This window comes from Dermochelys coriacea, chromosome 9 (genome assembly GCF_009764565.3).
Source record: "Dermochelys coriacea isolate rDerCor1 chromosome 9, rDerCor1.pri.v4, whole genome shotgun sequence".
Lineage (NCBI taxonomy): Eukaryota > Metazoa > Chordata > Testudines > Dermochelyidae > Dermochelys > Dermochelys coriacea.
Window position 1 is genome coordinate 43,060,840 of NC_050076.1, and position 143,808 is coordinate 43,204,647.

The 143,808-nt window shown below is 41.4% G+C and overlaps 4 protein-coding genes across 38 annotated transcripts in view; 2 read left to right on the forward strand and 2 right to left on the reverse strand.

Annotated features, from left to right (window-relative positions):
* Positions 1 to 1,787: 1,787 nt before the first annotated feature.
* On the forward strand, positions 1,788 to 74,885 carry PER2 (period circadian regulator 2). 34 transcript variants are annotated; one of them, XM_043492619.1, is made up of 29 exons: positions 2,169 to 2,188; positions 2,877 to 2,952; positions 13,450 to 13,481; positions 13,904 to 13,966; positions 16,866 to 16,919; positions 21,290 to 21,454; positions 25,124 to 25,221; positions 26,774 to 27,251; positions 28,201 to 28,263; positions 29,227 to 29,381; positions 29,999 to 30,117; positions 33,077 to 33,278; positions 33,393 to 33,444; positions 39,332 to 39,471; positions 41,205 to 41,283; positions 47,087 to 47,193; positions 48,119 to 48,272; positions 48,680 to 48,788; positions 50,389 to 50,520; positions 53,031 to 53,127; positions 54,348 to 54,504; positions 54,604 to 54,731; positions 56,041 to 56,241; positions 56,473 to 56,733; positions 59,711 to 60,570; positions 65,527 to 65,713; positions 66,525 to 66,717; positions 68,581 to 68,731; positions 72,617 to 74,885. In XM_043492619.1, the coding sequence occupies exons 8-29, from the start codon at positions 26,995 to 26,997 to the stop codon at positions 72,764 to 72,766; spliced, it is 3,954 nt and encodes a 1,317-aa protein (XP_043348554.1). In that variant the 5' UTR covers positions 2,169 to 2,188; positions 2,877 to 2,952; positions 13,450 to 13,481; positions 13,904 to 13,966; positions 16,866 to 16,919; positions 21,290 to 21,454; positions 25,124 to 25,221; positions 26,774 to 26,994; the 3' UTR covers positions 72,767 to 74,885. The 34 variants fall into 34 exon arrangements, with proteins under 34 accessions (XP_043348575.1, XP_043348568.1, XP_043348577.1 ...); XM_043492617.1 differs by lacking the exon at positions 13,450 to 13,481 and having other exon boundaries at positions 2,121 to 2,188; XM_043492625.1 differs by lacking the exons at positions 2,169 to 2,188; positions 2,877 to 2,952; positions 13,450 to 13,481 and adding an exon at positions 1,805 to 1,903 and having other exon boundaries at positions 21,296 to 21,454.
* A 13,794-nt stretch (positions 74,886 to 88,679) lies between these two features.
* Positions 88,680 to 91,498, reverse strand: LOC119861353 (transcription cofactor HES-6-like). 2 transcript variants are annotated; one of them, XM_038416398.2, is made up of 4 exons: positions 91,272 to 91,496; positions 91,028 to 91,114; positions 90,835 to 90,916; positions 88,680 to 90,626 (listed from the first exon to the last, which is right to left on the reverse strand). In XM_038416398.2, exons 1-4 carry the CDS (start codon positions 91,356 to 91,358, stop codon positions 90,181 to 90,183), a joined length of 702 nt encoding a protein of 233 aa, XP_038272326.1. In that variant the 5' UTR covers positions 91,359 to 91,496; the 3' UTR covers positions 88,680 to 90,180. The 2 variants fall into 2 exon arrangements, with proteins under 2 accessions (XP_038272326.1, XP_043348584.1); XM_043492649.1 differs by having other exon boundaries at positions 90,835 to 91,114; positions 91,272 to 91,498.
* Positions 91,499 to 124,743: 33,245 nt separating this feature from the next.
* On the reverse strand, positions 124,744 to 127,079 carry LOC119861757 (transcription cofactor HES-6-like). Its single transcript, XM_038417271.2, has 4 exons — positions 126,922 to 127,079; positions 126,291 to 126,386; positions 126,096 to 126,174; positions 124,744 to 125,189 (listed from the first exon to the last, which is right to left on the reverse strand). Exons 1-4 carry the CDS (start codon positions 126,982 to 126,984, stop codon positions 124,744 to 124,746), a joined length of 684 nt encoding a protein of 227 aa, XP_038273199.1. The 5' UTR covers positions 126,985 to 127,079.
* Positions 124,929 to 143,808, forward strand: part of CAB39 (calcium binding protein 39) — a 72,324-nt gene continuing 53,444 nt past the window's right edge. Inside the window, exon 1 of the mRNA XM_043492647.1 lies at positions 124,929 to 125,039. The gene's annotated coding sequence lies outside the window, so the exon portion shown is untranslated. The remainder of the gene's footprint in view (positions 125,040 to 143,808) is intronic.

Sequence of the window (143,808 nt, forward strand, 5' to 3'; positions counted from 1 at the left end):
GGGACAGGACCCAGGATGCCCTGAGACCTGCTCCACCTTCCCACAACGCTTAGCAGCAAAAAAGAGGCAGATAGGCTCTGTGGGATAGCTGCCCAGAGTGCACTGCTCTGAAAGCCGATGCAAGTCTGAACAAGCTATTGCGCAGGCAGCTGACAGTGTGAACACACAATAGCGGTTTTCCTTCAGCGCTCTCTGAGTGGCGATGTAACTGCCGGTGAAGAAACTCTGCCAGTGTAGATATACCCTAATAAGAAGGGTTACCAAAAGCTGTTGTTCTGTTTACTCAAGTTAAATAAAAGCTTAGTGATTTTCAAAGCCCAAAGGGCAGAGGTGTTCAGTGCAGTTGTGAAGAGATATGCAGGGCCCTGAAAAAAGAGGAAGAGCAGCCAGGATCACCCTGTGTTCACAGTCACAGACAGAAAACTTTGGGGAAACTGTGCCCAGGTGGAGGTCCACTAACTTTAGTGAGATTTTGTGGGTCTGCCTTTCAGGATTGTGGGGCCCTAGATAAAACTTCAAGCAGGATGCAATATAGAACTTTGACAACTCTTCTGAGAGGAAAAACTGCTTGGGGATGATGTAAGTGTGTGATAATTAAATAATAAATTTCATAAAGTGGAAAACTTTTAGATGAACATATGCCAAACCCACACTAAAAATGAGAGGTTGATTTTGGCCTCAAGAGTAACTTGTTCTGGTGCCAATAATAAACTAGCTCATGATTTTAAAGGAGCAAAACTCTTTTAAGAGTTTCATAGTAACCTTAACTCACCCCACTGCACACATACAGTATTTCTCTTTTAAATATTTATTGAAATGCACAACAATCACCATGCAAAACAATACCCTGCTTTTAACCTTAAGCCATAGAAAAGACAGAGCTGCAAGCAAAATGATCTGTTTCTTGGTTGGGTTCTTGAAAAGGTAGGCAGGTCCCTGCACGGCCCCTGGGGGAGGGTGGGGCACAGGGCTCCACGTGCTGCCCTTGCCGCACCTCCAGGTACCTCCCCCGAAACGCCCATTGGCCGCGGTTTCCCGTTCCCGGCCAATGGGAGCTGCGGGGGACGGTGCCTGGAAGCAAGGGCAACACACCGAGCCCTCTCCCCGGGCCGTGGTGCCCGCCGCTTCCGAGAGCGCCACGCGGCCTGCGGCACCACGGGGCGGATCCGAAGCCCTGACGGCCTGGATCTGGCCCACGCCCGTCGGTTGCCCACCCCTGGTCTAGGATAACGCCCCTGGTCCCGCCTCACTGCAGGGGGCTGGACTAAATGCCCTCTCCAGGTCCCTTCCAGGTCTCCACGAGGATGGGGCGAGGCCTAGTACCCCCAGCTGGCAAAAGGCAGCCCTTGCCCCCCAAGTGTTTTTGTTTTTAAACCCTCCCCGCCCCCCGCGGCGAAGCGAGCATGCATGTGCTACCCCACGGGGGGGGGGGGGGCTGACCAGGTGCTCTCGTTTTCCCCGGTCAGCGCGGGAAAGGGCTGGTCACCTCTTGGCTTACTTCAAGATAAAGAGTCTGCCATGCATTAACATGTCACGTCTACGGTGGCTGTTCCCCTGGGGCTCACTCCCACACAGGGCCCACCCCGCCAAGAACAGGGCGACGGGAGACCGAGGCACCCGGCAGCCAAGGACCCGGCCCTGGGCGGCCAATGCCGGAGCCCTCCTGCTCCGGCCCCGGCAGCCGTCGGGACGGAGCCCCGCCCCTCCTGCCAGCGCACGCGGAGCCTCGTCTCCCCCCGGCGCACGCGTCGATTCCGTCGCGCCTGCCCTCGGCGGCCCCCGTGACGTCAGCCGCAGTTTCAGGTGGGGAGGGGTCTCCCCGCGTTTCTAGCCGTGAGGCAATCGCTGCCCTAGTCAGCCGTTGCTGACGGCTGTGCAGTGCCCTGGCGAGCCCAGCGGAGGGGCGAGTCTTGCGGCCCTGCGGCGGACCGTCGCTCCCGAATACGAGGCTGTTACTCCGGAAGCGGCCGTGCCCGCTTTGTAGTGAAACATGGTGTCACACGTGAGGCTTATGTAAAATGAACGACGTCTGCCGGAGCCAATGGGGTGGCGGGTGCCCCCTGGCTCATGCAGAGGCGGTGCCTCTCCGGCCAATCGGCGGCGCGGGGAGGTGTCTTAGTCACGTTTCTGGGTGGATGAAGTCGGCGCTTTGCTGGGTCAGCGGCGTTGTGAGGAGCCGGGGCGCCTGGTGAGTGAGGGGCGGTGGGTCCCCCTCCTCGTTATGTAACCGTGCCCAGGGATTAGGGGGAGTATCCCGTTCTCCGCGTCTGAGGGGCGGGCGGGCGGGCTTGGCAGGGGGGTGCGGTACGGATCGGGGGGTCGGCTGCAGCGCCGGGTCCGAGCGCAGGGAGCCCCCTGCTCCGTATGGGGTGGGTGAGTGGGGGGGGGCTGGTTGAGGGAAGTTGGGGCGAGCGGATTGGGGTTCCGGGGGCGGGGCGAGGACGGTTATGGGATTGGGAGTGAGCGGGTTTGGGTGTGGGGGGATGGGTGAGGGCAGCTATGGGATTGGGGTGCCGGGGGGATGGGCAGGGCTGATTATGGCATTGGGGCAAGGGGATTGAGGGTGCAGGGGCTGGACGGGGCCGGTTTTGAGATTGAGGCTGCAGGAGCCTGGCGGGGCTGGTTACGGGATGGGGGCAAGCGGATTGAGGATGCAGTCAGCTGGGCTAGGGGCCGGGTGAATGAGAGGAGCGTGGGATGAGTGGATGATGGGAGCTGCTTGAAGGGAGAGTGGGAAGGTGGGTTTGCAGTGGGTGCATGTATGGCAGTGTTAGGGAGGCAGAGATGTGTGTGTCTATAAGGTGGTGGTAGCTGTCTATACAGAGGGGTATGCACTGAATGTCCCTATTTCCCTGTGATGTATGGTTCTTATCTAGTTCCTCTTCCATGGTGAGTGGAAAGTAATTGCTCTGGCTCTGCAATGAGGCTAAGATCCTCCCTGTACTGTGAGAGGTGAGTTCCCAGCTAGGCTGTGGCACTGCAGGTGGCTCTAATCCTTGGAGTCTGGCATTAGGAGGCAGGATGATGGGACAGAGTTATTGTTTAATCGCATTTAGGGCTTCACTTGCACTTAAACTGATGGTAAATGTGACCTTAACATCTAGCTGTTGCTGACTTTCTTTGTTAAGCTCTGCTGTCTCCTGTTAAGTATGTTATACTGGATCCTGCTTTTCCAATAGGAGTATTGTACAATATTGTAGCTGAGTTGTATGTTGCAGGTGGCATTTATATATGTTAATGATCATAAATGCTTTTAAATATGCATAATACTAGATAAATGATAAATATCAATTCAGAATGCAAATTAGATAGAATTTAACTTGCGAGCTGCTAAATCTTCAGTGTATGCATGCAAATCTCTATTTGTTAAAATGTGGAGACAAAAGATTGTACTAGCTAGCTGAATCTCCACTACAGAATTAAATAAACCATATGAGGCAAGAAGATGCTTTGTTTTTTGTTGCTTTTTATGTATGTAAGCAAACTGTCTCAAAGCTACGAGATGTTATTACTTACCTTAAATGTACATAAACAGTCTTTGTAAAACCATACTAATGGCTAAACTTCACTTAATGTAACTATATGGACAAAACTGGTACGTATTTCTTTTAATAACGTTTAATAATGGACAGTTAGTAATACACTGAATAAATTATAATTTGAGAGAATTTAGCTACACTGTGGTCCTGCCAACAACAGCATCTCTAAAAGATGGCTTTATGGCAGTGGTTTTCAAACTTTTTTTCTGGGGACCTAGTTGAAGAAAATTGTTGATGCACATGACCCAATGGAGCTGGGGATGAGGGGCTCAGGGCTGGGGCAGAGGGTTGGGGTCTGGGGGTGAGGGCTGCGGGGTGGGGCCAGTAATGAGGATTTCAGTGTGTGGGAGTGGGCTCTGGGCTGGAGCAGGGGGTTGGGGTCTGGGAGGGGGTCAGGGCTCTAGGTGCAGGCTCTGGGGTGGGGCTTGGGATGAGTTGGGGGATCCAGGTTTGGGGGGGCTCAGGGCTGCAGTAGGGGGTTGGGGTGCAGACTTACCTCTGGTGGCTCCTGGTCAGTGGCGCAGCGGGGGTATTAAGGCAGGCTTCCTGCCTGTCCTGGCATGCAGACCTTGCTGTGCCCCAGAAACAGCCAACAGCAGGTCCGGCTCTTAGGCGGAGGCGTGCAAGCAGCTTCCCATGACTCTCGCCCACAGGCACCATGCCCCCCCCACTTCCTGGCCAGTGGGAGTGTGGAGCCGGTGCTCGGGGTGGGGACAGTGCGCGGAGCCCCGTGGCCTCCCTGCCTAGAAGCCAGACCCACTGCTGGCCGCTTCCGGGGCACAGCGTAGTGTCAAAATGGGTAGGCACTAGACTGCCTTAGCTGGGCAGCACTGCCGATGGGACTTTTAATGTCCCAGTCGGTGGCGCTGACAGGAGTGACCCAAAATTTGAAAAACTCTGCTTTATGGTGTATTCTAACTTGGACACCAAAACAGATTATTTGGGACTTTAATAACTGTTTTTCGGTTGAGAGATTAGATTAGCAGGATTTTAAAGGACTATATTTTTTTTAATTGTCTGAAGACCTGTGCTATAAGTGACTTTCTAAAATAGATATGTAAAGTTCTAAACTCCACAACCTTACATATTTAATTGCTTGATTATTTTTCATTAAAAATGGTCATACAACTTTACATTATACTAATATTGTCATTATTTAGTAGATTACATAGGAAATAGAAAATGTTTTTAATTCTGTAGTAAAATGGAAGGTTTATTTAAAGTGACACCATCAACTAAAATACCACATTTCTCTTTTTTTCTGCTATTGTTTCAAGATTACTATTATTGAAAGTTGAGAGGAAAAAGTTATTTTGTTTTTTATGTTGCTCATTTGACAGCTCTGTGCACGTGTGAATGTATATAGATAGGTAGGCCCACACGGACAACAGGGAAACGATAGAAGTGACTTTCATATAGCAACTAAGGAAAGAACATAAAGAAAAAGAAAAACCAAACCAATGATTCTAAAATCAAATTTGGCATGGAGTCGGGAGTAGTACCTCAGGCTGCTGAATACATTTTTTTAAAACTGACAAGATTTCAAGTTGTCAGTGTTCCTTTAGCCATAGAGACTGTTTATGCCATACCTGTTTAGTTAACATTTTTCAATACTACTAGTACCTCTGGGAATTGGCGTCTATATCTCAAGGATGAGGAAAATAAATCCAGAACATGCTAATATGATAGTGGTTGCCATCTGAGCATTTACTGAGATATCCAAATCCTTATCTATATGTGTAGCAGCCATACTAAGACTTAATACATGGCATAACAGTGTCAAATTAAGGTCCTGTTCCTAAAAAGACTTAAACATGTGCTAAATTTTATGTACTCGGGCCCTGGTTCTGCACCATTACAGATTTTACCCTGGTTATGGAATATGGCAGGTGTGGCCAGACCATGGCTCATGAGCCACAGCAACTCTTTTACAGATAAAATGTGGCTCATGGAGCTCCCACTACCCCCACCGCCATTTTCTGCCTATCAGACTGGGGTGAGGTTGTGGGATTAGGGGATTCGGCCAGAGACAACTGATGCCTGCTGGGGGACACAATTTAAAGGTTCTATACCGCTTGAGTCATGCCCTCCCAGGCATGCCTTCCCTCTTACCCTCAGCAGCCCCTGCCTGCAATTCCCAGGTGTTAGTTCCACCTTGAGAAGCAACAGCAAAAGCAGCAGCTCTCCCTGCAGCTCCCAGCTCTTTGCCACTGCCTCTCTCTAGTTTGCTGGATCTAGCAGCTGCATGCGGTAGGGAGGGGGGGAAATGGCACCATGTGACAGAACGGGGCCAGCAAACCCTGGCAAAAATCTAGGGGGTACATGATTCCCACGTGTTCCCCATAAGCCGCCTCCGGCTTCTGCCCAGCAGGGAAGGTAGCTCAGAGCTTCAGCCTCGCAGGGTGCACCTGCCAGGGCACAGGGCTTCAGCAGGAGTTGGACTGAAGCCCTGAGCCCAGGCAGGCATGCCCTTGCAGGGCCAAAGATCTGAAGATTGTCGTATGTGGCTCAGAGGGTCAGTAAGCTTGGCCATCCCTGGAATATGACTAACAGCCTGTCTGCCTTATGGTGTGTTGTAACTAGGTTCTTTGCCACAGATGGATTTGTAGTGTAAGTGAACCGCACAGGAACATTATTTATTAGTTTCAAAGAGAAGGCAGGAGTGTTCTACCACTACTAGTATATCATATTTTTTTACCACCATTGTGTTGTAATGCCATATGTCAAGTGACCTTGAGCTACTAACACATTTACAGTAGTTGGAGCAGTTTGAGTGGTTTATCATTGTTTAAAAATATTCCTATGTTTATAATTATGCATTCCACATATATTAAAGACAGTTTTGTAAGTGCTAAAGAGCTAGGTATTTATGATCTTTTCTTTTTAAACCGATGTACCATTCAGTATGATTTCTCCTGTTTATGAATAGCAGCTGTCTGCAGAAATCAGTAAACTAGTTTTTCATCACTCTATATTTTTTTATTTGTTTATTTAGGTATTTGAGGCTACTTTATTGTTTTCTCTCTAGATCTAGAATTTATTTTTATCTGCAAGAAAATGAAGTTAATGAGAAACCACATCAGAATACCACCCAAATACTGCAGTACAGCTTTTTAAAAAGAATACATAAGTAAAAATCTAGAGATGATAGTGGTGCAGGGCTGAACACCACTGCAGGTTACAGTAACGTTTGGAAACTTTGAGTACTTTTGGCAGTGTTTGCTATTTACTTGGATGGAAACATTTCTGTCTTAAAAGGAAATCTTTTTATCTTTTTATATTGATAAGTTTTTCCTCTGCATGAGATGGTATCCTATTAAGTAGACTGGGAATTTGGTATTTGATTTCCTGGGTAAATACAAATAAAGAAGAAGGAGGGGTGCGAATGCTGAGAATATGAGGTGGGATTTTCTCTGGTTTCCTGATGACCAGGAAAAATGTTAATCCTTGATAGCCTAGGCTGACACAGAGTTTAAAAGAAATTACATTTGTGTTTTCCGTATTCCTTAAATCTTTTTGCATTATAAAGGGGGTTTTGTGCTTTTTGTAAAGCTCCTTTAGTCTATTAATGACAGGTTTCAGAGTAGCAGCTGTGTTGGTCTGTATCTGTAAAAAGAAAAGGAATGCTTGTGGAGACTAACAAATTTATTAGAGCATAAGCTTTTGTGAGCTACAGCTCAGTGCATCCGATGAAGTGAGCTGTAGCTTACGAAAGCTTATGCTCTAATAAATTAGTTAGTCTCTAAGATGCCACAAGTACTCCTTTTCTTTTTAGTCTATTAGTAATTCATCTGAATTGACAGTAGTTTCACTGTACTCATAATTGCCCATTTTAAAAGGGAACAGCGTGTTCTCTTTAACGCATTTTGTAATACTGGGCACAAGCTTCTTTACTGGCAATGCTTGGTTACCTAGCAATTATGATACATAGTAATAAAACAGATGTTATGTTTAAAGTTTTGTGCCTCCCAAGTTTTGATTCTAAGTTCAATGAATCCATTCTGAGTGTCTGTAGGTTACCAAGATTTCCAACTGGGTTCTGTGGTGGAGTGCGGAGGCTCATTTCTATATCTGCCCTTTGTTTCTTTTCCCATTCTATTCTTTTGGTTTCTTATCACCTTTTCTTTGTCGTTCTTAGGCCATGTCTACATGAGCAAATTTACGTAGCTGTATCGAGGAAGCTGTGCTGCTGTGAGACTGTTTGTGTAGCTGCTCTATGCCGATTGGAGAGAGCCCTGCCGTCAACATAATTAAACCACCTCCAACTAGTGGCATAGCTATGTCAGTGGGAGAGCATTTCCTGCTGACATAGCGCTGTTCACAGTGGTGCCTCTGTTGGTGTAACTTATGTTGCTTAGAGGGGTGTTTTTTTCCCCGCATTCCTGAGAGACACAAGTTATACCAACAAATGTACTAGTGTAGAGGTAGGTCAAGACACAGAAACTAAGGCTGTTTCTTTCAGATCCTAGCCTCATCCATTTCAGTTCCTTCCCCCCTCTTCCCTGCTTTTGGGGTCCTGCAGCTTGTAAAGCATTTTTTTACTAATCATTTTCTTCTGGCTACAGTAAAGCTCTTTACACACTCCACTGAAAAAAATAAAATTTAGTAGGTTCATATAATCTTACACATTTTCATTACTTGCTAGCTGTTTTGAGAGTGCTGTGGCTGTTGACATTGTACCAGACTACATTGTGCTCTTAAACTGACATAAGGGCTGGATGAATACATTCATACAGTATGAAGTCCATGTACTAGTTAGTCTAAATATGTAATTATACAGTTTGTAGAATCGATATTTACTCACTTTGTTTCAGGAGTTCATTGTGTCAAGGGTTACTTAAGTAGCATGATTCATTGACTGTCTAGACAGTCACCAGGAATCAGGTGGCCTTTACATGCTAAAAATCCTTATGCAGGCATTGTGGATGCACTTTATACACTTTGGTTTAACAATAATTTATGTTGTTGAATTACTTTTCTTTCTAGTAATAAGAGAAATCAGGTGGTTCTTCAAATATGAGTTGCTGTGGATCTGTAGGTGTGCATATGCCCCCAGGCATTCAAGCTTGGAATCTTCTGCATAGCCGACTTTCAGAAACCAATTTCCCCTGCTTCCAGGAGGTATTGGTGGAGATTGTAACTAACAGATGGGTGCTAAAGATTCTTTTCTTGTCTTCTACTTGCCCCCCACACCCGTCTTCCTTCTTCTGCAACTCATCTCACGAGAGCCTTTTGACAAAAAAGTGGCCTTTTTGTTTTCTATGACAGGTTTCATAGTAGCAGCCGTGTTAGACTGTATTCACAAAAAGAAAAGGAATACTTGTAGCACCTTAGAGACTAACAAATTTATTTGAGCATAAGCTTTCGTGAGCTACAGCTCACTTCATTGGATACTGTTCCTTTTCTTTTTGTTTTCTATAGCTCCTAGGTGGAAAATTCTTCAAGAATACAGGGGCAAGAGTTTCTACTCCCATTATTTCTTCTTTCTGAAGAAGGGGGATCTTCATCCCAGCCAAAAACTGAGGCATTTCCCGATCCTAAACCATGGCATTTCCCTACTCTGTTGCTGGGAAAATTCTTTCATGGGTCATATTGAATAGAATTAACACCCATCTTGTGGAACCCATTCTCTCCCAAGTTTCAGTATAGATGGATATCCCTCTGGATGGGACACTGTAGACATGATCTTCACAGCCCATAAGCTTCAGGAAAAGTGCCGAGAGCAAAACCATCGTCCTTGTTTGGTATTTTTTGACTCAGCTAAAGCTTGGACTCTGTAAATCATGAGGGACTCTAGAAATGCATCCTGCAAAGCTGTTTCTTATTTTAATGTTTAATTTTTGGTCATTCAGCCTTTTCCTGATGGGGGTGCTCTCCAGAGTTGTGGAAAATGGCAAGATATCAGACCCATTTCTGGTCACCAGTGGCACTGAACAAGGTTGTATATTGGTTGCCATGCTTTTTTTCCATCATTTTTTTTTTTCCAGCTATGCTTATGGATGCATTTTATGCCATTGATGGGGGAATTTATCCAGTTCTGCAGTTCAATCCGCAACACTTGAGCATGCATAAAAGTGGCAGAATTACTTCTTAAGGAGCTTTTATTTGCTGATGACTGAGCTGATTGCTCAGTTGATTGATGGCATTCAATTTATAACTGATCATTTCACTCATGAAGTCAATTGTATTCATTTCACAATCAGTCTAAAGACAACTGAAGAATTTACCAACCTGTGCTGCGGGATGCACACATCTACCCAATTAAGGTCAGCAGTATTTTCTCAGGTCTGTGGAGAATTTTTTCTGCCTAGGGAGTATGCTGTGTCAGAATGCCGCAGTTAAGGATGAGATTACTCATTGCACAGCCAAGGGCAGCTCTGCATGGAATGTTGTCACACCATGTGTGGAATGCTGTGGGTGTCAAAATAAGCACAAAGCTAGATGTTTGTCAGGCAGTTGTACTTGCAACGCTTCTATATGGTTGTGAGACATGGACAACAAATGGATGCTACATTAGGAAACTTGTTTGGTTCCATATGCGCCGTCTTTGATCAGTTTGCATGGTCAGGTGGTGGGACAAGATCCCAATATCAAAATCCTTTATCACAGTCAGATATCTGGCATTCAAATGTGCTCATAAAAACTCAGCTGTACTGGTCTGGGCTCGGCTCCCAGTTCACATTGCTGACTCGAGAATATCTACAGCTATGTTTTATGGTCAGCTAAAGCAAGGCACTCGTTCTTTATGGTAGTCAGTACAAATGATATAAAGTCACACTGAAGTCAAACTTGAAAGCATGTCATATTGCCTCCAGCAACTGGGAAGCAATAGCCCACAACAGAGCAAGGTTGCAGCAGATTTGTCATGTTGTCATTAACCACTTAAACTTGAGGAGAATGAACAATGCCTCCATAGCATCGGCTTCAAGATGTAGTAATGCTTGCCTCCATCATACCATCACTTCAGACTCAGGATTGGCTTGTAACTTTTTCAATTTGCATTCCACATTGCCATCAACCAAGCTTGAAGTAGTACCTTTTACTTATGGTATGGCCTAATAATTATCCGTAAGGCTGCAATTCTGTCATAGAGGTTGCGGAAGTCACAGATTCCATTCTTAGCCCTCTGCTGTTTAACCATTTTTATTAATGACCTGGAAGAAGACATTAACTAATTAAGTTCCCAAATGACACACACTTGGAGGAGTGGTAAATTATGAAGAAGACATGTCACTAATAGAGAGCGATCTGGCTCACTCGGTAAGCTGGGCGCAGACAAACAATATGCATTTTAATATGGCTAAATGTATACACCTAGGAACAATGAATGTAGGACATATTTACACAATGAGGGACACTGTCCTGGGAAGCAATGACTCTGAAAAAATTTTTGGAGGTCATAATGAATAATCAGCTGAACATGAGCTCTCAGCTTGATGCTGTGGCCAAAAGGGCTTATGTGGGACCTTGGATGCATAAGCGGGAATCCATAAGTAGGATTAGAGAGTTTATTTTACCTCTATATTTGCAACTGATGGGGCTGCTGCTGGAATACCATGTCCAGTTCTGGTGTCCACAATTCAAGAAGGATATTGATAAATTGGAGAGGGCTCAGAGAAGAGGATTAATGATTAAAGGATTAGAAAACATGCCTTGTAGTGATATGCTCAAGGAGTTCAGTCTATTTACCTTAACAAAGAGAAGGTTAAGGAGTGACTTGATCAGTTTATAAGTATCTACATAGGGAACAAATATTTAATAATGAGCACTTTAGTCTAGCAGAGAAATGTATAATATGATCCAATGACTTGAAGTTGAATCTAGACAAATTCAGATTGGAAATAAGGCATATATTTTTAACTGTGAGGGTCACTGACCATTGGAACAATTTATCAAGGGTTGTGGTGGATTAATTCCCCTCTCTGACAATTTTAAAATCAAAATTAGATGTTTTTTCTAAAAGATGAGTTCTAGGTTTTTTTTGCCCCTCAGGAAAGGTCTATGGCCTGTGTTGTACAGGAGGTCATACTAGATGATCACCATGGTCCCTTCTGACCTTGGAATCTATGAATAACCTTGCCCTGAATAAAAATAAATGAATGAACAAAAATGCAGTTTTGACTTAAATGTGAGCTTAAATGGTTTATAGTGAAAAATACAAAATCTACTGAATGAGTAACCGTAGAGTTACCAGTATATAGCCTAATGTTTGAGGGGGAGGGATTATAACGTAGGGTACGTCTTCACTACCAATGTTAAAGCACTGCTGCGGCACCAGCGACAGTAAAAAATAAATAAAAATAAAAATAAAAACTACCTCCGCAAGGGGAGTAGCTACCAGCACTGGTGCACTGTCTACACTGCCACTTCACGGTACTGAAACTTTCTCGCTAAGGGGTGTGAAAAAACACCCCCCCCCCGAGCAATGCAAGTTTCAGCGCTGTAAAGTGGCAGTGTACACAAGGCCTTAGCATGGGACATATGTGGAGACTATCTTTGGCTTCTGTGGAAATGTGCCTGTGAACAGCAAGGCTGGCCGTAGACATTTTGGCACCCGGCAGAGTGGAGAGGGTTGGGCCCGGGTTGCTCCACTTCCTGCCACTTGGTGGTTGCAGGGCGGGCCCAACCCCGCATTCGTGGGCCGGCGGGAAGTGGAGTAACCCAGCCCGCTCTGCTCCCCTGGCTCCCAGCCTTCGGACTTGGGGGGGGGAACCGCCCCCCAGCACTCATGGGAGGCTCGGCTGGGAGCCGATGAAGTGGAGCGGGCTGGGGCTGGGTCGCTCCACTTCCCGCTGCCCAGTGAGTTTAGGGCGCACCTGACCCCTGCTGCAGCCCCCTGGGATTTAGCTCAGGGGAAGGGATGCAGCAGGGGTGGGGCTTTGGGGAAGAGGCGGGGTGGAGATTGGGCTGGTGCTGGAGCAGCATGCAGCTGCGTAGGGCACCAGGAAACTTGGGGCAATTTGGTGCCGCAAACTTCCTGGTGCCTGATGCAGCTGCATATTTTGTATATGGGTAAGAACGACCGTGGTGAACAGGTTGCAACAAGCTTGTTAGTCATGGGCAAACTTCTCTGTGCAGTGCTATTCCTAAGAAGAAAGGGAACAAAGGAAAATGTTGAATGTAGTGGTGATGACTAGGATGTAAACCTATTGTTAAAGGAGAATAAGAAGCCTCGAGAGGGGGAGGGAGAGAGCTATTGGAGGGTGTTGGGAAGCCTTGAATAATCCAGACCTATTGTGAAGGTGAGCAGGGAGGGTGAAGGGGGAGCAAGAGAATGGTGCTAAATATGTAAGAGGAGTGGGATAAGCACTGCTTATGGTTGGCTAGGGGAGGCAACATGGTCCTGCTGGATGATGGATGAAGTGAAGTAGTGGGAATAACTAGGTGCTGTGGGTAGGTGGAAGTCAAACTCTACTTCAGCTGGATTAGGTGCTGCACAATGGATTACAGGTAACTCGGGAGGTGGGTTTTGGACTCAAGGACTCAGCTGCTGAGGTTTGAGGCCTCCTGCTCCCTTCAGTTCCACCAGAACTTAGTTGAAGGAACTTTACATTCCCATTCTACTGTCCTGACAGCAGCATGCTGATGGTGAGTGGCTTCTGCTGAGACCTCCTCTTTCATGGTCATAGATCATGTTTCCCAAGAACAGCTATTACAGTTGTGACTGCACAGCAGTGTGTCAGAGCAAGGGGCTAGTAATGGGCACCAAACATTATGTATGTACTGTGAACTTCATTGGATTATTTAACTGAATGCAGTTCAGCAATTATATGAAAAGTTTTTCTCTTACAAAGACTCTAGTTCAGTTCTGTGTGTGTCTTGCAAGAGTTGACTATTTCTCAAACACCTGTAGGGTAGGAAATGCAACTTTTTCATGCTTCAGGGTGTTTGATCTCAATTTTTATTGTAGGAATACAGATTCTTTAACTTGGATCTTGGCAGGTAAGCAATTGCATAAATGCATTAGAAATAGATTTTTCGAACATGTATATTTAAATCTGTGTCTGTGTCCTGTTGATTTAGGGCCTAAAACAGGTGTGAGGCGTTTTTGGCTTTTTCGAATTTACAAAGGAAAACAAATCAGTAACTCTTCAGGTACCGTTTAAGAAAACAATACTGTAGTTTTTATTTTCAGATTTCAGTTGTCGCTAAGCTAAGGAATTTTCCCAATTTCCTCTGGTTTACCTTTGAATCGTTAATACATAATGAATATAACTGATCTCTAACTTTACAATTCATGTTTTCTGTCATGTATAACTAGGCTTTTATTCCACTAATTACGTGGACTTATTAAATAAGCAGGGTTTTAAAGTCCTTTTCTGTAGTTTATTTATAAAACTATATTGGGTTTGTTGTTTTTGCAGGAGAGTATTAACTACAATTTCAGACCTTGATTTGGAAAGATCATAATTAGCACATTCATTAAGGTGAGTGTCTTACTTATGCTCTCCACCAAGAAATGATCTGAAGCGTGTACCTTTTGCTTTCTTGCTTACTCTGAATTTATATTGTGTGTATGTGGTATATGTTGCTTTGGAGCTGTTACTTAATTATATATAAAGCTTTTTAGCAAATAGGAACTGCAAGAGATTTTATATATATATGTCATGAAGCACATGGAAATGAGCTGGCTTCTGTATCCTTTCTAGAAAGTGGAAGCCCTCTAGTGTTACATCTTAATACTATGTGCTAGATTTGCTGCATCTTGTTATGCAATAAAGTGATTTTCTGTTATTTCCAATATTTTGGGTTTTCCTTTCAGAGCTTTTAAGGAATTCCAATGCCAAAGGTGATTCTGGGAACAGTGAATGTAGATGCTAATCTCCATGAGTCTGTGGGATTGTGGCTCAGGAGAAAATGGGCACAACTCTGCTCCCAAGGCTTGGGAGTCATAGGGCATAGTATGCTTTTATGTAGAGATTCTAGTCACTTGAGTGCTAGTTTAGATGTGGATTATCTATACCTAAATAGTCTTTGACACACACAGATTTCAACACAGAGCTTTCCCTATACAGAGAACTGTTGTGATAATTAAAAGGTTACTTTAAGTATAGTTTTTTTTTAGTTTATCTGTGAACAGTCCAGTGATGCCTATGTAATGTATAAATCAAAATAATATAGCTGCTTACTGAATTAATACTGTCCTAGATAGGAAATTAGAACTGAATTATAAATAAGACTTCTGATTTGCAGGCTTTGTTTCATTTTTGGAAGTTTATTTTTTGGCATATTTTCAGTTTTATGAAGATATCCAAAAATGAGGACTGGGGTGGATGAGGGGCTTTCTTTTTGTATATACCCCTAGTACTGTTTCAAACATAACTATGTTAAAGTGCACGATTGGATATTGGCAGGGTTTACATATACCAATTAATGAGCAGCACATAATGCACTTCAGAAATTGTACCCCTATATTCTGCAGTATTGCCTGGCTTTAAATACAAGCCAGGAAGCAGAGACATTGCCTATATGTAGGGCCCTACCAAGTTCAAGGTCGATTTTGGTCAGTTTCATGGTCATAGAATTTTAAAAATCATGAATTTCAGTTTGATACTTAAATTGCATGGTGGTGTAACTGGGCAGGGTCCCAACCCAAAAGGGGACTGGCGGGGAGTCGTCGTATTGCCATCCTTACTTGTGCGCTGTTTCTGGCAGTAGCACCGCCTTCAGAGCTGGGCGGTCGGAGATCGGCGGCTGCTGGCTGGGCGCCTGACTCTGAAGGAGCACCGCTGCCAACAGCAGTGCAGAAGTGAGAGTGGCATGGTATGGGAGGTTCTCACTTTTTGCAGGGGCAGGGCTAGCCTTATACATGAGCGAGCGACCGCCCACCCAAGGTGCCATGGCTGGGGGGGGGACTTCCGCAGGTCGCCCCCTTTTTCCCCCCATGCACACAGAGCAGGACTAAGGTAGCTTTAACTCCCAAGCACTGGGCCTCTCAGCCCAGAGCCAGGGAGGGGCAAGGCTGGGGGCATCCTGGACGAGGGCTCCTATCATATGTTGGGATCTAGCTGCTGGTCCTGGACAGGCTGGTGAGGGATGGGACGTCCTCTTCACCTGCAGGGGCATCTTCCCCCCTAGCGCCAGGTCAGACCCACCTCCAGGAACCTCCCCAGCTGCAGAAACCTTTGCAGCTGCTGACTGGGAGCCCAGCTCTTAAGGCAGTGCTACTACCAGAAGCAGTGCAAAAATAAGGATGGTATGGTATTGCTACTTTTACTGCTGCGGCGTTGCCTTCAGAGCTGGGGTCTCAGCCAGCAGCCACCAAGCTCTGAAGACAGCACAAAAGTGAAGGTGGCAATACTGTGACACCCCCTTACAATAACCTTGAGACCCTCCCATAAACCCTTTTTGGGCTGGGACCCCCAGGTTGAGAAATGCTAATCTCCCCTGTGAAATCTGTATAATATAGGGTATAAGTACTACAAAAACCAGATTTCACAGGCCGTGATGTGTTTTTCACACTTATTTATATAGGTAGGGCCCTACCAAATTCACAAATTTCACTGGGAAAGGGATGAAATCATCATGATGAGTAACCATTTCCGGTGTTTTTCAAGTGTTCATTAGATAAACACAGATTAATTTATTTTTATTGGGAGGGGGGGTTTTATTGATCATTTGTTAAAACCTAAAATCAGAAACCCTAATAACAAATCACAACTGAGTTATTTAACAATCGCTTTATTTTCCTCTTAAAAAGTAGGAAAACGTTACTTCAGAAGATGAAAGCTTAGTGCATGCACAGACTGAAGAAAAACTGAATTTTGATAAGGCTCCATTGTATATTTTGGAGAGGGCAGTTCCTTACAGATCAGTTCAAGGAGTGCTTTCCATATGTAAGAAGTTGACAAACAGGTAAACAAGGTTGATGTTGCAGGGCTGGGATGTGTGTGATGAAACAAGAATTACTGGATGCAGTGTTCTGAAATACCTAGAAGACGAGGGCAAGTTTGAAGATGATGCAGCGAATAAGGGAAGATAGTGGAGAGCTTCAAATAAGGGGTGATGTCGTCAGTGCAACAAGCAAGGAAGATGATCTTAGAAGCTTCACTTTATGTAGGCTGGAGAGGGACAATGTATTAGAGAAGCTGGAAGGGAGGAGATGGGTCCCTGTACACGAGTTTTGGCTAGTTTTATAACATTGCTGAGCATGTAGAATCAGAATTCTAAGTATTTTGGAAATTGAAGCTTACTGTATTCATCAGTTGTATCACATACATACCTAATTATCCTTCTGATCATTTGATCTTCATCTGTTGCTACAAAAACCTTAACTAGTTAAGTTTTTAAAACTGACAGTTTACTGTTCTGTTTTTAATACTACAGGTGTGACTTCTGTTCCCTTTAAAAGGGGGATTTGGCTTGGATCCTGTGATACAGGTGTCACCTAAATCAGGTTGTTGGCTCTTCTCTAATATTTGAAGACTTTCTATTTTGTGTTCTGTACAATATGCATAACTCAATCTCAAAAGACATTATTTGGTCTGAATGTTCTCTTTAGTTCAGCATTCCTCTTGTACTGATGGAACTAGATTTCCTTTCAGAGAAAAGCTCATCTTAGGGTGCCATATTTGAATGCTTTAATTTTCTCTTCTCAGCCACAATTTGAAGCAGAAGACAGTCTCTTTTTGGGGAAGCAATTAGCCAAATCCCATCATGCTAAATGAGAACCACTTAAGTGTTTTAATCACTGGGATTTGTTACTTGCATATTTAATTTTCATATTTTTAATTTAAACAAACTTCTGAAGATGCATGCTCTAAGCGATTTAAGATGCTACACATCCTTTGTATGCTTGTATTTCAAGGTGTAGCTGGAAACTACTTTTTCAATTTCAGATAAATCTCTTTGACATAGACTTGGCTACTCAGGTCAGTTAAAAACTGAGCAAAAGACACATTTTACCATTTAAAAAGGTAAACTTTTCCCAAACATGAGCACAAGGAAGCCTGTAAGCCACTCCAATCTACTTCACAGTCCCATCTTCAGTGAAACAGTTGATCTTGAAACAGAATCTTTTTTTTTGCATTTAATTGAGAATTCCATGATTCATAGCAGGTTGTTAAACCAAATGCCAAATACATCATTCATAGAGAGAATAGCAAGTCCTTATGGCTCATTTTCAAATATCTCAATTAGTGAAGATAGAAGTTAATTTCCATCACTCAAATACCGTTTGGAGGGAGATAGTAGGGAAAGGACATTGCCACCTACAATAAATGTGAACAGTGGGAAAGACTATGTATGAGAATTCTTTAATTATTGTTGGAAATGCAGCCACATTTCCAGTGCATAAGGGCAAAATTTCAGATGTGCAAATAACTGTGGCTAAGAGCTGGTTTTAAAGTTCTGTGGGCAAAAGGACCAGATTTATTATGGAAAATTTGGGGCCAGATCCTGCATCATGAAAATATACAATAAGGGAGGCCAAACATTGATGGAATTAATCTGTTCACAAGATTACCTGCTACGTAACCTATAACTATAACATAAAACATTCTATACTACTCTTTGGTAAAATCGTTAATGTTCTACTTAAAAAATGTCTGTAGTCTTTTAGAACCAAAAAATAAAAAGGGCCCATCCTGTATTCCTTGCACATCCAAAACTCACATTGACTCATGTCACATATTGCAGAATGAAACATTGTGAATAAGTTTTTTATCCTTAAGTCTGGCCAACATTGTAGTGTACTTTAACAAACAGCAGCTGTAAAGACACAGCATTTTATTATGAGACTTATTAACATATGCTGTTTTCCAGCATATTTAATGAAAGATTCTAGTGCTAGTCCTTTTTTTATTAAACCATTAGTCTTGGGTATTCAAATGCAATTTTTTTTTTCAGTCTAAGTATTTTGAAAATGATTTGGATGTTTGTCGCATTTAAAATACTGTTTGTTTTAATTTATTCTGCTACTTGTGTTGGCCATGTACTGATTATACTTTCCAACATAGCTGGATGTTTTGGGTTCAACAGGAAATCTGGCAAAAAACCCCCACAGGTTTCACACAATCTAGAGTCTTACTTTCCCTAAGATGTGCTGAATCAGATTTTAATGTACACCAAACCAGGACTTGAAAAATCCCCTTGCTAGTGGGAAGCTTTTACTGATGTACGTGAAGGCTTAATGACAGGTTTCAGAGTAGCAGCTGTGTTAGTCTATATTCGCAAAAAGAAAAGGAGGACTTGTGGCACCTTAGAGACTAACAAATTTATTTGAGCATAAGCTTTCGTGAGCTACAGCTCACTTCATCGGATGCATTTGGTGGAAAATACAGTGTGGAGATTTATATACACAGAGAACATGAAAAATGGGTATTGCCATACACACTGTAACCAGAGTGATCACTTAAGGTGAGCTGTTACCAGCAGGAGAGCGGAGGGGAAGGGGACCTTTGTAGTGATAATCAAGGTGGTCCATTTCCAGCAGTTGACAAGAACGTCTGAGGAACAGTGGGGGGAAAGGAGGGAAAAACATGGGGAAATAGTTGTACTTTGTGTAATGACCCATCCATTCCCAGTCTCTATTCAAGCCTAAGTTAATTGTATCCAGTTTGCAAATTTAATTCCAATTCAGCAGTCTCTTGTTGGAGTCTGTTTTTGAAGTTTTTTTTCTTGAAGGATAGCCACCCTCAGGTCGGTAATGAACTGACCAGAGAGATTGAAGTGTTCTCCAACTGGTTTTTGAATGTTATAATTCTTGACGTCTAATTTGTGTCCATTTATTCTTTTACGTAGACACTGTCCAGTTTGACCAATGTACATGGCAGAGGGGCATTGCTGGCACATGATGGCATATATCACATTGGTAGATGCGCAGGTGAACGAGCCTCTGATAGTGTGGCTGATATGATTAGGCCCTATGATGGTGTCCCCTGAATAAATATGTGGACAGAGTTGGCAACGGGCTTTGTTGCAAGGATAGGTTCCTGGGTTAGTGGTTCTGTTGTGTGGTGTGTGGTTGCTGGTGAGTATTTGCTTCAAGTTGGGGGGCTGTCTGTAAGGAAGGACTGGCCTGTCTCCCAAGATATGTGTGAGTGATGGGTCATCCTTCAGGATAGGTTGTAGATCCTTGATGTTGCGTTGGAGAGGTTTTAGTTGGGGGCTGAAGGTGATCTGTTCTTTTCTTTGTTGGGCCTGTCCTGTAGTAGGTGACTTCTGGGTACTCTTCTGGCTCTGTCAATCTGTTTCTTCACTTCAGCAGGTGGGTATTGTAGTTGTAAGAATGCTTGATAGAGATCTTGTAGGTGTTTGTCTCTGTTTGAGGGGTTGGAGCAAAAGTGACCATCACTTATTAGCACCATAGTGTCCAGGAAGTGGCTCTCTTGTGTGGACTGGTCCAGGCTGAGGTTGATGGTGGGATGGAAATTGTTGAAATCATGGTGGAATTCCTCAAGGGCTTCTTTTCCATTGGTCCAGATGAAGATGTCATCAATGTAGCGCAAGTAGAGTAGGGGTATTAGGGGACAAGAGCTGAGGAAACGTTGTTCTAAGTCAGCCATAAAAATGTTGGCGTACCGTGGAGCCATGCTGGTACCCATAGCAGTGCTTAAGACATCCATTTCTGTAGAATTTAACCTTTCATTTAAAACAACAAAAGACGTTAATGCCCCTTATGGTTGTAAAGATAACCTTTCAAAGGGGATTGAAAACTAAAGAATGGGTGTTGACTTTATCAATAAACAGGCAGCTCCAGTGCTTTTGCTTCTTAGTCTGTCTACACTACACAGCTTTTAGCGACATGGCTGTGTAGCTACAACCGTGCCACTAAAAGTCACGCAGTGCAGCCGTTGTTTGTCAGCTCTCCTGCCAACAAATAACTTCCATCCCCAATGAGCAGTGTTTGTGTTGGCGGCAGGAGAGGGCTGCTGCTGACATAGTGCTGTTCACACTGGCACTTGTTGGCAGCAAAACTTTTGTCTTTCAGGGTTTGTGGGTTTTCTTGTGGGTGTTTTTTTTTTTTTTTTTTTTTTTATAAAAAAAACACCTCTGAAAGACAAAAGTTTAATCATTCAGTTGCTAGTGTAGACATAGCCTCAGTTGAATGTATATTAGCCTTAGAATGAAATGTATGTGTTTTCATTAACATTACTGCTGTTGTGAGCCTTCGTGGGCAACGGTTAAACTGACAAGAATTGTACAAATTTTGTATTGCTGCAGAGCATTAGGAGGGGAGAAGAAACACAACTTTTTTCCAGCATTTATTATTTCAGGAAATTGTAGGTTTCAAATTTAGCACACACCTCCTAGCCTGACGCCGACAAGAAATATGGATAGCGAAAATCATTATGCCAGAAATTTGAAATCAGAGTATCTGAATTTGGACTCCTAAGCAAGTAGCCTAGTTTTTCCAAAGGTGCTGAATACACACAGCTCCTGTTGACTTGGGTGTTTAGTGGTGGTGGTAAAGGCCACAAAAGGTGGTTCTTAATTTGGAGGAGACATTTTTTAGCCTGTGCAGACTTAGAGTCCTACCATGCTACTGCTGAATCAGAACTCTACATACCATTTAGGCGTGTTCTGTCTAGTTTAAAGATATTTGTATTTTGAAACTTTAATTTTGCTGAAATCCACGTGTATTAAAATGTCCATATGCTTCCTTTGCTGGATGAGAATTCCTTCTTTGCCAAAGGGTTATCTGTATAGGGTTGGCATAACTGTGAGCAATATGTGGTATTTTTTTGTTCTCAAAACTATAAGAAAAGGACATTGTTGGGGGGCCGTGGTATTTCTTTTATATTTTATAGTTTTAGAGGTGTCCAGACTCTAATGGATGAGGATTACTGGTAGAAGAGGAGGAGACACAGTTTAAGTGCATGTGGGAAATTCTGGACCTAGGTACTTCATGCTTTTTGATGCTAGCTGGGAGGGAACCTGATAGCACTTATGCCAACCTTGATTTTAAAAAGCAGGTAAGGAATGTGTGTAATTGTTCTGATTCATTTGAGTAGAAAGTTAAATTTTAAATTTATTCAGAAAGCTATTTTTGTTCCAATTGTGCTTAAATTTATCTTTAATTTCCAGAAATGTAAATATATAAGTTTACTCACTTCCTTAAAAGACTGAATTTTCAAGCACTCGGGTTTCTCAGTGTAGATTGCAGCATCTGCTTATTGATCTGGATATTGCTGAGAACTTTTTTTTATTGCTGTGAATTTTTAATGAATTCTGGTATTAAACTCTTCATTAAGCAAGTAGTAAGTTTATGCTCAGGGCGACTCGAAGACTAGATGTGAAAAAAACATACTCAGGAAATAAAGGGTCCTGGATTACTGTAAATCTTCCAAATAAACACTGCTCTGCATTTTCTTTGTGCTGAGGTCTGAGAACTCAAGTTTTTTGCTGTCTCTTAGTTGGAAAGAATGTCACAATGAGGATAATTTGCTAACTCTTAGCCCTCAAATAAGTTTTAAGACTCAATTGTTTGTATAGTTAGTCTTTTACAGATGCATAGACAACTTGTAAATTAATAATTTTATTAAGATAATGTTGAAGTAAAAAGAAAAAGGTACAGAGTTTAGGCATAGAAGTTTCTGGTTATCAGGGAATAAGGTACAGATTATCAAGGGGTGCGAAATTCAGTTTATGCATTCCTTACGCCACCCGCTCCTAATCTGCAATCTCCCCAATTGGGGGTAAAAGTTTAATGGGTCAAAGTACAGACATTGAGATATGGGGGTATGTTGTCCATATAATGGCTATGCTCATTGTGGAGTATAATGAGCGGATACAATGATGAGGATGGATCTACTCTCATTTGGTGGGATTTAATGTTCAGTGAGTTTGGTTCCAGTTCATATGGTCCAATGGAAAAAGTCTCTCAGTCCCTTTCCCATAGTTGATGCACGATGTCAATACCTCCTGGTATTGTTGGTGGTCGGTGATGTATTCGATGTAGATGTCCCTGGATCATCAGATTATGTCAAAGACCATGAGGCACCACATTACTAAAGTGACTTCTCACTTTTGATGGCTATTGTCAAGTTAGCATCTTTTGCTACCAAGTATGAGGAAGTATTTAAGCTTTGCCTGCTTGCCCAGGGAGCCTGTGTTCAATGTAAATTTTCACACCTAATTCTTTATTCAAATAACACAGAATGGTCAAATCATTGCCAGTTGTTTGCCATATAACAATACCAGTTGGCAAAGCAGCCCTCTAAAAGAGGACTTCTGGAAACATTTCACATTAATGAAAATTATAGTAGCAAACTCTAAAATCTATACCGTCAGGAATGATCTCTCTGATATCTGTACTCATGTATGCAGTATGACAGGACCGTCCTGGTAAAAACATTATCATAAGGTGTTAGAAAATAAGGCAAAATCTTCATACTTAGATTTAAAGAGAGTTGATGTACCTCACTAGTACTTCTGTGGTTTGGGGGAATTGAAATTAATTTGCCTTTCCTTTTTGTCATATGAAGATCCATAATTTATATGTTGGCACTTTGCCAATAGCTCTGTGGGGGCTTCAGAAATATTAACAAGAAAGTGGTTGTATCAAGGCAGTGTTCATCCCACAGTATGAAACCAATCACTCTTCACAATGTTTGGTTGTTACATACCAAAATGAACTTTGCTCAAATTTGTAATGCAATGGCGATACAGCAACTCAAATTGCATCAACTCCTCAGTACTAAGCCAATCACTCAACTGATAACGAAATCACACTGTGTAATTCCAATGCTGTTGTGAAGTGTAGTCACACTTCATGCAGTAACTTAAGTGTACTGACTCAAGATATCTGTTATAGTGAAGACAAGCCTTCTGGTAGACTTCTCTAGTTACTGGTTTCCTTCCTACCTTCTACTCTCTGAAAGGACTTTTATGTAAAATAAACCAGTGATTGAATGATTTACCATAAGAGGAACCTGGACTGGTTTGCTCTTCGTGACCCAAAGACATGACTATAGATAAGTCTGGCTTACCTTCTCTCGGTAGCTGACCTGATTTTAGACCAGCAGTAAGATGCCCTGTAACAGAGATTGAGGTAAATGCATCTGCCACTTTAGATTTCAACCCTTCCTCCCAATATAGTTTCCATGTTAAGGTTGGAGGCCTACAAAAGATCTCTTCACACTTTGGGAGCCTTGAAATGTGGTGTTTTTTTTGTTTTGTTTTTGTTGCTTCTTCTCTCTTCTCCCCCCCCCCCCGCCCCAGTACTCTAAGGGTGTGATTAGGTGCCTAACTCACATTGAGTTCAGTGGGAGCTAGATGGCTAAATACCTTTGTGAATCCCATTCCAAGTTTTTAAGTTGGCTTATCCTGGCTGCTGTGGTTCTTGATTTCCAGCCCCATGTATGCCAATACTAAACTGGTGTCTACATGAGGTTGTTATACAGGAAGGCTCTTCTGGTTGGAAGACTTTTTTTTTTTTTTTTTTTTCTCTGCAGCTTCTCAGAAGTCCTTACTTAAACCATCTTGTAAGCTTTTTGTCTTTTAATTACCATAGTTCATAGTGATTTTGCCTCTTTTGTACCTTGGAAACCAAGCCCAAATTCCAGGACATAAGTCCTCTTCGGTTACTGAAGTGTTATTTCTCAGAAGTCTTCATTAAATTATTATATACTAGTTTTTTCCAAGGACACTTCTGACATTATAAAAAGGGATCCCATGGAAGCTGCGTATGTCACTAAACCAATTCCTTTAGATTTTTGTTGTGTTGAATGACCAAGTAAATGAATAAAACTGGCCATAATGAATCTAGCATGACAAGGTTGTAAAATGATCTTGTGGCCAGGTCTTATTTGCTGAGAAATACAGGGCAAAACTTTTACTAGTAATTATTGCCTTAGGCAAATTACTGTAAACAAATTTTTATTTTCTAGCAGCAGTATAGCTTTAGATGTCATGATCCTAAATGCTGGAAGAACAAATGGTATATTGAATTAGGTCGATGTTACGTATTGGACCGTTCCTTAGATCTGGTGCTTGGTTATATATAGGCACCCAGTTAGTGTCTGTTCGCTAGAGGTGAATTGTCTAGTCTCTTTGATCCTAGGTAACGGATAGAAGATATTTTATTATGTCATTGTTAAATGCTACTGGGAGTTTCATCTAGGAGCAAACTTCAATGTGACTGAAACCTTGAACAGATTTTTTTTCTTTAGTAACTTCTAGCTAGTATCTTAAAGACCATCAGTCTGAAATGAAGGAAGAAAAATTCCCCTATCCTATAACATTTTTCTTGCCACATTATAGACCAATGCAAAGCTCCTCTTCTTCTTTTTCCTGATGTTCCAGTTTAAGTAACTTAGGGAGACACAAGTAGCTGCTTATTTTGGCTCAGAAAAAAATGCTGAAGTAAACTGTAGTTCAGAATTTGTGCTACTTTAACTCTCCATCTATTGATCTGTCTGTCATATGAATGAACAGCCTTGAGCCTATCAGTTCAGTCATGATTGGTGGATCTGAATTGCATAAATTCACTGTGCTGGTAGAAAAATACTGCCTTGTGTTACTTGCAAAAGGCTGTTTGGGTTTCCAGAAAATATCTAGCTGTAAGAAAATATTTATAGTTATCAATAGTGATGGCTAAAATAAATGCCCCTAAAAACACTTCCTCTTCCAGCTAAAAACAGATCTCTTGTGCACATCTTTGGCTGAATGAGAAGAGTGATAATTGCTTCTGAGAACTCGAAATAAATGTAAAATGTCTGGAAAATCAAAAATTAGGAGGGTAAGAAAATAGTTTCAATAGTTTTTTTGGTGAAAAATGGTAGGAGATTTTTTAAGTTAAAACTACCTGACTGTTGTAGGTTTGTTCTTTTTCTTTTGCATGTTTAAAAAGCAAGGCACTAGTAGTAGTACTGGCAAAACTTAGTTTTTCATTCTGTTGTACTCAACAATCTGAAAACCATCAGATTGGAATTTCAAGCAAACGGTAGGTAGTGTTTATATGTTTTAATGGTAAAAATGCCAAACACTGCATTGCCCATATTTTAGGTAAGAATAAAAATAATTTGCATTGTCAAGTATTACATTAATGTTGTTCAGAGCACGTTAATCCTGGAAATGTGCAAATGACTGCTAAGCATATTCTTGTGGAACAAGTGTTGCTGTCTGTGGATCAGAGAAATCTAAGTTCCTGACCTTGTTTCACCTATGTGTTTTTTCTGGTGTTTAGATTGCTACTTACGGATGCTATTTGGTGCTTTTTTTACCTTTTTGATGGCAAGTCCTTAATATGTTTTATTGCTTTAATACTATTTAATGTTGATGTTGGCTTTTAAAATTTAACTGCTTTAATAGCAGTTGTTTTTCTTTCTTTAGGGTATAATTTCCAAAGCACTACTGGACGTTTTTGGTTGTACTTAATCTTAAAAGGTCAATTTAAAAAATTCACTTCTGTCTGGATTTTTTTTTTCCTTTTAACACTTAGGTTTATTGTAACTGAAAGAAATGAAAGAATTCTTTTTCTCTAGGTTATCCTCAACATGCACTAAATATATAGTCAATTCACTGCTTCCACTGGATAGTCAGTCTCCTCTGTTTGTTTCAGAGTAGCAGCCGTGTTAGTCTGTATTCGCAAAAAGAAAAGGAGTACTTGTGGCACCTTAGAGACTAACAAATTTATTAGAGCATAAGCTTTCGTGAGCTACAGCTCACTTCCTCTGTTTGTGGGTCTCTTGTGCAGTAACAGAGGAAAGAATTTTTTAAAATAGGAAAATGAGATTGTATACCCCCTGAAACTAGTAAAGCAGGAATCAATCGAAACAATTTGAAACAATCTTTTTTTTTAAACTCACTAAATGTTTTCTAGTTCATTGTGTTAAGTCTTCAGCAGAAGTAGTAAGATGCTCTGATTTTTTTTTTTCATATTTGTATACAGTTCCAGCCAGTAAGCATGACAGAAATGATATAGGCTAAGAAATTATTAATATTGAAATTTTTGAAAAGGCTTTCTTCTAATAAAAATTTCACTTTATTTCAACGTCATTTTTCCCCTGTGAATTTTATGCCAAAATGAATATTTGTTATATAACATTGTTAGCCTTGAATTAATTATGGAAATGTATTGGTGTGTAAAATGTTTAAAGATGTCAAATTCTGGGATAAAAATATTAATAACGAAACTCTTGAAACTAAAGCTTAATATTAGAGCTACTTCATTATTTCAGTTCTGATTGGCCAATAACCAAACTTTAATATTGAGCAAACTGAAAAAAATTGATTAAAACCAATTGAATTTCAGCATAGTTTACTTTTCTCTCCCCCACCCCCGTCCTTAGGATTTTGGATTCTCACTTCGACTGGCAATCTGGTATGCAGTGCACAAACGTGAATATGGCTTGACTAATTCTTGTTCTGTGCAAGTATTCCTAATGAGCGTTCAGTGGACTGTATTAAGATCAGGGGGTTCTCCTCTAGCACCGAGGAGCAGAACCCACAACAGCTTGAAATCAGTGGAAATATTTCTCAGCAGTCAGACTCATCAAAGCAGCAATACAAAATGAGTAGATATTCTGAATTTGCAATCAACCGTAGTCAAATGATTGCTGAGGAGACTGGTGTTCAAACCAAGCCTGAACGACATCCAGATACTCTTCAGGAGGACATTGAGATGAGCAGTGGATCAAGTGGTAATGACTTCAGTGGAAATTATATGAATGAAAACTACTCTAGTGGCCATGATTCTCATGGCAATGAATCTGATGAAAATGGGAAAGATACAGCGATGCTTGTGGAGTCTTTAGATTGTCATAAAAGGTAATATGCCAATTTTTTTCCCCACTCATGTTTTTAAGATTCTTAAAATCTAACCACCTTTCATGTTAATACGTGCAATATAATCTATGTTGGGCTGTGTTCCTATGCTTAATGCTTTTTCCATTCCATGCTGATTTATTATTTATTCATTCATTACTGGCTCATACCATAATAGGGAGGTGGTAGATTGCATCTACATAGTTACTTTCTTCTACTTGAAGAGAATAATGCTATGGTGAAATACTTTGAAAGTAGAGCCATATGAGAACATACAAGGAGGAAAATATAGTAAAAATGCTGCTGGAAGTGCAGCAAAGAAGTTTGTCTTTATATTTTCTGCTAAGGCAAATAAAATAGATCAGTGAGGTAAGGCTTTTAACTGCTTGTTTTCACCATCTCAGAATCTCCGTATCTTATTATTGATTAAAAACAGTGCAGTCTGATTTAAATTAAAGTGGTCAAATTATGACTTCAGAACAGAACTTCAGTTTAAAATTGAATTTGGAATGTGCCTTTCCCATGAATAAATCTTGTTTACCAAGTTGAAGCATTAACGATATCTTGTGGCTTTCTTTTTAAGTCCTGAGTATTATTATTTTAGGAGACGGGGGAAGAAAACCGTGGAGGGGTGATACACATCATACCTTTTTTTTTAATGACCGTCTGTTAATGAGACAGCTGCTGGACGCACTCTACCATTATTAGTCTACTCTATAGTGATTGATTTAGTGGACACACCAATCTACCATAGAATTACATCTCTTTAAGCACACATAACATTTACACACAAGCTAGTTTGGCTGAAGCTGCTCAGTTCGCATCATCACCAGTTTCATTGGTGTAAAGTTGATCTGTAAGTTAAAAGTAACAAATAGAAAATGGAGATGTTAAAGCTAAACACAACTTGTATTTGACTTTATTAACATCACTGAGGTTGTTCTTTTTTCAGCTCAAATGCATTTAGCCTGATGATTGCAGACTCTGAACATAATCCATCTACCAGTGGATGCAGGTAAATAAAAAATAGACTATTGTGCATTTTAAAATAAGATTTTTTTTTTATAAACCATGACAGGATAAAGCTATTTGAGGTAATTATTATGAACAAAAAATTAATTAATTTAAAATTTGGTAAATCTAGTTCAGGGTCTCTTGCCCCGTGGTTGTGACCCAAAAATAGGTCGCAAGAATATGTCAAAAGTCACATGGGAGGCCCTAGTTCAGGGTTGGGTTCTCCACCTGGAGCAGTTGGAAGACCCGGGGTTGGGGGATTGCAGAGCCTGTCCTGCACTCACCTCGCAGCGATGGCTCCAGTCCCACAGGGCTAGCTGGGTTTAGTTCCCTGTCCTGGGCGTTTGTGACTTAATGCATGTGGTTTCAGCACTGCTCAAGTTTGGCCTAGCTGTCCCTCCGTTATGACGGGGGGTGGTCGGCTGGGCTAAATTTGGGTGAGTATTGCTGCAACCCCATGTGCCAGGTTTTAACTCCATTCACACAAATTTGGCCCCATCAGCCCATCCGTCGGGTGGACCGGACCAAACCTGAGCGAAGCTGTGACTCTGGAGGTCACAACGCACAAAACCGGGAGGCTAGCTCAGCCAGTCCCATGTAATAGGAGCCACCTCAAAGGTACTTAGTGTATTTATTACATTCATGTGTGTATCAGATGTCGTGGGCAAAAAATATTTAGTAAGACAGGTGTTTTTGCACTAGAGCTATTTACAGGGTTGTGACAGGCCATGAAGTTTACAAATGGGTCATTAGCCCAAAAAGGTTGAGAACCCCGATCTAGCTAATGTAGCAAATCCTAAAGTTTCTTTGAAGCTAAATACTTCTACAAAACTATTTTAGTATAATTTTAGAACTAGTCTAATGACATGATAAATGTCAAAAGGCTTTGGTTTTCTAGAAGGTATGGTATCAGTTTAAATATCAGCATAACTTTTTTTTTTTTGTTTTTGTTTTAATTTTATAGCAGTGAGCAATCCACTAAAGCCAAAACACAACAGGAATTGAGGAAAACATTGCAGGAACTGAAAGCACGCCTTCCTCCTGAAAAAAGAATCAAAGGAAAATCTAGTGTGCTGGCAACATTGAAATATGCACTTAAAAGCATTAAACAAGTTAAAGGTAATGTATCTGAATAAAAGTAAGCGCCAGAACTAATATCCGAATGTGGATCTCTTTATAAAGTCAAGTTCATAATAAATGAAAGATCATAAGACTAATGTAGTTGTAGCATTTTAATAATTTGGGTTTGTGACTCTACCAAAAAAAGGCTGGGGGGGGAGGGGGGCAAGGCTGGGTTAGCACTTACAGTAACTATTTTTTTCAGATATTAAAATAAAAAACCTAGTAAAATGTAGAGTGAGACTATTTTATTTTAAAATACATTTTTGGTGTTTAGTTAGCCATTCACTTACAATTTGTATGGTATATTGACTATAGACAATATTCAGCAATGCATTCTATCCAAGGATTGCCATGTACTTCACAGATTGTAATGAACTAAACTACCCAACACCCTTACATAAACTTCCCCAGATTACAGATGAAGAAACTGAAACAGGAAGAAGTGTGTTTAAGTGCTTTTTCTCATGGTGGAAGTGGGAATAGAACCTAGATACCATGTCCTGTACTTAACCACAAGCTCATGCTTTCTGTCCAGTCAGTGTTAGCAGGCTCGATGTTAACTAGTCACATATTGAAATGTGAATATAAAAAATTGCCTTAATATTCTTATGTAGCCAATGAAGAATATTACCAGTTGATGATTAATGAAAGCCATCCTTCTGGTCTTGACGTGTCGTCCTATACAGTGGAGGAAGTTGAGAACATTACTTCAGAATACATCATGAAAAATGCAGTGAGTATGCTGATCCATTACTTATACATTATATACAGTGTGTATATAATTGGTGGGTGTGGTTGGAATTCTTAACTGTAACCTTTCTTTAAAACAAAACAAAAAAAAAAAATTGGGCATAATGGAGTAATGCCTTATTGCCAGCTGCTTTGATGGTTTTGTTGCTGGTATTGGACACTGCATTCTGAAGAATTTGCCCAGTGATGGGAAAGAATTGATCATGCTCGATATTGCAGCTATACAATTCTCCCATATGCTATACAAGTAAAAACAACTGAAAAGAATGCAAAATACTTAATCCCAAATAGTGGGTTATCCGTCCCTGACTGCTACTTTATCATCTGTTACAAAGCATGTGCTCCAGAAATGAGAGATTTGATCCTAGCATATCCTTATGAATCTGATGATTAAATTATCTTAGGCAGAAGTTCACTCTGGAACTTAAAGTATGGTGTTAAATACTAAGCTGCTTTGGCTTGTGTAGAGAAGTAGTGCCTCACAGACCAGGAAAGCTAATGTATCTGGTGAGACTGCACCTAGGTTACCATGTTCAGTTTTGGACACTTTTTCAGTACAGGAAAGTTGACTACAAATTGTAGAAAATTCAAATAAAATTTAGGAAGACAAAATTAAAACCGTGACTCTTCAAACAGCCTGGGGCCTGGTCTACACTACAGTGTTAGGTTGATGTAAGGCTACTTACATCGACCCGATTAGATCAGTGTATATACTACAGCCTTGCCCGCCGATGTATGTGCCCTATTACACAGACATCATAACTCCACCTCCACAAGAGTCATAGGGCTTATGCTGGTGTAATTATTGTCAATTTCGTGGCTCTGCTTCCCTGCCAGGAACAGGGCAGCCACACAGGATACCACATTGGGATCTTTCCGGCAGGAACCTGACTGCCCCTGCAGGCTCTCAGCTCCCCTGGCCAGAAGCCTAGCTGCTCCCTCTGGGTTCTCTGCTCCCCACTGGGAGCAAAGCTGCCCCTAGAGGGGAGCTCTGCACCTGGAGTCCTGGCCACACTACCACTGTTAATTCGGTGGAAGTTCCTGATGAGGATGCGCACCACTGACAAGAAGAATATGGGCACCTGACATTGGCCACTGTCGGTAGACAAGGTGCTGGGCTGAATGGACCTTTGGTCTGACTCAGTATGGCCATTCTTATGTTCTTAGTGTGGACATGAAGTACTGCAGTAATTACTGTGGTGGCTGTAAGACAACATAACGTAGGTCGACTTAAGTTTATAGTGTAGATATGCCCTGTGAGTTTTCCTTACTATTTGGACTACTTCATGGGCTTGGAAGCACCTGCTAACGTCAGGGCAGATGTTATCATCCCTGCCCTAGACTTCTTGCAGAATCTGGGATAGATGAGGTGCCTGACTGAGCTGGGAGACTCCAGGCAAGCCCTTCATTGAGGATAAACCAGGAGATGCTGGGTTGGCAGGAGAGGGAGGAAACCCCCTTCCCCAGCTTCTCTATTTCTTTCCTAGGATTTTCTAAGGAAGGTACATTCCCTTCCTCTTCTGAAGAAGCTGAGGTGGAGGCTGTGGGCCTGGAGGGACCACCCCACTGTAATAACCAAAAAGAGTAGGGGTAAGAGGCAGACACGGTTTGAAGGAATTGGGCTCTCCTGTAGGAGAGAGTTAGGATTGAGAGGCAGTGGAGGAGCTGAAAGAAAAATGTTCCTCACCACTATCTCAAGAACTGAGATCGGGGAGAGGTATGTGCTGGAGAGGCAGCAAGGATGCTCTGGTCTGACCCCTTTTGAGAATGCAAGAGTTGAGTGGCCAAGGCTCTATACTGTGGAGGGGCATTTACCTCTAGCTGCCTTCTAGAGAGCACAACAGAGGGCTTAGACCTCTCTTTATGTGGGCCTTTGTAGTCCATGCAGGTGGCAGCTGATTACCCTGGGTTTGTGAGGGTCTAACAGAAATGAGTGAGGGAAAAAATGTTCTTTAAGTTCATGTTTTAAGGCATAATCCAACCACTACCTGATGAGGGTTAGAGGAAGGAACTTCCCTTATGCATCAGTGATTCTATAGTTGTCTACTACAGGATTCTTCATCGCCTTCTGAAGTATTTCATTTGGCTATTATCAGGATACTGGTCTAGATATCCCTTTTGGTCTGATTAGGAAAGGCTATTTCTGTGTTCCTATAAATAGTTAAAGGAGTATAAATAGCAGATGGGATGGTATTAAGGGAAAAAATGTAGGCTGAATATCAAACGTTCATTCACACTGAGATCTGTTAGACTGTAGAGGTTTCCAGCAGCAGAGATCAAACTTTTGTTCTCAAGATACATGAAACAGAACTGGACAAAGGTATCGACGCACGTGCTGTATAGAACAATCATGTATATCAACAAGATAGACATCACTAGGCTATCTAATTTCCATTTATTAACTTTTGTGTTAACCACTTGTCCTTAAATTAGTGTACTAAATTACTAAGTACTGGGCACATTCATTTGGCAGTAGATGAATGTATTGATTTGTGTCATCTTTAAGGCACTTAAATAATTTAATTTTTTATAAATGCAAAATATGCCTGTGATATTAACATTTATGAAGGGGGAACTGTAGTGACTAAGTCCAGCTGTCTCTATACCCAAAGTAATTTCTGCATTATGATCAAGTCCATATAGTAAGATTCTACAACCAACTGCTAAAACTACATCAGTCATATTAAAACCATCACCTAAAGCGTTTATACCAGCTACATGTACTTTTCAGGCAGTTAAAAGAATTTGTCTTGAGACTTGATATCTCATACAGTACACTTGGTTTAATCATTTCTTATTAGTTAAAAATAGACAAGATGAATAATACTTAACATCAGATTAGCTTGAACTTCCAAATACCATTTTTAAACCACTGTATATCAGAGAGAAGATTAAAAATGTTCTCAATTGTCTAAAATGTTCTAGATTTTGTTATTGCTTAGGACATGTTTGCTGTAGCTGTTTCGCTGATTACTGGGAAAGTCTTGTACATCTCTGATCAAGCTGCCTCTATTCTCCGCTGTAAGAGGGATTTCTTTAAAAATGCCAAATTTGTGGAGTTCTTGGCACCTCAGGATGTTAGTGTTTTCTACAGCTCCACTACCTCTTACAGATTGCCATCATGGAGTATTTGTAATGGAGTTGGTAAGTACTCTCAGCATTGAATACATCTGTTTTTCAGTAAAATGAACATTTTGGAATACAAAACTTTAAACTGTTTGTTGCAACTTGTTATGAAATCCATTTTAATGTTTTTAGAGTATTCCACACAAGACTGCATGGAGGAGAAATCATTTTTCTGTCGCATCAGGTAAGACCAAATATTAAAATTAGACTTGAAGTATTATACACTGAGACCATGCATGTCAAAAAGTACTTAGTCATTACGAGTTCTGGGTAGGATGTAATTTCTTAATTCACTATCTTTTTTTTTTTTTTCCTGATATGAAAGCAATGCAAATCGTAGATAACCAGAGGCCATGCATAACTTACATTTTAAAGATTGTTATAGAAAGTAACTGCAAAGCAGATTCAGGAAATTGCATCTCATTTGTTAATGCGGTGTAGTTGAGGCTGTCTATCCCAGGATATTGGAGACAATGGGGTGAGGGGGTGTGAGGGAATATCTTTTATTGGACAAGCTTTTGTGTCTCTCTCCAACAGAAGTTGGTCCAATGAAAGATATTCCCTCACCCTCCTCCTGTCTCCATTATTAATCAGTTTGGAATTTGACCTTTGCACTTCAGTACAAATAAAACTGATCCTGTTAAGTTTTCCATCATTGAAGGTTCCATCATTTCATTTAATTCAGTGGATACTTGTACATTCCACTCAGTCCATCTCTGCTCAGTCCTTCCTTTGATCCTGATGAAGGGCAGTTCAACACCCATTATTAATTTATTATATTAGTGTCTTAAGAACCCCATTGTGATTGTTACTTGTCTGTATGGTACCTGAGGATGATCCCTGTACCAGAGAGTTTACAGTCTTGATGAAACGGAAATGAAGTGGGTGTGGTATAAAAGGATAAGACATCAATATGCCAAAGAGCTTAGAAGCCCCAACTCCTTGACAAGTGGCTAATTCTGCCACCCCCATGCAGATGAAACAAAGCAGTTCAGAACACTGCTGTTTTCTTTTTGGGCTTTTCTCCTCAGTGTGTTTTTGTTTTTGTTTTGTTTTGTTTTTTTTAAAGTAGTGAGCTCCTTCCATTTTTCTACTTTCTAGGCACTCACTTAGAGGACAGGTGTTCTTCCCCCCTCCCACCATGGGCACTACTCCCTTTGCTGCTCCCTTCACGCTTCCTACCTCCTTACCCCTCTCTTACCTTCTTCCCCCCCCCCCCCAAAGAAAAAAAAATAGGACAGTCAAGGAAGCACAAAGCCAAATACAAAATGTATTTCATTTATGCTGAATACCCGCAGGCTGTTGCAGAAGAAGCATTATGCCAGCTGTGTGTCTGGCACAGGAAGCCTCGTTATTCCAGGGCAGGGAGCATTCATGATGTAACATAGCATGGTCTCTGTTGGAATGAAAGCTGGCATCCAGGGCAGAATCCTTCTTCTAGCTCTGATCTATTCAGTCTAGACAATAACTACCTTAAAATTCTTGAAGTCTTTGGAAGAGACTGCAGCCAGTGAAAGATGCCAGGATTCTTGTCATCTATTTGACTTCATGAAAAGGGTCCTTTCGTACCTGATGTAAGCAGGGGAATAGTCCCACTATTGTGGGGAACTTTCCTGGCTTCTGCATTACCCCGGTGAAGTGGGCTAGTGAAAGGAACAGAGTCCTCGCTCCCGCTTCCTTTACCCAGTGGCCTCCCTGCCCTTGAGGACTCCCCTTCCACTCTCCTGCCTGGCAGAGTCCTCGTAACCCCAACAAGGCTGGGCCCAGGATTCCTGGGGGGCTCGACCTTCAACCCTGCTGTGGTCACCTAGGACAGGGGCTAGGGTGTCCCCACTCCAGGATACTCTCTCTGCACTGGGCAGTTCTCTGACCATTACATACAAGTTAAAGCAAATGCAAGTTATTTAATTAACAATTTTAAAAAGAATAAGGGAAAATGAGAAAGGTTAAAGGAAACGCATCAACCCGCTCTGTGGCAGGGAAACCACAAACAGTGTCTCTGGAATGTCGGGGCAGTTCACAGTCTGTTCCTAGTAAGTCCCAGGCCGCCTTCTCAGGCCCTGGCTGTGCTGCAGGGATGCTCTGGATTGGACACTTGCTCTGGTGGTGGCCACACACTCTCAGGCTCTAAATGGTAGCACCCTTCTTCCCAGTGTCACCCCCGCCCTATCGGGGGTTATGATCCAAGCCTGGCCTGCAGAGCCTCTTGGCTGAGGCATCTCCCTATACTGGGCCCACTGCCCAGGGTCCCCCTCGCTCTCCCCAGCTGCTCACCGCACTCAGCTCTGGACAGCTCCAGCCCCAGCTGCACCACTGTCTCAGCACTGCTGCTGCTCTGCCTCCAGTTCCCTGGGCTGCTTCTTTGGCCCCTCCACCTCTGGTTGCTACAGCTCTGCTCTGCAGGCTGCTTCTGTGACTCTGCTCCCAGCACTGATCTGCTTCGTGGGCTGCTTTTCTGGCCCCTCTGGCTCTGGTTGCTGCAGCTGTCCTCCCAGGCAAGTCTGCTCTCTCTGGGCTGTGCCTCTGGCTTTGGGGCTGCAGCTCTGCTCCCAGGACAGGGGCTGCTCTCTCTCTCTCTGGATCTGGCACAGCTCTGCTCCCCAGCTCAGCTTGGGCCCCTGCTCCTTAGCTTGGCCCCACTCTGTCTGACCCAGGCAAATCCAGCTCACAGAGGACGGGACCTCCCTTGCCTCCTGACTCCCTGATTAGCCTGCCTGCCCTGTCATTCGGGCTGACCTGGAGAATTGGCCTTTCACCATTGTTCCTGGGGACTATCAGTCTCAGGGTCCTGATTTCCCATAGACCCTTCCCCTTTTAGTACTGGGAGCAAGCCAACCAAAACACCCCCACTGAATGTTAGTAAGGGGGCATTCTGCCATTACCTGTCCATGGGGAAAACAGTCCTCTGTCCAGGGCTGAAATTTCCAAATGTGATTAGGGGTGTTAGCAACACAACTTTTATTGACACTTAGGAAAACTGTGTGGTCACATTCCCTAATCACCTTTGAAAATATTCAACCCAGGCCTTTAAGAGGACTAAACTCCTTCCTTCAGACTGTGGTCCCCAGACACAGGACAGAGCACACTTCCTCTTTAAAGAGCGCAAACAAAGTGAACACTTCTTTCATGAGCGAAAATGGAAAAGAAGCTGTGTAAAAGCCTCAAGAAGTCAGCAAAAATCTAAGTGTCACAAAAAGAGATTTAAGAGGCCTCATATCTCCTTGTTTCCCAAGTAATAGAGAACTATTGCTGTTGGAGGCCGAAGAATTTGATACTGACCAACAGGAAAAGGCTTTTCTGGATCCCGGCCCCCGTAGTTGAAACATTAGTGTTGTGTGTTTCAGACTCTGCTTTCCTCAAGGAAATCCAGCATTGTGAATTTTATTCCAGGTCTTGAAGATTGTTCTGATGCGGGGGAAAGAAAATGAGACCCTCACAATCCATTATATATTTTCTATAAGATGGCTTCTCACTGTAAGATCTAGTTATCAGACCATCGAAGTTTCAGGTTTAGGAGGGGTTCTGAAGCTGAGCATGTTGTCTTCAGTAATGTCAGACACTCACATCAGTAGATTCTGGAAGGATTGACAAGCTGGCCAAACAACCTAAATACACTGTTCCTCCTGTGGAGGTTAAGTCTTGTGCAATAGGTACTGTCCAGACTGTCCCTACCCCCCCCCCCGGCCATGTCTCTCTGTAGAGTCCTAATTTCTGTATTGAAACATATTTCTGGTCAAAATCATTTTCATGGAAGAACCAGGTAGTATTTATTAACCAACACAACATTGTTTTCAGGAATGCCTCTAGCATTCATTTTTTGGGGTGAATTTCTTTTATTTATTTAAAATTTAAAAAAACCTCTTAAGATTTGTGATTCTCTTGCTCATGTTGGAATCCAGTTTATTTATAAGAGAAATTATAGAACATGTGAGCTGTCAAGAGGCTGGTTTTTTACCTAAAAAGAACCAGTCCCAAATCATCAGAAAATCATATTTTATTTCCTTCTGTCTCATATGGCTGAGGAAAGTATTCAGTCCTCCACTTCCGGATGTACAGATCTGTAATACAGCATCTGCTACAAGGCATAAATTGAACCGGTTTTAATAGGATTCTCTTCCATTCCACCAGATAAGCAGCAAGTCTTGAGCAGAGAGATCCTCAATATCCGTTAGAAAGAGGTACAGGAGAGAAGTTTGGGCCTCCATTTCTACATTCTACAAGATTGATTTCCAGGCATTTCTGATGCATGCTTCAGCCACAGAGTTGGTCCCAAAGTAACTCTCCTTGTTAGGTGGCAGGGCAGGGCTCATTCTTTCTGCAGCCTACATTTTTTCTTTCCCTCACTATTTCACTTTTCTCTGGTCGTTAATGCTGAGCGATTGGAAAATTTAGCAGCTAATTTTTACCACAATTAACGTTAGCTTTAAGAACTGTACTTATTATTACTGTGGAAGAATTCTTCTGGCCAGTTGGATGGCTCACTACCACAAAAGAACACACCTGATCTGCATAAAATGAAAACTCTATGAGAATTAGTAGAGGTGGCATTTAAAGAGGGGAAATTAACAGATAAGAAGTTTTCCGTTATTTAAATGTCTTCAAGCACAGAATATAATAAATTTGTATATTTTTATTTGCCTGACAGGTTCTTTGAGCCTTTAGAGGGTTCCTTTTTTCTAGCTCTTCTCAAGCATGAGGAATAGAAACTTGGTAACATTGAATATAGCTAGATAGATCCATATCTCAACTAAAATATTCCCGGAAGAGCTCAGTCATTTTTGTCAAGTATTTGATAATACTTCAAAAGTACACAAATAACAGTTTTGTTATATTGTAGCTATGAACTTCTGATTTTATTGGTGCTGAGCTAGAAAAACTACTTTGAGTACTAGAGGTTTTTGTGGGGGGGTTTACTAAGTGAAGGTCATATTGGCATACAGCCACTATGTAAATATAAAATTAATTCCTTTTTGAAGGAAAGACCAGGATTAACGCAAGAGGAAGATTAGGTTATTATAGAGTGTCCTAGTTCAGAATGAATGGTGTTCAGGTGATTTAATGTGAACATAAAGTATCAGAGGGGTAGCCGTGTTAGTCTGTATCCACAAAAACAATGAGGAGTCCTGTGGCACCTTAAAGACTAACAGATTTATTTGGGCATAAGCTTTCAGGGGTTAAAAAAAAAAAACCAAAAACCTGCACTTCAGACGCGTGGAGTGAAAATTACAGATGCAGGCATAAATGTACTGACACATGAAGAGAAGGGAATTACCTTACAAGTGGAGAACCAGTGTTAACAAGGCCAATTCAGTCAGGGTGGATGTGGTCAACTCCCAATAACTGACAAGGAGATCTCAATACCAAGAGAGGGAAAATTTGCTATTGTAGTGAGCCAGCCAGTCTCTATTCAAGCCCAAAATAATGGTGTTAAATTTGCAAATGAATTGTAGCTTTGCAGTTTCTCTTTGATGTCTGTTTTTGAAGTTTTTTGTTGAAGGATGGCTACTTTTAAATCTGTTGCATGTCCAGGGAGATTGAAGTGTTCTCCTACTGGCTTTTGTATGTTACTATTCCTGATGTCTGATTTGTGTCCATTTATTATTTTACATAGAGACTGTCCAGTTTGGCCAATGTACATGGCAGAGGGGCATTGCTGGCACATGATGGCGTATATCACATTAGTAGATGAGCAGGTGAATGAGCCCCTGATGGTGTGGCTGATGAGGTTGGGTCCTCATGCCCAAATAAATCTGTTTAGTCTTTAAGGTGCCACTGGACTACTCATTGTTAATGTAAAAATCATTACAAAAAGCAGTGTGTTGTGTTTTTTTTTTTATATAAGATGACCGAATAACTTGCTCTCATTACAGTTAATGTTCAAAGGCCCCAGTCAGGATTAGGTCTCCCTCTAGGTACTCTCCAAGAAGACCATGAGATGGGATTTTTCCAAAGTTCTTAAGGGAGTTAGATGCCCAACTCTCTCAAGCATTTTTGAAAATTCTGTCCGTGAGCTATTGCACTGAAGACTAAATTCTATGCAAAACAAATAATTAGTCTCTTTTCATTATTAGTGCAGGAAAAGAACACGAGTATATCTGCTACCACCCATTTCGTATAACTCCTTACCTTATCAAAATACAAGATACTGAGACTGCAGAAGATCAGCTTTGCTGTGTGTTGCTTGCAGAAAAGGTGCACTCTGGCTATGAAGGTAATAACATTAAGTTGCAATGATTTTTTTATCTGTAAAAACCAAAAGGTCTGCTTTATTAAAATAACTAACATTCAGCTGTTTTATGAAATTGCATGTAATTTTTTAGGAAAAATTTGTCTGGCAAGAACTGTCTTGAGGTAACTAGATCAGGGTTGCCAGCCATTTTTCATGTTATAAACATGAGTATTTAAGGGGGAAGATGCTCAGACTTTTTATTTGTGGGTTTTCACATGCTTTCGTGAACAGCAATATAGGGCTTTCACAGCCAAGTCATGATTTTGTGGTTTTTTTTTGTTTTTGTTTTTGTTTTTTTTTTAAACAACTATAAATGCTGCAGTTGACGTAATTGCTGAAGCTCATTTGGAGTCCTTGGATAGAATCCTGGTCCCACTGAAGTCAAATGGAAGTCTTGCCATTGACTTCATTAGTGTCAGGATTTCATTCTTAATATGTATCCTCAATTGCCTGCAGAGGGTTGGGATGTGGAGAGAAAGATGACATCATTGTTATTGAAAAGGAACATAAACAGCAGAGAAAATAATTGCAAATTGAAATATAAGTTTTCCGATTATGGTTAAGAGAAACCTCTTTGTACATGTTTTGCATGAGGATGTATGGCATGAGATGTCTCTTTACAGAGGGACCACAAAGCCCTTTGTGGTAGGGAAGGCCTATAAGTGTACTGATGCCCAAATAAGGATTTACTTGTACATTGGGTATGTGTAATCATAAGGCAGGTGTGCACCTGAATGAAGTTATGGCAACACTATCAGGATTCATTTTCTGTTTTGCCGTACTAGTTTTTCAGAAAAAACATTTAGGCCCACATTTTCAGTCATGTACTTTTTAAATTTTAATCACAATGGTATTAAAAGCAACATCAGAACTGCAATGTGTAATTGTTAAGCTAGAGCCAAGTCATAAAACCATCCTGAAATGAAAATAGTCTTCTTGGGTAGACGTTTTCTATAGGCATGTTAAGAATCTGATTCTGCTTGTAAGAGGCATTCTGCTTGAAACAAATCATACTAGCATCAAAGGTCAGATCCTGGTCCCTGTTGCATCTGCATTGTACCAGCACACCAACACAAAGCAGCTGGTTTAGTCAGATACTTAGACTTCCCAGTGTAGAGGGGATCCCTGAGTGATGTAAAGTTAGAATATCTGCCTTTATGCTCCCTCTTGTAGTCCCTATTATGCCAGGCTTTTTGGGTCCATTGCAAGAGTGCAGCTGCAGTCTGGCAGTTTCCAGATGCCACAGTGGTCCCTTCAGGTGATTGCAAGTGGGTGAAAGTAATACTAGCTTTGGGGCTATCCTGACTTGTGTTGGGAGCCAAACAAGGCCGAGGATCAGGTCATGGCATATTAAAGCAATGTACATTGTCTTTGGTCTCACTACCCTCTTCGGTCCTTTGTGAGGTGAAGCTCAGCCACAACCAAGGAGTGAACCCCAGATATCAAGAAACACAACAATTTTGAGTCTGTATCCAACACATTCATCTTGGAGGTAAAATATTGCTATAAATAGTAATATATGGGTGATCAGGACTGCGCTCTGTTGTCATTTGGGAGGGTACAAATGGATGTGAGCCAGTTAGTAACACTGAAGACTGCTGTCTGTTGAGTTAAAATTTATTCCATGCTGACAGAAAGATCCAGGTATTCTAAAGAAATGTATGCATATGAAAAGTGCTATCAAGCTATTTTCTTTTTCTTTTTTTTCCTTTTAGCACCCAGAATTCCTCCGGACAAGAGAATTTTTACAACTATGCACACACCAAGTTGTTTGTTCCAGGATATAGATGAAAGGTGAACAACTGAAACTATTTTTTTTTGGGAAGGGCTGTTTTTATCTGTCCTCCACAAAATATCCAATAGCTACACAGCGCTTTTAGCCCTTAACTAACTTCCACATTTTAGGAAACAAGCAGATATATTACATTGCTGTCAAATATATTATTTATGTATGTGTTTTTAGATATAAAAATAAAAGCCTGGCATACTAAGGACTACAAGAGGGAGCATAAAGGCAGATGTAGATACTCACTCACTCTGTAAAAAGAAAAGGAGTACCCGTGGCACCTTAGAGACTAACAAATTTATTAGAGCATAAGCTTTCGTGAGCTACAGCTCACTTCATCGGAATGCATCCGATGAAGTGAGCTGTAGCTCACGAAAGCTTATGCTCTAATAAATTTGTTAGTCTCTAAGGTGCCACGGGTACTCCTTTTCTTTTTGCGAATACAGACTAACACGGCTGCTACTCTGAAACCTGTCACTCACTCTGTGTGTCTCATTCTTTAAAATAATGAATTTAACCAAGAAAAGCCAAAAATCCCCAAACTTTAACTGACCTTATATCTATATTATAACGTGAATTCACACTCTGGTTTTCATTAACAGCTAATTTTTAATTGTATTTATTTTATTTTATTGTAATTTTTAATTGATTTTTATTGTAGTTGAAAATGGAAAACATACTTGCCAGTTAATAAACTGCCCGCTAGTAATAGATTGCTCTACCAACCTATGCTGACATGGGGCGATTCTGCAGAAGAGTGCTTTTAAAACCACAAAACATTACGTATTAAGTAAAAGGAGTCAAAGAATTAAAGTTAGAGAACATTTTAATAAATAACTGTATGCCACACGCATTCCCTGCTGGCACAGTTTCACAGTGGACACACGCTATCCAATTAGATAGCAATTCATTCTCTTCTATAGTTTTACTGAGTCCCTGAAGGCAAACGCTGCAGAGGAATCAGATGATTTTCCCGTGTTGCAGCATTTGTTGCAGTTGAAATTGAGATCTCTGCAGTTGTTTCTGCTGTCGGATTCTGAAAAACCTACTTTGAGCAGTATGAAAAGTTGAACTGGTGAAATTTGAAGAACGTAGAATCTGCTTAGAGTAATTATCCACATTCCAGGGGTGAAGCCAAATAAGGCATCAAGCCCCCAGATTGGAGGTTGTGACTTTATCTGAAAAATATATGGCGCACATGAAGCATCAGCAACTATGGTGGAGACTAAGTAAATCTCTTTACCTGGAGAGAGACATGAATGTTTTATGTACAATATAAACTAATAACGAGACGTCCAATAACTAAGCTTAATCAATTTATTAACCAGATTATTAGAGTTTAATACAGAAAGGAAAAGTACATATATGACCAACCCCTGTGGTAAACAGCAGTTGCAGTGATCAAACTGTCTCAAAATTCTGTGCTTACTCCTTTTGTATTTATACCTACTGGGAGGCATTTCACAATTTTGCCCTTTATCACTTTACCTAGTACATCTTATGTATTTTCTTTGACATGTTTTTTTATTTTGATTACTTAACACCTTTCCCTTTATACTTACAGTTGCTACAATAACCACTTCCCATATTTTAATAAATACCTTTTACTTATAAGAACTGATTTTCCAGTACTACTGTGCCGGCAAACTGGTAGTGCATAAGAAAGCAATTTACATTCCTGGTTAATAGCTCTGTTTTCTGAGAGCTTAGGTTTAGTATGACAGGTTTCAGAGTAGCAGCCGTGTTAGTCTGTATTTGCAAAAAGAAAAGGAGTACTTGTGGCACCTTAGAGACTAACAAATTTATTTGAGCATAAGCTTGCATCCGATGAAGTGAGCTATAGCTCACGAAAGCTTATGCTCAAATAAATTTGTTAGTCTCTAAGGTGCCACAAGTACTCCTTTTCTTTTTAGGTTTACTAAAGTTTTGTCTTGTATGGTAGCTGTCATTGCAACACCAGTGCTGTGGTTTCACAAGCTGTATTTATTCACTTTGTCTTTGATTGACTTAGTTGCAAAGTTACTGATTTCAGTTTAATCAATAGTCCCATCTCAAAGCACTCTGGTTCTGAACTAATGCTGTGAATTATTATGAGTTTGAACTTAGTTTGATCAGCAGTGTTAAGTGCTGTGCACAGACTTTGTCACATTATGCCATAGTGGCTCTGACGACACATAGGTGAAAGAGCTCTGATCTTTCTGCTGAGGTGGTCTGTGGGAGAAAAATCTTCCTCTGATGGGATGAGATGCTTTTCCAGAGAAGCTACCTAATATAAATTTTTGGGACACAGATTGTATAGTATTTTGGTTTGTGGACCTTATAAAATGTGAAGCATTAGCTACTTTGTGGGATTTCCATTTACATGTTATCTTTAAGGTGCAAAAGTGAGTGTAATTTGACTTTATGAGCAGGTACTTGCTGGAGAGACGGGATTTGCTGCATCCTTTTTTGTGTTTATCACTTCAGATGTGTCTAAAGGAAATAATTTTATTGTTGAGTACTGCTTAAATGTCAATTGGCCCTCCTCTTTTCCTCTAATTCCTCCTCTACAGGGCATGCGCTTGTTTATTTCCATTTGGACTTCTTGGATGTTTTGGCTTGGCTGCTATTTTACCTGAAGATTAAAACACATCTATGTGTTTGCCCTTCCTAAATTTGCTAGCTCCCTAGTACCTGTGAGTATAGGCGCTTACCCCATGGGTGCTCCAGGGCTGGAGCACCCACAGGAAAAAAAAAATTAGTGGGTGCTTGGCAGCCAGCTCCCCTTCTCCCCTCCCCCAAGTGCCTCTCACCTGCTGGGAAGGAGTGGGGATGGGGCACACCTCAGGGGAGGGGGAGGTAAGAGGTGGGGTGAGCTTGATGGGAAGGGGTGGGGTGGAGTTGAGGTGAGGCCTGGGGCTGAGTGAGGGTTAAGCACTTAGAAACCATCATTAGAAGCAGGCAACTGTATTTGTGAGGCTAAGCCTGGGAAAAGAGCTGGACTCATGATGTTGTCTCCAAGAACTTTTCCAAAAGTGCATTTCCAGGAGTTAAATTTAAAAGGAGTGGGAGTGACTGTAGGAAGAAGATCATCTTGTTATTTCCTTGGCCCTGGGTACAGCGCTTCCCCCCTCCCCCCCCCTTAGTGGCTGATGCTCTGAGGTCTTCCCTCCTTTTATTTGTCTAGTTTAACCAATGGACATTTTTGAACTCTGGTTCTCCACATTGTAGAGCAGAGAAGGGCTGCTGCAGCACAACGAACTTAGGATGGTTTTAAGACTGTTACAATAAGTTCTGCAGCCCACATAGCTGATACATTTTTATTAATTTTAGTGGAACTATATTAATTTTAGGACCATTGGCATTTTCCAAACTGCAAGTGAGATGAATGCTTAGGAAGACATGCATGTGTATGCAGTTTATTATCACAGTCTCTCAGGAGTCAAGTAGAATATGTAAAACAATACCTCAACTTTAGAGCTTCAGTTTAAGAGCATAGAATTAAATATTTATAATAGAGATCCTGCTGTCAACTGAAAGTTCATAAAGTAACACTGAAACTATGAACAGTCTTGCACTGGTAAGTAAAGCTTACATGAGGACCAGTGTCTGTTTAGGGGTTGCAGAATCAGAATTTGTCTTAATTATGCAAGTAGTTCTGCATATTCAGTGTGTTGGGTAAAAAGTAGACACTTCCCTGTAATTAACTAATGTCACTCCTACCATATGTCTGTTACAATTACATGATGCTCAAAAGCCATGTTATCTTTAAATATGAACTTCAATATACTGACCAATATGTGCTTCTCTTGAGTCTAATTTAATTCCTGCATAAAATCTTTAACTCACAGTAAAGGTTGATAAACCTCTCCTACCAGTTACCTAGTGTTACAATTTAGATTGTGTGTGTGTGTGTGTGTGTGTGTGTGTGTGTGTGTGTGTAATGATCAGATAAGGTATCTTCTATACATATTCTGTTTCCTTCATACTTTCTATTAACAATATACACGTTTGAATCAAAGTAAATTTCATAATAACCTTAGCTCTTAACCATCCATTCAATTTTTAGAAATGCTGTTAATCAGCTCATGGAGGAAATATTGTATGTGGAAATAGATAATGATACTGAACTAACAGTGCTGATATGTAGAATGTACTTGATAATACCTTATTTGTTGTTAATATGTATTTTGAAATTCAGATTTAAAAATTCATGCCTGACTTTTTGCTTAATGGTAACTAAACTTGCATGTTTCTTCATAACTAAATTAGTGGTAAGAGTTCAAGTTGCTAAGATTAGTAGGGCAGATGTTGCACTCCAACACACCGCATAAGGTAGAGTTAGCTAGATTTTTTTAAATTTTTATTTGAAAGCTAGCTGAGTGTGTCTCCCCTCTGTCTTCCTTCTGCCTACTTTCAGGAAAATGAAACCTATTTCACCCCCATCTCTTTCAACCTGGTCATGTGATATTGAAGTCTACCCAAAATGAGAAGTCACTGAGAGGAGATTGTATAGAGCTTCATAATACACTTCCTCTCCTTATGTGCTTGTAGCCTTGAAGTACTTTAAATATCCACATTAACTGTCATAATTAGCATGATCATTTAAAATGAGCAGGCAGCTCATCTCTGAGAGGTTATCATTTCAGGCTGTCTGCAAACTCAGGAAGACATTGCTTGATCAGTTGTGCTCGGGTCATGTTTTCTCTGCAGCACAACAGCTACAGACCTGTTCTTAAATGAATGCTGAGATTTGAGAATAGTTGAGGTCTGTCTGTGTGCTCCAGCCCCGATCCCAAGAAGGTGCACTTCATGCTTTTGGAAACAATGACCGAACATGTTGGAGGGGAGTTCTCCTATGGACTGTAAAAAGTACACTGCTGAAAGCAGTGCCTGTCCTGTAATGCTTCTATTCTCCATGGGAGCAAGGACCATGCTTCCCTGGAGTTTGTTCTCTGCTTGTCAGGCACTTTGTCTCTGACAAAAATGCAGATGTCTGAAATCCCAAATGTCAACTTTTGATGTCTACAAAGGTAGTTATTTGTATCTTGCAAATAACTTCTTGACCTTCAACTTCTTTGGCATAAGTAGGAATGCTGCGAGTAGTACTAAGATGTTTTTCAAGGCACATGTGGGAATTAGGCACCTAGTTGCCAATTGTGCTTTGAAAATCTCCCTAATATGCATATTTTAACTAGTCTATAAATGAGTTTTTGTTGCATTAACGTAAAAGCTTTCTTCATTGGAACAAAGTCATTGATAAGTTACAGTGGTCTAATAAAATTTTAGACCAGTTTCTAACATTTTAAGTCTTCCTTAGTTCCTTTTAAATACCTAAACTACCAGACTGACTATGTGGCAACTCTTCAGAAAATTAAACCTTTAATCTGAGAGGAAGAGTGGACTTCTAGTTAAGGCACCAGACTAGTTCAGGAGATCAGTTCCTGGTTTTGCCACAGACCTCTGGTTTGACCTCTCTGTCTCAGCTCCCAATCTGTAGATTGAGGATACAGCCCTATTTCAGAGGGGTTTTGTGAGAACAAACTCATTAATATTCATGAATGTTGGGGAGGTACTCAGATACTCTAGTGATAGGTGCCATAGATAATTGCTATAAAAATTAATGCAATCTTCTCCAAAGGGTTGTCAATGTTACTATGGAACTGATATGAATGCTTCCCCAATTCAATTCCACATAACTTTTTTTTTTACTTTTAAAAAATAAACTAAAGTTTTTAGAAAAGAGTTTCAGATGAAATATTTCAAAATAGGATTTTGTGTGCATTTACTCTACTTGACTTTCTTTTTCTATTTTTTAAATTTGTTTTTCAGAGCTGTACCTCTTTTGGGATACCTACCTCAGGATTTGATAGGAACCCCGGTTTTATTGCATCTTCACCCAAGTGACAGACCTCTCATGCTAGCAATTCACAAAAAAAGTATGTTATCTCTTACACTGGCAAATGGGGTAGATTTTTCTAAGAACTACAAAATACAAGTTAGAATTCAGAGACCTTAAAACTTTCAAGGAACTAAAGGGGAGTCAAGCTGGTAGGTTGTATAGAATTAGTCAATTTTCTGATTATTTGTTTTGAAAGCAAAGAAACTAAACTATACATTTTCATTTGGTTTACAGCTGAACATTTAACACTAGTCAACAACAAAACCGGAGAATTATTACTCAAGTTCTTGCTCCTTAGGATAAAATCTGACTCTTGTAGACAAAATGGCCATATAAGTAAATATGTTAGCCATTTATCAGAAAGATAATTGTTTCAGGATCACACTCCTATACATAGTCATTTTTGAGTGATCTTTTTTTCTTTGATTAATGAATTGACAAGAAAGAGAATATGAGCCTCTTGGTCAGTGTCAACTCTTTTTGCATAAATTTTGAAAATGGAATAATTTTTCAGATTTTTTTCTGGGGACATTTTTCTTGGTGCAGTTAGTGTTGCTATGATGGCATAAAGTACATTATGTACAAAATGCATTTACAAAAATATATATATTTAGGTCTTCTATCTAGTGAAGAATTTTGTTGGAGAACAAAATTCAGTATTGCAAATAGTCTGATTTATTTTCATTAAAATGTGTTTGTAGATGTTGGTATGGGCAAGGAATATAATTTAAATGTTTATAAATTTAAATATATTCAGTGAAGGTTGGTTCCCTCTGGTGGCCAAACACTTGTAATATTCCCTTCGATGTGAAATTACCCAGAGTTTGGTTACTGGATAAACCTTTGTCAATTTTGTTGTTGTTGTGAAACTATTGTAAACATTGAATAAAAGCATATTAAATATAATTTCCACATGAAATATGGAATATAAAACTGACATTTTTCTAAAACTTGCATTATAGTACTTCAGTATGGTGGACAGCCTTTTGACTATTCACCAATCAGGTTCTGCACTAGAAATGGGGAATACATAACTATGGACACCAGCTGGTCCAGTTTCATTAATCCTTGGAGCCGAAAAGTCTCATTTATAATTGGAAGACACAAAGTTAGGACGTAAGTAGACAAGTTATTAGATTCTCATATTAATTAATGAGGGTGGTGGGTTCAAGTTTGTGTAGCAGCTCTTTTTAAATTAGTGGAAGAGAGCTGTACAAAAATGACCAACTCGGACTGCTTTTTTTTTTTCTTGGTATTTGGGTTTTGTGATTGTAAGTGTATACTATAATACATTAAATGCTTTTAACAATAAATTTGTAAGTGCTGCAGGTTTTTCCAATATTGTCAAGAGTTACTTCAGAATGGAGAAGCCATGTTCAGAGTAAGGTTGCACATTTTATCAGATTCAAAGTTTTTTAGATGCAATAGAATAGGAACAAGAGCCTATTTAATATATATGAGAGATTAATTAAAGTTGTGTTTTACATGCATTTGGAATATTTTGGGTATGATAATTTTTACAGTGGACCCTTAAATGAAGATGTATTTGCTGCTCCCACCTACACAGAAGATAAAATCCTTCATCCTAGCATTCAGGAAATCACAGAACAAATATACCGGCTGTTGTTACAGGTAAGGTCTGGGATTTTATATGGTGCTGGGGTCTTGGGTACGTACTTTTGCCCCCATTACTGCAGTACCTGAGCATCTCTTTTTTATCTTTAATACATTCGTCTTCATAACATCCCTTTGCGGTAGCAGTGTATTAACCCTATTTTACAGAAGTCATTTGTTTAATTATCTAATTCTCTACTGTGTAACACATTCCTTTATACAAATTTACAATCAAAAACTTACGCCCTTATGATCCCATCTGCATTTTACACCGGGAATCACACAACCTACGCCAACAAATGTATCCAGCCTTTTAGTCTCCTCATTCAATAGTTTAAATGATTACAGTTTACCTTTTAAGTACAAAAGTTATAGTCCCTCCCCTTCCACCCCCCCATCACCTTAGTAGAGGTAACAAGAATTAATTGCATTGCAGTCCATTCTCCCAATTCGGACAAAATGACTTGTTCAGCATCATAATGAGGATCAAAATAACACTTTTCTTTTGGGTGGAAAATTATCTTCCTGTATGACAAATTAGGACAGAGGTCGCCAAACTGTGGGGTATGCCCCTTGGGGGGAGAGGGGACATGGAGGAACGTTTCGGGGGCACAGCTGGGGATTGGGCCAGCTCCCGTGGGGAGGGAGTGCCACCCAAGTTTGCTCCCGGCCCCCAGTCCTGCGCCCAGGACCCCAGCTGCCAGCCCCAGCTCTGGGAGGGGTGGGAGAGTGCAGACAAGTAAGGAGAGGCACGTGGTAAAAAGTTTGGGGATCACTGGATTCGGTCCACATAAATTCATATACTCCACTAATGTTCTCCGAATCAACTAACACCTGCAGTTCCCCAAGTATCCAACAGATACTGGCACTATTCCATGCATAAGACTGTCAATATATTACACAGGGGTAGAGTTGAGGTTAATTATTGAATCTTAATGACAGTTTTCCAGACTGAAAGACTCTTAGTTATATAAAACTACAATTTGCTTTTAATATCCTATGATGGAGTGAATTATAGCTTTATCCTTAGTTTTTGGGGGGGGGTTGTCAAACTGTTTTAAAGTTGAATTCTTTATTTGGCTGATGGTGTTGTCTTTAAGCTTCTTTATTTAAGAAGCTACACAATAGTCCCACTCAGTCTAACAATAAAGACATTAATAGATGGTATTTTATCTTTATCAAAAGTGATATAGGTATATTTGACCAGGTAGATGTCAGTGTTGCATTCAAAATCATGCTGTGGTTTAACTTGCTATGATTTCTTTATTCGAAGCCAAAATATACTATCCTTATTAAAGTATATTTCAAACTACCCCAACCCTGCAATGAACTTTGCTTTGTGCAGAGTCCTATTGACAACTTTGGGGTTTCAGGACTTCACTGGATTGTGCCTATTGAGAGCTCATTGCATGATTGGGGCATGAGGGTGCAATCTTAGAAATACTTGCTCATATATGTACAGTAATGTACTTGCCTTGATATATAGGTATAGTCAAATGTATCCCTGTCTGGGGTCTTAAAGCATGCAGCTATAGTACCTTGCTAGTTTTTTCTCATTCTGAATTATCAGGATGTGCTTAACTTTTGTTAAAGTTGATGGCTAATATTTTGTTTGCAGCCTGTACACAACAGTGGATCTAGTGGCTATGGAAGCTTGGGTAGCAATGGATCACATGAGCATTTAATGAGTATAGCATCATCCAGTGACAGCAATGGGAACAACAATGAAGAGACACTAAAGGACAAGCATGTAAGTTTTAAATTTTATTTTTTAAATGAAGTCTTTTTGGTACAAAACTCGCTATAACTGAAAATGATTTTCACTGTTACTGTGGTTTCAAATTCTGGGCTGGGACCGAGGCTATTGTTGCATTGTGGCTCTGGCCAGGTCCCTCCAGCAGAAATGTTGGGGAGATGGTTGGTCCTGTTTTGAGAGGAATTCCTATCCAGGACCAAAAACAGTGGTGGATCAGCCAGTGGGCCAATGGGGCTTGTGTCTGTGGACCCTGGAAAAATGGGTGCCGTCCTCTTCTACCTGCCTTCCCGGCTCTCCTGCTGGGGAGCAGAGTTGGGGCATAGGGGCTTGCCCCACCCGGTGCTCCTGCCAGAGAGTCGGGGAAGCCCATGACCCTGCTCCCTGGCAGGAGTGCGGGGCAGGCAGGGGAAGCCCTCATACCCTCACCCCATTTCCCCAGCAGGAGCAGGGAGGAGATGGGCCTGCAGGTGGAAGGGGTGGAGCAGGGCTCCTACTTGCTCTGGCCCAGGGCCCCACAAAAGCTTAATCTGCCTCTAAACAGGGACATAGCTTTATTAGTTTTGCACAACATTTTTTTTTCCTTAATTTTGTAAGGGAAGAGCTAGTTGGGTGGCTTACCTGTTTATGGATGGAAGAAATGAGAAGGAGGAAATCTTTGTATTTGTCTTCTTCCTGTGAGGGGTGTGAGACATTCTACAGAAGAGCAGTGAACTTGTATCATGAGTGGATGGCCTAAATTGAGGAAATAACCCCCACTATGTTGCAAGTGTGAGACAGTTGTCTAGGACTGGAGTAGTTTGGCTCTTTGATTGTCCATATGGTTTCTGCTCATGTGCATGGGAAAAGATTTGTTTTGAATGGCAGTGTCCTTTGAGGCTGTGTCTGGGCCTTGAGATTGGGTTCCTTTGCCTACAAGAAAGACTGATGACACTGCCCCTACCCCTAGTTAGAGCCTAGCAAATAGTTGGGTTTGGTTTTTTTGTTTTTGTTTTTGTTTTTTTTTTAGTTCAGGGGTTGAATAAAAAAAAGTATGAAAACAACTCATTTCAGTTCAAACTAAAACTGAATTTTTAGTTTTTCTTGCCAAAATAACAAAACTAAACCCCTTTGTTTTGAGTTGAGTGCAGAATTTTTGTTCAATCTGAAATTTTTTTATTTTAATTTTTCATTTTGGGTTGTGTTTGGATACTTTTACCTATAGATCTTTTTATTAGCTAAATTTCATAATGAACTGATATTTTGAAATGACAAGTTGAAATGTGTTTTGACCTTTTTGACACTCTCCCATTTTTGGTTGAAACTATTCACTGAATTGGACCTGAATTCACAAATAGTTTTGATGCCCCCCAAAAGAGAAATGGTCCTGGGCCTTTTTGCTGGCCAGGGCAGATGTTTTTGGTGCCCATATGGAGAAACTGAGCCAAAAAACCCACCTCTGACTGGTACAGAGTCCTCTGGAAGGCGGTGCCCAGGGCGACTGCTCTGGTTGCCTGGATCTAGAAGCATTTTTTGGGCAATTTACCATTCACTGAAAAATTTCATCCAGCTCTAGTATTTGTGTTTTTTCACGTTGGGCTGGCATTCAAATCCAGACTGCAGAAGTTTTCAGATTCTTCTGAAAAATATTTTAAAAATGTATTTAATATAACTTCTTAGTGATACTGCTGTTGTGTTACAACTCCTGTGGGCTTTCAAGTATGTCATTCTTTGTTTTCTACCGATCAGTACAAATATTGTGTGCAGGAAGAAGTATCTTGGCATTCACTAAAACCTTATTTAAAGACGTCTACCTTCCCCGTCTTGATTTAAAGAATTTTTTTTCTAAACATCGGCATTAGAAATGCAGCTTTTTGTTGAAACTATTCTAGCAAGTCCAGAGGCAGGGTCAGAATGATGCATTTTGTGGGGATAGACTAAGAATTTTTAATTAATGCTTTTTAAAAAGGCAGACAGATCTCTTTTGAAGTGCTATATTAAGCATTATTTTTTTTCCAGAGACCATAAATGGGATTGAGTCTATTGTGTAGAATATTCTTTTTCTAATCTTCTCTGCCAGCTCAGTTGCTAGTTTTAAATAATAAATGGCCCAATATTTTGGGGAAAAGTGTTTTGTTATTGGTAGTTTGTGATCCCCTAGCTAACACTGGAAGAATTAAATGCAGTCTGAGATGCGACTATGCCAACTACCGTGTGTAGTAAAATTATGTAAGTCTTTGCTTTTGCTTTCTCAGTCAAGGGAAAAAAAAATCAGTCACCAGGTCTTTCAGTATTTGTACACAGCCCATGGAAACAACCTTCCCAGCTCAGGTTAACAGGTTAAGTTTGTGAGACTCTCACTAGCACTCTAAAAATAGCTGTATGGACAGCATAGCTCTTAGAAGTTGCGACTCAGGCTGGAGCAGGGTTCTGAAGCCTAGAGAGTTCATTGAGGACCCAATACGTATGAATAAGCCAAAATTTTGTAGTGACTACTTTCTCTTCACACACCCCTTGGCACTTTTCAGGTGACATGTCAAGATGCACATATGGCCAGAAATGAAGGACAACATGTTTTCACTGGTAGAAGAGTGAAGCTGGAACGTAAGAAAAAGTCTTTTGGAGGTAAAACAGCATGAGTTTGCTTTTTTTTTTTTTTTTTTTCCCGTAAAACAGCAGAAGATATTTTTGTTCACAAGTCAGCTGTGTTAAAGTAACTAAATACAATTTCCAGGCAAAATATAACTGTCAGACTATAATACTAACTGGGAAACAGAACGTTCCTTTTATTTGGTACTTTTTGTGTTTATGGATGTGAGTTCAGTGTTTGAGAATTGTATCTAATATCTTTTTGGAATTTTCCAGTTAATTGAATATTTTTGTGATAGCTATTAAGTCTTTGAAAGTTATCCAAGTGTGTTTTAAGGTAGCTATTTGGATTATGCTATGGTTATAAGTAATTAAATTATTATTCTCTGTCTCTCTTCTTGCATATTTGTTCTGTTCCTGTAAATAGTAAATTCCTTCAGGCAGGGACTTTATTTTGTATTGCAACATTGTTGGTACATGATATAGGTGCAGTTGTAAGAAGATGTATAGTGAGAGCTTTCCTGGATCCAGTCTTCATTGCACACTATTCTCTTTAGCCTTACTGGGGAGTATTCCACCAAACGATCAGATAATTGCATTTTTTAGTGGTATTAGATCATGTCAGCATAGGTGTTGTAACAAATGCCTCGGCCCAACAATTGTGGTGTGACTCAGAGACAATATCATGAGGCACATGAATAGAGTTCACAGTTTTTAAAGTGAAAAGCTAAATTTAGGAAGGGACAAAAGGTTACAAAAACAACTAAAATATTTTCTTTCTGCTTGTAACTCCAAAAATTCATAGATACTTTCAACTTGGTATCACTCATGAGATTTAAAATTTGGATATACAAAGAGTTTGGCTATTCCCGTTTCCTTTATACTATACATCCACCATAGTAGTCCTCAGATCCCATAAATTCTGTTTTGATTATGCTGACTGAAAATAAGTAAGTAATTACTGAATACATTGTATATAGTTATTTTGTACATGGGCATTGTAATGCAAATTAAATTTCAAGTTAAAACTATAAGGACTATTGGTTTTCCACTAAATGTGGAAAACATTTATGCAGTACTTCTGTTGCATGTGACTGGCACAAATGTTTTATTGCAGTATTTACTGGTTTTACTATATTTTAATGAAGGATAACTTCTGAGTCATTCAGAAGGAAGACATAAATTAGGGATTTACATCTGCTTTATTTTAAGTGTTATGAAGGGTTAACTTGTAATAAGCGTGAATCTTTATACAGAAGAAACAAATTGTTCCGGTGTTCGGATGGAAGATGCAACTGAAAAGGATATTGTAGCCATTGCTGCTCATAAGAATGTGATTACAGAGGAACTGGCTTGGAAGGAACAACCTGTGTATTCCTATCAACAGATTAGTTGTTTAGATAGTGTCATCAGGTAGGCTTCCGTCCAACGTGTATTGTTGGTGTGTAAACTGTTTTTAACCCCTAAGTTTACAACATTTTTATTTAACTTTGTTAAACACTTACTATATAGGTACTTGGAGAGTTGCGGCATACCTGGCACAGTAAAGAGAAAATGTGAACCTTCATCAAATGCTGCTTCACTGAGTTCTGATGATCAGAAGCAAAAAACAGCTGATAATGCCAGAAAGCCATCAGGAGGTAAAAATTAATGTATTTTTTAAAATTAGGATTTAACAAAAACGTCAATTCTGTGCAGAACATTCTCAAATATAGATTTTTTTTTTTTTTTTGGGTGGAGGGGGAAAATGCCCGTTAGATTTTGACAGTCTTATGTCTAACAAGACAATGTGGTAGTGAAATCAAAATTCCAAATAACTCTAGCTGAGGGTAACTTCTGCACTGTCAAAGACAATTGATGAAATTTCTAGTTTCATTATCTGTGTACACTGAACAAATCACATTAGTATTAAATTTTTAAAACGCTCTATAAAATTGTGAAAATTCATGAATGTTTGCAGTTTTTGTAGTTTGCTAATCTGTTCTTGGTTAAGATTCCCTTAATTGGCGAGTTTCTGAAGGCCTTGACAGCTAATCACAGTAGAAATAGCAATAATCTTATTTTGGTTTTGACATTTGAACAGCTGAGGTTTTTTTTATGGTAATCACACAAGTGCATTGAGCATATTAATATACATATATAACTTTCCTGGGGGTCAAAGCTAAAACAAATCAATTAAGAGGCAAGCATTGGATATGACATTTTATAAGTAATTACACAATTTTAAAGTAACCAAAGATGTATGTTGTACTTTTAAAAAGAGAGTTCTTGATGGCTATCACATCTCCAAGAACTAGATATAAGGTTGGCATAATTATTGGAAAAGGGATGGAGTGAGTAGAAAAGGGAGGCAGAAGGACTACATAAATAGGTGTGACAAATTTGATTTTTATTTTTTATAATTTTGACAGATAATGTTTTTAAGCATTTGTTTTGATTTTTATCTTTTTAAATGTTCATAATTGTTGGAAGTTATGAGGGGGGGGTCAAACAATTTTATTTAATGACAGTAGACATTGAGATTCAAAAAGCTAAAGCTTTATAACCATTAAAACACAAATTGTCAACATCACATGTCAAAATATATCCTTAAATCAAATACTAAGTTCTCAAGCAGCATTCTTCTTACTTCGTGTATCTGTAAATTTCAGCTGTTATCGATGGAAATACTTTTCTGTGTGTGTGTGTGTGTGTGTGTGTGTGTGTGTGTGTGTGTGTGTGTGTGTTAGTGGTAATAGTATGTTGTCTTGGAAGTTGAGGTAATATCTGATATAAACACGTTTGGCCCTTGCTGAACTATTGGGAATGAACAGAATCTGAATAACTTTGCTGTCTTCTCAAAAGCAATTCAGTCTTTGGCATTTTATGACTCGGGCGATTGATTTTTTTTTTCATTAGTTTATTTCACGTTTCATCTAATGAAGTTTTATCAACTTTTCTCTTCTAAAGAAAGAGTGCTGTTGAAAACTCATATAGAGCCTGCTGTGTTGAAGACATCTGATAAATCAAATGGTCCTCCAGTAGTTGGTGCTCACTTAACCTCTTTGGCTTTACCTGAGAAACCAGAAAGTGTTGTATCCTTCACCAGTCAGTGCAGTTACAGTAGCACCATAGTTCATGTTGGGGACAAAAAAACACAACCTGAATTAGGTACAGTACTTACTGTTGAAATGAATAGCTTAATTTAAGACATTTTACAACTTGTTGACGATGGAATAGCTAGTTACAATGGGAATGATGTACGTTTTTTGTTGCTATAGAATACTTATAGACAGACATCTTATTTTAGAGTTACAGTGCTTTTATCATAAAGTCTTAATTTTAAAGTTGGCAGAATATTTTGCCTCATTTGCCTTAAATATTTTTTCACTTTTCTTCTAGAAATGATAGAAGATGGTCCTAGTGGAACAGAACTCTTAGATAGTCAACTTCTTGTCCCTCCATCCAGTATTATACATGTAAACCAGGAAAAGGAGCCATTTAAGAAACTGGGACTTACAAAGGAAATCCTTGCAGTTCATACGCAAAAAGAAGAGCAGAGCTTTTTAAATAAATTCAAAGAAATCAAAAGATTCAAGATTTTTCAATCCTGCTGCAATTACTACTTACAAGATAGACCCAAAGGACATCCTGGTGAACGTGGTAAGGCAATAGCTGTCTTTTGAATGTGTTTTGGTTTTTTGGGTTTTTTTTTTTTTCACCATTAAAATGATCTGTCAACAGGAAAACGCATCTTAGATGTTGCAGGTTCAGAAGCTATTGTTAAACCATGGATCACTTTAAGGGTGGTACAAATGCAATTGTCAGTTTTCTTTGCATAAAGTTAGGCTTCAGGGTACAGTGAACCCTGGATATGAAATCCTGCCCCTTCTAGGAAGCCCAGAATGGAATGGAGAAGGGACACTGATCTGTAGGGCACAGTGGTAGGAGGAAACAATAGAAGAACATTATATGTAAAATAGGCATGGATAGTTGTATCTTTTTTGTATTGGTAATTGGCATCCATTACAAATGGAAGATTTGTTGCATTTGTATTTAAAGAATCTGTAGCGGGGTGGCCAAACTTACTGGCGTTTCGAGCCGCATACAACAATCTTCAGAAGTTCGAAAGGTGGGGCACACCTGCCAGGAGCTGGGGCTTTGGGCTTCAGCCCCACGCCTGCTGAAGCCCTGAGCCCCAGCAGGTGCACCCGCAGGGCTGAAGCCCCGAGACACCTCCCAAGTCTGATAGGCAGAGAATGGGGAGATGTCGGGGGCTTGCAAGCTGCACTTTAACAATAAAAGAGCTGCATGTGGCTCATGAGCCACAGTTTGGCCACTGTTGATCTATAGCATAAATCATAAAATTGGTAAGTCCTTTAAAAGTGAGATGTTATGCTATACCTGTGAAGGGATGTATAGATCCCACACAGATGAGGAAAGTCTCATTGTCCAAGTGGTGGGACTAGCCCTGTCTTTCCAGCCCTGTCAATCGTGCATAATAATGAGGAGGCTTTTAAACTGTAGTCACCTATGGGGGAAGAGCAGGATTGCCCTAAGCAGCAGACTGTAGGAGTGACTCCTGAAGCTGTGGACGGAACCCCTAGCCAGGATACCTTCACCCTGACCTAGAGGAGAGTATAGCGGACCTCAGAGCCTGACTCAGAGGCCCAGCCAGAGCAATCTCCCCAAAACCCACTACTTTGGTGCTGAATCGCTGGTAGCACTGTAGACTTGCCAAACACACCCCCTTACTGCAGCTGCAGGGAGGAATTATCCCTGAACATCTTGGGGGTTGTGACTTTCATCTGGAGAGACTTAAGGCCCACAAAGGACAGAGCACCCCTCCCCCCACTTGCAAATGGTAAGGATCCACACAATGTAGATAACTGGGCATGGTTAGGTTCTCCCACCCTCAACAGTGGGGAATCACCAAGGATTCTGTTACTAGGTCCCTAAAACATAAATCAATAAAACGTACAGTAGAACCTCAGAGTTACGAACACCTCAGGAATGGAGATTGTCCGTAACTCAAATGTTTGTAACTCTGAACAAACCATTGTTTCAAAAGTTTTATGACTGAACATTGACCTAATACAGCTTTGAAACTTTACTATGCAGAAGAAAAATGCTGCTTTTAACCATCTTAATTTTAATGAAACAAGGACAGAAACAGTTTCCTTACTATGTAAAATCTTTTTTTTAAACTTTATTTTTTTTAATAGTTTACGTTTAACACAATACTGTACTCTATTTGCTTTTTCTTGTCTCTGCTGCTGCCTGATTGTGCGCTTCCAGTTCCAAATGAGGCTTGTGGCTGACTGGTCAGTTAGTAACTCTGGTCTTTGTAGCTCTGAGGTTCTACTGTACTACAAGTTGCCATGAAAAATGAGGACAAAATATTTCATCAATGAATATCTTGTTTGAAAGTTAGCAATTGAGAATCAAATCCATAAAAGTAATGTTTAAACTTCTGTATGGAATTGTTCTTTACTTCTGCAGTGTATATAATCAGTATTTTAATAGAAGATTCAAATTCTATTAACCTCTTTATGGCAGGATGTGAACTTCTACTAATTGTGCGCTAGTGCATTTTACATTAATATTAAAAACATAGGGGCAGCCTCCTCCCAAGTTTTGAAACTGATGGATAAATTCATTTATAAGTAACTTTGTGATGGTGACGAATGAAAATGATCATGAAAGATGGTCATATTATGGGGTATTGAACTAATGTATTAGTTGAACTGATTTTAGATCAGCAGTGTCAAACTCAGTCTGAGAGGGCAGAATTCCATTTTTAATTATGGCTCAGGTATCCTGGTAGCTATTGACATCTACATACTATGCACAATCCACAGCAAGGTGTTTAACACCACTGATGATTGAGAAACTTTCTTCCCTGCCCTCTGGCAAGCATGCACCAGAATTGAGATTTTCAAATACGTGAAATTTATGAATTTCTTTCATCTATCAATGCAGTTGACTACTGACACCAGTTTAGTTTGTAACACAAATTTTTAGTGTAGTCTTCCACATAAAATAAAGCAACACTCTCTTCTACATAAGATCTTTTCCTCAAAAAAAAAAAAAAAAAAAAAAGAGAAAAAGGGGGGGGGGACCCCAAACTCCACCTCCCCCCCTTCTCCTAATTTTGCTATATCTTTTGTTTTGGATTTATTCCCTCTTTTGTCTGCACCTCTTTTGCTTGCTTGAGTCTTTATAGTTTCCTCCTAAATTAAAGGTGTGTGTGTCAGTGATTCTCTAAAACAGAGGGCTAGAATTGCCTTTCTGTAGTTGCTGTTTTTATTGGCCAGAGAGAATTCTAGAAGTACTCGCTCCTCAAAAACTGAAGTCACTGCATCAAAACTGTTGGTCAAGAGGCAAAAGACTACATTTTAGGCCCAAAATGCACAGCTTTTTCCCCCCTCCTCTTGATTTTTCCTTTCTCTGCAATTGTGCTAATACAGCTGCTCCTGCAAAGTTTCTGCGCCAGAGGCGGAAGAGTGAACCTGACTCCTCCCTAGTTAATTCCATTCTGTTGCAATAGAGCAACAGACACAATTTTCAGCAGCTTCTGAGAATGACTTGAAGGGGACACTTCACAATTTGATGTAATTATTTCCCCACTGTGTTCAAGGTGCTCGTGGGCAAAGAAATGGTACTTCTGGAGGAGTTCAGTCCTGGAGGAAAAGTGGAAAGAACAGGAAATCAAAACCAAAACGAATTAAACCACAGGAATCCTCCGACAGTACAACTTCTGGACCCAATCCCCCTCATCAGTTCCCTCTGCAAGGTCTAAATAGTACAGCTTGGTCACCATCAGATACTTCTCAAGCTAGCCATTCAGCCATGTCTTTCCCTGCTATTATGCCTGCATATCCACTCCCGGTTTTTTCAGCAGCGGGAACTGTGCCACCAGGTCCTGAGGCTTGCCTTTCTGGCTTCAGTGATTTACCAGACTCTGGAAATAATTGTCCTAAGCAGCCATCACAGTTCTCTGCACCTCTTGTAACGCCAGTGGTAGCACTTGTGCTCCCCAACTACATGTACCCTCAAATGAACAATAATTTACCCCAGACACTTTACAATGGCCAGCCTAACTTTTCTGCTGATCCTGCTTTCTCTTCACAGTCAGTGTTTTCAGCACAGCCGCCATTAGCTGCCCCAAATCCTTTCTCTCGACAGACATTCTTTCCAACACAACGATTCCATTATAATACACTAGTAGAAAGCGAAAAGGCTCCTGCTATGGAATCACAAAATGATCCATCCCGTTCTTCTACGCCGCAGTCTCTTGGGCCTCAAGATCACACCTCACCACCTTTGTTCCAGTCAAGGTGCAGTTCTCCTCTACAGCTAAACCTTCTGCAATTAGAAGAAACCCTCAAAAGTGCTGAAAGTGGAGCTGCTGCTAGTTTACATGGCGCTTTAATTGAAAGAGGAGCCACAGACAAACCCATAACTGATGATGACAGCAGCAGAAAAGGATCCTCTCCTGTAAGTATTTGCATATAGTTTCCAGAAAAAAATACATCTTTACACTTTGAACATAACTATTTTTCATAGTCCATGTGTAGAAAGTACAATACATTTGGCAAATGAAATGAGGAAATGAATTAATATATATATATCTCTCCATCATTTTAGGTTTTCCTTGGTCTACTTGGTATAGTAAAATTGTATGGACCATCAGTCAGTTTCCCCTTTACCTCACATTCCTTAAATTTCAAGGATCAACATGTAGGTGTTGATTTTTGTTGAATTTAAACTCAGAAAATTTGAGGATCTCTGTTGGAATAATGTTTGCTATACAGGATTTAACAACACTGAGGTAGGCTAATAGTGAGATGATTTGGACTCCTGTTAGCCCTTAAAAACTTAGGGGGTGGGTGGGTGGGTGTGTGTGTGTGTGTGTGTGTGTATGTGTATGTGTATGTGTGCGCGCGCACATACCCAAGATATGTATACTGTTGTGTACTTGTGAATCATTAAATATTATGCAGTTAATTGTAGTAAATGACATTAGCAGTATTAATCTGTATGGAATCCCTAAAAATAGTTCTTGGGAATTTGGATTTTCTGATGTAGTTGATGCAAAATATTTTGATGCTAATGCATATGCCCTGGAATTCCTATCTCCAAAATGTTTGGACCTTGCCATCACCCAGTGTTTTATTTTCAACACTAAGAATCTTTGATGCATTTTACTTTAGCGTTCATTGGGAAATCCCAGTCTATAATGCAAAGGAGGTAACCAATATGTACAACTTTTTTGCTTCATAGAATTGTCTTACAGTGGGGTGTGTGTGTTTTAAATTATCCTCTGTGGAGCTATAGCAGTTTTCTTGGCATATTAAGCAAGATCCAGATACCTCTGTCGGTGGGGAGAGAGAGCGCACAATGAATGCCATGTGATTTTTATAAGCCTTAACTAGTTTAAGCTGAGCATGCAATGTTCTCCTCTTAAAGATTAATTAGATTAAAACCACTAAAAAAAAAATAACTAATCCATATTTAGGATTGGTCAAAATTTTCTGAATTTAGATCTTTGAATGATTTTTTTTTAACTATTCTACTCACAATAGATCATACAGCTTATTATTTTAAGGGGGTTGCTTTCAAGTAGTAAGACAAGTAGTCCAGATTCATTTCTAAAGTACAAGGTGTGCTTACTAGATGTTTTTCCTATATCAAGTTTTCAACCAATGATTTAATTTAATAGGTGCACCTCTAGAGAACGCTGTATGAGAAATTTCAGAGGAAAAAGTTAATTGTTGACAAACACAAAGCATTGTACTTTGGAAGGAATCATTTGTATTACTCATGCTCATTGTTGGGTTTGAAATTAACTACGTGGAAAATGACCTAATATCACTGTGAACAGCTCAATGGGAACTTCTGTTCAGTGTGCAATGGTAGTCAAAAGCAAACAAATGTTGGAATGTATAAAGAATGGGATGAAAAATACTGAAAATGTCATTATCTGAGCCAATGGAATGACCTCATGTGGCGTACTCAAATCAATCATGATCACCCTATTTCAGAGAGAGAGAGAGAGAGAGAGAGAGCAGAAATAGAAATTGAAACAGCCCTGGATCACGTTCTTTCCCAGTTTTCCCACTTGGGACTCCTGGTGATCTACAAGAAATTGTCCTTCTCCGTTGGTAGAGATAATAGCTCTAATCAACTCCAGATCAGCAAAGGGGTCTGCTGCAGGACAGTTTCTGGTCCTTTTAGTCGATTAGTGCATGACGTGTGGTCAGATTGACAATAGCACGTACATGCCTTGAGCTTTTAGGCCATATGTCTGCATTCGTATATCTGACACTTCAATCTGTGGACTCCACAACAGTGGTTGAGGACTACCTGCTTCTATTCAAGCATCATATGAGAGATGAGTTAGTTTATCCTCGTCCTACAGGACCGCATGTGATGGCTAGATCCACTGAACATGAGTGAATATTCTACTCTTTTCAGTTCCTCCCCAATGATTGTCCTAGTTACAGATGTCAGGAACAGGCTGGGGCACCCAATAGAACCACCTTCAAATGCAAGGCTCATGGTGTCAGAATCATCTGAAGCTCTACATGAATTTCGTGGAACTAAGGGCTCAGGCTAGCCTGCGTAGCTTTCCTGCCTGTTCTTCAAACTCTGTGGTGCAGATAGATGGCACATTGGCAGAGCATTATATATAGTGGCAGAGCACTATATAAACAAACTAGGAGGCCCTCAATCATCCTCTCTCTTTTTGGAAGCCATGAAGTTCTGGGAATGGCATCATCATTATGGGACAGTCTTGGTAGCTCAAAATCATCCGGGAGTTGGCAATGACCTGGCTTGCTTTTTGAGCTGGAACTTAACTAGTCTTGAGTGGTCACTGCAGAAATCCATTCTTGACTAGATACTCCATCAGTGTGAGACCCCCTACCGTAGACCTCTTTGCCACAGTCAACCGTGTCAAATATAGGGACTCTTGTTTCAGAGGGGTTGTGAACCCAGCCTCCCTTGTAGAAGCCTTTCTTCATTTGGTCTCAAGAACTCCTGTGTTTTCTCAAAAAGAAAAGGAGTACTTGTGGCACCTTAGAAACTAAAATTTATTTGAGCATAAGCTTTCATGAGCTACAGCTCACTTCATCGGATGCATTTGGTGGAAAATACAGGGGAGATTTATCTCCCCTCTGTATCTTCCACCAGATGCATCCGATGAAATGAGCTGTAGCTCACGAAAGCTTATGCTCAAATAAATTTTAGTCTCTAAGGTGCCACAAGTACTCCTTTTCTTTTTGCGAATACAGACTAACACGGCTGCTACTCTGAAACCTATGTTTTCTCACGGATTTCCACTCCCCCCCCCCCCCCCTCAATCCGCAGGGCAATATCCAAGATATGATGGGACAAGGCTATAGTTATGGTAGCCCCTACTGGCTGAAGCAGCTTTAGCTGTTGGATCTCGTGCATGTGTCCAGCCAACCTCCCAGTATGTCTTCCCATGTGTCCAGACCTACTGTCTCAATCAGTCAAATACTTCACTCAGACCCAGTCATTACACCTAAGTGCCTGGACGTTGATTGGATGAGTAGGACTGACAGACTACTCCTTATAGGTTCAGGAGATTGTTTACAAAGCCAAAAGATCTCCAGCGAGAGGACTAATTCCTCAAAGTTGAAAAGATTTCCCCCCCCATCTCTGATAGTCATTTTCAGTCTTCTCTGACTCTACAGTATCAAGGTTTCTCAAGAGCCTTCTTCATCCCTGCCCTCTAATTAGAGACCCAACTCCCCACATGAGGCCTTCACATTGTTTTCCTGCAACTTATAGAACCTCCATTCAAACTTCTCTCTCAGCAATTGTTATATCACCTCACCATCAAGACTTTCGCTCCTGGCCATCACATCAGGATGGAAAGTCAATTAGCTCCAAGCACTTATGACCGAAACATCCTTCGACAGGGACACAATGGTGGTGAAATTGCACCTTAAGTTCCTCCCTAAAGTGATCTCAGAATTCCACCTGAACCAGTTTATGACCTTACTGCTTTTCTTCCTGAAATTGCATTCTTTGCTGGAGAAAAGAAGTGTCATACTTTGGATGTTTGCAGGGCCTGCTTTGTTATCTCAACAAGACACAGCCTTTCAGACTCTCTTCTCTCCCCCCTCCCCCCCCCCCGGCATGGCTATATCCCGCGTGTTGAAAGATCAAGCCTAGAAATGTCAATACACAGTGTATTTCCACCTGCTATCAGTTGGCTAGCAAGCCTTTTCCTCTGGACATTAATGCACACTCCACCAGGGCACAGGCAGCAGCTTCCTATTGCTTCAGGAACATGCCAGTCCTTGAGATCTGTAAGGCAGATGCCTGGAGTAACCCACTAACTTTTGTCAAGCATTATGCACTTGACATGGCTGCCCGGGCAGATGCTAAGTTCAGACTAGCAGTAGTTCAGTCTCTGTTTGACTGATATAGACAAGACATTCCCTCACACTGTCCAGATACTGCTGCCGGTAGATACTGCTTGCTGGTCACCTTGAGTGGAGTTCCACACTGTCACATACTCAGAATGGTTGCTTACCTTGCAGTCACAGGCTTTTTGAGATGTAGTCAATGTGGATCCTATGACCTGTCCCGTTTCCACTTTTAGCATTCCTCAGCAGTATATGCCTTGAATTGCAAGAGAACTGAAGGAGTGTTGTGGCCACTCTTCCCTTATGCAGGTGCACAAGGAGGTACAGAGGTATGTGGCTCCAGCACAAATGGCTTGTGTGCTTCTGGTTTTGTGCACGAAGGGTGCCTGTGAAATTGTAGTGGAATCAACACTTCCTACAGCGTTGAGCAGCCCTGATTTAAAAAAAAAAAAATACCGTTACTGTACTATAAAAATATAGTTATTGGTCCAATCCCCTAGAGTGCACTAATTATAAACCAATATAAAGATGCTTATACATATGTAGCTTCTTCCCCTAGGGAACTGTGTGTAGATAAGCCTTATCTTTGTTTCCTCTTAAAGCAATGGTGATAGCTATTGTAGCAAATGTCACTTTTTTTGAGTTGTTACAATAGGGACGATTCCTGTTCCTGTCCCAGTAGAATCTAGATGCTGCAGAAGTCAGATGGCTCCAGCAGAGTGACAGACATTAATACTCTACCTTTGACAAACTATTTCCTTACATTGAAGAGTGATGTTTAAGCTTTAACTTTTGTGTTGGAAAAAGAATATGTAGTTGAAATCTAAATGAGTTAGACTAAAAGATTACCTGACAAACCTATTAACCCACTTCCTTCTACCGCCTAATTAATTCAGTTAGACTACCTGTGTGTTGTGCAGCTGGCCCTTTTCTCTATGAAAAGATACTTTTACTTAATTTTATGTAAAGAACTGAAGTCTGTCCCATATATTTAACATAAATATTAAGTAATAAACGGTCATGATTTCATTTTCACCTTCCTCTCACCCAGATTGATTCTCCAATGGGAGCTCAAAATAGCGATGCTCTCTCTATGTCCAGTGATTTACTTCATATTTTACTTCAAGAGGATACATGTTCAGGCACTGGCTCAGCTTCATCAGGAAGTGGTGTATCAGCAGCTGCTGAGTCGTTGGGATCTGGATCCAACGGCTGTGGCATGACAGAGAGCAGAACAGGTAACATTTAGTTGAATATAATCATGCCTTGTGAAACATTAAGAGCGGGATTGTGAGCTATTACAGATATCACTTTGACCTCAAGTGCTTTACAGTAAAATCATATTTTTTTAAAATCTAATTTACAACATTTACAGTCAATCTTATGATATTTAAAAATTTCATATAGCTTTATTTGTCTCCGACTGCTGTAATAGCCTGTTGAAAATGGAGAAACGTTGACTTCTGTTGAAATGGGTTTTTTTGAGCTGCATTTGGAACAACTAACATATGCTATCTAAGTTGTAGAGAGGTTGTGAGGCCAGGTAGGAAGATGTTTGAGGTAATTGTGACAGATCAATAGATGTGTTTTTGTGTTTTTCTTTTTTCCTTCATTTTCTATTTAACAGGACTAATTTAAACTGAAGTATTTTTCTTTAATCAAAACTAAAGATCTTAGAATTATAATTAAAAAAAGCTTTTAGGTAACATTGTCGTGTATTCAGATAATAGTGTAATAGGGTTCCTTTCTTAGCAGCTGTCTTTTCTGGGTAATAGCCCAAAGGAAGATGAATGTGTTCTAGTTACCTTTTTTTTTTTTCATTCCAAACTTTCAAACTGCTATTGAGGGAAACTTCCCTCTGTGGGATGTAGGAGGTTAACATAGATGACCTACTCAGAGACTTTTAAGGCGATTCTCTATTGTAAACCTCCATCAGGCATTTTGATTGGCTAAAAGGGTTTGCTTGTTATGGAAGAAAGCATGGTTCAAACAGTGTACTTAAATGGAACATTTGACATTTATTATAAAAGCCACTTTTTATTTTTAAAGGCAGTAGTGAGACAAGTCATACCAGCAAATATTTTGGAAGCATCGACTCCTCAGAAAATAATCATAATACAAAAAAGAACTCTGAAATGGAAAACAGTGAACATTTCATTAAATATGTCCTTCAGGATCCTATCTGGTTACTGATGGCAAATACAGATGACGCTGTTATGATGACTTACCAGATACCATCCCGGTAACTCTAAGTACTTTTATTCCTGTATGAGTTTCAGAGGTGCTAAGGGGGAGAAGAGATGAACTGCTATTTCAGTAAAGATTATCTGACCCTGAATGGACTAAGCCGTTGCGTCATTCTGCTTTTCAAGCTTGGTCTCTTCTTAGTGTGTTTTCTATTTACTAGCCTGAAAGATGGATGTATTTGATAGCTATAGAAACAAGGATAAGTCCAATTCAGTAGGATTAATATGGTCCTAAACTATGGTGTTGGCTGAGGATGTTGTTGTACAGTTACTGACTGACAATCGTATACGTACAAATCCTTTTAGTCTGACTAGTTGGACCTCTATCAGTTGGAGTGCATGGTGATTGTAGTATGCAAATAACTGTACTCTTGCTAGTTCACTGAAAACTTCCACATTCAAATGCTTGCCTCCTGTCTAAATCCTTTCCCTACTCTATAAACACACACATCCTCTGCTCCTCACAAAGCCCCACTCTCTGCACCTTAGGAAGGATAAGGACCCACAAGCAGTGAGTAAAGCCTTAATTTAAGACACTTGATTTGGATTCTCCTCCTTTATCTGTCTTTCAGTAACTGCAGTTTTGATAAGGTAGGTGTGTGAAAAGAGAAGCCTGTTATCTCCTGTGAGGAGCAAAAAGAGAGGTTGAACTTTGACCTCTAGATTTATAAAGCCTGGGGTGGTGGTTAACTTTAGTGCTCCCTATTAATGTGATATAAATATAGACTTACTGTATGTCTACACTACAAATGCTATTGTGGCACAGCTGCGCCAGGAGTGTAGACCTTACTACAGCAACAGAGGGCATTTTTTCTGTCACTGTAGTAAATCCACTCCCTTAAGAGGCAGTAGCTAGGCTGATGGAACAAGTCTTTGGTCAACCTGACTGTGTCTATAGTGGGGCTTAGGTCAACCTAACTCCATTGCACAGAGCATGACATTTTTCACAACCCTAAGTGATGTAACTATTTTGAGCTAAGTTTTAGTTGTAGACCAAGCCTTAGAATTTCTGAGAGTAGGAACAGTTGCAAAAGTATGTTTCAAATATTGTTCCAGTGAACAGTGTCTAATAACCAGAGATTTAAACCTCCCAGCATAGAGGCTGATATGAAAGACAGTGGAAGTGTGACACCTAAGTGAGAAGCCAATCTATTCCTTTTCCTGCTAGCAGGAAAGGAGAAGGTACTGGGATTCTTACCAGGGTGCTGTCCTTTGACTCTGCTTTGGGGTTTCATCTTCCATATCAGCACCTGACTAGTAAATGTTCAAATTTAATTCAACACTCCAGAACCAAATTCCCCATCCCCTCTGACTCCTGGAAAGGAGGAATGTTTTCTGTACTTGTAATTCTAGGGTTGCCTGACTGTGCGGCCTGTTGTAGAGGAACAGGTCTCCTTTTTTCTGTTCTAACCCCCATCAGAAATCCAGACTCTCTTGAGCTCTCCTCTCTAGTGTAAACCTCTGGTGCCGGTATCTGCCCTAGCTCTGAGCTTTCTTAAGCAGCAGCAGAGTGCAACTGACAGCATTCTTGTCAGTTTCACAGATACTGCCAGCAGGTTGCTGAGGAGTCATTCTGAAAAGGGATAGTCTGTTTCCCTGCTGTACTTCAGGAAAGCAATGAGCTAGCTAGCAGCAGAGGCACGGGAGTGGTCTGTCTGCAAACTTGGGAAGATGCTGACACAACCATAACATCTTTCAGACTTGCTTTTGGTTGTAAGTTTAACATAGAATTGGGGTTGGGGATGGGGGGGCTTAATATGTTACCTTTCCACAGGATATTTGTATGAGCAAGCCAGATAAAAATTAGACTTTAGGTCCTTAAAACTGTACAGTTCAATTTCTAAATACATTTATTTTAGAAATTTGGAAATGGTTTTAAAAGAGGACAAACAAAAACTAAAGCAAATGCAAAAATTCCAGCCAAAGTTTACAGAAGAACAAAAGAGAGAGCTTATTGAAATTCATCCATGGATCCAGAAGGGTGGACTTCCAAAAGCAGTTGCTAATTCAGTAAGTTTAAATGGATTAATACTACTTTTTATTATGCAAGTCTTTATTTGCTGTTGACAGACTCATTTTTGCAGTTGTTGCACAGAAAACTTGATCAACTACATTGAGAGACAGTTTAATTCCAAATGTTAGGGCAACTTCTTCCCATGCTACGGGGAAGGACAGTCCAGAACATGTTTGCAGGGTTGTTGTTGCTGTGTTGGTCCTAGGATATTGGAGACATGGTGGGTGAGGTAATATCTCTTCTTGGACCAACTTCTGATGGTGAAATAGAAGCTTTTGAGCTACAGAGCTCTTCTTTAGAACCTGAAGCTCAAAAGCTTGTCTCTTTCATTGACAGAAGCTGGTCCAATAAAAGATTATCCAGGTCATGACTGACAACACAGTAGCAATGTTTTACGTCTGACAGCAATCTATCCCTTTTTTTGCTAAGAAGTTTTTTTGTCTCTGGAACTGATGCATTTACCACCATGTTATCCTAGCCACCTTACGCCTGACAAGCTTGCAGAAGTTTTTAGTGGACCATGTAACGTTCCCCTCTGGTGTTATCTGGACCGGTGAGCTACTAGGTCATACCAATTCTTGAGTCTGGGAGCCAGCCTTACCGTGCTCTGCTGTGAGAACCCCCACTCCTGGGCTGTTTACGCACAGCCTCTAGCATGTAAGCTGCTCCTTGGATTGTGTAACCGAATAACACTAGCCAATATCTCCAGACCTAGACACAAGGCTAGGAACCTCCATCTTGCAGTGTCCAGTTATGCCTGCTGGACGCTGCAAGCTTATGTGTTCGTCAATTTAACAAAGAAATTAATATGTATCAGGCTTGTTATCCCAAGGGGGAGTCTCTCTAACGCACTTCAAACCAAACACACTGCTTCAAGTAGAATAGGGGCAGGCAAACTTTTTTTTTTTTTTTTTTTTTGGCCTGAGGGCCACATCGGGTTTCCAAAATTGTATGGAGGGCTGATTAGGGGAGGCTATGACTCCCCAAACAGCCAGGCGTGGCCTGGCCCCCACCACCTATCCAACCCTTCCCTGCTTCTTGCCTCCTGACAGACCCCAGGGACTCCTGCCCCATCCACCCTCTCCTCCGCCTCGACAGCCCCCCACCGCCCCATCCAACCCCTCCTCTCATTCCCAACTGGTTCTCTCTTCTCCACCCCATCCCAAGACCCTGCTGCATCCAACCACCCTTTCTCCCTGACTGCCCCCAGAACTCCTGCCCCCTGCTGCCCCATCCAACCCCCCCTTCCTTCCTGACTGGTCCCCCGGACTCCTGCATCTATTCAACCCCCCTGTTCCCTGCTCTCTGACTGCCCTGACTCCTGTCCACACCCCCGCCCCCTGACCACCACTCTCAACTCCCCTGCCCTCTATCCAACCCCACCTGCCCTCTTACCATACTACCTAGAGCACCAGTGGCTGGTGGCGCTACAGCCATGCCACCAAGAGCACCAGGACATACAGCCGTGCCACCCAGCTGGAGCCAGCCACTCCACTGCACAACACAGAGCACCAGGTCAGGCTACAGCTCTGCAGCTGCGCTGCCTGGCAAGAGCTCGCAGCTCCGCCGCTCAGAGTATTGTGCTAGCGACGCAGTGAGCTGAGGCTGCAGGGGAAAGGGAACAGCGGAGGGGGGGGGGAGCAGCAGGGGTGGGGCCAGGAGCTAGCTTCCTGGGCCAGGAGCTCAGGAGTCGGGCAGGAGGGGGCCGTATTTTACCCATCTCTGAGGTAGAATAAACAAACATCTTTAACTACAAAGATAGATTTTAAGTGTTTAAAAGTCAAAGCACAATAAGTCGGATTTGGTCAAATGAAATAAAAGCAAAACGCTTTTCTAAGCTGATCTTAACACTTTCAGTGCCCGTACAAACTTAGATGCTTCTCACCGCAGGCTGGCTGGTTGCCCTTCAGCCAGCTGTCCCCTTGGATCAGTATTTCAGTCGTGTGGTGGTGGTGTCTGTAGATGTAGGTGGAACAGAGAGGAAGAGCATGGCAAATGACTCTTTTTATCATGTTTGTTCATTCCCTCTTGGCTATGCTGCCCCCCTCCCTTCAGAGTCAGGTGAGCATTATCTCATTGCAGTCCTGAACTGAACAAAGGAAAGGTCCCCTCTGCTCTTGGAGTTTTTGCCTGGGCCTGTTTCAAGCCATGAGGACACACTTTCAGCCTCATAACTATATATACATGAAATTACAACCTATAACATCACTAACAACTACTATAACATCACTGTAACAACAATCCTTAGTGCATCATGAGCCTTCCAAAGACACCTGATGTGACAAACTTTGCATTGGATACCACACAGTCATATTATAAGGATGAACATGGGGGTGTAGAGTATCACAGACCACCTCCGCAGATGACCACAAATGGATGGTCAAAAATTCCATCATATAGAATGGGTTCTCAAACTGGGGGTCGTGAGTCATGAGGTTATTACGTGAGGGGTCATGAGCTGTCAGCCTCCACCCCCAAGCCCCTCTTTGCCTCCAGCATTTATAATAGTTTTTAATTTATTGCGGGGGGGGGGGTGTCAAACTCACAGGCTTGCTGTGTGAAAGTTTTTGAGAAGTACTGATAGAGAACATTTGACATGCACAAAATAATTCTTCCTTTGACCTACCTGCATCTATATCAGAGGTTAGGTCAGCTTAACTAATTTTTCACACCCCTACATACAATGGCGTATTATCCCTGGGGCCATTGCCTAGGTGCCCCAGGCCAATCGGGGGGGGCCCAGCAGACAAGTGGCAGGGTTGGGGGCCAGAGCCTCTCCAGCTGCGCTGGGAGTCTGCCCACAGCAGCTGCCTGAGAGAGCCTGGCTGGGAAGAGACAGCAGCCTGCTCCCTTCCCAGGCTTGGCTTCTGGGGAAACTGCTGAGGGAGCCAGAGCTCCCCCTAACATGTTCGGCCCCTGTCCTCAGAAGCCGAGCCTGGGCAGGGAGTAGGCTGCTGCCCCTCCCCAGCCAGGCTCTCTCCCTGGCGGCAGCTGCTGCACTGAGAGCATGCTGGGGAGCGGGGCTCCAGCTCGCTAGGCCCCTGTCCCAGAAGCTGAGTCCGGGGAAGGAAGCGGGCTGCCGTTACTGTCCCCCACCTCCCAGCCAGGCTCTCTCCCTGGCAGCTGGCTATGCTGCACGGAGCAGCCACTGAGCAGCTCCATCCTGCTCCCTGCCTGAGCCTGGCCACCAGGAAGGGCAGGAGGTAGCCAAATGTGCTGACAGGGGCAGCTGGAGGACAGAGCAAGTAACAGGGAGGGGGCAGGGAGGAGACATGTAGCAAGGTCACGCGTCCTCCCCTTTAGTTGGTTCTCTTCTCCGTCCCGTTCTCCCCCACTTCCCGCCAGTAAGGGGAGGCACAAGGCGGCCCAGATAGCTCTGGGCAAGCAAGGTGCAAGAAGCCCCAGTGCCCCGAACCCCATCCCCCACAGAAGCACAGGGCATCAGGGGAAGCCCCAGCACCCAGTCCCGTGCTGCAGCCCAGGTGTTGGAGGAGCTCTGGGTCCCTACCGCGGCCTCAGGATTGGGGGAGCACTCACTCCCCGCTGCAGCCCTAGGGACCTGGTGGGAGGAGGAGGGGGCAGAGCTTCTCTGGGCTTGGGGCTGCGGGGGGGGGGGCAGAAAAGAGCAAATGGGGGCTGCAGTGGGGGGCAGAATGGGCTGGGGGACAATGTGTGGAACAGGTGTTGGGGGAAGGGGCAGAACAGGGGTGGGGCTACAGGCGGAAGGTGTGGGGAAAGAGCCCCGCACTTGCTCTGGCCCAGGGCCCCACAAAACCTTAATCCACCTCTGCCTACGTGCCACAGCTATGTCGACCCAACTTTTAAGTATTGGCTCACTTAGTGAGATATCCTCATAAAGCATTATCATATTTCTTTTGAAGGAGTGTATTTACTGTGAGGACAACACACGAAGCTGTTTTTATACACCATATGATGAAGAAATCCATGAAATGGAGCTTAATGAAATGATTGAAGCCAGTGAAGAAAACAACTTGGCTACCCTGAATCAAATCGGTGAAGAACAAACCTAATATTTGACACTATTTAAAAAAGCAGCTGCTTTAAATTACTATGATGCATCAGCATGTGTCTTAAGGTTTTAAAACATGTTTCTAGTTAAATGAATCTGGTTTATAAAACAAATGCATTTTTTGTTCTAGAAAAGTCATTTGTGAATTAATCGCTTTGAATGGGGCAGTCCCTTATCTTTCCAGTACATTGTTGAGGACAGTGCAGTTTTAGAAACAAAAATCTTTATATATTTAAAAAAAAAAAAAAGACTCGCACTTAAATGCCTAAAGCTTTTCTATAAATTGTAGAAGCTTTCATGAAAGCCTATAGATCTGGAAATCAGGTTAATGAGTGCTGTAAAATACCTAGTTTAACTGTGTTTTCTTCAACTATCCACTTAGTAATGATGCAGCATTGAGTTTACATTTTGAAATCACTGTTAATTACTGAATTACTCCACTATATTGAAGAAAAACGTTGATACTCTGCAGGTATTTTGATTCACAATTCGCATCCTTTCTCCAATTATTTGATCCCATCTTCTTTGTTCTCATTCATGTTGTTTAAATGCTGGAAATATTTTAATAGCATATTACTAATGTCAATATCTGTTCATAAAATTTTTAGATCAGATTAAAATTGTGAATGTATGGGAGAACATGGAGAGCCATGAACTTTGTAATGTTTTGTTTTCATGACAACGGAAATGCTATGAACTATTCATTACACTGAAATATTAGTTCTGAGAATTTGTATCCTAGTATATGTTCAAAAACTTGAACTGCAGAAAAGAACATGCCTATCTACCACTGCCTGTTTGTTAAAGCTTGGTATAAGTTTGTGTACCCTTCTTTCTAGTTTGTTCCTTCATTAAGTTGGCCAACACTCTTTCAGTTCTGGCTAAATAAACATTAAACATGCATGTGTGTTCAGAGGGTTAGAGACTTCTCTCAACATCAAAATAGTTATTATACACAGAAAAGGTTTTTAGAACAGGACTCATTTCATTGTATTTGGTTACTTAGTGATCTTTAGCTATGTGGGTAGAATCCTTTGTTGTCAGGAAGTTTACCTGTAGTACCTCTGGAATAGTATGGATCTGGATATTTGTGCATTAGGTGCAGAAGCTGTTCTTTTATACTGCTTGGCAATGAGAAGAGGACAAAAAAGGGTGAATTTGCCAATAAGTGTTGAGATAAAGAACACTTAAGCTTAGAATATTTCTGTATGGCAGTACTGAGTCTGAAGGGTAGCAGGGGGAAATGTATGAAGAGATTCAGCTGCAATCCAATTAAAACATTAGTTTTAATGTGTCTTCACTTAATGTGTTTACAGTTACTACAACTGTATTTCTGGTGTTTTTCATCTTTATAGCTTAAAGGAAAAACTTATGAAACTCAGTCACAACTTACTAGTGACCATTTTATTTTATTATTGTACGAAACACTCACCAGCAAGAGCTCATACTCCCATTGTTTTTAATAGTGAAAAGATAAAACTTAAATCTGTGTACATATTAACTCAGACGGGAAACCCCTTTTAATTTTTCAAGGTTTATAAAGTCCAATGTACTAGATGTTTTGTGCAGAAATTAAGCTGTGCAGATATACCAGCATATTGCGCATATGCCATTATTACATGCAGAAATACATTATTTTAATTGGACCAGAGTGATTGAGAAATAAAGCTTTAAGAGTGCAATCAAAGTGTACAAACAATTTTCAGGGACTTCTCAATCACTTTGTACTTTTTTTTTTTTTTTTTTTTCACCATTAGCATGCTTTTCTGGCTTTTTTTTTTAACGAATGTCTTGTAACTAACTTAGTGAAAGGGAGGGAAAAGGTGTATTTAGAGCATTTTGTGGATGTGTTTTATACAAAAATTTAGCCTTGCATTTTTTAAAGTGTGTTCATTTACAGGGTAGTATTTAAAATATTTCCCTGTAACTTTAAAATGACAAATCTCCACTTCTAGATAGGTTGGGAAAAATTATAATTTATGTTGTAATATGATGTGACATAACCTTTTGTCAACAATATTTTCTGTACACAGTGCAATATATTTTGGTTTTGTCATTTGTGACTAAACTTTGACTTTTTGCATTTTAGAAAACTGGTAAATAAAACAGATATATTTTTAGTTGCCTTTTTATTTATTGACCTTTTATAGCTGGGGGGTAATTATATGCCAGTTATACCTAACACATGTAAACTACTATTTCAAATGTGAAGATTATGCAAACTACTAATAGCTTACTGTACCAAAGCAGATAAAATTAAATCTTTGCTAACTTCTCAGAATAGTAAACTTAGTGTTCAAAATGGAAAATGCAACCTTTGCATGCTGGAAATGTTGGTTTAGTGGTTCTGGGACTCTGAACAAAGTGACTGACGGGCAGGGGAAGCACCCCTGACTTCAGTATGTTTGAATGTGAATTAATGGGTGTTAGCTGTTCAAAAAACACCAGAAGGCAACGTTCTCTTGCTTGTTTTTTGTTAAATTGCAACTAGACTACTATCATTACTTGTTCTCTCGCCCTCCTCTAAATTCTTGTAATGAGCAGGTGAGGAAACCAGAATTCCAGTTTCACCCCCTGAAACTCAGTCACGTTTAATCACTATTAGACATACCTACTTTTGTGGAGTTAGTAATGCTGTAGAGTATTAAAACCCAATGCTTCAAGCTACTTTCCTATGTGCGTGTGTGTGTGTTTTCTATAAGTTTGAACTTTAGCTCATGAAAATAATACATTTTTGTTTGTTTATAATCCAGTTTCTAACTACATTTTTGCATTCTTGTGCCCTCACACAATGCTGCAATGTTTGAGTTGGGAATGCTACTTTAAAAAAAAATTAATTTCCACTGGAGTTGGCTTTAGATTTGATTAAAAGCTTTCATAAAACCTAAATTTCGGGCCTACCACAGGAAAACAGATTTAAAAACTATTAGGCTCAGGTTTTTAGAATTGTATATCTATTTTTCACAATTACCACAACTGCATGCCAAATTTTAAGCCTTAATAATAGAGGTGCTCTAAAAGGCTCTATGAAAGGGGTAGACATATAAGATTTTTCATAGAATCTTAAAGCAAAGGGTAGTTCCGCATTGACCAAAATGCAGAGTGTATTTGTCTACTGTATAAGGGAACTCTGAAGTCCTATAGTAGTTCAAAAGAAACCCATTGTATTGGGGAGAATTAATATGGTTTCCAAAAGCCACACACAGGTAAAAGTCGATTTTAAAAAAAAAAAGTGCAACTTGGTTTATCTGCTTGAAAGGGTGGGGTTTAGGGGTCAATTGTGCTAGATTGAGCTCAGTGCTTTCTTTTAAAGTAAGTTGAGCTTTCCTCGTAATAAATAAATAAAAATTAATTGTGGAGACCAAAGTTAGCTTATCCAGAGTTAGTACAGTCCATACAGCAACAGTGCAGAATTCCCCAGATTACCCCATTTAGTCAGGGACTTTCTTAGGTGTGAGGATAAATTGGCCTACTTTGATATCTTCCTTGAAACTGACAAACGGGTGTGCCAATTATAGGTTTCAGAGTAGCAGCCGTGTAGCAGTCTTTATTCGCAAAAAAGAAAAGGAGTAATTGTGGCACCTTGGAGACTAACGAATTTATTTGAGCATAAGCTTTCGTGAGCTACAGCTCATGTGAGCTGTATCTCACGGAAGCTTATGCTCAAATAAATTCGTTAGTCTCTAAGGTGCCACAAGTACTCCTTTTCTTTTGTGCCAATTATGGTGATGGCTTTTGTATTGTGGGCATTTGTGAACTGAGATTACCATCTTCTTTCACACAGGGTGCTGAACAGTAGCCAGATTGATAACTTTGATTTTTTTTTTTTTTTTTTTTTTTGGGTAACAATCACAGGCCTTTTTATCAGATGTATAAAAATGTTCTATAATTGGGAAGAGAGTAGTGATTTGTATTGTGGAAATGTGAAAAGTCAGATACCATATTAAAACAGAGATCCAGGACACATTAAAGCAAGTAAAAAAAAAAAAATGTCAGCCAGGAATGAAAATATGAAATTATATTTTACCCAGTTATTTTCAAAATCAAAGTTTTCCGGATTCAGTAGAGACTGAAATATTTGTACTAGGCTATGGAGCCAAAGAATAGTAACCTACACACACTGAGCATGTATGTAAAACTTGTGCTCAATTTCAGTTAATCGCTAATCCTTTACAGTTTTTCCATATACTTTACCGCAGGTGTATTTTTGGTGCCTGTTAATTTGTTGTTAGTTATTAATGTCCACGGAATGTGGAATAACCCATTTTTTTTTACCCGGAACTTTATTCCGACAGTGCACGCTGCTGCTCCTGCAACCCGACCTTTTCTTTGTGACCGCAACACAGAATTCAGTGCATCTGAAAAGCAGTAGTTGTGATGTGGACACTGTTGGGATTTGGAACATGAAGAAAATATCCTTTAAGACAACTTGTCACAGAACTATTTGTCATTGAGATTTAGAAAAGGGAAGTAGAAGCAAGGAATCCTGGGTTCTGTGTTTTTGTCTGCCACTGGCACACTATGACTTCAAACACTTGGGACAGATTGGGCAAAGCACCAATCTGTTAGATTAATACTGACAATTTACCTTCCTGGTGTGTTGAGATGGAATTGCTGCTGGAAAAGTGCCATTTAAGGATCAGAAAGCAGGCACTATATATAAAGTTCAAACTGTAACAGAAAAGGCCTTTTTTAATTTGAAATGGTGGTCTCTGACTACTGTGTGTCCTTTTTCTGTCCCTGATCTAGCAGAGAAATTAAGCATGCACTTAGGTGCTTTGCTGAACAGGGATGGATTTAAGTCCCACTGAAGTCTGTGTTAAGTGTTTGTAGAATCAGGGCCTAAATTTGCAGACTTACTCCTTTTGGAGTCAGAAAATTATTGCCAAGTTGGTGCTTTGGTCAGAGAACAGTAATGTACCTTTACAAATTCAGGCTTTGCAAAATGCCTTAAAATGTTGACTTGTATACCAAGCTTTATTGGCATCAAATCATCCACAGAATTGCAAACTCTGCATAGGAGTTACTTATTTATAATTTAAAATAAATGCACAAATGTACCATGGAAGAATGAGGAAAATGCACTACAAGCTGCATAATTTGCAAGTAGGTAGCAAAGGGGAAGAGTACAAATGTTTAAAGAAGCAACAATGCAATCAAATACCAAGATTTCTCAAGAAGCATTACTTTCCTGAAAACATAATATGTTTAAACTTAATATACCTTTTCCTTTATATTGGCTGCTTTCCAGTATTATCTCTGCTTCTGATGCTATATCTGCAGTTTTATATATGAGTGTATTGATTCTTAGAAAAGTTGGTATATGTTGCCCAGAGAGTACATTATCTGGTACTCGCAGAACAAAGACCATGGGTAAGACCAGGAAAAAGATGGTGCAAAACACTGAAGGAGGAAAAATTTTGGCGTGAGCTTGGAAGATGCACTCAACAGGAACTCTTGGAGACAAAGAACAAAAGCTGCCCACCCTGACTGACAGGTGAAGAATTCTTACAGAAGTGTGGATTGTGTTGAGAGAGATGTATGTATGTATGTATGTATGTCAAAAGAAGTACATCTGGCATGTTCTCTACAGTATTAAGCTTTGGTGAGATTGAACCCTGGGTACAGCTGGACTCTGTGTGTTCTCCTCTGACAGTATTAAAGATGCGTGGTTTTCTTTACATTGTAAACTATTGGGAATAATTTAATCTGCAGACTGGAGCAATAGCCTGTTGGAATATTTCTCTGGCCTATAGATGTCACTCTTTGCACACACGCACGCATTTGCTGGAGGCTGTTTTGCTGCACTTGAGTTTCACTTGTTCTTTTTCTACTGCTGATTCTTTTTGTTGTATTAACTGATTTAGTACCGTTGGATTTTTGGGGGGGATGGTTACTTTTCTTTTTTGTGCATTTAGAGCTAGATTCTCCTCATAGATTCATGGCCTGAATTTAAAATAAGGAGTTCAAATGAAATACTACTTTAATTGAACATGGAAGTGTTGATTCAATTCATGTTTCCACCTTCCAAATAGAAATTTATTTAGTCTGCCCCAAGCTTCAAACTACTTCAAAACAGAACAGTTTTAGCCAACAGACAACTGCTGAGGATTGGAGGACTTCAACTCTGGCTGCTAAATATTAGGAAGATGTTCATATTCAGTAATACCATTTGCCCATCTTCTGTGTGTGCAGTTGCCAAATTGGTCTGTTCTGGGTGAGACAGCTAAATGTGATGGGCTCCACCGCTTCAACAGTAGCATTGAACAGCATGCCACATCATACCTAGCTTTCAGAAAATATTCTATATGCAACAGTGTATCCAGCACTTACCAATGTAGCCTCAAAAATACCTTCGATCTGCTGCTGAAGGAAATAATCGTTGCATAGTTTACCCCTCACCCTGCTGGGGTTGTGGCACTGGACAGCATTTCCATTGGGAATACACAAGGTGTATGAGAACAACTTGTCAGTGCCCCTGGCTTTGAATACCGTCTGGTTTTTATTTTAATGGAGTTATTGGGAAAGACTTAACTTAAACAGTAGTTTGTAAAACTGAGCCATTAGTCACTTGTATTTATCATGGCACTTGTTAAAGGAACTGAAGTTAGAATGGTCATTCCTGCCACTCACTGAAGGAAAATGAGATGTGATTGAATTCATCCTCCCTATTAACTCTTTTTTTGTTTTAAGACTCCAGGTGTAACCAAGGGCTTACAAAAGATGAGTGCACTAGTTCCACCTCTATCAACAGTACAGAGCTTTCCAAGCATTTTACAGTACATGCTGTCCAACATGCATCTGTTAGCAGCAAAATAACTCTGGAGGGAGAAAGTTTAACAATTTAGGGCATTCAGAGGGAGCCACTTACATGGAAAGTCATTAGGATGCTGGTTCCGGTCCAGTGATTTCTTACATTTGAGGAAGAATAAACGTTTCTCAGTGCTAAATCAGCCTGACTAAGCAGGTGGTGTATCCTTGTTTCTGATGCACTGCATGCAGCAGGCATAACACAAGTCCTATGAATCACTGAATAGTGTGAAGGATTCAGAAGTGAGAACATTTTTAGGGACCTGCTGCCAGTGAGACCAGACTCTGTCCGCCAGAGGGACCTTTAGGCCAGGTCAATGCTACCACTTCGCAAAAAGAAAAGGAGTACTTGGGGCACCTTAGAGACTAACAAATTTATTAGAGCATAAGCTTTCGTGAGCTACAGCTCACTTCATCGGATGCATCCGATGAAGTGAGCTGTAGCTCATGAAATCTTGTGCTCAAATAAATTTGTTAGTTTCTAAGGTGCCCCAAGTACTCCTTTTCTTTCTGCAAATACAGACTAACATGGCTGCTACTCTAAAACTACCACTTCGGTATAACTTACATTGCTCAGGTTGTGAATAAGCCACTCTCCTGAGCAATGTTAGTTACACAAAGTAAGCACCAGTGTGAACAGCATTATGTTGGCGGGAGAGCTACTCCTGCTGACATAGCTACCACCTCTTGCAGATGTGGATTTATTATATTGATAGGCTCTCTCCTGTTGGCATAAAGCGTCTTCACCAGGTGCTCTACGGTGGTGCAGCTGGGCCGATGGAGCGCTTCTAGTATAGACTAGCCCTTAATGTTGTGTTGCATTAAGGTCTTGTTACTATTTAGCAAAGCATCAGCCAATGTTTGCCTTCAGCTAGGGCACAAAGTACTTTATGGTTTGACGTGTTTGTATGGTTAGGGTAGCAAGTAGAACAAAGAGAGGTGGGGGCGGGGGAAATTCCCTGGCACATCTAGTAACCGCAGAGCACACTTTTTTTCTCTCAAATTTTCTTCATTGTGTATTTTTAATACATTAACTAGTATGCACAAGTACGAGTACTCACCTGTTTCTTTATGCTGGTTCATGTTAATGATTAAATTATTTTTGGTGTTACTACTGAGCCAACGTAAAAATCATAGTTCTGACCCAAAAAAAACCCTGGCCTTTTTTTGTTTTTTTTTGTTTGTTTTGTTTTGGGTACATTTGACAATGCTTTGCCAAATATACAAAATTGTACCTTAGTCCCTGGAAAAATCATGGAGCAGGTCCTCAAGGAATCCATTTTGAAGCACTTCGAAGAGAGGACAGTGAGCATGGATTCACCAAGGGCAATTCACCTAATTGCCTTCTGTGATGAGATAACTGGCTCTGTGGATGAGAGGAAAGCAGTGCACATGTTATTCCTTGACTTTAGCAAAGCTTTTGATATGGTCTCCCACAGTATTCTTGCCAGTAAGTTAAAGAAGTAGGGGCTGGATGAATGGACTACAAGGTGGATAGAAAGCTGGCTAGATCGTCAGGCTCAATGGGTAATGATCAGTGGCTCCATGTGTAGTTGGCAGACGGTATCGAGTGGAGTGCCCCAAGGGTCAGTCCTGGGGCTGGTTTTTGTCAATATCTTCATTAATGATTTGGAGGATGGTATGGATTGCACCCTCAGCAAGTTTGCAGATGACACTAAACTGGGAGGAGAGGTAAATATGCTGGAGAGTAGGGATAGGATACAGAGGGCCCTAGAGAAATTAGAGGATTGGGCCAAAAGAAATCTGATGAGGTTCAACAAGGACAAGTGCAAAGTCCTGCACTTAGGATGGAAGAATCCTATGCACTGCTACAGACTAGGGACTGAGCAGTTAGGCAGCAGTTCTGCAGAAAAGGACCTAGGGGTTACAGTGGACAAGAAGCTGGGTATGGGTCAACGTTGTGCCACGAAGGCCAATGTCATTTTGGGCTGTATAAGTAAGAGCATTGCCAGCAGATCGAGGGATGTGATCATTCCTTTCTATTTGGCATTGGTGAGGCCTCATCTGGAGTACTGTGTCCAGTGTTGGGTCCAACATTACAAGAGGGATGTGGAAAAATTGGAAAGAGTCCAGCGGAGGTCAACAAAAATGATTAGAGGGCTGGAGAACATGACTTTTATGAGGAGAGGCTGAGGGAACTGGGATTATTTAGTCTGCAGAAGAGAAGAATGAGGGGGGGATTTGATAGCTGCTTTCAACTACCTGAAAGGGGGGTCCAAAGAGGATGGATCTAGATTGTTCTCAGTGGTAGCAGATGACAGAACAAGGAGTAATGGTCTCAAGTTTCAGTGGGGGAGGTTTAGGTTGGATATTAGGAAAAACTTTTTCACTAAGAGAGTGGTGAAGCCCTGGGATGGGTTACCTAGGGAGGTGGTGGATTCTCCATCCTTAGAGGTTTTTAAGGTCAGGCTTGACAAAGTCTTGGCTTGGATTTAGTTGGGGATTGGCCCTGCTTTGAGCAGGGGGTTGGATTAGATGACCTCCTGAGGTCCCTTCCAACCCTGTGATTCTATGATCAGTTTTGGAGTGGCTGAGCAATCAGAGTAGTATGAGGTGAATGATATCCTGGCAGAAGGAATGGAGAGAGATGAGAGCCCAAGGGGAAAGAAGGCGAATAGCATAAATGAGGAATTGCTACCTTGCCTTGCTAAATTGAGATTCAAACTACCTATGCTGATTAACCCATCTACTTCTCTGGCATATCAACAAGAGCACACTAGTATCAGAGGAAAGGCAGGGAAAGGACACTTTTTTTTGAAATTTAGAGCTGGTCAAAAAATTCCTACTGCCTTACATCATAGGGAAACTGAAATGTGTTTTTCCCCCTAAAACCTCAATAAAATTTGATTATAAATAAAACTGAAACTTAAAAATCAAAACAAACTTTTTTCAAACAATATTTTTTTACCAGAAACTAAAAAATTGTAATTAATTTGTTTTGTGTTTTTGTTTTCTGTTTTTCCAAGCAAAAAGCCAGAAGCCTTTGATCAATTTTTTTGGTTGATTTTTTTTTTTAAGTTTGACCCAGCTCTACTTGTAACCTAGTTGTAGATCCAGAGGAATTACCATGATTACTAATGCCATTAGTTCTTACAGAAAGACTTAGTCTTTGCATTTTCTCAGGCACAAAGGAAAAAAATGTATTTTCAGTCTAGATTAACTTTATTTTGTCCTATCTAAATTAAAACTACTGCGTCGGACCCTCCTTCAAGGTGGTTATGGTATCATCTTGCCCTGCCGATACCCCTCTGGGGGTGGGGACCCTAATTATTAGACAGACAGGTAATAGTAATGGGGGATTAGGAATATAGATAGTTGGGTTTGAGATGATAGGCAATTCACCATGTGGTTCTGCTAACTGATAGCAAAGGTTGCGGACCTCTTGACACAACTAGAAAGACTTGCATGAGGTGTGGGGGTGGAGCTGGTGGTCGTGGTACGTATAGGTAGCCATAACTTAGCAAAAGGAAGGAGATCCTGGAAGCCAAATTTCAGCTGCTGGGTAAGAGATTAAAGTCTGGGACCTCTGTGGTAGCATTTTTGTGGCCACTTAGACAGGGAGAAGTGCAGGGTCTCAATGCATGGATGAGATGATGCTGTTGGGAAGAGAATTATAGAATATCAGGTTGGAAGGGACCTTAGGAGATCATCTAGTCCAACCCCCTGCTCAAAGCAGCACCACTCCCCAATTTTTGCCCCAGATCCCTGAATAGCCCCCTCAAGGATTGAACTCACAACGCTGGATTTAGCAGGCCAATGCTCAAACCACTGAGCTATCCTTCCCCCCTAAAGAAGGGTTTAGGTTTATTCGGAACTGGGAAACCTTTTGGGAAAGGAGGAGCCTAAGCAGGAACCATGGGCTCCACTTCAACCAAAATAGAACCGAAGTGCCAGTGTGTAATATTACGAAGGTCATGGAGGAGTTCTTAAACTAAGGACTGGGGGAAAGCTGCCAGATGTGGAGGAGTATATAATTTGGACAGATACATCCCTCATCCCTCAGGAGTTATTAAAGGGGATTCTCTATATCTTAGTAAAGAGGAGAGGACAAATATTCATAAAGGACAGATCACAACTGAAGAGAAACAATTAAATGAAAAAGAGCCCCATTCAATTACATCACATAATGGTAGACAGCTAACTATTGACAAATTTTATAAGTGTTTGTATACAAATGCCAGAAGTCCAAATACTAAGATGGGTGAACTTGAGCACCTGGTATTACACTTTTTTGAAGATATTGATATAATAGGCATCATAGAAACTTGGTGAAACAATGACAATCAATGGGACACAATAATACTAGGTTTCAAAATATATAGGAATGACAGAGTAGGCTTGCTGGTGGAGGAATGGCACTATATGTGAAAGACAGAGTCAAATATCGTAAAAATCTTAAATGAATCAAACTGTACCATAGAGTCTCTGTGGATACATATTCCCTGCTTGACTACTAAGAGTATAACAGTAGAAATATGCTACCGACCACCTGACTGGGACTGTGATGGTGATTATGAAATGCTCAGGGAGATTAGAGGCTACAAAAACAGAAAACCCACCAATAATGGGGGATTTCAACTATCCCCATACTGACTGGGTATGTTATCTCAGGATGGGATACAGAGATAAAAAATGTCTAGACAACATTAATAACTGCTTCTTGGAGTCAGCTTGTCCTGGAATCCACACGGGGAGAGGCAATTCTTGATTTAGTACCTCTTAAGCCTGCTAAACCATCAGTGGGGCCACTGGATGGTCAAGGTGCAAAAGGAGCACTCAAGGAAGATTAGAAAAGGAGTACTTGTGGCACGTTAGAGACTAACAAATTAGTCTCTAAGGTGCCACAAGTACTCCTTTTCTTTTTGTGAATACAGACTAACATGGCTGCTACTCTGAAAGGAAGATAAGGGCATTGCAGAGAAGCTAAATGAATTTCTCTGGCTTCAGCTTCCAGCCATTAGTTCTTATTCTGCCTTTCTCCATTAGATTAGAGCCCTTTAGTTCCTGATATTTTTTCCCTGTAAAGATATTTATATGCAGTAATTGTCACCTCTCAATCTTTTTTTGATAAGCTAAACACTGGAGCTCTTTAAGTCTCTCCCTGTAAAGCATTTTCTTCAGTGCTTGAATCATTTCAGTGGCTCTTTTCTGCACCCTCTTCAGTTTTTCCACATTCTCTTAAAAATGTGGACACCAGACTGTACACAGTATTCCAGGGTCAGTCTCACCAATGATGTACACAGAGGTACAGTCAAACAGAGTGAATGAGTGTCTTTTTTTTCTACTGTGTCCAAGCCCTGCCCATGTAGCATACAGCCTATTAGGCTTACATTTAAAGGTAAATGAATTCACTGGGTCCAACTACTTGGGCAAGGACTATCTGTGTAAGGGTTTTTGGGCTCAGGCACTCCATAGCAGACCATGTATAAATAGTATATGGAACCATTGTTCAGTGCAGGAAAGCAAGGTCAGATTCTCAGAGGAAGGAAGACCTTGTAATTAAGGTACTGGCCTGACACTCACTGGAGGTGGGGGGGTGGGGAGGAATCGATCTAAAATAAGAGAATAGCATAGCTGAAGTCGACGTATCTTAGATCGACTTAGAATCACTTACTTCGTGTCCTCATGGTGTGGGATCAACGGCCGCCGCTCCCTCGTCGACTCCGCTTCTGCCTCTCGCCATGGTGGAGTTCCAGATTCAACAGTAGAGCAATCGGGGATCAATTTACTGCGTCTACACTAGACGTAATAGATCGATCACTATCCGCCGATCCAGCGGGTAGTGTAGACATGGCCTTAGGAGGTCTTGGTTCAATACCTGGCTCTGCTGAACGTGTCTTATGCAACCTTGCGCAAAGTCTTAGTGCCTCAGGTCCCCATCTGGACAGAGGAAATAATTGTTATTTTTCTGACACCCTTTAACTTGTCTGTTTAGATGCTATGGGACTGTCTTTTGCGGGTGTTGTACGGCACCTAGCATGATGAGGCCCCATCTTCACTGGGGCCTCTAGGCATGATTGTAATACCAACAATGACTAATAGGAAGGCTTCCTGAAAGAAGTGAGTTTTGAGGGAGAAAAAATATTTAAGATGTCAGGATTGAGTTCCAATAGTTCCTGTATTTTTTTTCATAGAAAGCACTCTGGCTAAAAAATAAACCATGCATATAAAATCAATTATAAGGGTTTATATTCCTTATCAGAACACTTTTCATATCTTTAAAAATCTTAGTCCTTGATATTGTTGGACTAACTTCTGGGAAGCTTGAAATGAAATCTGTTTGTCTGGATATGTTTTTTTTCTCCTGGCTGCTTGTGTTGATCCCGCTCTGTTTCTCTAGGCCTGTTTATGAGTACTGGCCTGCTGACTTTTGATTTTTTTTTTAATTCCTTTGTTTTATTTTTAATTAAGAGAATTAAAGCATCTGTTTGGAGGGAAAAACTGGAGAATTACACACATTGGCTAATGTAAATAAGGAAAAGGTAGGTCAACTTTAGAATATAGTAACCTTGATTGTGAACCATTAAGTGATGGCTAAGTTCTACATCCTGCCCAAGATACAGTTGCTCAAAAGTATTTGATGGTATTGTCACTATGTTTATAAGAATGTTTGACTCATTAATCATGAGCACTATCATGCCTAGCTCATTAATCATCAGCGCTATCCTGCTCTACCAGGGGCCAATTCTTCTCTGAAACAGGTCGGAACTAACATACAGTAAAAGGAGGAAGGGGGAGAGAGAATGAGTCCATCCTTATCTAAGCCTTCAACTGCATATCAAACAAGAGATCCTCTTTTTGTGGTCTGCTTCTCTTTCCTTTTACAATGGGGTGCGGTGTCAGATCAGAGAGCATGTTTATATTACTTTGGAGTGGAAAAGAATAAAGGCAGTTTCTGTGAGTGGACTTGAAAAGAGCTGCATTGATTTTTTTTTTTTTCTTCCCCCTTCCATCAGAGCTGCTGGAAACCTCCTTCCCTCCCCACTGCTCACCTCTTCCTGCCTTTGTCAGGAAAGTGTTAGATCTGACACCTTTCCAGTAAGGTACAGAAATGCAAATTTAGAACTCCAGCAACACATAATCAGAGGATGTAAACTTTCTGTGAACCTAATTTGTGGATTTAAAAAAATCCCCTACTTTAGCACATTTCTAAAATGCTTTTGACACTTTTTGGGACTAATTGTATTGCTTGGGCTGAGCTGATTTTTCTTAGAACTACAACATTTTTGAGAATTATGAACAGAAGAGAAGATTTCCCTCCCTCCAAGAAGGGTGGAGTACACACACTTGGTTTCTGTTATTTATACCCAGGCATTCTGGTTTTATTAAAAGAGCAGTCAGACGCCCTTAGTTAACATACCTAAAACTAAAACCTCCTCCTGCTGTTTGTGCATTTCATTGTGGACACAGCTTCTCCACTAACACAATTTAAAAAGCACACTGGGGACTAGCACCGCTACTGGGCTAGTATGTCACTTTCTCAGTGCTGCTAAAAACAAATATGCAGCACCAATCACTAGAGTATTCAGGTTTCAGAGTAGCAGCCATGCTAGTCTGTATCCGCAAAAAGAAATGGAGTACTTGTGGCACCTTAGAGACTAACATTTATTTGAGCATAAGCTGTCATGAGCTACAGCTCACTGTACTCCTTTTTTCTTTTTTAGAGTATTCAGTTATATTATTCAACAGTTACAAAAAGCCATCAATACACTGCTGTAACATTCCGGAGTGGGCGAAATATGCACCAGGCAGTGCTTTCTCTCTTCAGCTGTGGCAAAATGCAGAAGGTAGGGCACATAGGTGTGAGAGATAAAGACAGTGGGTATATATAGTTAGAGAATCACAGTATTTACCATCTAGCTTCCCTTCTCCAAGGCTTTATAAGGGAAAGCCTTTTACCCTCGATCTACAGTGTCATTTACAAAGTGGGGGGGGGGGGGTGGAGAATGACTATTGCTAGCCACAAAATCCACTGCTGAACCGAAGCTGGCGTTTTTGATGTTGACTCTTGGCCGTGTTTCCATCATGGAAGTGTCAGGCTTTGCACTTTGCTTTCACAGGGGCATCAGAAGAGCCCTAACCAAGAGTCTCTTTCATCTCATGGAAATGAAACCAAGCTGAGCTGCTGTGCACTTCCCACAGACTCTGGAGCACTTCCCCTGCTGCCTGGGAATCTCCGCACAAGCTGTATACTTGGAGGAGCTTGAGGACAACCACTGCCAGAGCAGCTTGTTGGACGTGTGTGATTGATGGTGAAAATGCTCAGAGACAGATGAATGCACAGGACTTCACCAAAAGTGTCTCGTGATGACTTAAATCTCTAAACTCAGGCAAGTGAATGCAATGTAAGCTCAATTATGTCTTATGCTTACTTTAAGCTGCAGGGAGCGCTATGCACACCACTTCACTACCTTAGAGCAGGTTAGCTTTGTGTCTTCCCTTTCCTACCCATCCTGAGAAAGATTAGTGCAGGTCTCCCTTTCTGTGCCCTGCTAGCTGGGGATTCCTGGCCTAGGGCTTTAAAATGCTGAACATGTTTATTGGTGATGGGTTGAGGAAACAGCCTGTGGTTTTACCTTCCCCTTGAGAAAATCTTATAGGTAAACTGTTTGCTAGAGACTAAAAGTAGGGCCAAATGTTTTTAATGTTGCAGGATAATACACATTTATCTTTATAATGCATTGTTATCAGTACTAGTGAGCAGATGCTGAGAATAAAATTTTCAAAATGAATATTACGGGAGGACAATGGCTTTTTTTTAAGCAAATCTGGGATTGCATTCACTCTGAAATGCCAGTTTCCAGGAGATGTCATTTTGTGCTTTGGGTGTTACTTTTAGTTGAACTGTCCATGCCACTGCTTCCATTTACACATCAAAACACCACCCTCCCTCCCTAAAGCAGAAGGGTCTTTACAGGCAGTGCTCTCACCTCCCTTTTGAGGAGCATTGCCCTTCTTGCTATTTCAAAGGCAGGCGAGAATTTTAGCACAACTGGGGAAAACAAACAACTCTGTACCCAGCTGTGAATGAAAAACACCCACATCGAATAATTTAAAGAAAGTTACAAAGCAGAGGTCTACCAATAATTTAGATATCTGATTTTATTGTTCCATAGGGTCGTTAACAAAGGAAAGTTACATGTCTTAGTCCACATGTACTTATTTTGCTTTCTCTCCTCGCTGGTTCTATGCTCAAATACCTCCATGTACTAAGGAAGCAACTTCACAATACTTTTCCTGTAACAATGACAGCTCTGTGAAAGGTAATATCACAGCATAAATAGCCTACATCTTCCAAAAATAGGAACATTGAGGTGTACGACCTTGTATACAGGAATGTTGGTGCTACTGAAGTCACTGGAAGTATTTCCTTTTTGAAGAAAATTTTCAATTCTATTTCACACACTTCTTTTCAGCACCTGTCATTCCTCAGCAGACAAAATGTACAGGTAAAGTCAAGCCACAAGTAAAGCATCTGCCTAGTACTTAAGTTATAATTACAGCTTTACAGATAGACTTACTTGGGGAAATCAAGTTAAGAGCAGTTTCTTTAGAATGGTATTCATGTAACCATGCCTAGGAATTTGTGTCCTAAAAAGTCAAACACCACAACTACATTGCTCCCTTCAATAATATCCTAAGCATCTTTCAGTATTAAACAAAAGAAACATTCAAATTCCAATACTTGAGCTAACAATGCTTAGTACAAGAACTAAGTGCTAAATTACCAGCAGTGTGTCCACAACAGATACAAATTTAACAGTATGGAACTGGATTTTTAATTTTAAAGTAGTTAGAAGTGTATCACACTCCAAAATACATGCAATCCTTGGTGAATTCAATGTTTTTTATTAAAAAGATTAAAAATAAAACATTTGACACCCTAATATACATAAAGTCACAATAAACTCAGTTGTGCTAAAAGCAAAATGTGCATAAAACACTCGTTTCTAAAAGGCACCCTGCCACCAATATTTTCAACGTTTGTCTAATTCCAACTGATCTCTAGTTTACTCTTCCTTCACTGAAGGCAAGATTCTAGACCACTAAATAAAAATTCTAGCCACAGCAATCCCTTTCAGGGATCTTTACTATCACTATAACTCTTAAAATTGTGCATGCACACTTAAGTCCTATACCTCTCACTGAGTTAACCACCAAGATATAAAATGTACAAGGGCTTTTTCTTAATAGAAAAAGGGAGTGATATTTGGGCCATTTATAAGGGCCACGAGAAAGAGACAAGGCTGTGAAATACTGCTGTGCATCCACCAAAGAGCTTTGCTACAAAAAAAATCTTTTCCTCCCTCCCCACTCTCACACCCCAAACTCTCCAAAACAATCCAATTGTTACAAAACATCTCACACACAAATAGATGAAATGTTAACACGTTTAACAATTAACCTGTCAGGGTCTGACAGTGTATGCAGTGTATGCATCTATGCAGTCCCAATATACAGTAAATGTTAGACACACAAATGCACCCTCTGAAAGCCCCTGTCCATTCCAATGGCTGTAAGGAGAACACAGTGCTCAAGTATTCTCCCATTAGGTAGATCTTTGTTGATTCCTGTACAGTTTATTTACCAAGGTCTCCACATAGATTTGGAAAAGCTAGGTGAAGGCACGTTGTGTGTCCTGGAGCTGTCCAGTCCAGCTGGGGAGGCCGGGCTTTGCTCAGCCTCTGTCTCTTCCAGATCCGAGCAGGTCTCTTCACTGGAGGAAGGGGAAAGAAGAGCTGAAGGGGGGCTGGCCAGGCTCAGAGCAGCAGGGGCCACCCCCGTTGGCTGGGAGAGCCCTTCACTGCCCGGCCAGGGGCTGATGGAGGGTTCTGACAAAACATCCGCGATCAAGTCCTGGAAACTGCCTTCGTTGAGTGGCATGGACTCCAGCAGGTGGTTCAGCAGCTCGGCAGCGACGGTGGAATCAATCCCCGGGCAGTTGGAGACGAAGGTATGAACTTCATGCATGCACTGAATGTACCCGGCTGCAAAGCGCTCGCTAGCCTCCCGGTGCAGCTTGTCACTTTCTGCAGCAGCAGCAGCAGCAGCACCCCCCATAAGGAAACACACATAGCTGGAGTCAAAGGGGGGGGGCGCCCCTTCCCTCCCCCCCAGCACCCCCGTTCTCTGGCCATACCAAGCCCTCCCCCTTCACTGTTCGGGATACTGCAGCCCCCTCCTTAGAGGGATGCGGCTTCCCCCCCCCAGCATCTCCCGTGCCCGAGGGGGACTCACCGAGAGACCGGCTCTGCAGCACGCCCTGCACCCGCTTCACGGTCAGCTCCAGCACCTCGGCGTTCTCCATCTTCGCCTGAAACTGCCCGCCGGGGCGCGGCGAGAGAGGACAGCGATCAGCCCCGCGCCAGGGCCCCCCAGCTCCCAGCGCGGCGCCCCCGCTCCCGCGCCCGCGCCCTCGCCGCAGCCCTACCTCCGTGTCGGCCAGGATGAGCCGCAGCTCCTGCAGGCTCTCGTTAATCCGCGCTCGCCGCTTCTTCTCCACCAGCGGCTTCCTGGCCTGGGGAAGGAGAAGGGGAAACACACATTGCACCGACGGCCGCATGCCCCCCTGAGGCCAGGCCGCGGCTCCAGTGCCGGGGCGGGGCGGGGGGGGGGGGCCTGCAGCCCCTAACCCCCCCGCGGTCCTGCCTGGGACCCCTTCGGGTCCGGCTCACCTTCCTGTCCCCCCCTCTCGCGTCACAGAAATCCTCCTCCTCCGCCCGGCTGGGCCGGCTCTTGCTGGGCCGAGAGGACGGGGCCATGGCAGAGCGCGGCGCAGCCACCACGGGCTGGGGGAGGGGCGCAGAGGCAGCAGCCGGCAAGCGGTGCACAGGGGCGGCCTTCTGCACCAGCCGGCCCGCGAGCGTCTCCCCCGCCCCCTCCTGGCGCCGCCACTCCCCGGCCCTACTTATAGCTTCTGATTTGCATGTCAATGAGCCCATTGGTCACGCCGAGCCGGGAGAAGCCTCAGCGTTCGGCAAACTGACCAATGAGAGACGGGCGCTTTGTCTATCCAGGGGCGCTCTGAGCCTCCGCCAGTGCAACGGGAGGGGGGCGAAAGGGCTGGGGTAGGGCACGGTGGTGCTGGATGGTGTTGGCTGGGGTCCTTCCCTGCCTGGTTTTTTTTTGGTCTCGTGTGTACTGGGACTCACTTAGCCGTGTTTGTCTCCGTGCATTGGGAACACACAGAGTCCAGCTGTACCCAGGGTTCAATCTCCCCAAAGCTTATGCTCAAATACATTTGTTAGTCTCTAAGGTGCCATGAGTTATGGAGGAGACAAAGCAAATAGCAAGGAAGACTCTTTTTTTTTTTTGTATCTAGTGTCAAATATGCGTTCAGCAAATTATGAGGAACATGGAAATATGTTCTGAAATTCTAATTTCCTCTTCATTTTGGGAAAATTAAGAAAGTAATAAAAATAATTCTCTAAATCTTTGATTCTTTTATAGTGTTTATTGGGGAAACAAGGAGTGGTCAATAAAATACCACAGTACAATCCCTGTAAAAGACTGAAACACAGATCTACTGTTACAGCAGATTATTGGTCTATTATTTATAAGGGTTTTTACTATCCTTGGCAGTAACATAGAGTATCAAAATCCCATAAAAGACTTCCCACTGTTATCAGCAAATCTTCCCGGAGATACCATGAACGTCTAACAGTTATCATTTTCTAGAATTCATGCTGCATCCCCAAAGGCGATGTTGTTCTTTTAAATACTTGAATTATTTAGCAATTAGTATGAACCAGTGCGTGTGTGTGCTTCAAAAATCAGACTGATCATCAAGAGAAAAGTTGAAACCCTATGAAGAATCACGATCCAATGGATTCGCAACATGATGAAAACTTCCTCCCTTCCTTGTTGGAATTTGTTGCCTCTTCTGTTCCTTAACCTAAAGAATGAAATAGTCTGGCTTTGTGAATGTAACTTGATGCTGATGACAGTTGGCAGCTGCAGTCCCCTCAACAGACTGAATCAAATAAAAGCATTAGTTCTTGTCCCCAAGGAGAGCGACAGGTGTTCGCTCTCCCTTCTTTGTTTCCTTCTTTTTTTTCCTTGTTGGTAATGTATGTCATATTTTGACTCGCCAAGATAATGAGACGCATCTCCTGTGTGTGTAATCAACATCATAGCCAGGCACAGATAGACAAATGCATAGATATATGCAAGTATATGTATCCGCCTGTCTCTGTGTACGTGTTCTGCATAACTCTCTTCATTTCTGCTCTGGACGACTAGTGTTATCTTGCCATAAGCCACCCCCACAGTGCATTTTTAGTGTTTTCATGCTACTTTCATTGTTGAGTTCATGAATGCTGCTAGCACATGCTATTTTTGTAAGCATGCCAATAGGGGAAGAAGTGCTCATACAATGCATGGCATATACACTCCCTTTGAGAAAGGCATAATTGCAGATAATGCTGTAAATACCCACTAACGTTTCTCACTTGCATCCCTGATCACTTTTTCTTTGTGGCTGTATTTATTATAAGCACTCACTTGTTTCCTACAGGGAGACATATCTTCATACTTGTGTGTGTTAGTGTGTGCACGTGGCTCTTCGTTGTATTGGTCATCATTCACAGTTTGGCACAGTTGACTTGTTCCATATAGTCTATTGCATACTGTCCTACTCATTGAAAAATAACATGATAGTTCCTATGCAGTGTTGTTGTAGCCATGTTGGTCCCAGGGTATTAAACAAGGTGAGTGAGGTAATATCTTTTATTGGACCAACGTATATTGTGAGAGAGACAAATTTTTGTGCTTATATAGATCTGTTCCATCTTGTATTTAGTGGTGACGCTCTAAGGAAGTTTCACAGACATGAAGAAGAGCTCAGTGTAATCTCCAAAGTTCATCTCTCTCACCAACAGAAGATGGTCCAATAAAAGATATTACTTCACCCACCTTGTCTCTGTGATTGCCCTTAGTCAGATTCATTATTATATTTAATGACAATGATACTTCAAGACCACTTTTCATCTTCAAAATGCTTTACAAACATTAATGCTCACAATAGCCATATAACATAGGAATTATCCACATTTCACACATATGGAAATTGGGGCTATAAGGTTAAGTAATCTGCTCATGGCTATAAGCAGAAGTCAGTATCAATTTAAGAGCTTCTGGTTCCAGATGTACAGTTAGGCTACTCTTTCTCAAGTTTTGGTTCACAATAGATTTTTTTAATGCGTGTATTTTCATGAGTATATTTATTTTTGTTGTTCTACTTCTGCTCAACTCTCCTCTTCCTCTACCAGTGAAAATCAGGCTCTGCCAGGAGGAGCAGAATTAGGCCAGTTCTGAGCACTTGGGAAAATCGTATCCGAATCATCTATGAGAACTTTGGTGCACATCAGGCTAAATCAATCCTTGCTGTAGTTCCACTCTACCATGTGCACACATGCATTGAGTTCAAACAGGATTAGTCTGATTTTGACACAATTAGTGCAGAGTGTTCACAAATGTCATTTTGGCCAGACACAGACACAGTTTATGCTTATAAACACAGCTGACTGACAATTTTATAGTACTTCCCATTTTAGTCGTATTTAACATAATAGGAAAAAAAGATAATCAGCAGGGAAGAATGGTACAAAATAACCATGGATAAAAAATACGGTAAAGTAATTAATTACTACAGTTTCCCTGGGGAGATTTTAATTTTGATACAAAGTGAGCAAGGTGTAGTAAGTAGAAGAAACGTATAAATCATATAATCTAAAGCATTTGATTTGTAACAAATAAGGAATCCAAAAGGACACTACAAGCAGGTTTTTCTTTCAACATTTAGCTTTTCTTAACATTTGTAATCTGCTATATTAAAATATTAAGTGACTGTTTCACATATCACTTATTTCAGTGAGGTTATACCTTTTTTACATCACTGTGAGAGCAGTCTCAATCCTCAACTTTTCAGTACAAATAATTTACAGTCTGTTTCTACTCTCACTTAAACTGATATAATTCAGAAATCACTCCAGTGAAGTCAATGGAGTTACATTGACATAAAACCAGCATGAGACCAAAATCAGGCCCTTAGTGCTGATCTATTAAACTAATCTGAAAAATTCCTAGCTAATGGGAGGCTGCATGTCTGAAGGATCACCAAAGAAACTCCTGAATTCTACTCCTGATTCTGACACAGACTTTTCCTTCTGCCTTTGGCAAGCTACTTTACCTCTCAGTTTTGCCTTCTGTAAAATGGGGATGGGATAGCACTAACCTTACCTATAGGGCTGCAGTGATACTCAACTAGTTTGGAAATTATTTTTATAATGAAAAACACTGAAAAAGTGCTGAGTATAATTTCTCATTCTTTCTCACAACTGCACGTTCAGGAGCAATGAGAAATAGCAAGTTCGGAGTGAAAAGTCTGATTTCCAGGGTGCTTGAGAAATCAAGAAACCTAAGATAGACAAGTGAGACAGCGTCTTTTTTTTTTTAAATAGCTCTGTCATGCTTTCTACAATTGCAGCAGCACAAAAGTTTTGCATGTCCAACTAACTGGAAGTTGCACCCCAGAGGATCAGAGAAGCTGTGGAGAAAAGGAGAGGAGATACTAGCAAAATCTGAAGAGAAGATATGAGACAAACCAAAAAACATGGAGAGAGATTTGTTTAATCTATTTCTGATTTACGGCCTGGTCCAGAGCCCACTGAAGTTTGTGGGGGTATTACATTGACTTCAGTGGGCTTTAGAACAGGCCCTTAAGGACATCCACTTATCTACATCCAATAGGCGTGGAAATCCTAATGATATCAATGGAGATTCCATGCTTGGAATGATTGTAAAGTATATGCTCTTTAGCGAATGAGCAATAAAACAAATAAATGAGCCAATCTGAAATCTTTTAAGAATCCTCAATACAATCAATAATACTTTAATATTATCTTAAATTTTAATTTAATTTTACAGTTGACTTGAACTGATGATAACATTGCATTGAAGTGGCACCTTTTCTGGAGTGGGGCTTTCTGTAACCTCTAAGAAAAGTTACAGGTAAGACAATAGCTGTACCAGTTGACAAATGCTGGAGCTGATTTTGCTGTACATTAAATATATAGAGAGACATACAAGAGTATTACTGTACTTGTCAGTTGGCACTATATGGAAGTTTTTGCAGGATACCTGCTTCTTCTATAGGAAAAATGTGACATTCTTGTGCCACTTTAAATGGTAGAACAATTCAAGATAACCTCATACATTTGAATGTGAGCATCGACTTGAATCAAATGGAAGAAGACTTCCTCAACACCACTTCTAACTCATTTTTCGTAGGTGGGAAATTTTGGGTGAATTGTAGTTGTAGTACACAGTCCATTTATTATCTATTGAAATTCTTTGCAGGCTGTTTAATACACCAGATATTACAGCTGATGGATGGATAGCTAAGTTTACAAGCTTACCACTTCTCTCTCCCATATGGAATGTCAGATCTTCCCAAAAGCATGGAATTATCACCTACTACAGGTTGTAGCCCACAAAGATGTAAACCTTAATACTACTGCAGTTAAGGGAGAAGTTCCTTGTAACTAAGTGAGACAGGCTGTGATTTGGGAGCATTTTTAGCTGCATGTGCATTTTTATACAAATTCAAACACGACTACTTATACAGAATATACTTGTATATAAAATATATAATGATTATTTTTAATTATTTTAAAATAATGTATTGTAGTCAATGAACCCTGGCATCAAGACAGCTTTATGTAAGGCTCATCCTACTGCCACTGTCATGGAGCCAATGGTATTAATACTACAAACTAAGGGGTAAGGATAAGTGATAGCTCATGGAGAAGTACATGATTCCATTGGATACCCACATGTCTCATGTACATTTTTAGGCGTGAAGTTCAGTTGAAGGGGCTCTAACCACTGGAAAAATGTGTGCCTGATATTAATGCACCTTTTGAGGCATGGATGGGGCACAGTCTGAACCTTCAGGGAGTAACCAAAATTCTTCATTAATAATATCAGCATAGCACAGGGCAAAACAATGATGCCTGTAAACTCCTCAGGAGGTAGTTTTTTTAATAGGTTGCAACACTGCAAAATCCAGTGGTTTTTGGAAGCCAGTATTGTGCAGTCATATAGGTGTTAAGACATGTCATCGTTGTGAATATGATTAGCACAGGTTAGTAACATTAATGGTGGATAGTGTAAATTGTGGTAAATGTTAAGTTGATGCTCAGTTGCTCCCTAGACATCATTTTACTGTCACTCAGTTGACCTTTATGCTAACACATAAAAAGTGTGCAAGTGGTAGAGATTACAGACCTTTCACCTATGGCATTTGGTGTTTAAAATATGGCTCCCAACACAAATGAAATGTGCATTATGGCCTCAGCCTCATTTCCACTGAAGATTAGTCCAAATCACTAAACCATCTAGTGTGGAGCAGCCTAAGAACATGGAATAACAGAGGGTTGTAGGGTATGAAAAATGTGCATTAGAAGAGCTGTATGGAGAAGCTTACGGTCCCTGCTAGGTTGATACTGGGTCTTTCTAGTGCTATCAGTCTCTCCACTTTCAGCAGTGTGAACATTAACCCTAACTGATATAATCAGAATAAATTTCCCTGCTTTCCATTCAGCTACTCTTTGAGTTTTTTCCATTTGTTTTTACAAACCGGATTGGCTGAGTGTTTTTGGTGTGGTCTGTGGGGTCCTCTGAGCTTTTCAAAGCCACAAAGGTTGCCCCCCCATCTCATTTGCTAAGATACAGTTTTAGCAGCAATCACTGTGTTCACCAGATGTCACAGAAGTCTCAATAATAAGTGGCATTCAAAAGACTGTCCTGTCCATTGACAGGAAGTCCTGAGATTGTGTTCATTTTTTTTTTGTCGTTGATCAGAGATTAGTTTTACCAAAGAATGTCTGAACAATCCTTATTCTCTGGCATTTCAAAGGGACACCTGATGTTATAAAAAAAACCAGCAAAAGCCTTAAATACAGCAGGAAATGATAGCGCCTGAGCATTCAGGGAAAGTAACTTAGCACAGGGGTTCTCAACCTTTTTCTTTCTGAGGCCCCCCAACATGCTATAAAAATTCCACGGCCCAGCTGTGCCACAATAACTGTTTTCTGCATATAAAAGCTAGGGCTGGTGTTAGGGGATATCAAGGAGGGCAATTGTCCAGGGCCACACGCCAGAGGGAGCAACACAAAGCTAAGTTGCTCAGGCTTCAGTTTCAGCCCCAGGTGGCAGGGCTTGGGGCCCTGGGCTGCAGTCCCGCACGGAGGGTCTTTGGCTTTCTGCCCTGGGCCCTAGCGAGTCTAATGTCAGCCATACTTGGTGGACCCCCTGAAACCTGCTCACGGACCCCCAGAGGGCCTCGGACCCCTTGTTCAGAACCACTGACTTAGCATACTACAACTATGTTTTAAGTTCTAACCCTCATCAAAAAGTGCCTGTATGGGATCTTGGAATCCTGCAGAAATCTTTGTTAAGCCAGTCTTGGTTGTCTTGTTTGCCAGAGTGCACAAAAAAAGGAGTGAGTAAGGGGGAAAAGTGGAAAGCAGAAGGAAGGGGGATGATGTGATTGAACAGCACCTGAGGAGTTGGGAAGATAATGAGGGTGTTTAGGAAGCTGCTGGATGGAATGCTGAGGCCAAATGTTCCAAGGCACTTGTGAGTGACATTCAGTTGCAGGAACAGTTTATTCTGTTTGTGCGATCAAATGTCTTCCCAGTATAAGGCTTCACAATATTTACAATATTTGCCTAGACTGGCGAAATATTTTATTACCCTTTACTTAATTCCAGCAACACTTGGCTCCTTATCATGCTAAACAAGTTCAATTCAATGAATTAAGGAGAAAGTGGTTTAAAAAACTTTTGTGTGGAGCTAGATTCTCCTGTTCCTTACCCAAACTGACCCAGTCAACTGAGACTCACCAGCACCTAGAGGCTGCTGTTTTGGCAGATGAGACAAGGGATCAATATCCCTCAAGCACTCATACCAGACAGTTAGAATCATAGAATATCAGGGTTGGAAGGGACCTTAGGAGGTCATCTAGTCCAACTCCCTGCTCAAAGCAGGACTAATCCCCCACTAAATCATCCCAGCCAGGGCTTTGTGAAGCCTGACCTTAAAAACCTCTAAGGAAGGACATTCCACCACCTCCCTAGGGGGTGGCATGGGAGAAAGCACGAAGATGCAGCCAAGAGCAATGAAGGCTGACATCAACGGTAGAGCAAGTTTGATAAGGGCTGACATCTCAATACCATTTATGAAACGACAGGCTGGGAATCATAGAATATCAGGGTTGGAAGGGACCTCAGGAGGTCATCTAATCTAGTCCAACTCCCTGCTCAGAGCAGGACCAATCCCCAATTTTTGCCCCCGATCCCTAAATGGCCCCCTCAAGGATTGAACTCACAACCCTGGGTTTAGCAAGCCAATGCTCATACCACTGAGCTACCCCTCCTTCATGAGTTATTCTGACCCATTTGCATGATCTCTGATTGAAAAGGTCACTATGGGTACTATTTTCAGAAGGGGTCAAGTAGCTTTTGAAAAGAACTCGGTATGTGACTACTGAGCTTTTTTTTAATTTTTTTAAAAAATTGACTGTAAGTGTCACAAAGGGAACTGCTGGGTGCTGAGCACTTTGGAAAATTTGGTCCTTTGGTGCCTTAATAGGAATTTTAGCTCTTCTGACAATCTGATTCCAGTTGTGGGTGCTGAGCACTCAAAAATCTGGCTCAATGTCTCCCCCCTCCTGTTCACAATATGGCAGTTGGACCCATATCCCTGCAAACGCAGATCAGAATAGGATTTTGCTTTCACTAATGCAAGCTGTTACACAACCCTGCAGGTATTTCACTATAGCGACACTTAACCTAGTTGGTTAACAAAGACAATGGTAATCTGGGCCAGGATTCTATCTACAACAGCTAGTTAATCAAATCCATCTATTCATTTTTGAGCTCACTTATTGCTATATTGGTGGGTGATCTGTAAATTATTTCCACTTTGGGAAGAGTAAATAATCAGCTAAGATTCATTTTTTTCTTTCTGTGGATCATCCAAGATGTCAATTTAACCCCTATTCCAGTGTACTATCCGATAGAAATACAGATTACCTGGCAATTAATTACTTCAGGGTTTTGTATGTGTGAAGTGCCAGATTCCTTCTGAGCTAGCAGGGCATGAATTAGTAGCAACTATTTACCCTGTTATGTCTGCCAGTATATTGTCAAAGTTTTCCTTGTGGCCTAGATATTTGGAGATCTCTACGGGACACAGTAACCAGGTTTGGAGAGAAACGAATGCTGCAGTTTAGTTAGGGCAATGTGGTGTGATTGTGAGAAGGTCATTTAAGTCCTCTGTAAAGGAATTGAAAATGAGGAACTCTGGACAGCCTGGGATTGTAGAGATTGGAAATTCATTTGAGCCCAAACCTGGCCTAATTACAGAAAATATACCTATAGTTCAGACTTTCCATTAACAGTAGATATTTACATTTCCCTTGGGAATTAGTCTTGGAGGTAGTGATCTTGATACTATGGAGGAAATGGAGGAGGTCCTCTCATTTTGGTTGGGGAAACATTTCTTCTGGGATAAAATATGTGAAGTATGGATAGGTCTCTGTCTGTAATAACAATTAATTCTCCCAAATGAAAACTTTAATACCCAGATAAGGCACAACCCAGTCACACAAACCTATAAGGGCACCAAAAAAAAAAAAAAGTCTCTGTCAGGGACTTTTTTGTTATGTTTCTACAATGCCAACCATAATGGGATCCTGCTTCATGATTGGGGTCACCTGGCATTACTGCAATACAAATAAATAATAAAGTTAACAGGTAACTTGTAACTATGATTAATATCTGTTACTGATAGACTCTGAACTTTTATGAGGAAGTCCCCTTCCATCTCTAACAGATAAAGAAACACTACAAACAGCACTGTAATTTACCTCACACTGTTATGCTAAACCCCATAACCTCATACTTGGCCTACCAACACATGCCAGATCACATACTTAGTGCACAGATGTTATCACTGCTGAGGTCATAATTAAGGTTTGGTATAATACTGTGAGTTAAATTACTGTAACTCTGTTCTTTTTCTGCTTGTGACTTAAAATATGGTCTTTGAAATATATTATAAATTGAATAACTTGACAGTGTTTATGAACAAACTGTATTTTTAAAATAAACCCTTACATATAGTATAGTTAGTCTTCAGATTTGGCTTGATTTTAAATCTTAATGAGATCTACTAAACAAGCCAAGCTTGACGGTAATGCATGCAAATTGTACAAAATAATTTCCATGCCTAATGGCACAATGCTAATGAAATATCACTGTTCAATACTGCACTTGTTTTTAATCACCTCACAAACAATAGGAAAAAATCCTTCCCCCACCCCGCCCCGGGGTAGATCTATAAAGTTCTGCATTGAATTTATAGTATTCAAATTGATAGAGAAGAGGCATGTCCTCTGCAAACTGTGGCAGATTCAGCATTTAAGTGGCTAAGTTAGATTCTCTTACACTCATTTGTTAAGACTCCCTTAGATTTCCTTACATGTACACATTCCCTTATTTCACTTTTCACAGTAGAAAAATGTGCCCAGACAGAACACTGAGATGCTAATTTAAAATACCACTGTTTAATTTAAAATTCCTGACTCCTCCTCTCCAACATGTTACATGCACCCCAACAGGTATGGTACACATACATCCCTCTCTCTGGACTCCCTTAGTGGCTTGCATAGAGACTCTCATCCATTTACCAACATCTAATTTACTCATCACTTCTGATTTTTTTAAATTATGATTTCTAGTTTGCATAGATTCATCTCTGAGGCCTGCTCACAATTTTTCAAATGGACATACTGCAATTCGAGTAAAAAACTACCTCATATGTAATGTGAGATGATAAAGAATATCAGCTGATTTATGACTGTTGCGTACCATAATTTGATATTATCACAGCTCTAATGTGTGGTGTTGGTTGTCAGCTACAGAGGAGATGGGAACAAAGGATTTTCCACTGGGTATCCTTGAGTCTGACAACCTGCCTTGAAAGTAGCCTACATCTGTTATTTCAGGGGGCAGGGGGAAGGAATATAATGCATATAATTAGTTGCTGTATGAAGGTGGGGAGAATGCCTCTGGGTGTCAGAAAGGAAATCTGCTTACGTTCTGAATGCAGAGACTTGAAAAATATCCCACGTTAGATCTGGAATGTTAGATCTCAGGTGCTCTTCATCTCTCACAGCCACATCCTGCCCTATAAGCAGAGCCGTCAGCCGATCGTACCAAATAGGAAAACTTTCTTTAGCATTCAGACATATTACCATGTCATGCATACTGGAGGGGCTGTTCTCTGGATCCATGGCAACTTGGTGGTTATGAACACATGGCCCTTATTAGTGTTTGCTATTTGATTATATTATTGCAGCACTAAACTTGGATGCCTCTGCTCCAGTCCTGAAGCAGTTCTTTCTCTTTTGTAAGTTGATTTGTCAGCCTTTGTCTGATATCCATCCCATCAGTTCTTTCCACATTTCTGGAAAGGGTCATTGCATTACAACTTCAGTCACACCTCCACACATATGATGTAATTGATGAATTCCAGTCTGGCTTCAAGAAGGAGCCCTTTTGAAGATTTGCAATGATCTCTTGATGCAGGCGGGCTCAGGCATATGTTCTATATTAATGCTCCTTAATCTGTCTGCTGGTTTTGACACCATAGACCATGGTGTCTTTTTGCAATATTTAGAGCAGATGGTGTGGCTGTCTGGAGTTGCTCTAGCTTGATTCAAATCATAGCTGCTAATTTGCTAGCTACACATTCCATTCCTCTAAACACTTTTCTGTCTGCCGCAGGACTCTGTTATGGGAGCCTTGATTTTAGTGCCCATATACTCCATCTTGCTTCAATAATTTGCTGGTATGGACTGATTTATCTTTGCTAAGCTGATGACAGTCACCTCTAGCTTTTCTGGGAGGTTTCTCTATCTCCTTTTGTACATTTTCCACTTTCCACCTCAGAAACAGTGTCTCCAGCCAAGGAGGGGATTCGACATAAGAACATAAAAATGGCCATATTGGATCAGACCTATGGTCCATCTAGCTCAGTGTCCTGTCTTCCAACAGTGGCTGATGCCAGACGCTTCAAAGGGAATGAACAGAACAGGGAAATTATCAAGTGATCCATCCCCTGTCGCCCAGTCTCAGCATCTGGCAGTCAGAGTTTTAGGCATACCCAGAGCATGGCGTCACATCTCTGACCATCTTGGCCAGTAGGCATTGATGGATCTATCTTCCATGAACTTACCTAATTCTTTTTTGAATCCATTATAGTTTTGTCCTTCACAACATCCCCTGGCAATGAGTTCTACAGGTTGACTGTGTTGCATGAAGTACTTCCTTTTGTTTATTTTAAACTTGATGCCTATTAATTTCATTGGGTGACCCCTGGCTCTTGTGTTATGTGAAGGGGTAAATAACACTTCATTATTCACTTTCTCCACATTCATGATTTTATAGACTGCTGTCATACAACCACTTAGTCGTCTCTTTTCCAAGCTGAATAGATACCTCTATTCATGGATACCTCTGTGGTGCAGCAAAGTCCCCAGTGATTATCTTGAAGGATTTGGTGGTGATTGATGTATAGTATTCCAAGCTCCTGCCACACCAAGGAGAAATAAGGGACTGCATGCAGGACCTGAATTCAGAGCCTCCCCTCCCCCGAATTCAGATCCTATCCTTTATAACTATAAAATACAGACTATATTGGTACTATTGTATTATCTTACTGAAGTTCAGTGTTGATCATGAAATAATTTTCGGAGTATGAATTCTTGCTAAGAGACTCAGTTTTCATTAGCTCTCTTTGCTTATCTGTGGAGTTGCCTTTCTAGCTGTTAGGTTTTACAGCAGTCCCATTTATTTCTGAGACTGCATTAAAAATGTGGGTAGTATCTTGACTCAGTTCTCTGATTTGAAAGTTTACATTAGCCAAACCCTTCTTTTACGATCTGAAAAAATCACTAAACTTTGGCCCATGCTCCACTGTCTGATATAGAAATGCCATACCCAATTATTAAACCAGAAGACTTTATGATTGTACATTCATCTGTGTATTAATATACTGTTAGCAAAATTATGCTTCTCCATAGTATACGAATGACAAGTATACCCTGTCACAGTGTATTTTAACAGTATAGTGCTACAAATACTAGCAGTGCAATATATAAATAAAAAGGTAGCTCATTAGAACTCTAATGGGCTTCAGGTTCATATGTAACAGCTGACGCAGAGAGAAGTTAGATTTCTAATTTCAATTCGGCAACTGCAGTTTAATAGCTCTTAAAGAAACTGAGGCACTGTAATCAGAAGAAAAGATGTAGAAATCTGAAGTACAAACAAATACACTAGAGAAGACAGTAAGTGATAAAAACATTCAGCAAAAATTGTATATTATCCAAAAGGGACCAGATTTTTATCTCACTGATATCACTGTAAATCTAGAATTATGTCGTTAATTCAAATGGGGTTTTTCTGGATTTATTCTGGTGTAAATCAGAGCAGAATCTGGCCCTAGATGTCTGCTTCACAGAATCTGTACCAAATATTGTGAAATTTAACTCATGAAGGACAAGTTGAATTCTGAGATCGATTCTCCTAAAATCAGGGTAAAACAGGAGTAACTTCACTGAAGTCAATGGCGCATCACTGGTGTGAGAGGAGAACCAGATCCAGTTCTAAACCTGGCTGAGAATAGCGGTGAGTGAAAGTTGTTACTGAATGTTCTTCAGTAGCCTGGGTAAATGCTTAGCTTGTTGTCTGGAGATCATTCTACAGATAGGCAACTGAGGCAGAAGACCAGTGGTAGAGGTTGGAACAAAACACGGTTCTCCTGACACCATCCATTGGATTACACAGCCTACAAAACGAGTTGGTGCTCTTAGTCTAAAAGACAAGGTTCCACGTCACAAGACCACTGTAACCCCAGATGGTGCCCTTGTTGGAAATCTCAGCAGACAGACAAGTATTGAATAAGGCATTGAGGCTGATTTTACCCTCTAACCTTTCTAAGTGGTCCTTCCATATCTGGGTTGTGCCTGTTCTGTAGATTAAAAAGGAATTCTGTTCCTAGGGCTTTCAAACCAACATACGTGAGTAGTACATTCACTACGCATTTTTGAGAGACTAAAAGATAAATAAAATCCAAGCTTCCTTTATAAAGATGTTATTTTAATATTGGGAATTGGTACAAATAACTTGAATTTTGTTTTCATGGTTTATACAGTCAGTGGTAGAGTTGTACAAATAACCCATTTTTCTGGTTTGGTGGCATATATTTGTTTGCTGTTGACCTGAAATTAAAACATAACAGGTTTGTTTGGGGTTTTTTGGTTGTTTTTTTGTTAAATGAATAAAAGTTGCAACAAATTAGTTTGGAGGTCAAATTTGTTTACCCAAAATTTTGTTTAATTTTCAAGTTTTTTTACATTTTACAACAAAAAATAAATTTCAATTGAAAAGTTAAAATGTTTAATTTAGCAAATGTCAAAATGAAGTATCTTGACTCAGAATTTTGTTGTTTGTTCTTACTGAAACAATTTGGCAATTTTAATAGAAATTCTCGTAATGTTTTGACTAATCCAAATCTGAATTTTGGTGGAAAAAAGGTTTGTTGTACAAATGTTTTTTTGCCCAATGGTAATCACCTATATTCGGGAATAAAACTCCATCATCTATCAAATATTTGGAAATAATGTAATTAATATGTCTATATTTGTACAGATTTATATAATTCACTTCCAAAATGAATTAAGGTAAACTGAATTAAGGCCATTTTACTTCTGAATGAGAGGATACACTCAAGTTTAATGCAAGTTTAATTAATCTGCTTTAAAGTCACACATTTAGTTAATTTGGATTAATTTTCCTGAATGTCCCCATGTAGACAAGCACTAAAACAACAGCTATTTTAGATTTTAGGAAGTTTGTTCATATGACCACTATACTGCATTTTGTCGTCATTGAGGTAGTCAAACACTTTCTATCATTACATTTGCTGCCTATAATTCATCATACAAGCAATAGTACTATAATAAAAGCCAACAGACAATATGGTTGCATTACTAAGCTTTGACATGGGAGCATTTGGCACTTGGCCATACTCTCGTTGAGGCTCAGCCATTCTTACACTGAGGCTGTAGATCTAGCAGCTGATTTTTGGGTGTCTTTGTTCAGTTCTCACATTCTCCTTTTTAATTTTTCATCTTCCTTTCTCCTGTACCATCATCTGTCGATAAAAATTATATATTTGTACCTTCAACCATCACCACTGTTGCTGCTACACTAAAGGGTAAGAGCCTGTTCCATTGGAAGGGTCTGTTTCTTTTCCCCTGGAAATCAATGGGAGACATTAATGCCAATGGCCCAGATTATGATACCCTTGTTTACAATGAATAATATTTTACCACATGATCAGTCCTACTGAATTCAATGGGATTACATATGGACTCAAATACCATTCAGTGTGATTAAGGGTGAGTGGCAGAATCAGACCACATAGGAACAGGATTGGGTCCTTACCTCTATTCACAGTAGCTCGTAACTGTCTTGAAATATATACAAGTGCCATTGAAAATAACTCTTGTGATGGTGACTTCTAAGCACAGGAATTACCTTGGTGGTTTTTACCTTGCACTGAATTAAACATTATGAAGGAGAGAGAGAAAATTACCAGTCAAACGATAAATTAAAAACACAGGAATTAAAAATTGTGCAGTTTTTTAAATCTAAGATTATATTAGATAGTCTCCTCTATTCTGCCCTGGCAGGGAGGCAGAATGAATAAGATTATAGGTATTTTCCATCTATAAAATGTATTGAATAATTAATTATTATTTCTATTAAAGACTGCCACAATGTGCTGGACACCGAACAAACACATGGTGAGAGACAGTCCTTGGTCCAAAGAGTTTACAATGAATAAGACAGATGAAAGGCAGGCGAGAGAAAAGAGGTGCAGAGAAGTGAAGTGATATGTCCAAGGTCATAGAGAAGGTGAGTAGCAGAGCTAGGAATAGAATCTAGGTCTTCTGGGTCCCAATCAAGTTCACTATCCATGAGATCACACTGCTTTTCTTGAGAATACTAAATGAAACAGTAAAACTACAGTTGTGTTCTCCATGCCTCTGAGTCCCTCCCTTCTTTAGATTTTAAAATACAAAAAGGTACCTGTACACAAGCTCTGTAATTCTGACAATTAGTCATAACTCACAATCCATATAGAAACACCACCTACCAGCATGTATACAGAAGTTGTCTATAAAATTTTTCTTCTCACTAAAATTTGGCTTCACTCAGCTGTTTTGTTGGTATTGCGATCATTTCATTAAAATAAACTTGGCGGGAGTTTTGTTTGTTAGCGTGTCCAGGAGATAATCTTGACATGATTTCAGGACTTTGTTATGCTCTAGCAAATAAAATGTACTAGTCTTTAAGAAAAAATTAGATGCAGCAAAATTAGATGGAAGAAAGCATGTATAAGAGGAAATGTTTTTGTATCCCCACAATGAAGCTCATGTAGACAGCTACTATTTGTTAAAATCCCAGCATGTCAACTTCTTCTGCACATGGCACTTTCCCCTTGAAGCATAGCGGATGTATCAAATGTTTGTCCTAGCAGCCCAGACCTCATATGGTTTATTATACTTGCTATATTTACCTTCCAAGCCATTTCAGATGCGTGAAGCATACTGCAGCTGTTGCAGTGTGACATAATATAAATATAAAGCAGGTGTTAACTAGCATCCTGTATCGCATATGTCAAATATAAGTTATATAGTTATAATTGCAGTATAGTATAATACTGTTATTTAGTGACTTAGGCCAGCCACAGTGTATTTTTGCAGATACTATGGTCATATAAATGTACATTGCCATACAGTGATGTTTTCCTGCAAGTCACTCTCAGAACTACAGATGAGCCCAACCTGAAAAAAATTGGGATCTGCGTCCAGACTTTAAACATCTTAGGTTAAGATTTTAAAGCAATCTAGGAACTTTGGACACATCTTCCATTAACTTTAAGATGTCTTTGGGGAAGTTCTATGGCTGGTGTTGTACAGGAGATCAGACTACATCATCATAATGGTCCCTTCTGGCCTTGGAATCTATCAATCTATAAATCCCCTGGGTTGCTTTGAAACTCTCTACCTGGGCTATCTGGAGTTGTTTCGATCAGGTTGATCTGTAAATTGAGCACAAACCATAGGAACCTTACCTAGTTCATGGTAATATTTTGATCTTCTGTCCTCACTGATCCTAACACATACATTCATTGATCAACCACTGAAACATATCAGAAAACAACTGTGTCTGAGAAAGATGGTGACCGTAAATGGAAACAATCCTGTGCTCCCACCCCCCATAACGTGCTGTGCTGCCATTCTCACTAAGACACTCTTTGTCTCTGACATCTCGGTGCAAAACTCCATTTATTTAAGAGCAGTTAATAAATCCATTTGAAAGAGAGTAGGGTTTTGTGAAGAATGAATCTGCACTGATTACCAGATAAAAATCCCAAATCCCTTGAATTTTGAGGGTGGGGAGCGTTAAAAATTCAAACCAGCTCTGGAACTCAATTTTGCTAATGGTCGCTATTGGCCAGATTTTTAGAGAAGCTCAGCAGACTGTGGGCACCTTGACTGCTGAACTCTTATGAAAAAATTGGCCATAAGTATCACAGTGGGATGTACTGTGTTCTGAGCACTGGAAATTGGCCTCACTTGTAGGACACTGAGTCTTTGGGGATCTGGCCTTGTCTATCATGGACTGAGCCAAAAACCTGGCATCAGAACCCCCTGACCTGTGAGGGAGCGTGTGCTAAATTCCTATCTAAATCCAAACTCCACAGGTTGGGCTCATCTCTGGTTTAGATAGGGCCAAACCTTCAGTTAATTACTCATTCCTTAGTCCTTCCTCACTGGGGTAAAGTCTCTTTTATCCAATACCATTTTACCCAGACCTGACACAGCGCTGGCTGAGTCAGGCATAGGTAAAAACTGAAGGCAAAGCTTCAAGAGGAAAAGGAATGGGCTGCTTGTGAAAACTTCTCCTCAGTTGTTCCATTAGCTATGGTTTTATAGCCCTTCAGAACAGGTGCCAGCAGTTAAACTCTATAGATCTCCAGGGCCATCTGTACAGAGGCCCCATGTCTGCATGCTGCAGTCTCTTCCCTTTCCATGGGGCTGCATTGATAGGATTTCCGCAGTCGCTATCTACCTCAGGGACCTTCTCTGTAGAAGGGAGACCATGGAATCTAAATACAGGTTCTGGCCATATTATGACCCCTCCTTGAACTCCTTGGGGATAGAAGAGCTGGGATAAAGCATGTTGCCCTAGTCCTGGACTACCCAAGCCTTGCCAACCCACTCTCTTCTCACCCACAGATCCCCAGAGCTGCAGAGAGGTGACAATAAGAGCTGTTCTCCCCTCCACATCCCTCCCTTCAGGAGCCAAGAGGAGTTTTTGGCTTCAGTAGGGCGTGCAGCTCATACCGTATTTTTATGCAGGGGGAGAAGAGAGTGGAAAGAGCTCAGAAGCTGAGAGGGTTTTGTTCCCTTCTACCTCTCTGTGGGGAAAAATTGATTTGTCTTTTCCCTCCCTCTTTCCTTGCCCCTGCCCTTCAAGCCTGGGAGAGAGGGGAAGAGCCCTTAGACTAGCCCTCCACCCACACCTGGAAGATGGGGGTGGATGAAAGGCCCCTGGAAATGCCCCTCTCCCTCCCCCCCCAGACCTGGGCATGAGGGAATGAAGAACCTCCATGACTGCAGGAGGACCAGAGATGCCCTGGGGGCAAGCTGTGGGGCGGGAATGAGATGAGGTTGGGGGAAGCAGAACAGTAATTGGTTTGGAGATGGAACACAGAATTGATTTAAGGCTGTGTGGGGGGAGTTGCAAAGCTGTTATTTGGGGCTGGGGTGCAAAAGTAGTTGGTGTGAGGCTGAGAGGGCCATACTGTTGCTTAGTATAGGAAAATGGCTGAATAGGCCAGGCTCGTGTATATTTCAGTTATGTGAGCTTGGGGCATCTTGGTTAACATATAGTTCAGTTTTTGAGTGTGGGGGAAATCAAGTGCTATTGTCCCTGTTGGGACAAGAGATTGACACCAAATGTGCCGGAGTTGCTCTGACCAAGACCACAATCAGGCACAATTAGATAAGATGGGGGAGACACTCCTACCTACCGCTGGGAATGTCTTTCGGGGTAAGGACTCTGTTAGGGTCCTAGGTACCATTGACCTCTCTCTAAAGAGCTGAGAAGCTACAAAACAGTGTGTGGGCGGTGCAAAGCTGGAGGGGCTTCGAGGGGATGGGTAGTGCAGAGGGGCTGTCCATAAATTATGTAATGCATGAGGGAGTGGGTGGGTCCTTAATTTTGCATGTTTGTTTCATTGTTACAAGAGGCGGTGGGTCTTGAAAATCTCCAACAAATGTATTATCTAATTTATGGACAGCCCCAGAGCTGAGGTGGTGAGGGCTAAAGCCAAAGAAAGCAACAGCACATCTAAGGACCTTAGGCGTGGGCCTCCCCAGCCAGCTATCAAAGCTGAAATCACTGCAGCTGGCTCAGGAGGTAGAGCCACCAGCACATCCTAGGCAGCACTGACCTACCTGCCAAAATCCTTGGGCCTTCACCCATCCAGGACTACAGACTGTGACTGAGGAGCTGGGGAGAGGGAAGTGGCTAGAACATATCAGCCTGAGAAGGACTGAGGTTGTGACTGTAAAGGGATGGGAATCTTACTAACTGCTAGCTTTCCCAAGTCAATTCTGTTGTTCCCCTTTCCCCCCAATAACGTTATCTCTTTTGAATATCTGTCCTTAGAGCATGCCCAGAAGGCTGGGAACAAATGCCGTCCCCTAGACGGCTGCTATGACATTGCACCTTAGCTGTGACCTGGAGAGCTGTGCAGTCGCTATTGACTGAGGACGAACAAGCATTTTGGTGGTGGTTTTTGCCAGCTTGATTCACATTCAAACTCTTTCTGAGATTCATCTGGTGTGAAGCTGCCAGTTGCCTGCTGATTCTATTTTGGTTTGGGTCACGTACAGACATGCTATAGAAAGGATTGCTTCTTTGCTATCTCTGCTCAAAGGAATGCAATGTCTCCTTTACAATGTGTACATACCATACTTTACCATGTGAAGGTGCCAGCTACAAAAAAACACTGCCGTTTTGGTCTAATTTTAGAGCTGGGGAGGAACATAAATAAGAATTGATGGTTCAAAGAGCATTGGAGGAGGGAAAAGTGGTAGATTTTTCCATGATAATCCATTTTACTATTTTCTGAAAATTCAAGCCCTTCCAGTCTAAACAGCATGAGCTACTGGGGAAAGGGGGGAAGGGGAACTTCCAGGAAACAAGTTTCAGAATCTTAAGAATAGTTTTATTTTTCCACAGGTAATTCTAATAATATCCATAAGCTTGAAACAAAATCTCTCCTAACTTAACAATATTTTTCTCTATTGCACGTGTGTATGCTGGCTTATTATTCTAGGGTTTCCAGCAGTGCTGGGTTGCTAGAATTGTTATCCCAGTCAAATCTGGTCTGTACAAAGAATGCAGGATTAGGCCTTTAAAGGGTGATGTGTGATTGATTCATATATTTTCTTATGCTCTATTTGTTTCTCTTACAATGTGGCTGTTTTCATGTTTTATTGCCATATATCTAGCTATCTCTTTTGCCTCATTACTGTTTATATTAAAAGTACAGTAAAGCTTTCAGAAAAGCAAACAAGAGACTGCATATATTAATCTCCACCCTCACCTGACCATCCGCTCTTGCAATGTCCCTTGAAGCTACTGAATATTGCATGAGATATTTGTTGAATTGAAGAGCATAGGCATCAGCCTTGGGCATCCCATTAACATTCCTTGAAACGTACATGAAATAGCAGCAGAGTAGGGAGTGTGGGTGGAGGATCAGCTATGAGGCAGTTAACTTGCTTTGTGCAAAGCCAGGTACAGAGACATGGATGCTGACTTCTAAGAGCTTGATTCATTTGCAAATGTTCTGAGCCTTGTGGTAGGGAAGGTAACCAGAACTGGGTCTGCTTATAGCCTGCTGACTCAGCAAGGACTCTGCAATACCGAGAAAACTAATTTAAAGCAATTAATGTTTTATGCTGCACCACCAAGCTTTGGAAAGCTGCATGGGCAACAGATGCTGAGGAAGTGTTCGAATGAATTCCTCTTTTTGTTCACAGGTGAGTTCTATGGAATTGTTTAACTTCCATCTGCAATCATGTGGTCTCTGCAGTGACCCCAGTTGCTGCATGGACATGGGCATGGTAGGCTTTTCAGCCTGTATTCCAGAACATTCAGATTGTTTTAAAAAACGCAGGTCAGAATCTCAGCTGGTAGAAACTGGCGTAGCACTGCTGAAGTCAATGGAGCTATGCTTATCTGTGCTAGCTGATGACTGGGCTTTGCCTGCCCAACTTTACTGCCTGAAGCCATTCCCCCATCCATCAAAAGGTTTCATATCTTTTCTGGCCATTCAACTTTTTTCTGCTTTCTCCTTCAAAGTCCTTCCTTGGCTGACAGACTTGTCCATTCCTAATGTCACTCCTTGTGGACAAGCTTAGACTGCCCCCACTCTCAGGTAGTAGCAGTGGCTAAACGGCACCTAAAACTTGGATGTTTATGGGAGCCTGCATGCTCCTGCTTACCCCTCTTCTGGCCTGTCTCTGGCATTATGGGTAAAATCCTTCCCTGCCCATCTAGGGGGAGCAGACATGTTGTTGCTTTAGTGCTTTTACATGATTTTGCTGGAACGAATGTGAAGCTCAATCTTTCTGGATGCAGACTGAGATGCTGGAGCTCTCAGACTCCCAAACTGAATGACAAAGCCAGTGCTCCTTGCCGTCCCCACGCAGGGTCCCCCTATGTCCTGGCTTGCACTCGGCTATCATGTCATGGCTTCTGACTGCATAACCAGTGTCCTCTGCAAAAGCTGCCCTCCTGACCAGGGCAGGTTTCCCGCATCATGGCTGGCAGGAATATGTATGTAATGTACTTTGCAGCACCTCTGAGCAGGAGCAAAGTCCAAGCTTGGCTAGTGTTTACTGAGAACCAGATGGAGAGCTAGACATGTCCCTGTAGAAAAGCAGCAGAACATTGGCGGGCTGACTCATTCAGCAGTATGGACTGGTGCTTTGGGGGAGAAGCAGTTACAAGCTGGTGGGGTAGATCAGCACCAGATGAGCAGTCCTTTGCTCAGTGATGGGCTTTATTCTTGAGGTGCATTGATTACAATAAGAGGGGCCAATGACAGCAGGTTCATAATACCTAGAAAACAAGCAGCCCATTTTATAATCCAGTTTTTAAGGACTAGAGCTCCTTCAGATTCTTAGCACTCAGCTCTCTTCAGACTAGAAAGTAGTTGGCTTTCTAAACTATCCTGTATTAACTGTCACAGCTTCCCTAGGCTCTCTCCCCGCCTTACACAGCAGCACAAAGAGCAGGATTCAGCCAGCCCATGCATTCTATTTTCCAAAAAGCTTGCAAATTGTAAGCTCTTCAGAGTAGAAACAGTCCCTTCCTCATTGTTTGTAGAGCATTTTGAGCAATGTTGCATCCAGCTCTGGGTGCTACTGTGTCACAAATGAATATTTTTCAAATAGCAACCCTACTACAGGGGTGTGTGTGTGTGTGTGTGTGACTGTATTTGAGACTTGCTTCTGATACCCTCTGGTACGATGGGCTAAATGGACCTATCAGCCGTCTGGAGAAATGTCTGTCCCACGTGAAGAATTCTGGGGAACTGGCTGAGTGAGGCCCTCCATTATGCCTGCTAGGAGCTGGGTTAAGGTGACCAAATGTCCCAATTTTATAGGGACCGTCCCGCTATTTGGGGCTTTTTAAAATATGGGCTCCTATTACCCCCCATCCGCATCCCGATTTTTCACAGTTGCTATCTGGTCACGCTAAGCTGGGTGCAGTTCCAGACTCTGTGCTGGATGGAAGGTGTGAGACATGTTAATTTCTCCCAGAGGGATTGGGGTTAAAGCTCCATGGTTGTGAAGTGGAAGTACTCTATGGAAGTACTTTAAGCTTGATCCTGAGAGGGATTGAGTGCCTGTATTTCCCACTGAAGCCAGTGTGTCTCTCTGACTCTGAGCCCTTTGTCAGTGAGCTGAACCCAACAGTGAGGAATATGTGGTAGACATTATCAGTTATCAGTTATCAGAGACACTGAAACATGGATCTTGGTCACACTTTGTACCCTGCATCTAGCACAAGGGGGGCTTGCCCAACCATCCTGCAGCCATATTCCAAGCCTCTGCCGGTAACTAATTCCTGTCTATTGGAAGAGCTCCTTTCTCTGTATAGGGCCTGTTTGTGAATGAGGGGCATTTTTCAGCTCTGAGATCACACATGGCGAAATCAGTTTTGTGTGTCTGTCTCACTTGCTAGCTGACATTAGTTTTGATAAGCTACTATCTTATGGGAAATTAGTGTAAGCCCTAGGGAGGCAGGATTCAAAGTTCTAACAGCCTTGCTGCAGCTGTCAAGGGTGGAATAGCAAACAAACAAAGAAAAAAACCAACAACCCAAAATCAAATGAGAATTGTCCCGCCATCCCAGCCTCCTGTTTGGATTTAATTCTCAACAAACTCACAAAATTGAGTAACATTTTTAATCATTATAACCCAAGATGGCAATAATTAAAAGGCAACAGAAAGTCACCACGTTACAGCAAAGACCTGCACACTGTGGGTGCTTGCTGGAAAGGGCTATATTAAGAGTTAAGTGATTACTAGCCTAGGCTGAAGCTGCAGGAAGGCAGGGGGTGCCGGGGAAGAAGGAAAGGGGGAAGAGAGCACTTGTGTGTAACAAAACATGGTACTCTGATATAGGTTACACCTCATGAGCCCCTGGACAAATTGGCAATGGGAAGTGGATTGGGAAATTACCATAAATCAAATGCAGTGCAGTTCTGGGAGGTGAAAAAAATGTCTGGGCTAAGCCAGTCTTTCAACACATTGCACAAGAGCACACATCTATCAAAGGTGCTGTGAAGTAAAGATGGTTCTTCCGAGTGGCCACTGTGTACTCATGCTTGTGGAGCCACCCCTCCTCTCACGGAGTGTGGAACTATCCAGAGAAGCCATGCCCACAGGGACTGCGTGACAGGTCCATCATGGCACTGAACTTTCACAGTGGAGAAGCAGCCACAGCTCCCCTGAAGCTTCCATCCTTTCTAGTCTGCTGGCTGTGGGCTGAAGGACCTACACTCCATACCCCGAGAATTTTTTCTGGTTTGTGATTAAACACTCCCTGTTAAACTGTTGGTCTGGTTTCAAATTTTATTTAGCTGAGGTAGTTCCTGTGCTGTTTAGATTCTGAGCCGGCCGCTGTCTTGGTTCTGGGGCATCATGTCTCATCCAAAAGGCCCAGAGAAAAAGCCCAGATTTTCTCGTGTCCCTCCGTCTTCTCAAGAGTTGGGTGGCACATAATCATTAAACCGTTTGCAGAGCTGATGTAGCTGTGGGGAAGTAGTGTGGTCTAGTAGTAAAGAGCAGTGAGAGACAGGAGACCTAGTTCTGGTCCCAACTCTATCCCTGTCTTTCCAGAAGACCTTGGGTGAATCATTACCTTCTCTGTGCCTCAGTTTCCATGTCCTTGAGATGAGGATGATGGTTTTATTCATCTTTGAAATCTACAGCTGAAACTAGACAAGTGCAAAGTATTATTAATGTGGATAGGACTAAAGAAAGGGGTTAGGTAGTTCTTAAAAAAAATCTTCATTGACCGGTTTTAGCCTACTCTGAATCATCTCTACTCCCTCTTTTCTCCTCTAGCAATGGCTTCCTCTGAGTCGCTCCATGAATACTTACCATTGATGCTGTAAGAGCCCTCACAGCTTGCCTTCAGTCTAGATCTGCTTTCCTCTCTTTGCCTCATCAATTCTCCACCTCTGTATGATTTCACATTTTCTGTTCCACTCTTATCTATTCCTTTTTAATTCTGTCTCCTTCTGCTGCCATGTGACTTAATTCTGTAATTGTCCTATTCATAGTAAGGTCAAATGATTGGGGATGTATTGTTCATGAAAGACCCTGTAGAAAATAAAACTGGATTCTATGGTTGGGAGTCTGCACTGTATAAGTGCCTATCATGGAGTACAATGATTAGGGGATAGCACTGTTTAAACTAAGTACCTATATACTGTTAAATATACTGAGGAACAATTTCCTAGCATTTGCAATTCTCTGCCCCAAATAAATCCATGTTGCTGAAGTTCAAGGATAGAAGACAATTATTTGGATTGTAATGGGGATCTCATAAATGTAACCATAGTGTTTTAGGCTCATATGCACAGAGCTGAACTGAATGTTAAATTAAAAAGTGTTTTTCCGCTTTCCCTCATGGTATTTTGGAAGGGGTGAGTTCTGCCTTTTTGTTTTAGGTGCTTATATGTCTCCCATCAGTGAAATATTTGAGCACCTCCCAAGTATTTAAAAATAGAAACAAGTTTCTCTCCTTTTTCCTTTCCAGCTCATGAGAGAGAAAGAGAGAGAGAGAGAAACTTGATTAGTTTAGGGTGTGTAACTGGCTGTGTTATGTGTCTGTTGAGGGAAGGCTAAGCCAAAGAATTGATTTCTGCATGCAGTTGTGAGTAGAGCTGAGCAAAATTGGTTTGGAGTTTTTTTTGATTCTACAGTAGAACAGAAAAATGAAAAATCAAAAAATTTTTGTTTCAGGTTGGTCCCAAACCATTTTTTTTTGGTGACTTGTAATCTTTTTGTTGGTTTCAAAGAAATCTAGCTAAATTTCCAAACAAGTGTTTCAATATGAAAAGCTGAAACATTTTATTTTGAAAATGTCAACATAAAATGTTTTAACTTAAAACAAAAATCATTATTTTTTGGCTGGAACTATTTGCCAAATTCAACCTGAATTCACTAAGAGTTTGTTGACCTGAAACTGCATTTTTTGATGAATAGATGAGTTGTCTGAAAATGTTTGCCCCGTACCAGTTGTGAATGAGTCATTCTAGGAAGGGTTACTACCTCAGAGGCATTTTCAGGGCCATGGCTCTGTATTCCATCCAACCAAATTCCTGGGAACAAAAGGGGATGAGCTTTAGTGTACCTTTAGTGTTTTTTGTTTTGTATTTCTCGACTTCCGTGGGGCTTACTTCAGTTTGACCAGGTGAAAACCACCTTCCCCTATAGCAGCTTGCTAGGGGAACCCAGGTGCAGTGAGTTACTTTCAGCAGGCCATACTTCATTCCCATGAGCAACCCTGGGGCCCTAAATTATTTGAGTTCCACCTGCCTGAGAGACTCTCTCTATCTTTGTGGATATTGACAGGTTTCAGAGTAGCAGCCGTGTTAGTCTGTATTCGCAAAAAGAAAAGGAGTACCCGTGGCACCTTAGAGACTAACAAATTTATTAGAGCATAAGCTTTCGTGAGCTAAATGCATCCGATGAAGTGAGCTGTAGCTCACGAAAGCTTATGCTCTAATAAATTTGTTAGTCTCTAAGGTGCCACGGGTACTCCTTTTCTTTTTGTGGATATTGTGACACTAGCAGCCATTTGAGACCCATGAGCTAAGACCCCCTAATAAAACTTGAGGGGGCAGGTAGCACCCTGATCTCTGTGAGAGCTCCATGGTTCTGGAATTTGCTTCCCACCTTTGTTCACCAGAACCCAGGTTTGATTCCTTTAAATGCTGCAAAGTACTTTGGCTTTTCCTGCAGGTGAGGAGACTGTGAGATAAAAGAGGGCCCTGGTTGATTCTGTAAGGGAAGGCAAAATTGAAGTCATACTGGGATTGTGGGAAAGTCTGGATCTGAGGAGGCTTGTTTAAAGCTTTATTTAATGTAATAGACTAAATTCTATACTTTTAAATACATATAGGGTAAGGAGAGCTTGTGAGACTACTGTGAAAGTCTGTATAAATTTATAGTAAAAGGGAAAGGGTTAGCACTTTACTAGGTTGCTACTAAGTCACTAAAATGCCATTTTATAGCATCTGTGAAGATGTAACAAGCTGAGTTCCTGGAGTTCCCCCATTGTAAAGAATTTTACAACTGTATTGTTTAGCCCTGTAGGGCAGGGAGAGGATGTATGTGTGTGTGTAAGGGGACTGTTGCCCCCTTACTAACATTCAGTGGGGGTGTTTTGGTTGACTCGCTCCCAGTACTAAAAGGGGCAGGGTCTATGGGAAACCAGGACCTTTATACTGATAGACCCCACGAACAATGGGGAGAGGCCAATGCTCCAGGTCAGCTTGAATGACAGGGTGAGCAGGCTAATCAGAGAGTCAGGAGGCCAGGGAGGTCCCGTCCTCTGTGTGAGCTGGATTTGCCTGGGTCAGACAGAGTGGGGCTGAGCTAAGGAGAAAGCAGGGGCACAAGCTGAGCTGAGCTGGGGAGCAGAGCTGTGCCAGATCCAGAGAGAGCAGACCCTGTCCTGGGAGCAGAGCTGCAGCCCCAAAGCCAGAGGCACAGCCCAGAGAGAGCAGACTTGCCCTGGGAGCAGAGCTGCAGCAACCAGAGCCAGAGGGGCCAGAAAAGCAGCCCAGGAAGCAGGTCAGTGCTGGGAGCAGAGTCACTGAAGCAGCCTGCGGAGCAGACCTGTCCGGGGAGCAGAGCCGCAGCAACCAGAGCCAGAGGGGCCAAAGAAGCAGCCCAGGGAGCTGGAGGCAGAGCAGCAGCAGCAGTGCGGAGACAGAGTGGTGGAGCTGGGGCTGGAGCAGTCCGGAGCTGGGTGCGGTGAGCAGCTGGGCAGACCGAGGGGGACCCTGGGCAGCCGGCCAAGCAGAGGGAGACGCCTCAGCCAAGAGGCTCTGCAGGCCAGGCTTGGATCATAACCCCGACGGGGCAGGGGCGACACTGGGAAGAAGGGTTCTACCACTTAGAGCCTGAGAGTGTATGGCCACCACCAGAGCAAGTGTCCAACCCACAGCATCCCTGCAACATAGCCAGGGCCTGAGAAGAAGGCCTGGGACTTACAAGGAACAGACTGTGAACTGCCCTGACACTGTTTGTGATTTCCCTGCCACAGAGCGGGTTGATGTGTTTCCTTTCACCTTTCCCATTTTTCCTTATTCTTCTTAAAATTAATTGTTGATTAAATAACTTACATTTGCTTTAAATTGTATTTAAATTGCTTTAAATTGCCTAAATTGGTCAGTGGGTCAGAGAAGTGCCCAGTGCAGAGAGAATACCCCAGAGTGGGGACACCCTAGCCCCTGTCCTAGGTGACCACAGCAGGGTTGGGGGGTTGAGCCCCCCAGGAATCCTGGGCCCAGCCTTGTTGGGGTTACGAGTACTCTGCCAGACAGGAGAGTGGAAGGGGAGCTCTCAAGGGCAGGGAGGCCACTGGGTAAAGGAAGTGGGAGTGAGGACTCAGATCCTTTCGCTAGCCCACTTCACCGGGGTAGTGCAGAAGCCAGGAAAGTTCCCCACAATAGCGGGACTATTCCCCCGCTTACATGTGTGCACACACGTGGAATGGGGATGGTATAACGGAGTGCTGTCCTGACAAACCACAGGAAAAGTAAAATTATGCTACGATTTAAAATACCAAGCGCAGATCTCTGAGGTTGGTCCCCTCAGAGTTCTTTCTGACTAATGTTCATCTCAGGGGTGAGGAGACTCAAGGAGGTGGAGGGTACGGCTTCCAAAATGCACGGCTCTCAGGGATCCATTGGGAAAGACAGAGCTAACTGTGCAGTAGAGTTGCTTCTCCTTGGTATTGCTCATTCCCCGCCCCCGAACCATCTCTCCTTTAAGAGCTGGGCTGTCACTTGCTCCCCTCACCACATGGGAGTTGTTACTAGGAATAGCTCCTGTATGAGCATCCACTTGGCAGTGAGGAGAGCATGATACTGGTAACAGCTGCTCACTAGTGTGTTGAGTCCCCAGAATCATGGCGTGGGGGGTTCCATTCCAGAGACTACCCAGAGAAGAGAGGAACATTTTCAGACACTCAAATTTCTGTGGCTCTGTTGCTGTGGGCTATAAAGTCTGGCCACCTGGTCATGATGGAATTCCAGTGCAGGACATTTTGTTGGGTCATGCTTGTCATGCCACATTTGGCTAAGCCATTCTAATTGTCCCAGACATTTTTTCACACTACAGGATATAGACTGGGATTCATTATACCCAACTCCAGGCCTCTCACAAACCACTGGAGACATCACATCATGATGAACAGTCATGTTCTGATACATCCATGACCAAATTTCACAGACAAAATGTCTTGTGTTTCACTAGAAGATGGTCTAAGGCTAAGCCTGGCTCTCACCATGGGTAGACCGACAATATAAGAGAAATGTGGAGAGTGTACAGATGCAGGACTAGCCTATGCTCATATATTATCAGTGTTTATGGGATAGCTCAAAATGCAGAAACAAACTTTGATTTAGGTCCCAAAAGCAGCGTTGTTTCTATTAAGCCAAAAGACTAAAAATGAAATGACTATGAACATATACCTGGTATAATGAGAGATGTATGTATGTGTGCAGCTATACAGTGAACAAAAGCTATTTTTTAAATTTTAGCCTCCTTCCCCCAAATTAGGCATGATGGTTAAATGTTCAAAATCGGCCCCTTCGTTTGTGCACCAGTAGTTATTGTTTTACAAGTCCAGTCACTTGTGACTGCAGAGGATTTAGATGTCTCACTATTTGTCTTGTAGAAATGGTCAGGTTGGTGTGTGTCTATGTTCTATTCTTTGTAAGAATTTGCATATGCAAAATTGTAGGTGCAAAATATGGAGGATGAAAATTTTGGCTTTTAACTAGTTTGTTCATTTTATGTTTTTGGCCAAAGCAGAGCCCAGCAGGAGATAGAATCTTGTAGTGTCTTTCAGCCTCACCCGGTCCAGCCCATTAAAGTGGAGCTTGGACTGGTTGCACTGGCGATACCATCTGGTCATTTCTGGCCGGAAAGATGGTTGTTCCCATGTGAAGCCTTGAGAGTATGAAGTGAAAGAAAATACAGGGATCGTCAGGCCTCCCAGAGGGTTGAGTATGTGTGTGTTTTTGAGAAAAGACCATATAGTAGGAAGCATACAGGGTCATGGGTTCAGTGTGATACATGTATCTCCTGGGTACCTATTAAAGGATCTGATCTTGTTCCCTTTGAAGGGAATTGACTTCAGTGCAAGCTGGACTGGGCCCTCTCATCATTTTGATGGGATGTCCTCCCCACACTTATCCTAAAAGTGTTAAGGCAGGCCAGAGGGGCTGATTAGCCTATTAGGCAGCAAGTTGGGGGGAATTAAGCTTATGAAAGAAGTCTTAATTAGAAGAAGCTCACCTGTGCAAGAATAGGAGGGGCCTATAAAAGCTAGGAAGCTAACAAAAGAGGGGGCTGCTGGGAAAGGCTGCAGACATTCCCTGGGAGGAAGGAGCAGTTGAAGCTGGCAGACCCAGAGAAGGAAGGGAGAGCCAGAGGGCTAGGAAAGGGCTCAGGGACATGCAGCAAGGGTGGAAGAGGCCTTGGCTGTTGGTTAGAGGGTCCCTGAGCTGGAATCCGGAGTACAGGGTGGGCCCTGGTTCCCTAACCAGCCACTAGGGAAGTGGCACCGGTGGGGCAGTGAATGGGAAGACTGTCTGGGAGACAAGACTTTTTCCCTCGGAAGGAGAAACCACAATAATGACTTAGCTGGCGAGTCTGCAGATCCAGATAATGCAGCCAGGAGGATGTGCTATCCATGTGATGAGTGGATCAACCTGTCACAATCATACACATAGGATTGCTACCTGTTTGGGTTTGTCCTGCTGCACCAAAGCATTGCATGAATATGTGATGATACTGCCTTACAGCTACATGGGTCTGCACCAAACCCCAGCTCCGAACACCTGCAAGAACAGTTGCATAGGAAAGTCTGAATCCAGACCCAAACTTAGCAGCTGGTGCCTATCTTTAAGGTCCAGTTCACAAAAGCCCTCCTATTCAGGACAGCACATCAACACGTACTTGTATCTCATTTAAATCAGTGGGACATAAGCTCACGCCTAAAGTTAAGCACATCTTAGTACTGTCCTAAAATGAACCAAACTAAAACCTTGGCTCTGAAAACTCCCAAACTTTAGGAAAATTTGGATCCAAACTGTGGCTCAGTCTCATCTTGAAACACAAGATGCAGTGTAACCTCACTATTGCTGTAATGAAATTGCACCATGTTAGGGCACAACAAGCAGCATAAATCCACGACATACCATCAGAGCTCTGCAATGCACTCGGGATTCTTTATTAACCTAAGTCAGCTTGTGACTGTACTTTATCTGACAAGCTTAATCAGTATCTTACAGGATGTGGGATATATGTGTCAAAATAGGGTATCTCCTTCGAAATAGGAGGTAGATGGAAACATTGATACTGATGGCTTAGCGCCAGTGGAGCTGCACTGTTGCTTGCTGCTGCTGTAATATGGGCACTAATTTTTCTAGCATAGGTACGCCCTCTGTGTGATTTGGACAAGTCACTTAACCTCTCTGAGCCTTAGTTCCCCATATGTAAAATGGGGATAAGAGTAGGGTGATCAGATGTCCCCTGTTTAAAGGGACAGTCCTGTTTTTGGGGACTTTTTCTTATATAGGTGCCTATTACCCCCCACCCCCTGTCCTGTTTTTTCACAGTTACTATCTGGTCACCTTAGATAAGAGTACGCAATACACCTTGGGATCCTCAGCTGAAAGGGCTAGTTATATACAAAGTAGATGATTAATACTGTTGTTGTAATATATTAAGCTTTATAAAGTTAAATGATTTGAAATAAATGTAGAATCATTTTGCTACACACAAATAATATACACCTTTATGTGGGCAAACTATTGCAAATCATTTGCCTTCCTTTAAGGAACATCCCCTTTATTTCAAATGAGTATCCTGCAAGAGATTCTTCTAGCTCCAGTTCTCATTGGGTTTCAGTATGCCAAGTTTTCCACTTCTATTTCCTATTTTTTAAAAAAAAGTTTCTCTCTTCTGTTGCTAATCTTTTTCAGTTACAATAAGCTTAGGTGTTACTCATAACAGTAGTGGATATACAGTTTTATAAAATATAAAATACAGTTTTCAGATAAGTGTGATTTTTTTTTAAAATTGATGGTCTCAAATCCTATTATCAATATATTCATGACATTAGAATATTTAGTTTAAATAATATTTTTAGTTAAATATCCCCCTGTGATGTTGTGAACCCAAACTACTACATCAGAAAGTGAAACTGACTAGAAACAAAAGGGAAACTGACCAGCTTTGACCCTGATCCTGTATATGTATCTGCCACCATGGACACCTACACCACTTAGAGCCCCTGGGACTTGATACCAAGGGACTGCGGTAGTGGATCTTGATGCAGGATTGGGGCCTTATTCCAAACTCTCTGACGTGTACAAATATAAACAATAAGCTGTACAGATGCTTAATATTCTTTCACTTCTAATAACTTGGGGTGGCATTAGTAATAATAGTAAGGAATTTTCATTGCCTATGTGAATTTTATATTGATATTGTCTCTGCTGGATGAATGGATCTGCTCTAATTCCCATTCTACTCAGTCGGAGTCTTTCCATTGACTTCAGTAGGAGCTGGACTGGGCCATGTTATCTATATTCCTAGCCATTGGTGAGGTTACCTTTCATCTGGAAGGCTTGTTCCAGAATGGAGAAGCAATGACAAGTGATAAATTTAGGAAGAAATTTAGGCCACTGATAGATTTGTACAATTCAGTGTTTCTAAAGGAGTTGCTTCAGAAACCACAGTTTCAGCATTGTGCCTGCATTCTATAATGGACCCTCTTTTCATGTAAGCCAGTTGTTACTCCTGCCATCCCTGTGCTACCATTTCTAATGGCTTTTCAAGAGGGCTGGATAAAAGGGGAGAGCTTCACAGAGATGCTAAAACTCAAGGTGATGACTTTCACTCTTTCGACACATCATCAAACAGATCAGTCTGCATAATTAGTCCCCTGTTGGGGAGGGAGTGTCATTAATTAGTATGCACAGTGTTTGTTTAAGAGATCCCTTGCTCTTTTAACTGTAAAGAAGTTTTAACTGCCTTTGACTTGAAAAACTGTGACCAAATGTTGTCTACAAGTTGAGCAGATTCCTCCCAGACTTATTGGTAGGATTTACAGGGAATCTTACCTTCTGGTCTTTATATCCTGTCTGGAATTTGCTCACTAGTATAACCTAAAGAATTTGTCAAGGTTGATGGGCGCAACATCTGACCTTTTTACAATCTCATATGTTAACAAGATTAATTTAATTCTTCAGATTTGCGCATGTGTGCAGCGAGCTGCTTTTTCTGTACAACAAAAAGAACAACAAAAACTAACAGCCAAGCACCTAGGAACAACTTTACAAGAACAGATCATTGTGTATGCCCAATGGAGAGAAGAAAAGTAGACAGGGAAACTTCAGTGTTGAACTTTCAAATACTTATTTATACTTTTTTTTTTTAAACGTAGATACAAAGCACCAGACAATATATTTTTGTTAATAAACAGAAGCCACTATCTACTTGGCTCTTTATAAAACACTGTCTCTTCAAGTGAACATATTATAGCCTAGTTTTAACAGGTAATACAGAGAACGCTGATTAAATGTATATTAATATTAAAAATTTGAAAACCAAGCTTTTAGAATGAATGTTGCATTTCCAGAAGGCTAGAGCTAAATTCTCCTTTCTGTTACTTCCACTGCACTGAAGTAATGGGTGTAGCCTGTCCTCTTTCCTTCAAGGACATGATCTCAGTAGCTTAAGTGAGATCTGAAAGAAATGTCGGCAGAAACCAAAATGCAAAAGACAGTATTTCCTCAGTTCTGTTTTTATTAATTAGATGTTAATTATTTTAATAACATAAGAAAGTTATATAATTAATATACACTAAAAGCCCAAAAGAGGTTCTATACAATAACTTATATGTATTTAAATAAATACAAAATAATAGCAGCCTTCTATAATGCAGGCTACGTTTAGGTTTACTTCGGCTTGAAGTACCCTGGTCTTTAGTACACCTACCGGAACAGATTTGCTCCACAGGTGTTTTAAAGAGGCATATCTATAAGATACATATAGAAGTGTCTAAGATTAGAAGGGAAAATATAAAATACATTTTACCATGGTCTCCACATATCTAATGATCCCATACTAGGGTTATTGTGAGAAAAATTTGGCCGTAGGATCTGTCTGGAAGGTGACACATCAGGCTGACTAAAGAGAGAGAGTGGCTGTGGTTGAAATGAATTTTTCAAAGCTTGTTTTTCCTCCACAGGATAGAACTGGTCCTGAGATGGACTTGACCCTGAGGTATTCCCCTTATTGCAGATAGGGGATTTCTGCACTGTGTGGGCCTGGTGAGCTGGAGGCGAGGACCTTAAGGCTGCTTTGCAGGTCTCCTCGCTGGATCTGGGTAAGGATTTCAGGAGATGATTTAATAATCGTGCCCCAAGAGTCTTGTCCATCCATTCACAGGTCAGGAGTAGGTTGTGAACCTCATGCATACACTGAATATATCCAGTGCTGTACCTCTGCTGAGCTTCGAGACCCAATTTGGAATCTGCTGCATTAGAACAGGAGACAATTCAAGTCATTTAAGTGCACAGGGCTAGCAGTACGTTATGTTTGACTAAACAAGCATTCAACAAGTTCATAATATGTTGCCTCTTCTGGAAAATTCCTATAGAACTTAACTGAGAATGATAGCCTTGGTCACTACATAACAGCTAGGGCTTGAAACTATCCTGTGTGGTTCCATAACAGGGTTAGCATTCTAGTCTGGATTCTATAGGATAGTTTAAAAATTCTACAGAAAGAATATAACTCTCTCTTGAATTCTATAGGTTTTAAATTAAATTGCTGTAAAGCCCCTATTGATTTAATCCCTAATCAGTTCTTTAGGGCTTTTCCATAAGGATCATTGTGGTTGGAAAAATAAAATCAAGCAATAAAAAGTTGGTCACAACTTCATTCCAAAAAGGAGGGTACCACAATTCTGATTTCAGTGCTGTTATAAATTGTGGCGCAAGGCTAAAACGAAAGAAAATATCATTGTTGGAAAAAAAAAAAACTTAACCCATCTACTGACAGGTTTCAGAGTAGCAGCCGTGTTAGTCTGTATTCGCAAAAAGAAAAGGAGTACTTGTGGCACCTTAGAGACTAACAAATTTATTTGAGCATAAGCTTTCGTGAGCTGTCACGGAAGCTTATGCTCAAATAAATTTGTTAGTCTCTAAGGTGTCACAAGTACTCCTTTTCTTTTTGCGAACCCATCTACTGAAAGGCATTGGCTTCAGATTCCCCTCTAGTGGCAAACAGTAGAAACTAGAAGATATGCCAGTGATAAACGTAGGTGTCATCAGATCATCATTACTTGATTAAAAATGCAGCCCCCATCCAGGGTTGGAAATAAATTCCACATCTGAAAGATGCAGTGAATGAAGGAAAAATGCAAAAATAAGAAACTCACCCATGATCTTGTTGTTTTGGACATTCTGGAGATGCTTTACTGTCATTTCAAGGATATCTGCTTTTTCAAGTTTAGATTGCTATTTAAAAAAAAAAAGTAAGTCAGTAAAGAAGAAGTGTTTTGTATGATCCTGGGCTTGTTTTTTTAGAAAATAAAGGGGGTTGGGGGGGAAGACATGAAAAACTCAACACTTACGTCCAAACAAAATGCACCAACGACAGCTTCCTTCAGTTGCTCCAAGCAGTTGTTAATCCTTTCCCTTCGCTTTCGCTCAATCAGAGGCTTTCTTAACTGAAAGGAAGATATTAAAAAAGAAAATGGGATTTACGAGGTGGAGTGTCAAGATTTTATCACAATAAAATCTGCTCCCACTGCACTCACTAGCAGAACTCCCATTGGGGACAGTGTCGGGGTCAGATTGGGCCCCTCATTTTTAATCCTTAAGAGTCATATTCTATATGTGGCATCAGAGTAGGAGAGACACTGTATGCTCTATAATCTCATTACCACTCTTCCAGTTTAACGCTTTCTTACACATATTAAGCTTGAGTCTGCTCTCCTTAAACTGGTGTACATTAGAAGTAATTCAACTGATGTCAGCAGAGATATACCAGTGTAAAGTGAGTGGAAAATGCACTCCAGGGTGTTAAAAACACCCTGTAAACTTCTTTATAATGAAAGGAATTATTTTTGGTCTATCATTTTTGCAGTTGTGAAGCACAATCTACAGTGAGTGTTGTCTAAATAATAGTCCACACGCTTATGTGCAGTATCCATACACCACACGTGTCAGGGTAGGTGTAAATCTGTATATAAAATGACCTACCTTCCTTTCCTCTTTGGTGTTGGAAAGTTTCTGCACATTGCTGGCCATAGCTGTGGCAGTCATTATAATCCAGCTTGTCTGCCCCTAAATGCTGGGAAGCAAGGGGGAAAGAAAGCACTTGGGTAGCTGGCTGTTCCTTTTTCAGAAGGGTTCTTTGCTTCTCTTGCCTCTCCTCTGTAAGGCTGCCTGTATTTATAGCCCAGAATTAACATGTGAATAAGGGCATTCCTTGGCTGGACTTCTTTTCCCACATGAGGGGTCGAGACCAGAGGCTTGTGGCCATCAATCAAGGCTGACAGGTCACTGCTTCTTTTCAATGGCCAACTTGCCCCCCCAAACAGCGACAGATGTCCTGCCTACAAAAGCTTTGCTTTGCAGAAAGCTTTTGTTAAGAAGAAGAGACTCAAAATGGGAGCATTGAGCAGATCACATGGCTCCTTGCTCAATTTACACAGATTCCCAGGGAGCAACAATAGGCTGTAACCAGTTGAGTTACACCTGGGAGAATTTCTTCTAAATTTCTGGGCTTTTTAATCAATTTTATTATCATATTGAACTGATTCCACTTTCTACTTGCAAGATATGAACCCCTCCTACTTTATATCCAAACGGAGACTTTGAAACACAAAACAGTCTCCACTGTTAGAAATAATAATGCATCCAGTGGTTATTTTATGTCTCTCACAAATATCCTAACAAGGCATCATTACCTTAAAGTCCACAGACAATTGACTGTTATGGAAACTATGCATTTACATATATGAAAATCCCTCATGGAGTAGTCCTGCATTATGTAATATGGGTGAAACCAATATCGTTCAATAGAAGTGTAATCCAGCTGTATAAAAGTACTCTAAAAAGTTTATAGAACAGAAAATAACCCTTTCTATTTTTTAATCATCCTAGAATTTAATATTTCAACTATCTATAGACCTTTGTTGCTTTTCTACAGAACAGTTTGGGTTTCATGCCTATTAAATTCCACAGGATTTTTCCATAAGGGTATCTTAATTGACTACACTATTGAAAGTGTTTTTTCATCCTCTGAAATACTAATGCAAAAGCATATGGCTGTTTAAGGAACACTTAGACATATCTCCGCACTATGTGTTTATATTTTACCTTTATACTTTTTTTGAAGGAAAATCTCAGGGGGTTTTCATGAACAAGCTCTTCTTTTCTGATTGTTTTGCTAATAAGCAGGATTTGCTAGTATCCTGTCGAGTCTGATAGATTATCTCTTTTAAAGAGGTGTTGAATGTATCACTTTATTTTAGCAGACAGGAAAGTCTTGGGTAGCTTCAGAAGAACTAAAAGCCTCTCCCCCTTCCACTGTAAGGTCTTCCCATACCTCCCCAACCACACATCTACAAAATGATGACACTGAGCACCAGTCTCCCCCAAGGGTGGGGGTCCACAGACCTGTGAGAACAAAATACACGCTTCTTCTCTCTCTCATAAACAATACATGTGTGTATGATTTTATATATGTACATATACATACTATACAGTATGTCTAGATACTCTCTTTACAGCTCTGCTCTTTGTGCATGTGCTTGTATTGGAGCTGTATCTACATAAGTGTTGTGCTACCCGTGGAGGCTCTCAGTTTATCAAAATACAGCGAGGCTGTCAGATTATTTCTTGATGAAAGGAGTGCCCTGCTTAATAAAGGACTGTGGTGACATCACTCTGTGGGAAAGTGGAACATTGTTATGCATTTTCTCTGATATACAAGAGAGGGTGTGGGTTGAGATGGGCACCAGGATGCATTTTTTTAATACCAAATAAGGGTGACCACCTAATTCTGCAAGGGTAGCAGTGAAAGGTGGATTATACCAGGTAATCCCATCAATAGAAAATGAAAGGATATTACACTGCCCCCTGATGAGATACTCCTGTTAGGTCCTCAGTACTGCTATCCCCAAGTATTCAAAATCATGACCCAGGTCTCCCAAACCATGAGCATGTCTCTCTGATTTGAGGGCTTTCAGGGCACACATTTTCAAGCTTTTCTCCATGGTCAGGAGAACTAAAAACTTACCTAACCAAAAAAAAAAAAAAAAAAGCTGAGATTCTGACATAACTACATAACTCCAGGAGCTGGGGCTTTAAGAAAAACAACATATGTCATGAGACTTGCAATTAGGGTGACCAGATGTCCTGATTTTATAGGGACAGCCCTGATTTTTGGGTCTTTTTCTTATATAGGCTCCTATTATTCCCCCATCCTGATTTTTCACACTTGCTGTTTGGTCACCCTACTTGAAATGAAACTGTAAGAGCTGGCAGCACTGGAGTCTGGTGGATGGATAGCCACTATAAGGTTCATTCTTGACCATCAGTTACAGTTTTTCAATATGATTAAGTCCCAGAAGGTCATGTACCCTCCTGCAACAAAGTGTATGTCTCCTAGGAAAGCCTGGCCCAGTGTCTGGGGAAGAGAAGGAATCTGCCCTGCCCCTCTTCCCCTCCCATCCTGCTCCTGTGTTAGATGGGGAGGCATTGCAGAGCTGCTCAGGGTGTGGAAGTGGGGAACTCGTGTAAATGAAGTTGAAGGACATCAAGCTGCACAGCTCCTATTCCAACCCCCTCACCCATACAGGGAGTGGGAGTTAACATTGACCTCACCCTGTACTGCCTTACCTGATTCTAGCAGGGAGAGCAGAAGGGACTGGACTCTCCTGATATTTTTATTAAAGATATAACCAACTGCATCAGATTGGGAGAATGAGGAGGGCTGCTGCCTCTCCCCTGTCCTCAACCTGACTGCCTTTGGAGGGGTTCTCTGCAATCCAGTAGGTCTCTTGTCATCTTTCCCTGGATGACCTCTTTATTTGGTGATTTAAATGAGCTCCATTGATCTTTGGCCATGTGGTCCCTGTAAGTCTTTTCCCTGGCTGACCATCAGACTCGTTCCTTGCTCCATCCCTTTCCCAGTGTTGTCCTCCAGTGCTGGATCCAAACCCCCAGAACGTGGGGGTGTTTCCACTCCAGACCTGTTTCTGGCTCTTGCAACTTGAGTGCCTTTCTAATCATAAAACACTTCCAGTTGCTGATAGTGCATCAACATCCTTCCCCCGTCACTTTCATGCCGTTGCCAGTGCAGAAGCACAGGGCTCTTGTACAAATAGCCCTGGCCTCCATGCATCTCCTGCAATCTGTCATATTTGAGGAGGGGCCCTATGGCACAACAAGGGGGAAACTAGAAGAGGATCTCCCCAGAGATTTCCTGTGGGAATCCAGGCTCAGTGAAGAGGATCAGGAGTGAGGGTTAGGGTTGCCTCATGTGGAACATTAACAGGAGAGTGAAAAGCTGTAGGACGTCTGTCCCCTGTTCCCCTCCAATGTCCCACACCCACTGTGATTGCACCTGTGCTTTCAGTGCTGTCACTCTGAATCTACTAGTTTCTGTGGCCTTTAATTACATCCCCAGGACCAACCTTCCCAAGGAAGCGATTAAGGGGGCCATTTATTTTCAAAATCAAAACCTGATACTGTCACAGCAGGGTTGCAGAGTACTCGGGACAGTGACAAAACAGATCTGAGAGAGGTGGAGTTCTGCCTCTTCTCCCTTTTCACCCCTGCCCCTTGCTGCCCTCTTTTCCATGGAATGGGTCATCATACCCAATACTGTGAACCCCTGGCATTCAAACCTCTGGGGTCAGACTCCACAAAATCCTGAGATTGGTCTAACAATGATCTGTCTCTTTGTTTTTTCACCTGTCTCTTGATATTGGAGCCTTTAGGGGGAAGTCTCCCCCTTCTGATCTATGTGGGATCATTTCAGGCTCAGAGCTAGATCTCAAATGCACACACAGAAATGCAGGCCTCCCTGCTGGCTGCTTGGAGGGGATTCCCTCACCTTCTCCTGTCCCCTGGAGAGCTGTCATTGTATCCAGCTCCATCCCCCTCCCTCTTAGCACTGTCTCATCCCACTGCCTGTCCTGCACAAGTTTTTGTGCCCCTTATAACCTCAGTCTCCTGTGCCCCATCAGCTCCCTGTATTTTCCCTCCCATTCCTGAGGGGTCAGAGCATGGAGTTGTGTTGACTAGGTGCATTATGGACTCATCAGACTCCTTGTACAATGTCATTGCCTGACATATTATGCCAAATTTTGACCTCGAATAATGGCTGATGTGAAATGCACTCGTTTTACATGATGGGAGTGAAATGGATGTAAGAAATGTTTACTATTCCTTATAGCAATAAGTCTGGAACAACCATTTTAAAGTTACACAAAACCCCTAAACATTTTGATTAATGAAATAGGAGGAAAATGGGGTGGGGGAGGCATTTCAGGCATCCTAAAGAAAGTTCCTTGGATATGGGACATCCTATGAAAAACTGGGACTGTCCCAGAAAAATATAATCTCTTAACCTTTAATGGTGGCCATAATTTTTGCAGCTGCAGCCACAGCGGGGCATGAGAATATGAATATTTGCACATTCAGATATAGCTTCTTACCTACATGTTTCTGTATATTGCTATCATCACTAGCTATATTTCAATATATCTCTTCCTTCAATTTGAAAATCTTTCCAACAGTGGTACCAGCCAGGAAGGCAAAGTCTTGCAAACTGATATACTCCTTCTTTGCAAGCAGGAAAGAGATGCTTGTAAAAGGACAGTTAGATTATGATAGGCAACACATGTAATCAGTGGTGCTATCCAAAGGTAAAACATGCTTAATCATGTGCTCATACCCAAGTTTGGGTCAGAGACTAATGTGGAATTTTCAACAACACTTAGCACTGGCCTGACTCTGCTCCTGTTGAAGTCTATGTGAGTTTTACCAGGCTGCTTTTAGATCCAAAGGATGGGTTTTGAATATGGAAATGGATTAGCCCACACATACTGCAGATGCAGTAAATGAGGTCCATGGGAAAGGTCACCCTAAATGTTATCTGACCATTTGGGGCCATATCTGTTCCTCTTGTAACTCCTATGATGTATGTTTTTCTGTTGGAGTGAGTTTGACCCATTGTTTTGTGCAGTGTGCTTTGAAGAGTGAGATCTAATATTTTAATCTCATATACCACAGCCTTTGCAAATGACTTATGTTTTTGGTAGGAGCATTTCAAAATTGGTTTGTAAGACAGCATTCAAAATGTCAATAAGGGTAGCTTTAGCTGTAAACAGTTCTTTGGCATTTCTCATTCAGGGATCAAGTCTTTATTTTAGAATCAAAGAACTGTGATGGCTAAAAAGTAACCCTTCATTCAGGGACATCTGTGCCTGCAATTGTCTGGGAAATATGCAGGCAAATGCAAATGTTGCTATAGTATTAAAGGAAGTATTTTGCAATTTGCTTTTTTACTTTTACATTGCACGCTGCCAGATCTGACTGAAAAGGTAGATTCTCCAGACTAGGCAAAGCCTGTCTTTCCACCTCGCTTTCCCAAAAAGCAAGGGGCAGCTCAGCTTTGACTGCTCTTTTTTTGCTATTTATCTTCATTTCACACTCTTTCACAAGAAAACAACTTTTAACATCTGTTCCTGCACTTTTTAAGACAGAAAGAAAGGGTCTTGAAAATGGAAAAAGTGTGGCAGATGTTGGCAGGTTCCCTCCAAGGCAGATGTCTTGCTCTGAAAAAAGTTTTTTTAAGAATTCATGGCCACAGCCCCTCTTTGACTTAGGACACGCGACTGCCTACCGAATGAAGGGACGTGGGAAAACTCTATAGAACAAAAGAGCTTATTCAAACAAACCTAATAGCCATGAACAATCTAATAAGCAGCAGAGAAATGGACAGCAAGTCTATAATGGCACAAGGGAAGGTTTTTAACCCTTTCTGCTTTCCTGGGATAAAACAAGGGCCTGATCCAAAGCTCGTTGAAATCAGTGGAAAGACTCCCACTGACTTCTATGGGCTATGGATCAGGTACTAACTCAGAAATGAATTCCAGCGACAGCTCCCTTGCATTATGTGAGATGTTGTAATGTGTAGCCAAATGAGAGAATCATGGCTCAGTAAGGTGTTCTTTCTTTCTCTTCCATTTCAGGTATCATTCAGCTACCATATATGACTCTCTGCTGGTCCATGTTCTGAGTCATCACCAGTTATGGAGAACTTGGTGCTGAACAAGAAGTTGTCTTCTAGAAGACATTTCACAGAGTGGTTTAGTTTGCGATTAGAACTGTAGATACACAGACACGAGCAGGGACAGGACTCAGGAAAGAGTGTGTTTCCCTTTATGGTACACTGATGTTTGAGAGGCTGTAAGTGTAAATTAAATACCTTGTGATCACTGTGTTCAATAGGCTGCCTGGGCCACCCACCTATCAGATTGCAAGGTGGGCTGGACGAGTCCAAGCCATGAGGAAATCCAAGCATTTTTGTTGCTTCCATAGATCATTGGATGTGCGATAATCAATGGTGTCAGTGTCCAGATGGAGAAGCCTGGTGGTTATACTTAAGCAATAGTCTTAGTTTCCTATGAGAACAACAGCTAGTTCAAAAGAGGTCACTGTGGAGGGCTTGCTTTTCATAGTGTGGTGTTCGAGATGAAGCTATTGGTGATGAAGAACTTCTATTTCTCCAGAATAGTTCTATTTGAATGTTGTATTGGCTGTTTAGGTAAGCTTTTCTCTATTTAGCTGGGTTGTATGACTTACCCAAGATGATATGGTGAGTGGTTGGTTTGGTGTGGATTCAAACCCTTCTCATTCACAGCCCTTTGCTGTAATCTCTGGAGCATAGTACACCCCAGTGGCAATATTTATTTTAAGGAAAGCACTGTGCAAGACTGCAGCATGGGAGTGTGTAGTCACAGAGTACTGTATTTCTGCTACTCGATAGAGACGATATTCCACATCTGATACAGACATGACGCTTTGCTTGTCAGAGTAATCACAGACACTATACAATTCTGTACATGTCTGATCCATGTCAACCCATGTTCAACCACTCCTTCTATGTTCCCCAGAATCTGTTTGCAGAATCTCAGGGTGTTTCAGCTGGAATCAGTTCTGTGGTGCATGGGATGCTCCTGGCACGGACCACTTGTTGATACCTGAGCAAAGTAATATCAGTGGAAGTCTGAAGACAGGAACTGGGCAGGTGGGTAATTTTCCCCCAAAGATCTGCTGGTGACTTTTGGTAGCGGGCGGCGGGGGGGAGGGAAACAGTTGTCAAACAGTATGAGACCCAGTGATCTCATTATAGCATTTCTAAAGTGATAGGAATGGAGTTTCTTTGCATTTGACAATCGCAAAGGGACATGATCCAGAGATCTGAGCAGCCCAGTTGGAAACAGGAAGGTGTGAGTTATAATTCTGGCTCTGACACAAGACTCTCACTATGGCCTTGGACAAATCACATAGGCCAACGTTTTCAGTCTCCAGTTCTGAAGCAAGGTACCTAAACAAAGAGGCCTTATTTCCACAGGTACTAAGTGTTTTCCACTTGCCTGAAAAATCAGGCTGCTTCTTTTGGTATTTAAATATGAATTTAGGAGACTAACTTTAGACAAGTTTGAAAACATTGGCCTTAATTTCGCATTCTCTGTATTCCCATCTGTAAAATGAGGATAATTAACAGGAGAGATATAAGGGATCATGTTTAAGTGCTAAGTATTATTAAAACATACCAATGTACATCTGTTTCAGAAGTACTTGATCCAGTTCCCTCTTATTTCTGAGCATGAATGAAATTCTCAAACATATCCAGCTATTAAGGGCTTACAGTTAGACTCAATTACTTTCTCTGTGCACTCCTTTTCTCTTTCTGTATCTGAAGTTACACTTGTGCCCATCTCAGTATAGCAACTACTGTATTCAAAGAGGGATTTGCATAGATAACATTGATAAATTATGTTGTATTAATTAGAGCAGGCATTGATTACTGAGAAGTTTCATTTAGTACAGACTTCTTCCATGGGAATAGATCTTACAATCTTAGTATCATCATGCTTAACTGATTAGTTGCCCAAACATACTAACAGACTGAACTCGGACTGGTGTCATGGTGTGTTACGTTTTATTTAACCCTCTTGGGAGGAGACAAGAGAGGTTCAAAACTAGGCTGTTTTAGCAGGTATCTCACTGTTCCAACATGCATCCATAACCTAACTTGAACTGCCCATGCCTTGCTACAAAGCAGTGAAGGGTTAAACCCTGGGAAGCTGATGGGGACTGAGGCAGGTGGCAGGCTGTCTTTGCACAAGGCTTATTCTGTTTGAATGCATGAAATCTGTCAGGGTAGTAAACACACCAGTAAATCAAAATTCTTAACAGAGCCCTAGCACTGTACTTCCAAGTGGATCCTCGGGGAATGTGTTTGCACAAAGTGAAAGGGCTTCTGTGCAGCACTAAGCAGATTTAAAGGGTGATCAAGCAGGCAGAGCAGGAGGATCTGAGCTATAGGGGTATGATAACATCTGGACAAACAAGAACACTAGGCCCCCTCAAAGCAAAATCATGTGAGAAGAGAAGTAATAAGAGGGTCTTTCCTAAGCTATGAGCTTTTAGAGAGGAGGGAAAGTGTGGTTTGAGCAACTGGAAGTTTGAAGACTTCTCCCTACTTCTTCTTGTCAGGGTGTCTCTCCACTGGAGGAAAAAAGGGTGTGCTTTGACCTTGTGGTAGCTAACACATGCTAACCAACACAAAGTAAAAGCCTAATGAAGAGAAGGCCTTAACTTGCACTGGTGCTGGGCACAGCTCAGGAGCCAAGAGGAGACTGCTTGTTCCTCCTGCTGCGGGCAGGGTTAGTATCTACAAGTTAGATATTACTCAATAAGAGAGACTGTCAAAGAAATCATAAAAATGTACACTGTAAATTAGAGCTGGTCCAAATTTTCTAGTTTAAAATGAATAAGTAAATTGGTTAAGTAAAAATAGCTTTTTAGGGGAAACAAAAAATTCACAGAACAAATAATTTTAATGACTTTCAATGGAAAACTAATTTTAATAATAAACCTTTTCTACTTTCTGTTAAAAAACAAAAAACAAACAAACAAAAACAAACCACAGAACCCAAATGTTGTTGGTTGTTATTACTCTTTTACCAAATACCTGCGAATGTTTTGGGTTTGGATTTTTGTTGTGGAACATATGAAAAAAAAGTGGGAAATTTAGATGAAAATGGGAAGAAAATTCCCTGCAAAAAATACTTGGTATTTTACCCCAGCTTTGTGGATCACACACTCAGAACACAGTGCCCATTCCAGCTGCACAAAGGTGCCGTAAGAAGACAGCTGAGAATTCCCCTGATGTAGAGGAAGCCCAGAGTGATGTAAAGCCAGTGTTTTGTCAAAGCATGCCCTTCATCTGAATCAGAGTGGTAGCCGTGTTAGTCTTTATCCACAAAAACAATGAGGAGTCCTGTGGCACCTTAAAGACTAACAGATTTATTTGGGCATAAGCTTTCGTGGGTAAAGAACCCACTTCTGAAGAAGTTTTTTACCCACGAAAGCTTATTCCCAAATAAATCTGTTCGTCTTTAAGCTGCCCCCAGACTCCTCATTGTCTTCATCAGAATGTGTCCTTGTGCAACTGCCTATATGCAAACTCCCTATCAGAACACGCCATTGTCTGCATGTGGGCATTGGAAAAGTGATGCTGCCCTTGCCCTCTCCTGTCCTTTTCCCACAGTTTTGGGGTGTGTGTGTATGTTTCATTTTGCCAAGTGCACTGAGAGGGGAGATATGTTAACAGCCAGATTCACTCTTTGCTCACCTGGGATTCTGCAACAGAATAGAGTTTTGATAGATGGGGCTGAAACCCCCGCCCCCGGCCAAAAATAATCCACCCCTTTCTGTTTGCCCCTGCGTGGGGGAGGGCATAAGCTCCAGACCATTCCAAGACAACCTTGAGGCTGCTCTGAGTTTCACTTAATTGAGTCTAGGGGCAAAAGATGGCATAAAGCCTCCTTTGCCCCCCACCCCAGTTCTGAGAGCTGCTTTGGTGCACTCAAGGGTCTGCACCACAGGTTTGTTTATGAATCTACTTGCGATTCACAATACCCACTAGAGGCTTGTGGAAAAAGCCAGCAGTAGCTGGTATGCACTACCTACTCTGCACTAACTCCTTGTGTGGACACTCCTACTGTGCACTGAAAGTGCCTTTGTATGAATTAGCTTAATGCACTTTGGAAGTATATTTATCTAAACTGGCTGAGGGCACTCTCAATGCACGGTAAGTGTCCAAACAGGGAGTTAGGGCGGAGTAGTTACATTCACACACTAACCTCCCTGTGTAGACAAGACCTAAAATACTGTTCGGAGATGTATCTCTCTTCGAACAAACTCTGACCTGTTATGTATATAATATGTGAGTGCTGACAAAATTATTAAAAATGTTTATCTTAGAGAGAACATAAGAGCTGCCAGACTGGGTCAGACCATGGTCTGTCTAGCCCTGTCTGTGGCCTGTACCAAAGTTTCAGGAGGAGGTAATAAAACAGCACAATTATGGAAGGGTCCACCAGCCCATCTTCTACTCCCAGCTTCAGGTAGCAAGAGGTTTAGAGTAGCCCCGAGCATAAGGTTGCATCCCTGATCATCTTGTCTAATAGTCATTGATGGACCAATCCTCCATGAACTTATCTTTTTGAACCCAGTTATAGTTTTGACCTTTGTAACATCTTCTGGCAAGGAATTCCACAGATTAGTTGTGTGTTGTGTCAAAAAGTACTTCCTTTTGTTTGTATTGAATCTGCTGCTCCTAATTTCATTGGGTGACCACAGGGTTTTTGTACTGTGGAAAAGGGCAAATAACACTTCTCTATTCACTTTCACATACCATTCATGATTTTATAGACCTCTATTATATCCCCCTCTAGCCATCTCTTTTCTAAACTAAACAGCTTTAATTTTTTTAGTTTCTCCTCTTATGATGATTTTTTTTACCGCTGCTGTGCATTGAGCAGAAGTTTTCATAGAACTATCCATGGTGACTCTAAAATCACTTTCTTGAGTGGTAACAGCTAAATTAGACCCAATCATTGTATATACATAGTTGAAGTTATTTTTTCCGACGTGCATTACTTTGCACTTATCAATGTTGAATTTCATCTGCCATTTTGTTGCCCAGTCACGCACTTTTGCAAAATCCCTCAATAACTCTTTGCAGTCTGCTTTGGACTTAACTATCTTTAATAACTTTGTATCATCTGCACATTTTGTCACTATACTGTTCACCCTCTTTTTCAGATCATTTTTGAATGTGTTGAGCAGCATTGGTCCTAGGACAGATCTTTGGGGGACCCTGCTATTCACCTCTCCCCATTGTGTAAACTGACCATTGATACCTACCTTTCCCCCCTATTTTTCAGTCAGTTACTGATTTGTGAGAGGACCTTCCCTCTTATCCCATGATAGCTTACTTTGCTTAAGAGTCTTGAGTGTGGGACCTTGTCAAAGGCTTTCTGAAAAGCCAAGTACACTATATCCACTGTATCACTCTTGTCCACATGCTTGTAGACCCCTCGAAGAAGTGAATGTATATAAATAGTATGGTCAATAAAGATGAACTGGATTATTTATCACTGTGAAATTAGGGTGAACAAGAAAGATACTACATGTGTATCTTTGGCTGTAGGGAAAATGTATGGGTCAAATCATACCCTTCCATGATCATACCTGTGGGCAGGGACCCTGGAAGGTTTTCCTCATGGAGTTTCCTCCAACCTCCTCTGCTGAGTGTTGGGGTTTGGCCCTCTTCTGTACCCTCCAGACATAGCAGTGTGTGAAGCCTCCAAGCTCCACAGATCCTCTGACTTCAGTGGGTGTTGGATCAGGCATCTCAAATTCAAATGAGCTGGGTAGCTTTATCCCATTCACCGTTTGTCCAGATTCTGAAAATAGGAGGCAGTGTGTTAGAGTTCAAGACGGCTGCCAGTTTCTATGTGATAGAGCCTCAGGAAAGGGACAGAGCCTGAGATTGGCGGCACAGGATGGGGGGGGGAGGGATAGCTCAGTGGTTTGAGCATTAGCTTGCTAAACCCAGGGTTGTGAGTTCAATCCCTGAGGGGGCCATTTGGGGCAAAAATTGGGGATTGGTCCTGCTTTGAGCAGGGGGTTGGACTAGATGATCTCCTGAGGTCCCTTCCAACCCTGATATTCTATGATTCTATGAAAGGGCATCATGCTGTCCCTCATTTCCGTGAGCAGGAAATTCAGCCACAAACAGCCTAAGAAAAAAGGACCAAAGCAAACCCTTCTGGGTTTTTTGTATTTGTATTTCATCCAGCCTTTGTTCTGATGCATTTGGGCCACTCCCTGTGCTTTGCTTCTCTTCTAGGCCTCACAAACCTATGTGAGTAATTCATTCCAGAGTTACACTGGAGGGAAAGCTTACTCCCAATACTTGACATATGCAGAGCGTGCCCTCTTGTGGGTTTACATTGATACTACGTATCTGTAGAGGAATGCTACAATCATCTCTGCTGATTTCCTCTAGTGGAGGAAATTGCCTTGTAAAATGGCACTGGGCTGCCTCATCTGTAAACTGTATCCCTTGCATACGATAGACTATGTTCTCCATACTAGGCTGTTGTCATTCACATTATCATTAAAGAAAACAAGAAAACAGATACAGAATTGCAGGTTATGACTATTATAGCTAGAGTTTCAGGAGTGCTGGCACTTTCTCAGAGAGACAGTATTAAAAGTGCAACAGCAAACTGTCCTGATTCGAAGGTGTGACAATCAGGGTGCAGACATCTCCAGGGGAGAATAAGTCATCTGAACCCCAAATAAGCAGTTGAATCCACTGATTGTGTATATGTCAAGTAAGATCTTTTATGAAAGCATGTAACGTTCTGAACTTGATGGTCATGAGGAGATATGTGTATAGGTTATGGTTAACAATGCATGCTTGTGTATATGTGTAGAACATTGTAATTGTAACTAGGGTGTAATTACAGCATCACCTACCAGCAGCATAGGGAAACAATCAAGCAGGGAGTGGCACCTCGCAAGACAGTTGTTCACATGAAACTAACTCCAAACACCTAGCATCTCCCATTGCTGTAGTTACTCCTCCTCCCCAAGAGGTGGTAGCTAGGTTGACAGAAGAATTCTTCTGTTGACCTACCACTGTTTACACTGTGGGTTAGGTCGGCTTAACTATGTCCAGGGAAAGACAATGGTGGACAATTAAATACGGTTAATGGAAAGACATTGAAATTGAAAAGAAAACCCAGGTATTGGAAAACTAAGGGAGAAGGGCATTTCCCCACTTTTTGTAATCATGAATTATCATAGTCTAAGGCCTGGTCTATATTACATGGTTAGGGCGATGTAAGCTGCCTTGTGTTGACCTATCTGCAGAAGTGTCTTCACTTAAATTTGGCTCTCGCTGATGTAACTACCTCTCTACACCGACTTAATAACACCACTTCCCCGGGTGGTGTCGAGCCAAGGTCGATGTAATTAGGTTGATACAGTGTCAATGTAGACACTGCATTGCTTACATCGACTCGTACTGGCTTTCAGGAGCTGTCCCACAGTGCCACACACTGACAGTACAATCAACACGAGCTCCTTGTGAGCATGCGCACGGCCAACACAAGGAGCCAAATGTGCATGCACACAAGCAATTTAATAACTGCACTGGCTGAGTGCTAACATAAGTTAGGCAGATCTAATTTTGTGGTGGTGAGATGGCCACTCAAAATGCTACAGAGGCACTGCTACAGCTGCACCACTGGAGCTCTTCAGTGTAGACACTTACTGCAGTAATGGGAGAGCTTCTCCCATTGGCATAGGTACTCCAGCTCCTCAAGAGGTGGTAGCTAGGTTGACAGAAGAATTCTTCTGTTGACCTACTGCTATCTACAGGTTGGCTTAACTATGTCTCTCAAGCATGTAGATTTTTCACACCCCTGAGAGAGCTAGCTATGCCAATGGAACTTTTCAGTGTAGACCAGCCTGGAGAGAGAGAGAGAAAAAAAATACTGCAAAGCCTGTTAAAAGGGCATGGGTTTGAAGTGAAAGCTATCCAGAAATGGAAAGCCAGCATCTAAGAGGGGTGCTGTCTCTGCAGCACTGGATCTCTTCTATGACAGGAGGCATACTGGGAAACTGTTCAGAGCCAGTAGTTAATTTGTATTAGAAAAGGGAATTTAGCTAATATAGAAGTATAGAGCCAGAGGTTGCGCCTTTATATTTATTTTCTGTGTAACTTGTTTTTTCTTACTATTTCACCTCTGAATCTGTGATTTTTCTATTAAATAAACTTCTTACTTTTACCCTTAGCAGGTCTTTTTTGTGCAAACTGAATGCTAAGGCATGAAATGACTAACACCTAGCAAGGGGCATAAAAGGCTATAAGAAGAGGTTCTATAACTATGTTAGGAGCAAGAGAAAGATGAAGGAAAGTGTAGGTTCTCTACTTAGCAGGGAGGGGAGTTAATAAAAGTTGACATGAAGAAGGCTGAGGTGTTCAATGCGTATTTTGCTTCAGTTTTCCCTAAAAACATAAATTGTGACCACATACTTAACATAATTAATATTAACAACAAGGGAAAGAAACACAAGCCAAAATAGGGAAAGAACAAGTTAAAGGATAATTAGATAGAATAAGTTAGATGTGTCTTCAGGAGGCAGGCCCCAATGAAAGGCACCCTAGTACCGAGGAATGAGTTGATACAATCTCTGAACTGCTCGTGATTATCTTTGAGAACTCTGGAGGAGGGGTCTGGTCACAGTGGACTGGAGAAGGGCAAAAATATTACGTATCTTTTAAAAAGGAAATAAAGAGGATCCAAGGAATTATAGACCAGTCAGCTTAACTTTCATACCTGGAAACATACTGGAACAAATTATTAATCAATTTGTACGCACCTAGAAATTAATAGGGGTATAAGGAATAGCCAACATGAATTTGTCAAGAACAAAGCATGCCAAGCCAATATCATTTCCTTCTTTGACAGGGTTACTGACCTAGTGGATGGGGTAAGTAGTAGATGTGATAGATCTTTATTTTAGTAAGGCTTTCGACACAGCCCTACTGGGTGGGGAGGGGCAAGGAGGATGTATCTAGTGTTTTCTTGCAGGGGTCTGTCCTCGGTCCAGTACTAGTAATTATTTTCATTAATGACTTAGATAATGGCATGGAGAGTATGCATATAAAGTTTGTGGGTGACACCAAACTGGGAGGAGTTGCAAGGACTTAGAAGGACAGGACTGGAATTCAAACCAATCTTGACAAATGGGAAAATTGGTCTGAGATCAACAAGATGAAATTCAATAAAGACTACACGTAAGAATAAACAAATCTAATGAACAAATACAAAATGGGGAATAACTGGCCAGAGATTAGTACTGCTGAAGAGGATCTGGGGGTTATGGTAGATCATAAATTGAATGCGAGTCAACAATGGGAAGCAGTTGGTAAAAAGGCTAATATCATTCTGGGGTATATCAACAGGAGTGTGCTATATAAAACACAGGAGGTAATTGCCCTGCTCTACGGCACTAGTGAAGCCACAGCTGGAGTACTGTGTCCAGTTCTGGGCGCCACACTTTAAGAAAGATGTGGACAAATTGGAGAGTTCATAAAGAGCAACAAAAATGATGAAAAGTTTAGCTAACTTGACCTATGAGGACCTGATAAGCTTTCAAATATGTTAAGGGCTGTTATAAAGAGGATGGTGATCAGTTGTTCCTCAGGTCCAGTAAAGGTAGGACAAGAAGTAATTGGCTTAATCTACAGCAAGGGAGATTTAGGTTAGATATTAGGAAAAACTTCCTAGCTATTAGCTGTGCAACATGCTTCTAAAGGAGGTTGTTGAATCCCTGTCACTGGAGCTTTTTAAGAATAGGCTCGATAATCACCTACCAGGAATGGTCTAAGTATACTTGGTGAAAATAATTAGATTTGTAGTCTGTTGTTAACAAAAACATTATGATTAACAATGTTTATAATGGTGGTACCTGCAGCCATCTTGAGAATGGGGCCCCATTGTGCTGGCCACTGTAAAAACACAGAATAAAAGACAGTCTCGCCCTACCCCTGATAACTTATAGACAAGACAAACAAAGGGTAGGAGAAAGAGAACATATTAGCAGAGTGATGGTTTGCAAATATCATGCTAGGACCACAATTTTCATTTGTTTTATTTAAATCCTTTGGGTGTTCTTGAAGGAACTATGTAATTGGAAAGACTGAGGAAGGGAGAGGGCAGGAAAGAGCTGCACCGGTTACAATTAACATAATTGATGCCTACAGTAGAAGATCTATATCTTAAAAAGAGCTGTAGAGCATGTTCCACTTCTAAAATATGTGGTATTACATAGGAAACCAGGCAGCCCAGTGGTTTACACAGAGGGTGAGTCACTTGCTACCTATGCCACTATATTTGTTAATTGCAAAATGGCATTTTGTAACTTCATTTTTAAATAGTCTTTTTTCCAAAATGGAGAGGTACATGTACAGTATTTTAGCTAGTATTCCACATCTGTAGGTATGTCAGTATAGGAGGCAGGTACCGAGGTCCTAGTTTTCAAATATGTGGACCTAATTTAGGACACCCATATCTGCAGTTGGGTGTTCAAATGGTCACTTACGTATCCAAATACCGTGTCAGGTGCCCATGAGCTGATCAGAGCATCCAAATGCAGAACTGGGTGTCTTATTAGCATCCAAGTTTAAAAATGTGGCTTCCCTTTGTCACAGTTCAGGGCTGCTGCACCTGTAGTTCCCGCTCCAGGATCCACCAAGTGTACCACCTCTAGGCTTCTGGTTCCTCAGCTGTCATCTTGCTGGGTGTTGACTCCAACATTCTTTCCCTCCTGACCTGGGGTTTTTCCCAGGCTGCACAGCTTCCTACCTACAGCCTCAGAGATGGCTAATGGTGTAATTGTCACAGTAAAGCTACCACACAGCTCTTTCTAAGCAAGCACATTTATTCTTAAGGTAAAAGCGTTACAGAGAAA

Excerpts from the sequence above, each read along its gene's own strand:
- LOC119861757 (XM_038417271.2), bottom strand. The coding sequence starts at position 126,984 with ATGACTGCCACAGCTATGGCCAGCAATGTGCAGAAACTTTCCAACACC. Across the intron at positions 126,387-126,921 it reads ACACCAAAGAGGAAAGGAAG|TTAAGAAAGCCTCTGATTGA; the intron begins GTAGGTCATTTT and ends TCTTCCTTTCAG. Across the intron at positions 125,190-126,095 it reads CCAAAACAACAAGATCATGG|CAGATTCCAAATTGGGTCTC; the intron begins GTGAGTTTCTTA and ends GTTCTAATGCAG.
- LOC119861353 (XM_043492649.1), bottom strand. The coding sequence starts at position 91,358 with ATGGCCCCGTCCTCTCGGCCCAGCAAGAGCCGGCCCAGCCGGGCGGAG. Across the intron at positions 91,115-91,271 it reads CGAGAGGGGGGGACAGGAAG|GCCAGGAAGCCGCTGGTGGA; the intron begins GTGAGCCGGACC and ends CTCCTTCCCCAG. Across the intron at positions 90,627-90,834 it reads GCTGCAGAGCCGGTCTCTCG|AAAGTGACAAGCTGCACCGG; the intron begins GTGAGTCCCCCT and ends CTGCTGCTGCAG.
- PER2 (XM_043492633.1), top strand. The coding sequence starts at position 26,995 with ATGAGTAGATATTCTGAATTTGCAATCAACCGTAGTCAAATGATTGCT. Across the intron at positions 54,732-56,040 it reads TGCCAGAAAGCCATCAGGAG|AAAGAGTGCTGTTGAAAACT; the intron begins GTAAAAATTAAT and ends TCTCTTCTAAAG. Across the intron at positions 56,734-59,710 it reads AGGACATCCTGGTGAACGTG|GTGCTCGTGGGCAAAGAAAT; the intron begins GTAAGGCAATAG and ends ACTGTGTTCAAG.